The sequence below is a fragment of the Colius striatus genome, chromosome W (assembly GCF_028858725.1).
Source record: "Colius striatus isolate bColStr4 chromosome W, bColStr4.1.hap1, whole genome shotgun sequence".
Lineage (NCBI taxonomy): Eukaryota > Metazoa > Chordata > Aves > Coliiformes > Coliidae > Colius > Colius striatus.
In genome coordinates, this window is record NC_084789.1 from 13,049,321 (window position 1) to 13,193,499 (window position 144,179).

The window sequence follows — 144,179 nt, forward strand, 5'->3', positions numbered from 1 at the left end:
CCGACTCCGCCCACTCGGCATTCCCCTGCAAGTCGTCCCAGGGGTAACTCTGCGGGCTGGTCTCGAATGGGAAGCAGCTCTCCCGCTGGGGCTCTGCTCTGAAGCCCCTTCGCCTCTCTGACTTTGTAAAAACTCTTGTGTAGAGAAGAACTTTTTTTTTTTTTCCTTCACTCCGCGTAGCCGCACCACCCCCCCTCTCCTCACCAGACTCTGTCTTCTAGCTCTCATTTCTCCCACTCCTCCACGTAGATCACTCATCTTCGGTGGCCAACGAGGCGGCTGACTTTTCCCCTTTGTCCCGCCTCCGTTTCCGTCAGGCGCCAACTTTGGCGGATCGTGGAGTGGCTGACTTTTCTCTTTTCTCGGTATCATCCGCCTCAGCGCCGCTCCCCGCACCTCTCCCGGCGCTTCTCCCGGCGCTACTCTCGGCGCCTCTCTCGGCACTACTGTCGGTGCTTCTCCCGGCGCTGACCGCTCTACACGCGGGCGGGGGAAGCATTACTTCTGAGACGGTAGGAGCCAGCGGGGTGGATTGGAACCAGTCACACTCATAGTTTTTATTCTTATTCTGTGCTGCTGATGCATGCTCAGCAGCCTTCTTTTCTGCGTGATGTTGCAACAACTCATTGTGCACTATCCTCCAAAGCTTCCCTAACTTTTTAGCTGTCTTATCGTCCTCCAGGGTAGCTTCCCACAGCAAATCCCCAAATTTACGCCATTCGCTCAATTCATGCACTGTATGTGGATTCTGAAACACTCCCTTAGCATACCCATAAGTTAGCAACCCTGGCAGGTCCTTTTGCAGATCTATACCCTTTATCTGCCGCTTCTGCAAGAATGCAGTAAATAAATCATATGCCGCTTGCCTTTCCATACCTATTATCGTCAGCGTGCTGTTGCAGCCCTTCAAGGTCCGGCGGCACGTATCGGCCGGGCTCGTCTATATGGTCATCCAGGGCACGGCCTGTTCCTTATTTTCACGCTTATTGCCGTCCTTGCTGCATAGGACCCAAACCCCTTCGTCGCTCCACTGTGGCGCCCAGTCGGTATATCACGTCCTTCGTGTATCGCGTCGGGGTCGCCATTTGCTGAAGACAACGGGAGACAAGCCCACCCTGTAGTGCAACAAGTCTCAACTTTATTTGCAAAGATACAGCTCTTTTATAGATACAATAATCAGGCTCATACATATTGCAAAAGCTAAGCTCATCATTGGTTCCCAGTCAGATGCAAACCCCGCCCTTGTTTCAACATACTCCAGATACTTGTGACTACTCAACCCAAACTAAGTCCCTGCTTTCTCATCCTGTTATCATACAACTCTCTTACTCTCACGTCCTTATCTTATCGCTTAATGCTTAGTGCCTAACCAACTGTATTCTATCATGTCCTCTTTCCTCTAGCCAAGTCTCCACAAAACTCCCCACAATTTATCACAAAGCAGATTTTGTGCCCGGGCATGTATAGTGTCGTGGTTTGGCCCAGCTAGCACAGAAGCACCATGATAGTCTCTTGCTCGGTGCCCCCATTCACCCCCACCCTCATTAGGATGGCAGAGGCCCCAGCGAAATGGGAGGAAAAACATAAGCAAGGTTGTTGTGGATTGAGACAAGGGCAGGGAGGGCTCGCTGCCAATTACAGTTCCGGGCAAAACAGACTCCACTACTCAACTTAGAGAGGAAAGTAGGAAAGTTCATTCTACTACCTACAAGAAACAGAACGAAACAAAAGCAAAAAGGGAGTAGGATGATGAGAAAATTCCAACCAGCACTTTTAGATCTCCCTCCCCCATCCCTCCTTTCTTCCCGGGCCCAGCTCACTGCTCCCAATATCTCTACCTCCTCCCCCTTCAACAGCTCAGGGGGGCAGGGAACGGGGGATGTGGTCAGTCTCTCACGGATGGGCTCTGCCGCTTCTGTCTTCTCAGATGAGGAGGGCTCCTGGCATTCTTCCCCTGCTCCAACACAGGGTCTCTCCCCCAGGACATAGTCCTTAACGAACTTCTCTGGTGTGGGTTGTTCTCAGCAGCTGCGACTTCTACTGATACGGGGTCCCTTACACGGGACATAGTCCTTGGTGAATATCTCTGAATATCTTTTCCACGGTTGCAGTTTCTGCAGTTATAGGGTCCATCTCTCAGCACAAGGCCTCTTCTGGGCATGTTTAATGAGCTGCTTTGTTGTGGATTCCTTCCCACAGTTACAGCTGTGGATATTGGATTCATCCCTTGGGACACGGCCTCTTCTGGCTATAGTTTTAAAGAAGAAAATCCCTGACCCTGCTCGGGGTCTGTAGTGAAGTGATTGGGTCCCTCCCACGGGACAAGGCCTCCTCCAGCCATAGTCACTGTCCCTGTCTCGGGGCCTTTAATGAAGTGAATCGCTGCCCCTGGTCCGGGGCCAGCTTTAGCAAAATGAGTCTCTGCCCCTGATACGGGATCATTATCAAAATGAGTCTCTACCACTGATGCGGGGTCTTTAAAGAAATGAAAATAAATCTCAGCTTCACCAGTCCTCTCCGTAGAATGTAGGGAAGTGTCTGCTCCAGCACACCTCCTGCTCTCTTTCATCACTGACCTTGGAGTTCGCATGGTTGTTTCTCTCACTGTTCCTACTCCTTGCACCACCACCAGACAGAAGAAGAAGAAGGGATAGAAGAAGGAAGAAAGAGGAAGAAGAAGGAGGAAGAAGCCTCCTCTTCTGGCTTCTTCTTAACAAGTGATTGTGGAGGCATCTAATTGACTCAGCCCCAGAAGTGGGTCTGGCTCAGAGCTGGGGAGAGTTTTGAGCAACTTCTTACAGGAGCCATCTTTACAGTCCTTTCCCCCTTACCAGAAAAGGCTGTCATGTCAAACCATGACATATAGTCTCATTAATATTTAATAAGTCTTCCCACAATCTAGCCCCTTTCTAATTAATTTAATTCCAAATTGAGTAAATATCATGAGTGATTCTGGGCCTGCTCGTGAATATTTGCAAACCTGGGTTCTAAAATGATCCCTGCATCCAGGACAGACAATCCCGGGAATACCCTGTCTCCATGGTGTGATAATTTTGTGTGTATCCTCCTCCTCTATGTTTTATGGCTGGTGTCATGTCTTGTTGGATGAAATTGTTTTAGAATTTGATTTGTTTCTAGCAGTCATGATTTGAGTCTTGGCTTCCAACATGATAACTGACTTAGTGAGTTACCTTAAGTAACTTATTATAGGGAAAAGGAGCTACTCATTTGTGGGAGAGCGTGTGGAACGGGGGACCCTTGGGGACATCTTGCCATGAAGTCTCCCTGGCCTTCCCGGAGCTGTCCCAGCTGCCCAACCTCATGGTCATTCAGTTTCCCTATCCTCATCTGGTTCTTGCTTGGTCAAATTCACATGGAGAGGGAGTACAGTCATAGCACAGCAACGCGCTCATCATTTCTGCTTCTCCTTTGGTGACAGGTACTGTAAAAGTGCAAAGGATTATTGTCATTATCGCTTTTTGTGTTCTTCCAAAGCATAGAGTGATAGGTTCTTTTATTTTTTTAATGATTTTTATGTCTGGATGGGGCTGAATATTGCACGTGACGGGCCGTGGCCGTGGCCGTGGCTGGACCGGGCTGGAGCCGTGCCGCTGCGCACTGCAAGCCTCCGCTGGCAGCGGGGGCGGAGTGCACAGGAACCACGGTGCTCCCCGGTGCTTTGCAGCGTCGAGTCTCTCTTTCCCGCCGGCTAAAGGGAAAGGACGGAGGCGCTGGTGCGGAGAGGGGAATAAAAACAACAAACCCCACAAACCAACACAAAAAAGGAGGAGGAGGAGGAAGGGGAAGGAAAGGAGGCAGGCAGGAAGGAAGGAAGAAAAGAGGAGTTAGAAAAAAAAAAAAAGAAAAAAGCAGCGAGGCAGAGGCGCCGGCAGTGCGGAGAGGGCGGCTGGCTGGAGGTCCACATCCAACCGGCGGGGCGCAGGTCGGAGAGCAGACGGTGTGCTCCCCGGCCCCGCGCTGCTGGGGACGAAGCCCCACTCGCTTTTTTTTTTTTTTTCCCCTTTTTTGCTTTTTCTTTCTTTTCATAGCAGCTGGATCAAGACTCTCAGCGTGTGCGTATTAAAACCTTTGCGAAGAAGGAGGGGAAAAAAAAGGGCCAAGCAAACCAACTCCACATCAGGACGACCTGGTCTTTAAAAAGGGATACAACACTCTGGATGCGCTTGTTCCTGTCTTTTGTGACAGATGCTTAAAGCGATTCCAACATCCAAATCTTAGGGTTGGTGTTTTGTTTTGTTTTTTTTTTTTTTTTTACAGACATCATTTAGACTTGCTTTTTTTTTTTTTTTAACTCTTTTGATTCTGCCCTGCGTTGCATCAGTTCCCCTCCCCCCCCACCGCTGGCGGGTTGATGGGAGCCGCGGCTCCCGGGAGGCAGAGGATCTCCCGCGGTTCCAGCCACGCTTCTCACCCGCGCAGGGCGGCGTAGCGCCGGTAAGGCTCAGCCCGCCTCCCCCAGCGCGATGCGCCGCAGAGTCTAGACAGGCTTTTCTTATTTTTCTTTTCTTTTTTTGGGCAAAGCCCGACCGAGCAGCGTCTCCCTCCCTCGTTTGTTTTTTTGTTTGGTTTTTTTTCCAATTTTTCTCTCCTCAGCGGGCAGAGGCGCGGGCTGGCGCAGCCCCCTGCGGGAGGCAGTGAGACCGGCGGCCTCAGCGCGGAGACTGGCGCATGCCACAGCCCACTTCAGCCCCGCCGCCGCCTTTCCTCCGCTGCCCGCCGCCGCGTCTCGGCTCCCGGCCCCTTCATGCGCGGCGGACGACATGCCCGTTTTGTAGCCAGGGGCCCCTCCTCTCGTCCCGCATGTTCAGGACCAAACGCTCGGTGCTCGTTCGGCGGCTTTGGCGGAGCCGTGCGCCTGGCGGCAAGGAGGAGGAGGAGACGGTGGCGGGCGGCGAGCCCGGCGCGGCGGCCGAGGCCCGGGCGCATGTTTGCGGCGGGGGGCGCGGATGCTGCCTGGCCAAGGCGGGCCGTGGCGGCCGGATGGCCGCGGGTGCGGAGGCAGAACTGAAGGCACTGACCCACGCTGTGCTGAAGCGGCTGAAGGAGAGGCAGCTGGAGGGGCTGCTGAACGCCGTGGAGTCCTGCGGCGGGGTGCGAACTCCCTGCCTGCTGCTGCCCGCCAAGGCCGACTCCCGCCTGGGCCAGCATTGGTACCCGCTCCCGGTGTTGCTCTGCAAGGTGTTCCGCTGGCCCGACCTCCGCCACTGCTCCGAAGTGAAGCGGTTATGTTGCTGTGAATCGTACGGCAAGGCTCACCCCGAGCTCATCTGTTGCAACCCGCACCACCTCAGCCGGCTCTGCGAGCTAGGTAAGCGGCAGGGGGTGACAAACAAGCAGGGACTGCGGTGGGCTCCCTGCCTACTCGTATTCTTCGTATTTTTCCCGAGGGACACCCCCCCTCAGCTTCCCATTGCTGTGTTTTAGTGTTTTGGTTTTTTTTCATTTAGAGGAGGAGGTGGTGATACCCCCTACTCCCCCCCATCCTCCGGCGGTGCCCGCCCGACATCCTCGCGCCGTGCCCGGGGGATTAGGGGCCGCCGGGCTGGCCTCGTTGCTGCCGCGGCTCTGCTGAGCCAAGGAGGCCCCGATCAGACGGCCCGAGCGGCAGATAGCAAGGAGACTGGCGCCAGACGGCCCCTTTTGTTTATCTGACAGCAAAATATCAAGGCAATCACCGCCACTGCTTAGCAGCCCTGCCTCCAATCCCCAGAGCTAAGACAAACATTTTTGCTAAAAGATTGCCAGTGTTATCATAAGTTCCTATCTTTTTCATTTTTTTCCTTTCTCATGGCTCTGCCTTTATTTTCTTCCTACTTTTCTAATTCCAGAGTCTCCCCCTCCACCCTACTCCAGATATCCAATGGATTTTCTCAAACCAACTGGTAAGTGGACTTTTTTTTTTTAATGCAGACTACAAATAAAAAAAAAAAAGGGAAAAACAACTCTTTATCAGGAAAAACGATGCATTTTGCTTTTGGACTGCTTGCATGCTGCTAGCCCTGGAAGAATGAACCTATAATTTCTCTAAGCCACCCTCTGCACAAAGTAGGATTTTAAAACTGGCAGGAAAATTTAGGAGGGATCTCAATGCAGCACAGGCCTTTGCCACTTGGAAAGCTAGGAAAAAACATGAGCTCCAGCTGTAAATGGCAGTGCTCCTGTATCCCTGAGTGAATTTTGAGGGATTTAGGTTGGGATGCAGCACAGCTCTGACCAGCATCTCCCTGATGGGTGGGAATCCCAGTGAGCCTTTACAAATGGAGTGGGTAGAAATCTTTCTGTGTTTTAAAGAAGTGTAATCCCACCTCATGAGGTTGAAAAAATTAGAAAAGGGGTTTAAAAAGTTGGGAGATTTTTCTTTTTTTTTTTCTAAGCACCACTCTGCATGCCTGTTGCTTGTAATTGAATGTCAGGGTGCCAGAGGAGAAGCCCATTTGAGGCTGGCACCAGCTCTTTTGCAGTTGTCTGCATAAACTCTTGGTTGGCAGCAAGCTCACCGAGTGTGAGATAGACTGGAAGAAGGAGGAGAGATGGGGGGAATCGGAAACTGGGAGTGCTTGAGGAGGAGCAGTTCCTGGCTCCCTGAAGATTAGCAGATCTGAAGTGTTGGCTGAAGCACTGTGAGTTCTGTGGTGGTGTCCCTCAGTCACAGTAGGCAGGGAGGCAAAGATAGATGTTTCTGAAGACTAATATTGTGTCATTTTAGTTGTGTGTTTTTGGGATTTTTTTTTTTTTTGGACAAATGAGCAATTTCTGTAAAATTTCTGCACTTCAGTTTCTTAGGACTGAAAGGAACCCCAAACTTGAGGTTGTTTTGGAGATGAGGGGTACGATCCCATCCTGCCCACTGCTCCCTCCAAGACTGGAATGTTGTTTTTCCTTTCTGTGAACTCTTTAAGAAAGACTAATAAGTCTTTTTATGCCTTGTGGAAATAAGCAAAGGTGTTTTAACAAACAATTGTCTTGCTAAGCATGAAATATTTTGCTTCAGCATGAAAAAACAAGAGATAAAGGCTCATGAGTGAAAGAGAGTTTATCAGGAGTAGGTTCAACATCCTGAGCATGTGCTGGGATGCAGGCTTGTTCCGTAACAAGCTCTGAGGATTTGCTGGGTCACAAAGTTTTGTGGGTTTGGGTGCGATTGTCATTGTTTCGACTGAGTCCCTGCTGGGGAGTGCTTCCCACAAGTTTCCGTTTCTGCCTTTATTGCCTTTTCTTTCTAATGATGGGATGCAAAGGGATTCAGAGCTGCAGGAGACAAGAGTTAAAACTTGTCTTTGGTTTCCTGTAAAGGACCTAATTTTCAGTTAGCCCAGTGATGTATTTATTCATTAGCAAGTGTTGATGTAAGGTAGCAAAATGTGTGTAAACAGAAAAGCAGAACATGAATATACCATTTCAAAAGGAAAAGTTATTTCTGTTGGCCAATAGGAAGTAATTAACACTGCCCATCGGAAACGCAGAAACAACTGGGTTACTCACCAAAAATTCCTCCTTTTTTTTTTTTTTTCTTTTTTAAAAGAAAAATCCATTTGCTTTTCAGTGTTTCCTCTAGGGAACCAAGGATTTCCTGTCCCAGCATTGGGGCCATCTCCTGCAACAGTTTGCCAGGTGGATTGCTCACCGTGGGCTGGCTAGATGGAAGAGGGACAGTAGATGATGATGGGAACGTGTGAAACCTTTTACCTTGCTGATGCACATCAGCCATCTGCTCCCCTGTCACCTTGGGTGGGAATGATCCCTCCATTTAGACTTGGGCAACTGCATGTGTCAATGGGAATGTGCATGTGACAGGAAACTTTTCCATCAAGCGTGATAGCGGTCATAAAATATTTAAGAATTTAGTGCTGTGTATTGTAAGTGCTTCATATGGACTGACAGGAATACCTGGACCAGCATGGGCTCTGACAGCGGTCACCAGGAGCATCGAATAAGAGAATCCCAGAACAATTTGGATTGGAAGGGACCTTTAAAAGCCATCTAGTCCACCCCTCCTGCCATGAGCAGGGACACCTTCTACTAGATCAGATTGCTCAGAGCCCTGTTCAACCTGACCTGGAATGTTTCCAGGGATGGGACACTGACCACCTCTCTGGGCAGCCTGTGCCAGGGTTTCACCACCTTCAGTGTAAAGCATTTCTTCATTCTATCTTGTCTGAATGAATGTCCCCCCCCTTTAGTGTAAAACCATTATGATGGCAATTTTTTTTTTTTTTTTGGAAGTGATGGAGATTGGAACAAGGTATGTCACTGGCACGGACTAGGAATGGACTAGGATCTGAGGGTCTGCTGTGGACAGGGTCTGTGTTTGGATAGGATGGATCTGGTGTTCATATGCTTGCTGTAGAGTGGAAAGATCTGCCCTTTACAGCCAAGCTACCTGTGGGAAGGCTGTAGGTCCAGACTGACTTGCTCGTTTGTCAAGGAGAGGACTTTCCCTCTTCCCTACATGGAAGGGTTGCAGGGATAGGTGATGGTGGCTTGCATAGGGCCAGGCTCACCCTGCAGCCCTGGAGGCATGTGGATGTCTCCACAGGAGCTGTCACTTGTGGCTATATTGGAAGTGAGATGGATAGTGGTGGCTTCAAATAATTCAAGCAGATATTTTGACCCATCATTAAGTGGGACAAGGGGCTGCAAGTGACTATGTTCATTGTGCTCCTGGGTTATGGTGGTTCTAGTGTATGAGAGTGCAGGAAACCTGCTGAGATATCACTATGTCACTGCAGAGCTGAATGCCCTCCTGTGGCATGGATTTTCAAGGGAGCTGGAGGTTTGGCAGCTTCTGGGAACCTTGCAAGGTTGAGGTGGTGGCCACTGGGAATAATTGTATGTCTCCACGATGGTTTTATATTGCAGGAAGAGTGCAAGGATGAAATCAGCCATGTGTAGGACAGAGAGCCCAGGAGGGTCCTGCTTTTGGACTTATCCCACACCTGACCATCATGCTTGGTCAGGAGTGAAGGTGCATCAACTCTGTGTCCTTTAAAGTGTTCAGAGGGTAATGAACTGATGAACAGAAGTAACTGTTGGATGGTGGGTCAGGGGAAGGGAGTTGACAGCTGTAAAGAAATCATGAAAGTGCATCATCCCATTGCTAGGGTTAAGCATTTTAGGTTGGAGTAGGATCCTGGTCACGTATGATCCCTAGAGCAAGATGGCATGGAAAGGGCAGATAATGTCCTTTTTCGCTAAGGGACTTGGCAGGGAGCTGAGACTGGGGGCAGATGGAGCCCAGTGCAGGGCAAGGTGGTCCAGCCTGTGTTCAGAAAGCACCTGTAGCTCAAACAGTTCTTCTCAGGGCATGGGGCAGTCTTCTGTCTGGACTGGAAAGGGTTAAAAAAAATATAATTATTTAAAGCATAGAAAGCGGGACAAGGAATTTAGAGAGTGTATCCTATATAGTATTTCACAAGTAAGTCCATTTCCTGTCTCCCCTATTGTTTTTTGTTTGATTAAGGATATCCCATTAAACTGTATATTCCTGTTAGGGCTTCTACTTTACTATGATAAAATGAGGTGATGCAGATAGAAATTTCCTTTTCACTGGGATTTTGGGAGGAAATCTGGAAAAATGACTTTATCAGTAGGGAGAAAATGAACTCATCTTTCCTGGTGGTAGCTCTTGCTTTGGGATACAGCCATGAGCCAAATAATGTCATTAGGGAGCCCAAATCAGATGAAACCCAAAGCCCCTGAGAACCTGCTGAGGACCAGAAAGTTGCGTGAACTTGATGAATCTTCTCAGACTTGCCCTTGAGCTTTTCTCCCCCATGGTAGTGACCAAAAAGCTGGAGTTTGCCTGTAGGGACAGGGGATCAGTGTTCGTTTCTGACTATTGTCACCTGGAGAAGCAGGCTTGGGATGGAAAGGTCCAAACCTTGAGCTTGGACACCTCCATGCATCAGGAGAAACCTTTAATGGAGTGGCCAATCTTACCCTGCCTTTGCCCTTTGGTGGTGCATGAAGGAATAGATTGCCCGTAGAGGAATAATTGTCTGGCTGTCCCAGGAGGTGACAATAGACTATAAGACCTGCCAGCAGCTGGTGGTGACAAAAACTGAGCAGGGGAACGCAAACATAGGCTGTTTGTCGCAAAAGGGCAGCATTTCCCTTTCAGTTCCCATTTTGATGAGTTACAGATGTTGACTACATTGGGTGCGTGAAGCCATGATTTAAGCATTTCTGGGAGCTTGCTTACATCAGAACGACGACAACCTTGATCTCATTCCCTGGTGACTTGGCTGGAGAGGTGGCAGCCAGTCTGTAATTTTTGTCAGTCTGTAATCAGCATTGGCTGATGATGAAGTGCAGCAGACAGCCTTGATGGAGGCAATGAGTTAGGGTGGATGCTTCTTGATGGACTACCATCTCTGCACAGACAATAATTGCTAAATTGCTAAACCCTTTGGAATGTGTTTTCTGCTCTCGAGGATGTTGGGAGCCTGCGAAGAACTGCCCAGATACTGATTTTTTTTTTTTTTTCACATTGCTCCAGCAGATTGTCCAGACCCTGTGCCTTTTTACACTGAAACAGGGGGAACTAATTGTCTAGCCCCTGTGGGGCTTTCAGGTAAGACATCTCTTGCTGCCCTTGATTTTGGCTGTGAGTTTCATTGACTGAGGGTTCTGATGGAGGGCGAAATGATGATGGGGAGTTTTGTGGATGCTTGTTGTTGAGAATGGCATGCTTGAAGGGAGAATGAGGTTTTGTTCCCAGTAGTAGCCATGTACCTCTTGTGCAGATGATGTCTGAAAATCCAAGGTGAGATTCTGCATCCCCAAAACCCAATATTTCCTTTGAATTCCAGCCTCATGCTCCATTAATTTTCAGAGTGAGGCTGAGTTTCTGAAACTGGAATTTGCGTGCATCTGTCCCTACCTCTCCAGGAATTGCGTTTGGTATGAATGTCTTTAAGTGAGCCTTGTTTGTTTTTCTTTGGGCTAATATATACCTTGTGTGTTATTTGAGAGGGGAGCATATTGTTTGTTCAAAGACCCTAATGAGAATTAATCAAAGGGAAAGGGAGAAGGAACAGAGAAACCTGTCGTTGTTGGGGGTTTTTTAATGCAGAAGACTTTAGGGATTTTCTTGATTTGATTTTTTTTTCTTCTCTTGGATCCTCTAACTTTAAGGCAGGAAAAAAAAAGCCTGTAAAAAGAAAAAATATACGAAGCAAAACAACACAATAAGGATGTCGTTAGATTTTTTTTTTTCCCTTTTTCCTCCTGAAATACACCCATAATGGAGGGGAGGAGAGAGTTCAGTTCCACAGGATACCACATGAAATAAGCAGAGGAAGTAGTTGCTTTTAGAAGGGGGCTTTCTGTAAGGTTCAGCCTCTTGATAACATCTCATCTGGCTGCTCTGCTCCCAAAGGGAAGATGGGAGGTGGGAGCTTGGGCTACAGGAAATAACACGACTCTTTCCCAGTACCTCCTGAAGGACTGCAAGAAGGGGAGCCCTAGCTCCTTAGTATAGCCTCATTCCCAAAAGAAAGCACACTCCTTCCTGAAAATGCTTTTTTCCCCCTCTTTATTATATTTTTATTTAATTGGATTGGATTTTTTTTTGTCTTCCTTCTCAAAGGTTCCCCCCTGCCTCAGAGCCTGGAAACAGAACCTTTTACAATCATTAACCACTCTTTTTTTCCTCCCCAAATGTAATTCTAGCCATTTAGTTTAACAAGGAGCTGATAGGAGAGTTGACTCATGGAGGGATATGGTTAGCTACCCAAGCCCTGAAACAAAGCCGAATGCCTCCACATGAAAAAGCATTTGTTTTGAACTTGCTCTGATTTACTGGCATCTCCGTTCCGTGTGCATAAGTGCAGCCTTGAAAATTCTCTAATGGAGAGACCCATTCAAGAAAGGAAAATAAACGCACTTTGTAGCAATCCTCCAAAGCTCTCTTTCTCCTTTTTTCTACCTCTCCCCCTCCCCCTTTCCCGCATATTTTACTTAGCAGAAGAGTGTATTTGAAAAGGACTTTAATGAGTTTTTGGCAGGATATGTAGGGAAAGTTTCGTCTTGGTCTGATCTAAGTTTGGACAGATGGGGATTGGTAATGCCAGGTGGAGAATCCAGCATCCTTCTAGATCAGAACTGTATATACTGGGTTTGTGGTTCCTTGATATGAAAGGACAGCTTTAAGAGAAGCAAAACCACCCCAATTTTGCTAGATTTGGAAACTAGAGCAGGAGACTGAGGAAGGAGACAGGACAGGTGGATGGTGGTGGTGGGTTTCCATAGCACCATAGGCTTTGGCTACCAGTGATGGACACTGGATGCTGGTGTAGTATCAGTGTTCAAAGTAAGTAGACTTACCCTGACCTCTAGAAACTGGAAGGGGAGGATTTAGTGAGGCAGATTGATCTCCATGCTGAGAATTTGGGAACGGAGACAGCCTGGGATTCACAGCTACTCTGTCAGGAAAACCATGGTGGGAGGGAGTTGAGAAGGTGATGGTAAGAGCACTAAAAAGGAGATTGGAGCAAGCACCCTTGCAACTCTCCATGAGGAGGCTGAGGGCAATTTCACTGATAGATACCAGAAGTGCTGGAGGACATGGGAGGACTTGTTTCCCCCTTGTGATATGTCGTGGTTTGGCCCAGCTAGCACAACAGCACCACGACAGTTTCTCGCTCAATGCCCCCATTCACCCCTACCCTCGTTAAGATGGCGGAGGACCCAGCGAAATGGGAGTAAAAAGATAAGCAAGGTTGTTGTGGATTGAGACAAGGGCAGGGAGGGCTCACTGCCAATTATGGTTCTGGGCAAAACAGACTCTAGTACTCGACTTAGAGAGGAAAGTAGGAAAGTTTATTCTACAAGAAACAGAACAGAATAAAAGCAAAAAAGGGAGTAGGATGATGAGAAAATTACAACCAGCACTTTAAGATCTCCCTCCCCCATCCCTCCTTTCTTCCCGGGCCCAGCTCACTGCTCCCGATATCTCTACCTCCTCCCCCCTCCAACGGCTCAGGGGGGCAGGGAGTGGGGGATGTAGTCAGTCTCTGACAGATGGGCTCTGCCGCTTCTGTCTTCTCAGATGAGGACGACTCCTGGCATTCTTCCCCTGCTCCAACACGGGGTTCCTCCCCCGGAACACAGTCCTTAACAAACTTCTCTGGTGTGGGTTGTTCCCAGCAGCTGCGGCTTCTGCCGATACAGGTTGCCTTCCACGGGACACAGTCCTTGGTGAATATCTCTGACGTGGATTCTTCACCGCGGTTGCAGTTTCTGCACTTGCAAGGTCCCTTCCTCGGGACACAGTCCTTGGTGAATATCTCTGACGTGGATTCTTCACCGCGGTTGCAGTTTCTGCACTTGCAAGGTCCCTTCCTCGGGACAGGGCCTGCTCCGGCCATAGTGATAAAGGACCCCTCCTTCGGGACAAGGCCTCCTCCGGCCATAGTGATAAAGAGCCCCTCCTTCGGGACAAGGCCTCCTCCGGCCAAAATCACTGTCCCTGGCTCGGGGTCTTTAAAGAAATGAAAATAAATCTCAGCTTCACCAGTTCTCTCCATAGAATGCAGGGGAGTCTCTGCCACAGTACACCTCCTCCCTTTCATCACTGACCTTGGAGTCCGCATGGTTGTTTCTCTCACCGTTCCTACTCCTTGCACCACCACCAGCCAGAAGAAGAGAAGAAGGGGCAGAAGAAAGAAAAGAAGATGGAGGAAGACACCTCCCCTTCCGGCTTCTTCTTAAAAAGTGATCGTGGAGGCGTCTAATTGGCTCAGCCCCAGAAGTGAGCCTTTTCTGAGCTGGGGAGAGTTGTGAGCAACTTCTTGCAGGAGCCATCTTTGCAGCCCCTTCCCCCATACCAGAAAAGGCTGTCATGTCAAACCATGACATGATACCAGATCTCAGCCGCTCTTTCCCTCCCTTCACTTTCTGTTCTCCTTTCTGGCCCAGGAATGCAGTATTGGGTAGTCCTTCACACCATGCAGGTGTGCTCATCCCACATTTGCTGTCCCTTCCTCAGCCATCTTTGGCTGATGTACCCCTCACCCCCCACTGAGGCACTGGCTCTGACTTCCATATTCTTCTCTTTATTTTCTTAGATCATTATTTTTAATGGTGGTCATTCTGTGGGTAGATCAGGACTCTTTGCTCATGGTTTCTCCTACTGAGATGTTTGTACTTGGATATTTTACCAGTCCAGATCCTTTCCATCCTCAACATGGTTAAAGAAGAGAGCAAAAATATCCCATGGGAGATAAAAATAATTTCCGTAAATAGGAGATGGGGGTGGGTTTTTTTGTATTTTGAACTGACTCATTCTTGGCAGATGTGTTTGATTATCACTTTTTTTTTCAAACAAGCAAAGCCATCCTTGAAGAGCATGGAGGTGGCTGGCCCATGGTCTGGAGGGAGCTGAATTCCCATATGCCCCATGGAGGAGCTCTGCTCTGAGGGTAGAGGGAGCTGATGGTGCTTGGTAGTGTTGGTGCTGGATCCCCATGGGATGCTACACCCATGCCAGACTCATGTGTGGCATGGGACTGATGACATTTGGCTGATGGAAGGTTGTGGTGCCCATGGTGGGCAAGAAGGAGGTTCTCCTGCAGGACTTAAGCTCTCCAAGAAGCCCATCAAGGAGGGAAAGCAATATGAGGGATTATTAATAAAATACCAAACCCAAGAGTTTGCTCAGATTTCAGTCCAATTCTCTTGACTTGCCCTGACTCTGGAACCACCCCAGGGTCTCCTGGAGCCAGTGGATGTTGAGTGATGGTGCTTGGTGGGTGCTGGACCAAGGCTCTGCAAGGTTTGAGACGGGGAGACCCACAAGACTCTTTCAGAGCAAGCACAGCCTCAATTTCTCCTTCCCAACTCCTCTGCAATAAAAAGATGGGAAAAGACCTCCAGAGGTTGGAAAAGTATCAGCATCGCTCCCTGCTCTGTCTCTTCTGTCTGTGGGACCTCGTCTGGTTTAAGGGACTGCTTGACTGAGTGACATGTCATTCTGAAATCGTGAGCAGGCCAGGAATGTTTCACTGTGCCTCTGATCTCTGCTGATATCTGCTCGCCAGGGAAGAAGCACCTTGTCCAAATCCGGAGGTATTTGCCCCCGAAGCGGCTCCATATCGCTCCTCCCATATAAACAGGGTCCCACATGGTTTCTCCATCAGACTTCAGCCTGTGTTTTCCTGTTCTCTCCTTCTTCCACCTCCCTCTTGTACAGAATTTATAACCTCCTGTGAAATGTCTTTATTTACAAATTGACATCCTATTATAATCTGAAATCGAGACACCTCCTTGTGGAACTAGGATTGTATATTTGTCCCAGGGATAAACAATTGCTTCAGATTTTTGTTAAAGTCACTTATTCTTGGTTTATTGTTGAACATACCTCCTTTTAATATATTTTTTATTTGCTTTGAGCACTGAAACGCATTACACCATTTCCTTCCCAACCTTATTGGAGACACAACCCCCCCCACCCCTCTATTTGCCTAAAAACCACCATCCTCTCCTGGAAAGGACACAGTTATCAGGGGTTAATGCCAGGATGACAGCACTGGAGCCTCTGGAGAAAAGCAGGCTGCCTGCCAGATCAGGAGACTCCAGGCTCGTCCAGTGGCAGGCTGGGAGGAGAGTGCTGGCGTTTGACACTAACCCTGGACTCTTCGCTTGGCCACCTACTTTGGCTCCTTTGACACTGTAGGGGTTTTTTTTGTTTTTGTTTTGTTTTTTTCTTAAGGGGGATCTCACCTTGTGGGGCTTCTTCGGGGACGTGGCTGGGATAGCCCTGGGAATGCTGGGGCCATTCCTCTCCTGTCTCATTGCTCATGAAAATCTCCCCAAGCAAATAGGACCTATTTAATAATTCATTTTAAACATTTCCATAGAATCATAGAATGGTAGGGGTTGGAAGGGACCTTTAGAGATCATCTAGTCCAACCCCCCTGCAGAAGCAGGATCACCTAGATCAGGTCGCATAGGAACATGTCCAGGCGGGTCTTGAAGACCTCTGAAGAAGGAGCCTCCACAACCCCTCTGGGCAGCCTGTTCCAGTGCTCTGTCACCCTCATAGTGAAACAGTTTTTCTTATGTTTAAGTGGAACTTTTAGTGTTCCAGCTTCATCCCATTACCCCTTGTCCTGTTACTGTCTACTATAGAAAAAAGGGATGTCCGAACCTCCTGACACCTACCCTTTAGATATTTATAAATGTTAATAAGATCACCCCTCAGTCTCCTCCAGACTAAACAGCCCCAGTTCCTGCAGCCTTTCCTCATATGAAAGATGTTCCAGTCCCCTGATCATCTTGGTGGCCCTGCGCTGGACTCTCTCCAGCACTTCCTTGTCCCTCTTGAGCTGAGGAGCCCAGAACTGGACACAGTACTCCAGATGAGGCCTCACCAGGGCAGAGTAGAGAGGGAGAAGAACCTCCCTTGACCTGCTGGCCACATTCTTCTTGATGCATCCCAGGATGGCATTGGCCTTCTTGGCCACAGGGGCACATTGCTGGCTCATGGTTAGTTTATTATCAATCAGGACTCCCAGGTCTCTTTCTGCAGAGCTGCTCCCAATCTGTACTGGTGCGTGGGGTGTACTGGTGCCTGTACTGGTGCATGGGGTTGTTCCTTCCAAGATGCAGGACTCTGCACTTGTCCTTGTTGAACATCATGAGGTTCCTCTCTGCCCAACTCTCAAGCTGGTCGAGATCCCGCTGAAAGGCAGCACAGCCTTCTGGTGAATCAGCCAGTCCTCCCAGTTTGGTGTCATCAGCAAACTTGCTGAGGGTACACTCTGTCCCCTCATCCAGATAACTGATGAAGATGTTGAACAAGACTGGCCCCAGAACCTATCCCTGTGGAACTCCACTGGCCACAGCCCTCCAACTTGATTGTGTGCCACTGATCACCACCCTCTGGGCTCTGTCATTCAGCCAGCTCTCGATCCACCTCACTTTTGATCTTTTCCTAGATGCTCTTATACGATGGGTTTAAACAAAACCCTGATGGTAGATGTGCTCCCCCCATTAAATGGTGAGTGTTTCAACCCATCCCTGTACAGCTCCACTAAATCCATTTTTCTGTGTGCTGATGGATTTTCCCAACCTTGACAGGCATTGACAACAAAATGTAGAAAATTACCTCACCACCAGCGAATGATAGGAGTGATTATGAGGACCCCTTGGATTTTATCCTGCAACCTGTCACTTTTTTGGGAGGATGTGGTAGCTTGACCCCGGCTGGATGCCAGGTGCCCACCACACCGCTCTATCCAAGACCTTCTCAGCAAGCCAGGGAAGGGGAGAAAATAAGACGGGAGTCTGGTGGGTTGAGATAAAAGCAGTTTAATAAAGAAACAGCAAAGCCGTGCGTGCAGGAAGCAAAGCAAAAGCAGATAAAGCTGTTACTCTCTACTTCCCATCAGCAGCGATGTCTGGCCACCTCCCGAGAAGCAGGGCTTCGGTACGTGTAACAGTTGCTTTTGCAAGGCCAGAAATGAATTTTGCCTCCCCTTCCTGCTCCTCTCCCCCAGTTTATATTACCAAGCTGACGTCATATGGTATGGAATATCTCCTTGGTCAGCCTGGGTCAGCTGTTCTGGCTGTGAGCCCTCCCAAGATTGTGTTCACCCACAGCTATTGGTGAAGGTGGGGGAAGGAATGCTGGAGGGACAGTCCTGAAGCTGTGCGAGCAGTAGTCATAATATTGATACCAACAGTAAGCACAGCACTGCAAGAGCTGCTGTGGAAAATCACTACCATCCCAGACCCACTACAGTCTCCACCCCTTATTCCATACCATTTATGTCACGCTCAGACAAACCATCTTAACAACCCATATACATTCTTATATACTCTCATTAACCAGTACCCCCACTCTTCAACAGATAAACATCATTCTTGTATTTCATCTTGCATCAAACAAACAAATAACATTCTTATATCTTTCATCCTCTGTAGATGTTCACTGGAGCAGGCCATAACTTATGTCTCATCCATAAAGATGGATATCCAGGCCAGGGGAAACAGTGTGTTCGGTGTTGGGCACCAGCACCGGCTTGGTTTGTCCACTTGTCCGGTTTTCTTGCAAAGTTCATACCTCATCGTCTACAACAGATAACTCAGATAACAGGTTATTTTTCCACCAAGGTTAAGTCTCCTTGAGGTACACATCGAGTTTCCCCATCCTTTCTCATCACCCACCAAGTACACCCAGGCCCTTGAGCAAAGACAATCCCACAAAAGGTTTTGCCCTTTCCTATGGGAGGTGCAACCCATACTGCCTTCCCCAGCCATTTCCCTGGGTGCACTACAGGGACCTTATGTCCTCCCACAGTATGTAGTGATTTTGTTTGGGCAGGACCAGGACGGTTAGTTGAAACTCTACTGTTAACCAGCCAAGTGGCTTCTGCTAAATTTTTATCCCACTGCTTCCATGCCCCATTGCCCAGTGCTCTCAACATGGTCTTTAGTAATCCGTTATATCTTTCAATCTTTCCAGAGGCTTGTGGGTGATAGGGGATGTGGTATATCCATTCAATGCCATGTTTCTTTGCCCAGGAGTTTATGAGATTATTTCGAAAATGAGTCCCATTGTCTGATTCAATTCTTTCTGGAGTACCGTGTCGCCACAAAACTTGCCTTTCAAGACCAAGACAGTATTTCGGGCAGTGGCATGGTTTAAAGGGTATGTTTCCAACCAACTGGTAGTTGCTTCCACCATGGTGAGTATAGAACGCTTGCCTTGGTGTGTTCGCAGTAGTGGTCCAACATAGTCAATTTGCCAGGCCTCGCCATACTGAAAAAGCAGCCATTGGCCTCTGCTCCAGGGAGACATAATTTGTGTGGCTCGCTTGACTGCTCAAAGCCCCAATCAAAACAGTTCTTCTTTCTGGTTACTCTAAAAAGAGGGCTCACAAGCTGACTATAACCGGGGATATGCATCCTCCAGAATCCCACAAGGCCCAGGAAAGCTTGTGTTTCTTTCTTATTAGTTGGTTGAGACATAGTCGCTATTTTGTTCACAACATCCAGAGGCACATGCCAATGCCCATCTAGCCATTTTATGCCCAAAAACTGTATCTCTTGTGCAGGTCCCTTTACTTTGCTTCTTTTTACAGCAAAACCAGCTTTTAGGAGAATCTGTATTATTCTTTTCCCTTTCTCAAACACTTCTTCTGCCTCTTTGCCCCATACAATTATGTCATCAATGTACTGTAAATGTTTGGGGGCATCACCCATTTCCAGCACAGTTTGGATTAGACCATGACAAATAGTAGGACTATGTTTCCACCCCTGGGGCAATCGATTCCAGGTATATTGGACACCTCTCCATGTGAAGGCAAATTGTGGCCTGCACTCTGCTGCCAACAGAATTGAGAAAAATGCATTAGCGATGTCAATCATAGCATACCACTTGGCTGCTTTTGACTCCAGTTCATACTGGAGCTCTAACATGTCTGGTACAGCAGCACTCAGTGGTGGTGTCACTTCATTCAGGCCATGATAGTCTACTGTTAACCTCCACCCTCCATCAGATTTTTTCACAGGCCATATGGGACTATTAAATGGGGAATGAGTTTTGCTAATTACACCTTGAGCCTCCAGTTGATGAATCAACTCACGGATGGGAGCCAGGGAATCTCGGTTCGTGCGATATTGTCTCCGGTGCACTGTCCTGGTAGCAATTGGTACCTGTTGCTCTTGAACTCGCAGCAATCCCACAACAAAAGGGTCTTCTGAGAGGCCAGGTAAATTAGAGAGTTGTTTGATTTTCTCTGTATCTACAGTGGCTATACCAAAAGCCCATCGATACCCCTTGGGGTCTTTGAAGTACCCTCTCCTGAGGTAGTCTATGCCAAGAATACAAGGGGCCTCTCGACCAGTCACAATGGGGTGTTTTTTCCATTTGTCCCCTGTTAAGCTCACTTCAGCCTCTAATACAGATAATTCTTCACATCCCCCTGTTACTCCAGAGATCCAGACAGAATCTGTGCCTCTATACCTTGATGGCATCAATGTACACTGTGCCCCTGTGTCTACTAAGGCTTTATACCTTTGTGGGTTTGATGTGCCAGGCCATCGAACCCACACAGTCCAGTAGATTCGGTCATTCCTTTCCTCCTCCTGGCTGGAGGCAGGGACCCTCTATTTCTGTTCTTCATCAGAGTATTCGCTATCTGATCCTTGCAATTTTAGACCTGAAGTCTCCTCATTGGCATCGAAGGAGGTGGTTGCAGTTCTATGTCTTGGAGATTGTTGATTGTCCTCTTTTGTTCTGGCAGCTACTATGCTGACAGCCCTCTTGGGTGGTCCTTTTCTAACAGCTGTCTTCCCCCTTAGTTCACGTACACGCGCTTCCAGCTTAAAAGTGGGTTCACCATCCCATTTCCTCATATCCTCTCCTTGGCCACACAAAAACAGCCAGGGTTGATTTTGTGGTGTACTCCTGCCTCTGGGACTTCCTTTTCCCTGGTCGGGGCAGTGTATGACCTAATTCTTGGGGCGGTTCTGACAGCCAGGCCATCATCCCACACTGGTGAGGAGGTGCAGAGGCTCTCTTCATAGTTTTGTAACCAAGAAGATATTCTCTCCACTGTTGGTATATCCATGTCTGGGTGATACACCATTGCCAAGATATTAGAATACGTAGCTGGGGCACTCTGAATCACTTTTCTCAACATGGCCCGTGTACACTGGACATCGTCTGGATCTGTGGAGGCCTCGGCATTATCTAGATCACCGTAGATGACTTCCAACACAGCTAATTCCCTTAGGTATTGGATGCCTTCATCTGCTCTAGTCCATTTTTTTTGGGCATTTACAAGGTCTTCCTTGAATGGGTATCTTGACCGTACACTTGAGAGGAGCCGTTTCCAGAGACTACAAATTGAGGTCTTCTTTCCAATGTCTCTATCAATTCCCCGGTCCCTAGCAAGAGATCCCAGCTGTTGGGCTTCTCTACCTTCCAATTGCTGACTGTCAGCCCCGTTATCCCAGCATCGGAGCAGCCACGCACCAATCCGCTCACCTGGCTGGCGACTGTAATATTTCCGCATATCTCAAAGTTCTGTTGAGGTGAGGGACCGAGTAGTTTCCATTTCCTTTTCGATTTCTTTCACTCCTTCTCCCGATCTCCTTACTGAAGGACCAGTTTCTTCTTCTAACCTTTCCTCTTCCTCCTCTTCTGCCCTTACTAATCGATGATATGGACTTGACCTCCTTATCCACTGTTTCTTTTTCACTACTGGGGCAACCACTGTGGTGGTTGTTTGATTCCCTGACTCAACCATGGTGGTCTCAGATACAGTTTGAATTTCCACCTCGGCCATAGTTCTCTGAGAGGACTGGAGTGCGACTCGGTAGGCAGAGGCTAGGCCCCAGTATAGTGCCTGAACCTGATGGGCCTCACTGGAATAGACAAGACACCCTTCTATCAGGTGGCGTGCCAGTAAAGCAGGATTTTTTATCTGTTCAGGTGTAAAATCCCAGGTTACAGGAGGTGATAACTGTCCTAGGAATTTGCCCAAATTCATCCACCCACCCTGCCACCCAGGGACTGGCCGCTTCAGAGCGCATTTAAACATGTTTCTTTCCCAAATTTGTCCTCTCTGATACCCAGATGAGTCCAGATTCCACAAAATATGTAATATACCAGCCATATTAATTAGTGATATTAAAACTCTCATATAAGGGTGACTAAGGACCTGGGAAGTATGTATAACAAAATTGTCGACATCAGTCCGAGCTGAGGGGAAAGAGCTGCTTTGCCCCACGACCTCCACAAGATAGCTCCCACAGCACAGTAAATCCATCAGTAACAGAATGAAACTCACAATTATTATTTGGACCATCATGTTCCCAGGCCCTTTCATCCTTTTCACAAAATCATATAGCCATCTTAGGAAAGCTATCAAGGTTAGAGCGCAGCACAGAGTCAGTGTTAGTAGATGGGAGTAAGATGGGAGTCTCGTGGGTTGAGATAAAAGCAGTTTAATGAAGAAACAGCAAAGCCGTGTGTGCAGGAAGCAAAGCAAAAGCAAATAAAGCTGTTACTTTCTACTTCCCATCAGCAGCAATGTCCAGCCACCTCCCGAGAAGCAGGACTTTGGTACGCATAGCGGTTGCTTTTGGAAGGCCAGAAATTAATCTTGCCTCTCCTTCCTGCTCCTCTCCCCCAGTTTATATTACTGAGCTGACGTCATATTGTATGGAATATCTCCTTGGTCAGCCTGGGTCAGCTGTTCTGGCCGTGGTCCCTCCCAAGATTGTGCTCACCCACAGCTATTGTTGAAGGTGGGGGAAGGAATGCTGGAGGGACAGCCCTGATGCTGTGCGAGCAGTTGTCATAATATTGATACCAACAGTAAGCACAGCACTGCAAGAGCTGCTGTGGAAAATCACTACAATCCCAGACCCACTACAGAGGATATAGTGGTTTTGCCTGGGACAGGTTTTTTTATGTAGCAGGGGGACTATAGGGCTGGCTTCTTTAAACAGAGATTTGCCAGAAACTTCCCCTGTAGCATATAGGGTTAGGGTCGGTCAATTCTAAGCTGGACCCTGAACCTGACCCAGGCCTGTCCAAATAGTGTGAGGTATAGCGTCTGTGAATAATGACGTATTTGAGAAGGAGAAGAAGTTGTGCAGTTGCTAAACTGCAGTAGCAATAGGGAGTGAGAATGTGAAAACATCTCTGCAGACACCAAGGTCAGTGGAGAAGGAGGGGGAGGAGGGTGCTTAGGCTCTGTAAGAAAGACTCTCCTGTGATATGTGGTGAGGACCATGGTGAAGCGGATTGTCCCCCTGCAGTAAATGGAGGACCACCAAGAAGCAGAGACCCACTCGCAGCCCATGGAGGACCCCACGTCGGAGCGGGTAGATGCCTGAAGGAGGCTTTGACTCCATGGGAAGCTCATCCTGGAGCAAGTTCCTGGCAGGACCTGGGAGTCCGTGGGGGAGGTGCCCACGCTAGAGCAGGTTTGGTGTCAGGACTTGTAATCCTGTGAGGGACTCACGCATTAGCAGTCAATACCTGAAGGACTGTTCCCCCGGTTGATGACCCACACTGGGGCATTGTGTGAGTAGCTGCCCTAGTGGGAGGCCCCATGCCACAGCAGTTTGTGAGGAGCTGCAGCCCATGGGATGGACCCACACTGGAGAAGTTCATGAGGGACTGTCTCCCGTGGGGAAGGACCCCACAGTGGGAAGTGTGATGAGGCCTCTCCCTGGGAAGAAGCAGTGGCAAAGTCCATGTGTAATGAACTGACCGCAACCCCCATCCCCCATCCCCTGCACCGCTGGGTGGAAAGGAAGAGGAGTCCTGGGAAGAGGGAGGGGTGGAGGGAGGTGTTTTTAAGACGGTTTTATTTCTCATCTCCCTTCTCTTATTGTTTCTTTAATAAATCAAACCTTTTTCTCCCTAAGCTGAGTCTGTTTTGCCCATGACGCTAATTGCTGAGTGATCTCTCCATCCTTATCTTAACTCACAAGCCATTTGTTATATTTCTCTCTCTCTCCTGTCCAGTTTAAGAAGGGGAGTGATTTTATGACTTGGTGGACACTGGACTAAACCACCACACTCTTTTTTTGGTGCCCACCTTGGGCCCTGAGGATTGTGAGGAGTTTGAGATAAGGATTGTAATGGGGAGCGGCAACGGGCAAAACATGGACCGAACAGTGTTAGAACAGATTGAGGAAAATTTTTGTATGTTTTAATTGTGGTGAAGGGACAGGAGATGGATTGTACGTAAATTGTCCGCTTTTGTTCGGTATTGTAATGATGTTATTTTTCATTTTGGGTGTGGTGAATTCTTTTTCTCTTGCTGTGAGTGAAGATTGTGAAAGATGTGAAAAATGTGCTTTACACTGCAGTGGGAGAGAATGGCCCTACCTGGAGCCTCTGGCAAAAAGGACCTGGTGAGACTCGAGACCGACCCCTCGGGTTCTGGATTCGGGGATACAAAGGATCTGGGGCCTGATACACTCCAACTGAGAATGAGATATTGAAAGCATATGAAGGAGTCCAAGCTGCCTCAGAAGTGATTGGACAGAAGTACAACTCTTCTTAGCACCCCGACTGCCAGTGCTGGGATAATGGGGCCAGTAGCCTGGAACTGGAAGGCAAGGAAGACAAATAACTGGGCTTTCTGTCTAGGGAAGAAGTATTTGACAAGGCAATTGGAAAAAGGACACAAGTACACAGCCTTTGGAGGTGACTTCTCTCAGGTGTAAGGGAAAGGTATCCATTCAAGGAAGATATTACATGCCACCCAGGCAAATGGACTACAATGGAGAAAGGTATCCAGTACCTGAGCGAACTGACTGTGCTGGAAGCCATTTATCATGATCCGAACAATGTGCAGTTATCCATCCATCCAGATGAGGTCCAGCGTACACCCCCATGTGTTGAAAGTTCCTCTGGAGCGCACCACCATCGTATGCCAACTCATTGGCTGTCATGTTGTGGAAAAAAGGAGAGGGGAAAACGGTGGATGAAGTGGTCAGCCAGCTCCAGCAGTACAAAGGAAGCCTTTCTTCTTCTTTATGATCCTGTGTCTCTACTGTGGAGAAACTATCCCGTGAGTTCCAACAATTTAAGAAAGATATCTCCTGCTCTCCACCTGTATGGGCCCATGTCTCCATTATTAGGAACAAGCATTCTTCTGATCAAGAGAGGAGATACAGAGGGTACACACACAGGGGCAACTTGTGGTTTTATCTACGCAGTAAGGGAGAGGACATGAGGAGGTGGGATGGAAAACCTACCGTGGCCCTAGGGACAAGAGTCTGGGAACTACAAGCAAAAACAAAAAGTGACTCCTCATGGAAAAATGCTGCCCTGGATTCCAGTGAGCAGCTCCCCAGAGATGTAGTGCTTAATCTTACTTCTGATTCTCTCGAAGGGACCTCTAGTTCCTTCCCACAGGAAGTGTGTGATACACATAACAATATTAGAGGAGCCCTGCCTCCAGCCAGGGGGAGGACAGGGCCAATAGGATCTACTGGTCTGTGTGGATCCGATGGCCTGACACATCAGATTCACAAGAGTACAAGGCTCTCATGGATACTGGAGCACAATGCACTTTGATACCATCAAGTTACAGAGGTGACGAACAAATTTGTATTTCTGGAGTGACAGGAGGATCCCAACAGCTCACTGTGTTGGAAGCAGAAGTGAGTCTGATGGGAAATAATTGGCAGAAGCACCCCATTGTGACAGGCCCAGAAGCTCCATGTATCCTGGGAATAGATTACCTGAAGAGAGGGTATTTCAAGGACCCAAAAGGGTACAGAAGAAACTGAACAACTGTCCAGCCTGCCTGGCCTCTCAGAGGATGCTTCTGCTGTGCGGTTGCTTAGAGTTGAAGACCTGGGTAGCATGTAATATCTTTGAATGGATACCTTTCCCTTACACTTTAGAAAAGTCGCCTCCAAAGGCTGCATACTTGTGTGCTTTTTCCAATTGCCTTGTCAATGCCTCCAAGGTTTGATTTATTAAAGAAACAATAAGAAAAGGGAGATGAGAAATAAAACCATATTAAAAACACCTCCCCCCACCTCTCCCTCTTTCTGGGACTCCCCTTCCTTCCCTCCCAGTGACGCAGGGGATGGGGGATGGGGGTTGTGGTCAGTTCGTTACAGATGGACTTTGCCACTGCTTCTTCTCCTTCTCAAATATGTTATTATTCACAGAGGCGTTCTCTCCATAACTAATTGGCCAGGCCTGGGTCAGGTGCAGGGTCCAGCTTAGAATTGACTGGCCCTAACCCTATGAGCTATAGGGGAAGCTTCTGGCAACTTTTTGTTTAAAGAAGCCACTCCTGCAGCCCCCCCCCCCCGCTACAAGAAAACCTAGTCCAGGCAAAACCACTACAAAGGAGAAAAAGGTGAATTTTGAAGTCAGATGGTGATTCAAACCATGCTCTGCTCGCCAAAGATGTTTCAGTGAGCACCAACAAATTGATTATTGGGGACATTTAAAACCTGATAGGACAGAGGAACTCATAGAGGAACAGCCTTGGACTGGCAGGGATGCAAGTTGCATTTTTTCCATTCCCGCTGTCTGCTAGTGGGATTTGCTTACACCAGAGGAACCAGTAACGTTAACCGTACACATTTCCCCACCATTGGCATGGGAGGGATGCCTATTTCTAACCCTGATGGCCAAGACCATAGACCTCAATGCTGGAGGAGAAAAGGGAACTACACCCCATGTTGAGGTGCATGTCAGAAAATGGTGTGTGTGGAAACCTCAGCCCTGACTGGGTGCTGTACAAGGGCAATGGGCTGGGTTTGGGTGGATGCCAGTCCCACCCCTCTCCTGGGCCGGCTTGGATGACCCACACAGTGGCTTGACTACCTTCCTGCTTTCACAAAGTAGCTTCCTTTCCAGTTTATTTTCAGCCCTGAGATATTATTAACCTCCAAGACACGGTCTCTGATCTAACAACCCTCACTTTTTGCCTAAATTGCTTGATTTGCCCCAATGTCGACATGCTGAGGCTGCCCTTGGCTCCAGTGCCACTGGCATATCACTGCATCACAGCTACTGTTGAGGAACAGGAGGGCATGGGGATAGGGAGCAGCGCGATCCTGTGTGCAACTGAGGGTTGGAGGGGAAGGAACTTGGCGTCTTGCAGGATTTCCGTAAGCTGGCTTTGGATTAGCTCTTTGGTTCTGTTGGTTTTGTTTTTTAAAATCTTTTAAGAAACGCAGGAGCATCTTGGGTGTTGCCGACAACCTCTCTGCATTTTTTTTTCCTCTCCTCCTCTCCTCTCCCCTCCTTTTTATTTTATTTTTTTAGTGCAAGGAAAGAACTTTTCTGGGCAAGCATTTCAGAGCTTTTTCCATCCCCATCCAGGGAAAGGTGGGGGCTCACATCCCCTTGACACAAGAGCCACCCTTGGAGGGGGGAGGGGGGCTTTGTTGTAGGATTCAAGCTGTTGGGTCTAAAAAGTTTTTTCCAAGGAGTTTTGTGATACTGGGGATGTGACATGGTGTTTGCTAACAGACATCCCTTCTCTCCCTTTTCTTTTTTCTTTTTTTATTTTCTTTTTCCCTTACTTTTCCCCCTCCCCTCTTTGGGGTAGCCACGATGATAACTTTCACCCTGTTAATTAACAGGAAACATTGGGACGAGACAAGAAATTACATTAGTCTTTTATGAGGATAAAAGCCAAGAAAAAAATGCAAGAAAACGTAGTTATTAGTGAAAGAAAAAAAAGTGCCAGGGGAGGAGGAGAAAGAAAAGGAGAAAAAACCCCTCAAAAACCTTTATCCTATGAGCCCTCCTTTTCTGAGGGAGGCTGCTCCAGTACTTAATTTTATTTTTATTATGTCAAAAAAACATTTGCCTAGCAGGGTCACCTTTGCTTGAGCGTGATACTTGAGCTTCCCAAGGGATCTTTTTTTTTTTTTTCATGCCTTTTCTCAGCTTCCTTCCCCAAACTGTGAGGCCTAGGAAGCTTTTGGCCAGGAGACTAATTTTGGTTTGGCTGCTCAGTCCTTCAAATTGATCCCCACCCAGTGTCATTATCTTGGTTTTAACTTGCAAGGGGAAAAAAAGAAAATAAAAAACACCTTGTAGAGCTGACTCAGCCTTTCTCTACCTTTTTAATCTCCCTGCATAAAAAACCTCCTGGCTTCAGCTCCCTGGTTGGGTTGTGCTGGCAACACCAAAGCACTGCAGACTGGTTGCTGGAGATCCTGGTAATCCTCTTCCATGTGCAAGGGCGAGTCCTTCCTCATCCTCCCTTGGGGATGAAGAAAGATGCCCAGGGGAGTGGTTGCAGGAAGGAGGTCCTGGTGATGATCCTCCCTGTATAATGGTGAGTCTCCAGCTCCATGGTCCCTTCTCATCCTCCCTTTGAGATGAAGATGCTCAGTGGGGTGCTGGGTTTTGGTGAGCCATCTTTGGGGTGATTTCTCCATTAAATAAGTAATAATTGTTGCAAATGTGTACCTATATGTGTATGTAAAAAGTGAGGCTGTGGACCTTAACAAAATTTATTCAACCTATATATATGTTATAGGTTGAATATATATATATTTAAAATATTATATGTATAATCATATATAATATAGAGGATATATTCAGTATATGAGTATATATAATATATAGGTTGAATGTATTCATTATAGGTTGAAAATATTTGATATATAAAGCCATGTATAATATATATGGGTTGAATAGATTGTTTGTGGCTTTGCATTGGAGTAACTCAGGTGTTGGGAAAGTGGCAAAATTTCAAACATCATTTGCTTTTACAGCTGGCAAAGTTGGCTCTGGATCCGGTGATTTTCAGTGATGGAAACTTATGGGTTGAATTTGTAGATGCTAAAAGTTACCAGGCATCGCTGCCAAGGGGGAACTCCCTCCACAATGGGTGACAAAATAATACTGGAGAGTTTGTGGGTCTGTTGGTATGTTGGTGGGCAAGGTGAAGTATGGATGGAAAAGCAAGGAAAATAGCAAAATAGTTGAGAAATTAAACCATGAGTTGGGGTGCTGTTCGCTCACGGGGGACAGCTACTGGTGACTCCGCGACTGGGCTCCGGTGACACTTTCCCAGGCAGAGCAGATGGAATAAATAACTCCATAAAATCATCCTTTGAACAGGCATCAAATAACAGGAGTTTTATTTGGAAAAGGAGTTGGGAGCCTGAAGTTACATCACTGTTTGAATCGATGAATGGATGGGCAGGGAACAGCCCCACAGCCCACACAGAGAGATGGAAGTCAGAGAAGCGCCCCTGCTTCAATCTAGCAGGATGGTGGGCACTTGCCTGAGGGCTAATGCCAAGGCTCAGGTGGACAACACCCTGGTTAAGCTCGATGCATCCACCCAGACAGAGCCGGTTAGTACAGACACTTCAGTCCAGGTGGAGTGCAGAGAGTGTTTCGGGTGTTTAGGGACCTATGCTTCTGAGGTAACTATGTGTCATAGGTGCCCTCAAGTTCAAGAACTGCAGCGCCTGGTGAAAGAGCTGCAGGAAACTGTTAGTAGACTCTGTAGGGGGCAGAGGTGGAGATAGACAGAGGCTTCCACAATCAGGTACAAGCCTCTAGTGAATCCGATATGTCTTGGACCCTGGTAACAAAAAAAAGGACAGGGGCTCATCTTCAAAGCCCTCCTTCCAGAGTGCCCACTACAAATAAGTATGAGGCACTGGCAACAAGGGACTTTGATGAGCAAGCTCCAAAAGGGGAAATCCCAGCAAACAACTCACCATCAGCTACTCCACCAGCATCAGGTAATGGGCACTAGAAAGAAGCAACGGGTGCTTGTTGTGGGTGACTCGTTACTAAGAGGCACTGAGAGACCCATCTGTGGAGTGGATAAGGAGTTGCGAGAGGTGTGCTACCTGCCAGGAGCCAAAGTCTGCGATGTGGCTGAGGGAGTACCATGGCTTGTTAGGGATGCAGGCTACTATCCACTACTCCTGTTCTATGTAGGGATGAATGATGTAATGAGACACAATATCTCCAGAATCAAAAAGGATTTTAAAACCTTGGGGAAGTGACTGAAAGGTAGAGGGACTCAGGTTATTTTCTCCTCCATCCTGTTCACCAGAGATAAAGGGGAAGTCAAAAATGAAAAAAATCCGCCAAGTGAACTCCTGGCTAAGAGGCTAGTGCTGGTGGGAAGGTTTCGAATTTTACGATAATGGATCTCTCTTTGGCAACTATAACTTGATAGGACAGGATGGAATTCATCTCTCCCATAAGGGCACTGCAATATTTGGGAATAGGCTAGCAAACTTGATAAAGAGGGCTTTAAACTAAAGCACTTGGGGAATGGGGGGAGAAGTAACATAGAACAAGCTATCCTCTCTAGCAGGGAAACAAGGCAGGACAGGGAACGCCATGATAAGTGCCCCTCATCCACACACCATGCTGAGATGCAGAAGGCTGAGCACCCTGAGGGAGAGCCAAACCGGGGAGGAACCTCCTGCATCCATCCAGGGAAATCTGCGTGTTTAAGTAAACCCCTGCATTGCCTCTACATCAATGCACATAGCCTGGGAAATAAGCAGGAGGAACTGGAGATGTGGGTGTGGATGCGGGGCTACGACCTCATTGCTGTCACAGAGATGTGGTGGGACAGCTGCCATGACTGGAGCACAGCCATGGAGGGCTATGTATTGTTTAGGAAGGACAGGCTGACAAAGCGTGCAGGTGGAGTTGCTCTCTATGTGAGGGAGCAATCAATGTGTACTGAACTGTGCCTGGGTGGGGATAAGGGGCATGTTGAGTGCTTTATGGGTGAAAATTAAGGGGCAGGGCAAGGCAGGTGATATTGCTTGTAGGAGTTTGCTACAGGCCACCTGATCAGGAGGAGAAAGTTGATGAGGCCTTCTACAAACAGTTGAGAGCTGCCTTATGATCACAATACCTGTTCCTCATGGGGGAATTCAACCTCCCTGATATATGCTGGCAAGACCACACAGCCAAGCGTACACAGTTCAGGAGGTTCCTAAAGATTGTTGACGATAACTTCCTGTCACAGGTGGATGAGGAACTAACGAGGAAGAGTACTGCTGGACCTTGTGCTGACAAATAAGGAGGATCTGATTGGGGATGTGAACATTGGAGACAACCTTAACTGCAGTGACCATGAGATGGTAGAGTTCAAGATCCTATGTGGAAGAGGCAGGACACAAAGCAGGACCGTGACCCTGGATTTCAGGTGGGCCGACTTTGGCCTCTTCAAAGATCTACTTGGACGGATCTCATGGGATGTGATTCTAGAAGATAGAAGTGCCCAAGAGAGCTGGTCAATCTTCAAGCACCACATCCTCCAAGCCCAGGATCAGTGTGTCCCAATGCGCAAGAAAGGAGGAAAAGGATGTAGGAGGCCTCCATGGATGAGCAAGGATCTGCTGTGACAACTGAGGCAGAAAGCAGCCATCTATGAGAGGTGGAAACACGGGGTGACTTCTTGGGAAGAGTATAGGAACATTGCCAGAGCTCACATAGGTGCAACTAAGAAGGCTAGAGCCCTTCTAGAATTAAATTTAGCCAGGGAAGTTAAAGACAGTAATAAGGCATTTTTCAAGTACATCGACAGCAAGAGGAAGTTGAGGGTGAATGTGGGCCCACTGCTAAACACAGAGGGTGCCCTGGTGACCGAGGATGCAGAGAAGGTCGAACTACTGAATGCCTTCTTTGCTTCAGTCTGGGGAAGCCCAGTCCGGCAAGGATAACAGGATGGCCAGGACAGCAGAGGACTTGCCCTAGGTGGAAGAGGAAGAGGTTAAAGACTTGTTGGCCAAGCTTAAGACTCATAAATCAATGGGTCCTGATGGGATGCATCCTAGAGTGCTGAGGGAGCTAGCTGATGTGATTGCTAAGCCTCTATCCATCATTTTTGAACAATCATGGAGGACAGGTAAGGTGCCTGAGGACTGGAGAAAGGCCAATGTCATGCCAGTATTCTAAAAGAGCAGGAAGGATGACCCAGGAAACTACAGGGTGGTCAACCTCACCTCCATCCCTGGAAAGGTGATGGAATAACTCATCCTGAATGTCATCACTAAACATAAGAAGGAAATGATGGTTATCAGGGGGAGTCATCATGGGTTCACCAAGGGGAAATCCTGTTTGACCAACCTGATAGCCTTCTATGAGTGCATAACTAACTGACTAGATAAGGAGAGAGCAGCAGATGTCATCTACCTTGACTTCAGCAAGGCTTTTGACACTGTCTTCCATAACATCCTCATCAGAAAACTCAGGCAGTGTGGCTTGGATGAGTGGACGGTGAGGTGGATGGAGAGCTGGCTGAATGACAGAGCCCAGAGGGTGGTGATCAATGGCACAGAATCAAGTTGGAGGCCTGTGGCCAGTGGAGTTCCACAGGGATTGGTTCTGGGGCCAGTCTTGTTCAACATCTTCATCAGCTATCTGGATGAGGGGACAGAGTGTACCCTCAGCAAATTCACTGATGACACCAAACTGGGAGGACTTGGCTGATTCCCAAGAAGACTGTGCTGCCATTCAGCGGGATCTGGACTGACTTGAGAGTTGGGCAGAGAGGAACCTCATGAGGTTCAACAAGGACAAGTGCAGAGTCCTGCATCTGGTAAGGAACAACCCCATGCACCAGTACAGGCTGGGACTTGACCTGCTAAAGAGCAGCTCTGCAGAGAGAGACCTGGAAGTCCTACGTGATAATAAACTCAACATGAGCCAGCCATGTGTGGGTCTTGGTGATGCCCAAATTCTCTGGGCTTTTTCCTCACAGGAGGATGCTGCCAGCTCTCGGTGATGTCACCCTTGATGTGGTGCGGTCTCTGTCTGCGACACAGCTTGGTTGCTGTTACCAAAAGTGAGATGTGATGAGCACAAGGAGCTTTTTGGGTTTTGAATGTTTTTTGTTAATCAGAGTGCTTCTGAACTGTCCTGCTTTATAGCCCAGTGTTAACCTCTGCCAGTCTCCATTTGTGCAAGTTGGGTGCCAGCTCCGCCAAAGCACTGGGAGAGTTAATTACTTAATGAATGTAATATTCTCTATAATTGCTAAGTTTTATTAATCCAGAGCAAAGTGAGAGGTAAGGAGAGGGGTGTATGTGTGTGGCCAGGCTTGTGAATTCCATCCAAATGCTGTCTGTTCGTCCAGCTCTTGCTTTCCCCCTACTGGGTAGGGCTGACACTGTTGGTCCATCCGTCCCATGTGCAATGACCCTGTGTCATGGTTTAGCAAGGAGCTGGTTTTGCTCGGTAACAGGGAGAGCGGGTTGCAGTGAAGACCCGATAAAGAGTTTGTGGAGGAATGGTTAAGGGAGAATGGACATGGATCCCAGAGTATAATGTTAGGCCCGATGGGGCAAGGCAATCTGAGTTCTAGTTATATGAATTTAATGCACAATCAAGACCAGAGTCAGAGCCATGGTTAAAGCAGTTGCTGTCACGTAGTCAGCGTAGACAGCAGGCCGCTTTCTGCTCCTTCAAGGTCAGGCTGTTTTCAGCTAACGAGCTAACAGCTCAAGGTGGAAAACAACTTCGGAGAAAAACAAGATGGGAAAATGTGAGGGAGCTTGCTTATCGCAGAAACCGCAAGTAGGATGAACATAAGAATGTAATCTATTAGCTGCTGTTGCTGAGCTAGCTTTGAAGCTGCTGTGTATATAAGTTAGAGCCTGCTCTCAATAAAGAAGAAGATTTCTGCTATCACTCACATTGAGTAGGACTGATTTTTTCCCACCCAGCTGAGAATCAGACCCTGGGTTGATCGCCGCTTGAAGTAGGCTTGGAGCTGGTTGTTGAGGCTTCGAGCCTGGGTTTTTCAGGCTTCGAGCCTGGGTGTTTCAGGCTTTGAGCCTGGGTGTTTCAGACTTAGAGTCTGGTTTCAGACTTAGAGTCTGGTTTCAGACTTAGAGTCTGGTTTCAGGCTTCGAGCCTGGTTTCAGGCTTCGAGCCTGGGTTTTTCAGGCTTCGAGCCTGGATTTTTCAGACTTAGAGTCTGGGTTGCAGACTTCGAGTCTGGTTTTTCAGGCCAAGAGCCGAAAACTTTGCGGCAAGAGTTTTTGGACTCTCCCCCGGCTCCTGGGTTCAGACCCAACTCCATCCTGTCTGGGACAATCTGGCGCCTCTGTGATCACTATTTAGGGACAGGAATTTGAAGTCCTTGGCAGGAGGTGTAAGAGTGATACAAGAGGGAGGCGACCATGTGGACCCCACAGTCAGAGGAGGAAGGAAGGAGGAGCACCAGACCAGAGACCACTCTGCAAGCCATGGTGAGAACGCAGGCTGTACCCCTGCAACCCATGCAGGGCCATGGCAGGACTGAGAGCCACCAGCAGCTCTGTGTGCATGCACCCGGATGGACGAGAGACTGTGAGGAGGTAGCTATGGTGCAAGCCGTGCTGGAGAGCCTGCGAGATGCAGAGCAGACACACATGAAGAGGCAGAAAGGAGCTGCAGCTTTTGGGATAAATGAACGTCGGAGCAGCCCATGCAGGGCTGCCGTGTGTGTGAGGTACCCCACAGATGTGCAGGGAGGACTAGTGTGGAGCCCACCTGCCCTGAGGAGAGACAAATAGCAGAGGTTATCAGGAATAGACTGACTGAAACCCCCATTCCCTGCCCCCCTGGGCCGTTCAAGGGGGGAGGAGGTAAAAACACCAGGATCAGGACTCTGAGCCTGGGAAAAGGGGAGAAGGTGATCTTAAAGGGCTGGTCAGACTCTTCATCATTGTACCACTCTGTGTTTTTTTATTTTGGTTATGTTTTGGGATTTTATGGTTATGCTTTAGTTGGTGTTGCATTAAATTATTTTCTGTTTTCTTCACCAAGCCAAGTAGCCTGGTCTGTTTTGTCCTGGACCTTAAGCGGCAAATAAGCTCTCCTGGCCCTTTAGCAATCCTCAGGTCTTTGGTACTTGATGCTAATCGTGGTCTTTTGTTCCCTGATGGGCCTAAACCAGGACACCCTGCCTGTACCTGAGTGTGCTTTGCTGCCTGCTCTTAGCAATAGGTTTGATTAGATTATGAAGGCAGACAGAAGTAATGATTAACATTTTCAGTCTGCACGCTTCAGTCTCCAGTCTGGTGCTGGGTGTTTTTTTTCCCCCCTACATAGGCCCTGGCCCCAGGTCAACAGGGCATTAGGTTGTAAAGAAAGCCAGGAGGAATGAAGGCAAGGGAGAGAGGGGAAAGGGAAATGAGGAGAGCCTTTTCCATTGTATCTGGGACTAGAATTTATTGGCAGGAATGCAGTAAATGCTCCAAATGCCAGTCCAGCTAAACAGTTTTCATAATTGTGGGGCATGATGAGCGTGAAAAGGACTTTTGTTCCAACCAACCCTGCTTTTTCCATAAGTTTACATCCCTGTGAAGGATGCTGCTCTGGGAAAGGGAGCTGAGGGAAGTGGTCTCTTTTTTTTTTAGAGGGAAAATACATCTTTACATCTGTTTTCAGTCTTTGGGGAGAATTCTAGGTCAGGGTGCTGTGAGGAGAGGCTTTTTCTTTAGTATTGGAATGAGAGTATTGGCAACGATGCTGTGTATGTGCATGGAATGCAGTTGAGGGGGGAAAAAAATCCCAACACACATCTGTGTATTAAGTATCCATTTGGAAATCTTAGACTGCTGTGCTTCAGATTTTATTAAGGTCTTTACAAGGTTTTTAATGTGTAACTGTAGTGGGTCTGGGAGGGTAGTGATTTTCCACAGCAGCTCCTGCAGTGCTGTGCTTACTGTTGATATCAATATTATGACTATCGCTTGCACAACATCAGGGCTGTCCCTCCAGCATTCCTTTCCCCACCTTCACCAATAGCTGTGGGTGGGCATGATCTTGGGAGGGACTATGGCCAGGACAGCTGACCCAGGCTGACCAAGGAGATATTCCATACCATATGACGTCAGCTCAGTAATATAAACTGGGGGAGAGGAGCAGGAAGGGGAGGCGAGATTCATTTCTGGCCTTCCCAAAGCAACCGCTACGCGTACTGAAGCCCTGCTTCTCGGGAGGTGGCCGGACATCGCTGCTGATGGGAAGTAGAGAGTAACAGCTTATCTGCTTTTGCTTTGCTTCCCGCGCGCGCGGCTTTGCTGCTTATTTATTAAACTGCTTTTATCTCAACCCACGAGACTCCCATCTTATTTTCTCCCCTTCCCTGGCTTGCTGAGGAGGTGGGGGATAAAGCGGTGTGGTGGGCACCTGGCATCCAGCCAGGCTCAAACTACCACAGCCCTTTTGGCGCCCAACGTGGGGCGAGATAATAGCAGATTTACATTAACTCCTTTGCAATTACAGTAAGCCAATGAGTGCAAAGTTCCTGTGCTGGTCACGGAGCCTTGCTGTTATGCAGCTTATCTTACACTTTCTAATGTTTGGGAACACGATGCTACTAACATTGACTCTCTGCTGTGCTTTAACCTTAATAGCTTTGCTAAGCTGGCTATATAATTTTGTGAAAAGGATGAAAGGGCCTGGGAACATGATGGCCCAAATAATAATAGCAAGTCTCATTCTGTTACTGATGAAATTAGTGTGCTGTGGGAGCTATCTTGTGGAGGCCATGGGGCAAAGCAACTCTTTCTCCTCAGCTCGGACTGATCTAGACAATTTTGTTACACAGACTTCCCAGGTCCTTAGTCACCCTTATACGAGAGTTTTAATATTACTAATTAACATGGTTGGTATATTATATATCTTGTGGAATCTGGACTCATCTGGGTATCAGAGAGTACAAATTTGTGATGGAAACATGTTAAAATGCCCCCTGAAGCGGCCAGTCCCTGGGTGGCAGGGTGTGTGGATGAATTTAGGCAAATTCCTAGGACAGTTATCACCTCCTGTAACCTGGGATTTTACATCTGAACAGATAAAAAACCCTGCTTTACTGACACGCTACCTGATTGAAGGGTGTCTTACCTACCCTAATGAGGCCCATCAGGTTCAGGCACTATACTGGGGCCTAGCCTCTGCCTACCGAGCTGCATTCCAGTCCTCTCAGAGAACTATGATTGAAATGGAAACTCAAACGGTACCTGAGACTAACATGGTTGAGTCAGTCGCAGTCCAGTCCTCTCAGAGAACTATGGCCGAGGTGGAAATTCAAACTATACCTGAGACCACCATGGTTGAGTCAGGGAATCAAACAACAACCACAGTGGTTGCCCCAGTAGTGAAAAAGAAACAGTGGATAAGGAGGTCAATAGGTCCATATCATCGATTAGTAAGGGCAGAAGAGGAGGAAGAGGAAAGGCTAGAAGAAGAAACTGGTCCTTCAGTAAGGAGATCAGGAGGAGTGAAAGAAATCGAAAAGGAAATGGAAACTACTCGGTCCCTCACCTCAACAGAACTTAGAGATATGCGAAAAGATTACAGTCGCCAGCCAGGTGAGCAGATTGGTGCGTGGCTGCTCCGATGTTGGGATAACGGGGCTGACAGTCAGCAATTGGAAGGCAGAGAAGCCCAACAGCTAGGATCTCTTGCTAGGGACCGGGGAATTGATAGAGGCATTGGAAAGAAGACCTCAATTTGTAGTCTCTGGAAACGGCTCCTCTCAAGTGTACGGTCAAGATACCCATTCAAGGAAGACCTTGTAAATGCCCGAGGAAAGTGGACTAGAGCTGATGAAGGGATCCAATATCTAAGGGAATTAGCTGTGTTGGAAGTCATCTACGGTGATCTAGATAATGCCGAGGCCTCCACAGATCCAGACGATGTCCAGTGTACACGGGCCATGTTGAGAAAAGTGATTCAGAGTGCCCCAGCTACATATTCTAATATCCTGGCAATGGTGTATCATCCAGACATGGACATACCAACAGTGGAGAGGGTATCTTCTTGGTTACAGAACTATGAAGAGAGCCTCTTCACCTCCTCATCAGTGTGGGATGATGGCCTGATTGTCAGATCTGCCTCAAGAATTCAGTCATCCACTGTCCCGACCAGGGGAAAAGGAAGTCCCAGACGCAGGAGTACACCGCGAAATGAACTCTGGCTCTTTTTGCGTGGCCAAGGAGAGGATATGAGGAAGTGGGATGGTAAACCCACTTTTTAGCTGGAAGCGCGTGTACGTGAACTAAGGGGGAAGACAGCTGTTAGAAAAGGACCACCCAAGAGGGCTGTCAGCATAGTGGCTGCCAAAACAAAACAGGACAATCAACAATCTCCAAGACATAGAAGAACTGCATCTACTTCCTTCGATGCCAATGAGGAGACTTCAGGTCTAAAATTGCAAGGATCAGATAGCGAATACTCTGATGAAGAACAGAAATAGAGGGTCCCTGCCTCCAGCCAGGAGGAGGAAAAGGATGACCGAATCTACTGGACTGTGTGGGTTCGATGGCCTGGCACATCAAACCCACAAAGGTATAAAGCCTTAGTAGACACAGGGGCACAGTGTACATTGATGCCATCAAGGTATAGAGGCACAGATTCTGTCTGGATCTCTGGAGTGACAGGGGGATGTGAAGAATTATCTGTATTAGAGGCTGAAGTGAGCTTAACAGGGGACAAATGGAAAAAACACCCCATTGTGACTGGTCCAGAGGCCCCTTGTATTCTTGGCATAGATTACCTCAGGAGAGGGTACTTCAAAGACCCCAAGGGGTATCGATGGGCTTTTGGTATAGCCACTGTAGATACAGAGAAAATCAAACAACTCTCTAGTTTACCTGGCCTCTCAGAAGACCCTTTTGTTGTGGGATTGCTGCAAGTTCAAGAGCAACAGGTACCAATTGCTACCAGGACAGTGCACCGGAGGCAATATCGCACGAACCGAGATTCCCTGACTCCCATCCGTGAGTTGATTCATCAACTGGAGGCTCAAGGAGTAATTAGCAAAACTCATTCCCCATTTAATAGTCCCATATGGCCTGTGAAAAAATCTGATGGAGGGTGGAGGTTAACAGTAGACTATCGTGGCCTGAACGAAGTGACACCACCATTGAGTGCTGCTGTACCAGACATGTTAGAGCTCCAGTATGAACTGGAGTCAAAAGCAGCCAAGTGGTATGCTATGATTGACATCGCTAATGCATTTTTCTCAATTCCATTGGCAGCAGAGTGCAGGCCACAATTTGCCTTCACATGGAGAGGTGTCCAATATACCTGGAATCGATTGCCCCAGGGGTGGAAACATAGTCCTACTATTTGCCATGGTCTAATCCAAACTGTGCTGGAAATGGGTGATGCCCCTGAACATTTACAGTACATCGATGACATAATTGTATGGGGCAACAAGGCAGAAGAAGTGTTTGAGAAAGGGAAAAGAATAATTCAGATTCTCCTAAAAGCTGGTTTTGCTGTAAAAAGAAGCAAAGTAAAGGGACCTGCACAAGAGATACAGTTTTTGGGCATAAAATGACAAGATGGGCGTCGGCATGTGCCTATGGATGTTGTGAATAAAATAGCTACTATGTCTCAACCGACTAATAAGAAAGAAACACAAGCTTTCCTGGGCCTTGTGGGATTCTGGAGGATGCATATCCCAGGTTATAGTCAGCTTGTGAGCCCTCTCTTTAGAGTAACCAGAAAGAAGAACTGTTTTGAGTGGGGCCTTGAGCAACAACAAGCTTTTCAACAAATTAAACAGGAAATAGCTCGTGCAGTCGCCCTTGGGCCCATCCGTACAGGACCAGATTGTGCAGAATATCCTCTACACTGCCGCTGGAGAGCATGGTCTCACCTGGAGCCTCTGGCAGAAAACATCTGGAGAAACCCGAGGTCGACCATTAGGGTTTTGGTGCCGAGGATATCGAGGATCGGAAGCCCACTACACCCCAACTGAAAAAGAAATACTAGCAGCATATGAGGGACTTCGAGCTGCTTCAGAAGTCATTGGCACAGAAGCTCATCTCCTCTTGGCACCACGTCTGCCTGTGTTACACTGGATGTTCAAAGGGAAAACCCCTTCTATACATCATGCAACCAGCGCTACATGGAGTAAGTGGATGGCGTTGATTACACAACGATCTCGGCTGGGGAAATCTAATCGCCCAGGAATCCTGGAAGAAATCATGGACTGGCCAGAAGGCAGAGATTTTGGAGCATTGCCTGAGGAAGTAGCTTGTGCCCAAGAGGCACCACCATATAACGAATTATCAGAAGATGAGAGGCATTATGCTTTGTTTACTGATGGATCCTGCCGCGTGGTAGGAAATCATCGTAAGTGGAAAGCTGCTGTGTGGAGTCCCACACGACGAGTTGTTGAGGCCACTGAAGGAGAAGGTGAGTCAAGTCAGTTTGCTGAAGTGAAGGCTATCCAACTAGCTCTAAAGATTGCAGAACGAGAGAAGTGGCCAGTACTCTATCTTTATACTGACTCCTGGATGGTGGCTAATGCTCTATGGGGATGGCTACAGCAATGGAAGAAGACCAACTGGCAGCGCAAGGGTAAACCCATCTGGGCTGCTGCATTATGGCAAGACATTGCTGCTCGGGTGGAAAATATGACTCTGAAAGTACGCCATGTAGATGCTCACGTGCCAAAAAGCCGTGCCAATGAAGAACAATGGAACAACCAACAGGTAGATAAAGCTGCCAAAATCGAAGTAGCTCAGGTAGACCTAGACTGGGAGCGTAAAGGTGAGCTATTTATAGCTCGATGGGCCCATGAAACATCAGGACATCTGGGAAGAGATGCAACATATAGATGGGCTCGTGATCGAGGGGTGGACTTGACCATGGAAGCCATTACACAGGTCACCCATGAATGTGAAATGTGTGCCGCAATTTAGGCAATTCAGGTGGCCGGACATCGCTGCTGATGAGAAGTAGAGAGTAACAGCTTTATCTGCTTTTGCTTTGCTTCCCGCGCACGCGGCTTTGCTGCTTATTTATTAAACTGCTTTTATCTCAACCCACGAGACTCCCATCTTGCTGAGGAGGTGGGGGATAAAGTGGTGTGGTGGGCACCTGGCATCCAGCCAGGCTCAAACTACCACAGTAACCCACACAGCTACATGTTTTCAGTGAAGAGATGTGGCTTTCCTGGGGGCACTCTATCCCTGCCCTCCCCAGGGCATTGCTGGGTGCCAGACGACCTCCCCTCCCTTGCAAGAGCACAGATTTATTTTTAATTGCAAAAGCATTTTAAGGTCTTCATTCTCTAAAACTGAGCTCAGTGGCTGTGTTGAGGGAGGCTGTGACCCTCGGGCCGGTGGCCTCTGGCGACTTCCGTGTCTGCATCAGTGATTTATTTCTGCATTGGAAAGGTGATGGGCAGGATGCTGTCAGAGGAGCCTCCAGCACAACCCAAGCCAGGAGAGGCTTGTGGCAAGCTCAACCTCAGGTCTGATTTGCATGGCTGTAAGGAGGGCAGGAGCCCTTTGTGTGCTGTTTTCTCCTTCTCAGAAGGTTTCTGGTTGAGATCTGGATTGGGTATGGGTGGAGGTGTGTCTTGGTTACTACTGAGGCCAAGGCATGGAGGTGTTTGCTCATCTCAAGGAGCTGGGGCTGATACTGACCCCGAGTTGCGTGGTGGTCGCATGGCAGTATCCCATGAATGCTGGCTTGGGTTTCCTGTGTTTTCCAGAGGAGCCTCTTGGCTGATTGTTATTAAAATGCCATTATTCCAGGTTGCTGTCAAGGCAGGGAAGGAGGTGGAAGGGTGCATGTGGCTGCAGAGTGTCCTACAATACCTCCCAGGTGTCCTCCCAGCAAGTCCCCTCTAGCATAGGAGAACAACAATGGGGACACATGCAGCAAAAATAGGATTTCTGTGTGTTTTCCACATGGACCTGCATGCCCTCATGCCTATCTGGGTGGTCCAGGGGTCTTAAAAACCCCGTGGATGTTGACAGCACCCCTCTGGAAGTGTCTTCTCTCTCTTGAAATGTCCCTTCATCCCACCTGACCGTCTGGTTGGAGCTTGGGGAAGGGATTCCTGTCCTACTGCTATTTTTGAAATAAGGGAAAAGTTTTCCCACATCTTTGAGGAGTGCAGAAGGAAAAATAGATAAAGAAAGTTCTTTAAATTAAAACTTAAAAAAAAATAATTAAACTGACTATATACTAAACATCAGCAAAGAGGCCCATGTACTGTAAATATTATGAATGGATTTGGCTGGCTTCTCCATCCCCACTTTTCCTCTAAGGTTTTTCTCTGAGCTGAGTTGAAATTCGGCCTTCAGACGGCATGATACTCTATAATTTGCATGGCTGATGAGGCCTGAAGCCTGGTAAGGAGGAAACTGGAGTCAGTTGACTCCTCTCTAACCTCCGGAGACAGGCATTTTTGGCGTGTGCCTGCATAGTTGGTTTGTTCTTTTTTTCCCCTTTGTAGCTGCAGGCTCACTTGGCTTTTAAAGAAAATAGGCACAAAAAAGAGGTTCTTCTTGAGTCACTTTTAGCCATGGTAATTGATAATTAGGCAGTAGCAGTAAATAATAGGATGCTTATGAATCAAATTTCTGGTTTGGTAGACTCCACAAACTCAGCAGTTTCACTTTGGTTCTTTCTTTGCCATCCTTGGACATCCAGGGGACATTGGGGAGCTGGGCTTCCTTCACACGTGTCTATCGATCACCCTGTATTTACCAAGCTTGGGCCTTCCTCCTGGGCTAGCCTTGGTGTTTTCCATACTGGTGTCTGCTCTTGAGGCTTTGTAGCTCTGCAACAACATGCTCTGCAGGGACCTTTTCTCATTTTTTCCTCTTACTTTTGTGCCCGATCCCTGAATTAAACCTCAAAGGTCAGGGCTGGGTTCCAGATTGGGAGGAGGCTGACTCAAAATGCCACCAAGTTAGGGTGGGAACCTTTGGGGATGTCCTCAGGGATCAGTCATCTCTACTTACCAGCTAACTTGACCTTGTTTTTGTCCCAATTTCTCAAGAGAGTTTCCCAGCCACTATGAAGGTGATGGAACCCCTTGATTGGATCACCAGGGGACCAAGCAGAGCTTGTAGGTCACTGTTAACATGAGTCTGAACCAAAGCCCAAGTTACAAATATCGGGAAATCTCAGACTCCTTCCCCTAATGGCTTCTGCCAAACTTTATCCTCTGTGTCCCATCAGACTCTCAAGGTTTCAAATCTATTGACAACATAGAATCATATAATCATTTTTGTTGGGAAAGACCTTTAAGATCAAGTCCAACCACTAACCTAACACTGCCATGGCCACCACTAAACCATGTCCCTCAGCACCTCATCTACATGACTTTTCAATATCTCTAGGGATGGGGACTCCACCACCTCACTGGGCAACCTGTGCCAGTGTCTAACAACCCTCTCAGTAAATAAGTTTTTCCTAATCTCCAATATAAACCTTCTCTGGCACAACTTTAGGCTGTTTCCTTTTGTCTTTGGCTTCTGGATACCAGCCCTTAGAAAACTTCATCAAACTGAAGACTTAGGGGGAACCTTGGGTGGACATTGATTTTCATACAAGGTTGACTTGCTTTGCTATGAGTAAGGAGCCATTTAAGTGATTGACTGGACAACTTGTTGATGAAGAAATAATCTTAAGGCTCTTTAGCCTGCATACTTAACTACTGTATCTGTTGAATAATAAGAGCTGCCTAATTAGACATAGACACAAATTTATGGTCTAGGCCATCAATCTGCAGATTAAGGACTCCATAAGTACCTACTGACATGATAGGCTGTAATGGCTCCTAAAGAGATGTTAGGGTCTATTGTGTCAATAATCCACAGATTAAGGGCTCCCTAAGTATGTGTCGATGTGACCAACTTCCTCAGCTCTTTGGGACTCTTGTTGGCGGGATGGAGGGACCCCATGGACCACCTTGGGCGATGGCATCCTGGCTGTAGGTAAGGGTTTATCTTCTCTGTAAAAAACAGAAGCTTAACACATGACCAACCTCTAAATTAGCCTTTCAGAAATCATCCCAGCCATTCAAAAGGAGGTGAGGCTGAGGAAGCTGAAGCTGTCTAGTCCTTGTGTACAGGGAGATATAAAAGGTTTGGGGCAAACATTGCCATGGGTGGTATCTCTGGGCTGCCCATAAACTCCATTAAAGGCACAAAGACTCTTTTCTGCAGCAGGATATATCTTTTAATTTGGAAGAATTTTTTTCTTTACTTTTACAAATCATACCTGTAAATCTGTCTTTGAAGGATTTTTTGTTGGTTTTTTTTTTTTTCATTTATTCTCCTGTCTAAGTAGCCTGTAAATTACCCAAGAGACTAGAAAGGAAGTAAAATTTCCCTTTTTGGTGCTCGTTTTTCATTGCTTTGATGCACTGTGATTGCACATCACACTTGGTGTTCTCCTCACCTTAATGTAATTAATACCCGTTCACTTCTCAAGTAAAAGTTCGGGGAGTGTTTTTCCTGAGATCCTGCAAAACCCACACTTGCCTGTAATACAAGGGGCAAAACTGCAACTGAGTGCCACGAGCTGCCCTGAGGACCCTCAACAAAGCTCTGGGGGTTTGTGTCTCCATCTCTTCCATCTTGATGAGCAGGAGAAAATGGGGGGCATGACTCTGCCCTGATCTTGCAAATGCCACTTAAGGTCAGCCAAGAGAGATTAGTGGGCACAAGACATGTTGAGCTCGGTTTCAGCCTTGGCCCCAGACAGATGATATGTTGTGCTGACACCAGTCCAGCCATTTTTTTTTTTTTTTAAGCACAGATGCCCTCCATGTTTTTTGAGGGATAAAGGATACAGGACCATAGGTTCATCTGCTCATTGATGTTGCCTAAAGCACTCATTTTCCAGCAGCAAGCTGCCTCTTGGGAAGCCAGACAGGGATCTCACCACCCCTCCAGGTCTCCTTGCTTCCCCAGGAGCTCACGTCTGGGTCCTGGTTCTTCTAAGAAAGATCCATAAGACCAATCTCCTTTCAGTGCTATGATTTCTTGGTGTACGTCTACATTATTTTTTCTGTTGCTGTTATCCATTGTTGTTAGATTATCGGTTGTGCATGCAAGCGGCCCAGGTGAAAATACCACAAAACCTGAGCAATCTGCTCTAGTTAAAGATGTCCCTGCAGGAGGATTAGACTATATGACCTTTGAAGGTCTCTTCCAACCCAAACCATTCTGGGATTCTCTGAAGATGAGATTTTTTTTTAGCAGTTTGAGGAAGGTGATACCATGGTGAGTATTGCATCAGGGATAATGCCAGGAGGAGTGTTGCATCAGGCTTGGTGTTTGGTGGGAAATCCAGCCCCAGGGATCAGGAGAATGAGGGAGAGGAAGGGAGTGTGATGGTGAGAAGTTTAGGAAGAGCATGAGAAGATGTTTTGGGTCAAGGCTGCTCTTAAAAAAATAATCTATAAATCTTTGTATAAATATATAGTTTGAAACACTATGAGTTGGATAATTTAATTTGTATCAAATACTAATATGGATGAGGAAAGATCAAATTACAGGCATTTTAAAACATAATCAGGAATGCAGTTGTATTCCCATTTTCAAGGAGTTATTACCATGGCAGACATCAGTGACAATTTAGATAGCTCTTGACTTGATCAGATGGGAGTAGCCCCAGCGGGTGAGATAGCTCAGTGTGTGCTAAACTGGCTGTTTTCTTTAGAGGTTGGTTTATTACAAAAAAAATCTTTAGCTATGTCAAAAAAAAACAAAGCAAAACAAAAGATCCCCTCTATGTTCATGAACTTGGCACCATGACAAGACTGAGATCCCAAAGCTGGCCAGGAGCTGCAATGAGGTTATTTTTCTTGGTTTTGATTGTTTTAAAATTAATTTTTTCTGAATTCTTCCTGAATGAAAAAAGAACTTTTTTCTTCCCAAACTCCTAACAAAACTGACGGAACTCGGAAAGAAAAAATACAAATGCCATAGTTTCATCATCTTAAAAGTGTTCATTGTGTCAAGGAGAAAAGCCATGCTAGAAATGTTCTGCCACTCCTAAGTGATGCAAGATGTGTGTCATCCTGCCACAGCTTGGAACAATCAAGTGTGGGGCCATTACTGATAAATTTGGATGTTTCTATGGTGTGAATCTCCCAACATCACCTTCATCTGGACCTCACTGGTTTCAGCAGCTTTTAATTTTTGGAGGTTATTGCTCTGGTGTCCCATACTCCAGAATTCCTGTATGGATGTAGCAATTTTCTGCAGCATTCCTCTGTGGAGCAGGATGATGCCCTGAGCACATGAGCAACTAAAGAAATCCTGTCTGTGGCCTTTTAGTGAACAATTTTGAGCAAAAGTCTATGTTTGTGAGGGTCAAGACAGGTAGTGGGAAACCTTGTGGTCTCTCAGGCTGGTTGATATGTTGGGAGGGAGCTGGGATGATGCTTTTGTGGAGGACACTCCTTCCTTGCCAAGGGATGTACTGGTAAAAGCCAGGGCAGCCCCTCAGGAAAAAAAGATGGGAAAAACCAGTTTTCCAGTGGAAATGTGATCTTGAATAACTTGGTTGTGCTGGGGCATCACCAGTGATGAACCATTTGCACCAAATTTTAGAAAAATGTTACCCCAAAGACTTTAGGGTATCAAAATATTGCCTTAATTTCTCCCCTTCATGCAGAAATGTGCTCAGCTTTGAATGGCTATTCTCCATAGTTCCTGCTATAAGTGGTCAATATGACTAATTCTCTAAATACCTGAGGGGATCCTCACTTTATTTTCAGTTTTGGTTGGGTTTTTTTTTTTTTTTTTCACAATGAGCTTGCACAGTGTACTGGGGGAAGCCTGATGGGAGATCCTGGGCAGGCTGTAGTGCAAATCATGGAAAAATAATAAAGCAGTGATAGCAGCAAATACAAGGATACTTAACAACGAAATAGTAGTGGATATGTTTATAGCATTAAACATTAGCATTGCTTGCTGGAATATAGAAATGTTCCCAGTTTGCTGGGAGTTTTCCAGGTGTTTAGAAAGGGATGTGTTTACTCCAAGGAGCTTGTAAAAATGAGACTTTTAACTCAAAACAATAATCCCAAAACATTTCTCAGCCCTTTTTGGTCTGTCACACGAGGATGTGTTGTGGGTGATAGTGGCTGCAAATTTCCTGGGATCTGGGTTTTTGTGTATGTCAATGGGAGTTGGATGGTGAATCCAGATGAACCCAGTGGGGCATTTTGGGGCAAAATTCACCTACTTGCTTTATTTGCCTAGAGCCATGGTCATTGCCACCAAACAAGTCTTTTTGGGGAAAAAAAGCGCCATCTCCATCACTGTAGAAAGCATTTCTGTGTCATTTTTTCCTCCTCTCGTGCAACCTTCTCTCCTGCCTCCACCATCTGAGTGATACTGCCGGCTTTTCCCACCTCTTTTCCTAGTGGATGCCAGAGTCAGGGGGTGGGTGGAAGCAGGGAGGCTCCACTGGGATCCCCAACAACCATGAAAAGTGGCTTTGGTGACAGCTGGCAGGGAGGCCTGATAATGTTTATCCAAGCTCAACCCTTAGATTCTTATGGCTTTTTGACTAGACATCCTGTCATCAGCTGAAGCTTGCAAATGAAACCGACTCTGGCATATTTATACTGTGTGCTGGCATTGGATTCTTAAAATAAATCCTGAATTACCCAAGACTTGTCCTTTAGGTCTAGTCACCCCATGTCATTGAAAAAGTTAGTGGGATTCATTCATAAACTTCCAGCCCTCCATAAAGGTCTGTTTATGCATAACCAAGGCAGTTTTTATTGGGTTTGCTTTTTTGGGGGAGGTGTTAAGTTTGTTTTGTTTTTTTTTTAATGCACTGACAATTAAATAACTCTTTGTAAGAGCTGCTTATTAAGTAATCTTCACTAATGCAAGCACAAATATCAGGTGAAAAAGTCTTGTTTTTTCCCTGCCTCTTTCTGAAAGGACTGTTTTTATTTTGTTCAAATAAATACAAACCTATAGGAATTGCATTTGATGGCTGTTACACCAAAATTCCCTATAAAATAAAAAAAACCCAGAAGCTCTGAGCATTGCTGGTGGGGAGGGTGTGGCAGAGGGGAGGTGATGGGTGTTTGAGATGGAGATGGATCCAAGAGCGTTCTTCCCCCCACCTCCTTCCCCCAGATCCAAGAGCATCCCTTCCCCCTGCATCCAGGAACATTCCCCCCAGATTTCTCTGTGTTTGAGCATCTCTCCCCAAATTCCTCTATCTCCCGGGTGGGTGGGGGAAGCACCATCCACCCCATCCACCCTTGGTCCCTCGCACAGTGACAGGTTTCAATAGGATATAAAGTTGTCCCCAACAAAGTCTGGGAGGCACTGAAAAGGGGAGATGTAAGGACTGGGGCACACCTCAGTGGATGCTGGCCACTGCCCCTGCCATCGGAACCCCCATCCAGGGGGTTCACCCAGGAGCAAGGGTCCCTATTTTGGGGCATATACAGTCAGGCCCATTTTTAGTAGCTGCCTCCAGCAACTGGAGAAATATTTTCCTCACTGGCATAGGAATGAGGAAATTAAAGTGTGTGACTGGGCTGTTTTGTTTTGTTTTGTTTTTTTAATTAAAACAGTGCAGGGTTTGAAGCATGACTTGGAGACGGGAGAAAAACTCCTTCAGTGGGGCTGATTAATAGCAAAAACTACAGAAAAGGGGGCAGCTAGCATGCCTCTGCCATTGCTCCTGCTGTGAGTGGGGTGTTTTGGTGGGCTGCCAAGGTGATGCAAGGAGAGCTTTGGGGTGGCAACTCACCTGCCATCCCCAGTCTCATAGCTGCTCTTATGGTTCAAGGGATTATTTCAGTAGCACTCACTAACTCACCTTCCCAGCTTGATTTTTTATTTAAATACAGTTATAGAGATGGAGAGTTATAGAGTTATAGTTCCCAGGTCTTCACATACCTATGGAGGCTGAGCAGCGCCAGGCTGCCAGGGATCCTCTTTCAGGAAAAGGAGACTTTTCACATTTCTCAGCCCCCTCCCCTTATTTTTTCCTCCTCTGTCATATCCTCGCTGCTCGCACAGAGTAGCTACAGACAAGGGAGTAAAAAGAAGGGCTGCAGAAAGGACTTTTTGACGGGTTCTTTTTAGTTTTTGAAGGTATTTTTGTTAACAAGTGCAAGATTTGTGATCCCCATCCTGCTGCTGTCTGACAGCACTTCCCATGTGGATTAGGACTTTGTCAGACGCCTTCATCCTCTCCACCACCCAGACTCTGCCTGCAGGCAGGGAAAAGGCCTATCACCCATGGGTGACCTTAAATGTGCTTTTCTTAGCAGCACCTCCTTTTATTTTTTTTTTTTTCATCTGTTCACAACAGATAGTTATGGAAATGGATCCATTGGTTAGTTCAAATAAGAGGGTTTGGATGGTTTAGAATGGTAGGGGTTGGAAGGGACCTTTAGAGATCATCTAGTCCAACCCCCCTGCAGAAGCAGGTTCACCTAGATCAGGTCACATAGGAACATGTCCAGGCAGGTCTTGAAGATCTCCAAGGAAGGAGACTCCACAACCCCCCTGGGCAGCCTGTTCCACTGCTCCGTCACTTCTGAAGGTGGACTTGGTAATTTAAGACCCATAACTCCAACCAGAGCTAGCATGGGAACCCTCCAAACCTGAGTCAACTTAAATGGTCTTCATAGTGACCTTAACCACATGGCTTAGGGTGAAGGGTCTGGAGAACAAATCTTATGAGGAAAGGCTGAGATAACTGGGGTTGTTTAGTCTGGAGAAGAGACTGAGGGAAGACATGATCATTATCTACAACTACCTGAAAGGAGGTTGCAGTGAGGTAGGGATCAATCTCTTCTCCTAAGTAACAAGTGATAGGCAAGAGGAACTGGCCTCAAGTTGCACCAGGGGAGATTTGACTTGGAGATTAGGAAGAACTTTTTCAGTGAGAGGATGTTAAACACTGGAACAGGCTGCCCAGGGAGGTGGTGGAGTCCCCATCCCTGGAGATATTGAAAAGCTGTGTAGATGAGGATAGGAAGAGCCGTCATCGAAGGATTGAAAAGCAATGTTGCTATGAACGCTTAGCCAGGTCATAGTGCAGAGCAGGATGACCATGACCCAGCAATGTGCCCTTGTGGCCAAAAAGGCCAATAGCATCCTGGGTTGTATTAGAAGGGGTATGCTTAGTAGGTCAAGAGAGGTTCTCCTCCCCCTTTACTCTGTCCTCGTGAGACAGCATCTGGAATATTGTGTCCAGTTCTGGGTCCCTCAGTTCAAGGATAGGGAGCTGCTGGAGAGAGTTCAGTGCAGGGCCATCAAGATGATTAAGGGAGTAGAGCATCTCCCTTATGATGAAAAACTGAAGGAGCTGGAGCTCTTTAGGTTGGAGGAGACTGAGGGGTGACAAGTACGTAAAGGGCTGGTGTCAGGAGGATGGAGCTGGGTTCTTCTCAATGATGTCCAATGATAGGACAAGGGGCAATGTGTACAAGTTGGAACATAAGAGGTTCCAAAGAAACATAAGGAAAAACTTCTTCACTGTGAGGGTGACAGAGCACGGGAATGGGCTGCCCAGATGGGTTGTTGAGTTTCCTTCCCCGGAGACATTCAAAACCCACCTGGACGAGTTCCTGTGTGATCTACTCTAGGTGGTCCTGCTCTGGCAGTGGGAGTGGACTTTCGAGGTCCCTTCCAACCCTTAAGATTCTGTGATTCTCTGATTCTGTAATATGAGGTGCTGAGGGTCATGGTTTAGTGGTGGGCTTGGCTTAGGTTAGTGGTTGGACTTGATGATCTTAAAGGTCCTTTCCAACCAAACAATTCTATGATTATATGATTCTACTATTCTGTGCTATATGCATTGGTGTCTGCATGGAGAGCATCATGAAGATGTGGGCAGGCAAGGACCTGCCAACATTACATGGCTTTTGGGTCTTATTACCCTCTACAGTGCTCAATTTCTCCTTTTTTTTCCTTTTTTCCCTTGTTCTGTAGATTCCCCAGTTCTTCAGGAGCCAGGAGATCGGTCACACTGGTGCGTGGTGGCATACTGGGAAGAGAAGATGCGTGTGGGTCGGCTGTACTCTGTCCAAGAGCCCTCCCTGAATATCTTCTATGATCTACCTCAGGGGAATGGTTTCTGTCTCGGACAGCTCAACTCTGACAACAAAAGCCAACTGGTGCAGAAGGTCCGCAGCAAGATTGGCTATGGCATCCAACTCACCAAGGAAGTAGATGGCGTATGGGTATACAACCGCAGCAGTTACCCCATCTTCATCAAGTCAGCCACCCTGGATAATCCTGACTCCAGGACACTGCTGGTTCACAAAGTGTTTCCAGGTTTTTCCATCAAGGCTTTTAACTATGAGAAGGCGTACAGCTTGCAGAGACCCAATGACCATGAGTTCATGCAGCAACCATGGACTGGATTTACTGTTCAGATCAGCTTTGTGAAAGGTTGGGGCCAGTTCTACACCAGACAGTTTATCAGCAGTTGCCCATGCTGGTTGGAGGTTATTTTTAATAACTGATGACTCTAGACAGAGTGGACTTTTACACTACTTTGCTGCTATTATTTCCTTCTCAGTGCTTGCTTCTCATGCAAACTTTTTTGTTTGGTTTTGTTTTTTTTGTTTTCCTCTCTGTTTTGAGAAATAGCTTATGGAAAGATTTTTTTTTTGCCTTGGGCATTTTGACAAAAATCTCTATTTTTAAAAAGTATGAATGACCAGTAACTCTGAGGGGTGAGAGAAGAGTGCACGGGGATGGATCACGTATGATAATTCTTTCATGCCTCTGAAAGGATTAACTTATGTGATCAGTGGATTCAGAAGCCACTTCTTATGTGTTACAACTCCTTCTCTCTGATAAAACAAGAAGATACTACCTTGCCACCAGCCATCCCTGGTGACAGTGATGCCGAGACTACTTCCCCAGCAGCTCTAACCAAAATATGGTGCAAAACCTTCCCAATCAGGTCTTTATCCAACCTTTTAATTTTTATTTTATTTTTCTAGTTGCTGGGGTCACGTCTTGTCACTGTGTTCAGCTTTTTTTTTTGTTTCGTTGTTTTTTTTTTTTAAATTTTTTTGCTTTATAGTCAAGGATTGATGCAAGGGGAGAAAATGACAACAGAGAAACCTCATGCATGGGCTATGCTTTATAGTTTGAACTGAGATGCAAAGTGACAAAAGCCTAAGCCTAAAACCAAAACAAAAAAAAAGAAAAACAAATGGGAAAACAAATGAAAAGTGTTCACGATAGTTGGTCTCTCATAACTTGCATAGATCACGTTATCCCAGTACCATCCTATCTGGAAATGCAATTATGCTTTTATTTCTTATTGAATTCATACACAAGTATGATACTTTTACACTGTTCTTAGCTCAATGAGCATGTTTAGACCTTAACATAAGCTATTTTTCTAAATATAAAGGTTTAAATGAACAAGAGAGAATTTTCATTGGAACTTAAGCATTGTAAGTCTTTGGAAATAAAACACATACAAAAAAAAGGACTCCTTAAAAAAACCCTCTGAGATTTATTAAAGAAAAAAATGTATTTTATGTTATATATAAATATATTATTACTTGTAAATATAAAGACGTTTTATTAGCATCATTATTTATATATTGTGCAATGTGTATAAACGAGAAAAAAAAGAAATATGCACTTTAATATAAATGCAAATAACAAATGCCAAATTAAAAAAAGAAACAAACAAAAAAAGGCCACAACACTGGTGTTTTTTTCTATGGATGTTATCATCCAGATGAATGTTTTTTCTAAAGGAGTTTATGTTCCATTTAAAAATAAAAATGTACACTTGATCCCAGGCTGTGCCAAGTGGCTTTTTTAGTGATGAGGATGGGGCAGGCAGGAGAGATACTGCTCTAAGCGAATACTGCGTGGGATGAGAGGGTTACATAGGGATGCCCAACTCACTGCCCCATATCTGCTGGGGTTATTTTTGTTATTATTCCTGTTTTTCATCATTTCAGCTTGAAAGAACCCCCATACTAGGGGGATCCAGCTCCCATTGGACGCTCTCCCAGACCCTGAGATACCAGGAGAGGACAAGTTTCTGCTCTGTGCTGGGATATGGGTGGCTCATGCCTCCAGGCCAGGAGGAAGATTTGAGAAGAGGGGAGAGCCTGTCCTCAGTGGGTTTTCCTCAACTATTTCTTGCCCTGTTCATCTGCTGTGCTTCTGGAAATACCAATTATTTTTCCTTTTGCCCTGCTCACCCTGCCATCTGGCATTGACTACTCCACTGTGTCACATCCTACTTACACACATCCTCTGCCAGGGAGAAGGTCCCTACAGCTGGTTCCTGCATTTTGTGGAGAGGGGCCTTGAATGGAAACCACCAAGAGTCTTGGAGACTGAAGGATATGGAGAAGTAGAAGGTCCAGATGGGCTTGTAAGCTCCCTCCTTGTCATGGTGCCCAGACCTCAGGAATGTGACTTCTGTCCTTCATATGGTTAATGGTCATAGCCAAAATCAGCCTTCACGAGCATCCGGACCAGGTTCGATCATCACTGTGCCTTTCTGGTCAACGGAGATCTGCCTAAGTCAGAGGGATTTATTGAAATACAGTATTTGCTTTGCTCTGAGTGGACTTCACCTTCAGTTGGATTTCTCTTACTGAGCCCATGGACCAGCTTCAAAATGGCTTTTGGTCATGTATGAGGGAGTCATCGAAGGTTGAAGGCATGATGGATGCACCTACTCTGTCTTGCTTGACAGGCACTAAGAGATACCTGGAAGAGCAGATGTTGGGATAACGTCATCTACACAACAATTTGGCTCATTTCCTTTCCATACTGTGTCAGCAGACTTGTAATATCCAATAAACACATCATGCCTTTGTGGTCCAGCAGCCAAGCTGACATTGATGCCTTGCATCAGAAACTCAAGAAAGAGCTTTCCTGCCCGTGTCCTCAACACTCACCTGGGCAATACACCATCAAAGGCTCTATAGATGAAGGATGAAGCAGATGACTTTATTGTAAAACTGACCATCGACCCCTCTGAGCTTTTGTAGTGTTTATCTGCAGGAGGAGGGCTGTGGAGGCAACAGGGACCTGGGATTAGAAAGATCCCTCCAAGTCTAGGAGCCGCCAGGTCAATGACCACGCTAAGGTTATGGTCAGCTGGCTGAGAAGTTGGCTTTTCTTCTGGAATAACCTAAACATAGGAAATATTGGGCTCACTCATACTTCTCCCACCTCCAAGTCATTGTCCTGCCAACTAGGCATAAGTCTTTACTCAGAAAATGTGTGGCATAATTAACTAAGTGGCCTGGAAATTAAAACTTATATTAAAAATTGGTATTGTTCACCAATTAAGGAAAGGTATAAAATCAAGACTTACAGGGTGGATACAGCTGCTGCTGCTATATGAGGAATTCACAACAAAACAATTTCCTGGAGCATGGAGCAGAGTGTGACAATACACAGGAATGAGATGATCCTCTAGAACTGATAAGGTCCACCACTTTTGGTAACCTGAGCCAATGGTCTGTCAAATCTTGACAGATCTTGACAAATCTTAGTGCAGACTTTGCTCGTTTTAATGTCATTTTAATACTAAAACACACCTCCATCCCAAAGGCTACTCACCTCTGAGGTGTGACCACTCCTCCTTGCATCTGTGTCTGTGGTAGGTGTCCGGAAGATCTCGGGTTGTAACGTGAGAGGTGGAAGGTACAGAAGAGGTGGGCACGGGGTGGAGTGAGAGGAGGTGCTGGTGGTAGCAGATACAAGCACATGGTGTAAACCAGGGATTGGAATAAAGTATCATCAATGCTGAGTGTGTGGTGATCCTTGTCCCCTCAGCGAGGGGTCTGAGTAATCCGTGCAGGCGGCCTGGTGGTGTTGCCAGTGGCGGCAACATACGTCCTGAATTTTTTGTAAGCTTTACCTTTAAATGCGAGGTGAGAGAATTTTAGACCAATCGTAATAAAGGTATTTATGATTAAAGTCACTCAAACTCCACCTTGAAGATGAAAAAAGGTATAAAATGTTTAAAGAAAAGCAGGGTGTTGGGGGAAAGACACCATCACGAACAAGACAGGGAACCTTCCTCGCAGACTGCCTCTGGCCCAGGGGATAAACCAACGGACTGAGCCTATCTTCCTCCCCATCCTTGGTACGCCTTGGGTGAGACTTAAACTGAGTAATTGCTTTTTAACTTTTTATAGCCAGGCTGTACTTTGTAACTTCACATGCTATATTATTTATATATCTATTTTTTTCATGTGCTTTCTTCTGCAGACAGTCACTATCACCGGCACTCCGTAAGAATCATAGAATCATAGAATGGTAGGGGTTGGAAGGGACCTTTAGAGCTCATCTAGTCCAACCCCCCCCTGCAGAAGCAGGTTCACCAAGATCAGATCACATAGAAAAATGTGACCTCTAAAGAAGGAGCCTCCACAACTCCTCTAGGCAGCCTGATCCACTGGTCCGTCACCCTCACAGTGAAATAGTTTTTTCTTATATTAAAGTGGAACTTTTTGTGTTCCAGCTTCATCCCATTACCCCTTGTCCTGTTGCTAGCTACAACAGAAAAAAGAGATGTCTCAACCTCCTGACACTCACCTTTTAGATATTTAAAAATGTTAATAAGATCTCCCCTCAAACTCCTCTTCTCCAGACTAAACAGTCCCAGTTCACGCAGCCTTTCCTCATATGAAAGATGTTTGCTTTCTCCCAGTCATCTTGGTGGCCCTGCGCTGGACTCTCTCCAGCACTTCCCTGTCCCTGTTGAGCTGAGGACACCAGAACTGGACACAGGACTCCAGATGAAGCCTCACCAGGGCAGAGTAGAGAGGGAGAAGAACCTCCCTTGACCTGCTGGCCACACTCTTCTTGATGCATCCCAGAATGCCATTGGCCTTCTTGGCCATGAGGGCACATTGCTGGCTCATATTTAGCTTATTATCAATCAGGACTCCCAGGTCTCTCTCTGCAGAGCTGCTCTTTAGCAGTTCGACCCCCAGCCTGTACTGGTGCGTGGGGTTGTTCCTTCCCAGATGCAGGACTCTGCACTTGTCCTTGTTGAACCTCATGAGGTTTCTCTCTGCCCAACTCTCAAGCCGGTCGAGATCCTGCTGAATGGCAGCACAGCCTTCTGGGGAATCAGCCAGTCCTCCCAGTTTGGTGTCATCAGCAAACTTGCTGAGGGTACACTCTGTCCCCTCATCCAGATAGCTGATGAAGATGTTGAACAAGACTGAACCAATCCCTGTGGAACTCCACTGGCCACAGGCCTCCATCTCGATTCTGTGCCATTGATCACCACCCTCTGGGCTCTGTCATTCAGCCAGCTCTCGTTCCAACCTCACCGTCCACTCATCCAAGTCGCACTGCTTGAGCTTTCTGATGAGGATGTAATGGGAGACAGTGTCAAAAGCCTTGCTGAAGTCAAGGTAGATGACATCCGCTGCTCTCCCCTCATCTAGCCAGCCGGTTATGCACTCATAGAAGACTGTCAGGTTGGTCAAACAGGATTTCCCCTTGGTGAAGCCATGTTGACTCCCCTTCATAACCATCTTATCCTTCATATGTTCAGTGATAACATTCAGGTTCCATCACCTTTCCAGGGATGGAGGTGAGGCTGACGGGCCTGTAGTTTCCTGGGTCGTCCTTCCTGCCCTTTTTGAAGACTGGCATGACATTGGCCTTTCTCCAGTCCTTAGGCACTTTGCCTGTCCTCCATGATTGTTCAAAAATGGAGAGCGGCTTAACAATCGCATCAGTCAGCTCCCTCAGCACTCTAAAATGCATCCCATGAGGACCCATTGACTTATGAGCCTTAAGCTTGGCCAACAAGTCTTCCTCTTCCAACCAGGGCAAGTCCTCTGCTGTCCTGGCCATCCTATTATCCTTGCCGGACTGGGCTTCCCAAGGGTCAGCCTTGACCCTAAAGACTGAAGCAAAGAAGGCATTCAGTACTTTGGCCTTCTCTACATCCTCAGATACCAGGGCACCCTCTGTGTTTAGCAGTGGACCCACATTCCCCCTTGCCATCCTTCTGCTGCTGATGTACTTGAAAATTGCCTTATTACTGTCCTTAACATCCCTGGCTAAATTTAATTCTAGGAGGGCTCTAGCCTTCCTAGTTGCACCCCTGCATGCCCTGGCAATGTTCCTATAGTCTTCCCAAGAAGCCAGCCCCTGTTTCCACCTCTCATAGATGGCTGCTTTCTGCCTGCGTTGTCCCAACAGATACTTGCTCAAAAGAACCTGTATATCTTTTGCATGAATAAAACTGCACTGTTTAAGTAGCCAGTTGTCACAGTTTCTCACTAAATGTGACCATATCCTGGAGTGTGGCCATGCTATTTCATGAGCACGACTGGACTGAAGGTGCAGCCCACTATCAGTGAATCCAGAGTCATGATAGTTCACAGGAGGTGAGTGTGCCTGGACTGATTGTGGCAAATTGGGCATCACTCAGAATTTAAGCCTAGCCACACCTAACCTCCAACCTTGGTGAGGAGAGTTAGAACGCATGAGGGTTTGTTTTCTGCCAAACCACTCTGTCCTCTTTTAATGCAACAGGATGAGATTATAGTTCTTCCCTGATGTATGACACCAAAGTAGCAACAAACCACATGGGCACACCAGAGGACTTGGCATTTGAGAGATGTTTTGCAGATGCTTTCACCTTGTTCTGTGAAATATGTACCATATATAGGTGGTGAAAGCCCTGAATCCAAATTGTAGCATAGATGATGTGGTCCCTTGAACTGAGATCTGAGTTCCTGTCCCCACTCATTGGTCCATGAGATGTGACCAAATTATTTAACCTTGCTGTTTCTCAGCATTTTCACTTGAGAGATTCAGAGGCTTACAAACCATTGCTCTGCCTGAGAGCTGTAAGCAGAGAATGGAAATACTGTACCCCTAAAGGAACACTCTTCACAGCAGCTTTCTGAAATATATAAAGGCCACAAAAATGATCCAAGGGCTGGAGCCCCTCTGCTGTGAGGACAGGCTGAGAGAGTTGGAGGTGTTCAGCGAGGAGAAGAGAAGGCTCTTGGGAGACCTTAGAGCAGCCTTCCACTACTTAAAAGGGACTTAGAAGAAAGATGGGGACAGAGTTTTTAGTAGGGCCTGTAGCAATAGGACAAGGGGTGATGGTTTTAAGCACAAAGAGAGGAGATTCAGACTCGATAGATGGAAGAAATTATTTACAATGAGGGTGGTAAAACACTGGAATGTGTTGCTCAGAGCTGGTGGGCTATTGTATCACTTGCGAGGTGCAGCAAGAGTCTGCTGAACCTGGGATATCCTCCACATCTCCCATTTTACACCTTGTCCTATGTGACTGCCCCGGCCATGACTGGAAATTTGTGGAGCTGGCTGGATCTTTCACTGGACATGGCTTTCCAGGTCAAACATTAAAGTCATCATCTGGAGCATGAGCTGAAACACCTCACGGAGCATTTCTCTGCTTGCATTTATCTGTCAAAAGATCGGGTGACGCTGTTGACAGTAAGAAAGTTGAGAAATAATCAGCAAAACTATGGCTTTTCAAAACTATGGCAGTTTCACCTCTTGCTGAGCTAATTTTAGGTTTCATTCAATCCAAAAAAAAAAAAAAAAAGAACATGACAAGGATGCTGAGCACTGCCTCATATTCACTCACGCTCAGAGCTTATTCAGCTCCAAGACTGGTAGATGCAGGGTAGGATCAGACTGAAGGTTAAAATAGAGATTGGAGTTTAAAGCAAGGAACCCCCTTGGCTCGAGTTTGCTGATGCTGAAAATCCATCTTTAGGGCTCTGAAATGCTGCAGTGGCACAAAGCAAAGTGCTAACCTGGTATAACCCTGATCCAACATGGTCCTGCCTGTGTTGCGCTCTCCGGCCACAGACTTTGTCTGATGATACCAGTCATTTACCTGAGTCCCTCCATAGCTGGCACAAAGTCAGGCTTACATACACATACTCACATAAACCCCGAGAGCTGGAGGGAATTTTTCAGACATGGAGTTATGTGGCTGTAGTGGTTTTGCCTGGGTCAGGTTTTTTTTTTTTGGGGGGGGGGGCACGCTACAGGGGTGGCTTCTTTAAACAAAGAGTTGCCAGAAGCTTTCCCTGTAACTCATAGGGTTAGAGCCAGTCAATTCTAAGCTGGACACTGCACCTGACCCAGGCCTGACCAATTAGTGATGGAGGTAATGCCTCTGTGAATAATGTATTTGAGAAGGAGAAGTTGTTGTGTGGTTGCAAAATTGCAGCAGCAATAGGGAGTGAGAATGTGAAAACATCTCCACAGACACCAAGGTCAGTGGAGAAGGAGGGGGAGGAGGGTGCTTAGACACTGAAAAGGCTCCCGTGTGATATGGGGTGAGGACCATGGTGAAGCAGGTTGTTCCCCTGCAGTCCATGGAAAACCACCAGGAAGCAGCAACCCACATGCAGCCCATGGAGGACTCCATGTCGGAGCAAGTAGATGCCTGAAGGAGGCTTTGACTCCATGGGAAGCTCATCCTGGAGCAAGTTCCTGGCAGGACCTGGGAGTCCGTGGGGGAGGTGCCCACGCCAGAGCAGGTTTGGTGTCAGGACTTGTGATCCCGTGAGGGATCCAGGCTGGAGCATTCTGTTCCTGAAGGACTGTTCTACTGGTTGATGACCCACGTTGGGGCAGGATGTGAGGAGCTGCCCCAGTGGGAGGCCCCATGCCGGAGGAGCTGCAGCCCATGGGAAGGACCCACGCTGGAGAAGTTTGTGAGGGACTGTCTCCCATGGGGAAGTGTGAGGAGGCCTCCCCCTGAGAAGAAGCAGTGGCAAAGTTCATCTGTAATGAACTGACCGCAAGCCCCATTCCCCATCCCCTGCACCACTAGGGGGGAAGGCAGGGGAGCCCTGGAAAGAGGAGGAGTGGGGGGATGTTTTTTTAAGACAATTTTATTTTTCATCTCCCTTCTCTTATTGTTCCTTTAATAAATCAAAACTTTTTCTCCCTAAGTTGAGTCTGTTTTGCCCATGACGCTAATTGCTGAGTGATCTCTCCATCCTTATCTCAACTCACAAGTCGTTTGTTATATTTCTCTTTCTCTCCTGTCCAGTTTAGGAGGGGAAGTGATTTTATGATTTGGTAGACACTGGGGTAAACCACCACAGTGACCACTCTTGATCTGGTCAAATTTGGATGATCCATAATGCCCAGATTAAGGAGCAGAACGACAGTCTCAACCTGCCTTTGGGGAGAGGAGCTGTGGGGAAGGGCAGAGCCAACTCCTTCCCAAAGGAAAACACTTATATCCAGCGCCTAGGTCACTCACAGAATCCCAGAATGGTAGGGGTTGGAAAGGACTTCTAGAGATCATCCAGGACAACCCTCTCCTAAAGCAGGTTCACCTCAATCAGGTCACAAAGGAACACATCCAGGCAGATTTTGAAAACCTTCAGAGGAGGAAACTCCACACTCTCCCTGGGCAGCCTGTGCCAGGGCTCCCTCACCCTCCCAGTGGAGAAGTTTTTCCTTGTGTTCCACTGGAACTTCCTGTGTTCCAGCTTGTGCCCGTTACCCCTTATAGAATCATAGAATCATTGTCCCGTTACTGGGCACCACGGAAAAAAGACTGGCCCCATCCTCTTGACACGCACCCTTTAGGTATTTATAAATGTTGATAAGGTCCCCTTTCAGTCTTCTCTTCTTCAGGCTGAACAGTTCCAGATCTCATAGCCTTTCCTCTTCAGAGAGGTGCTCCAGTCCAATCATCATCATTGTTGCGCTCTGCTGGACTCTCTCTTGATCTGGGGAGCCCAAAACTGGACACAGTACTCCAGATGTGGCCTTACAAAGCAGAGTAGAGGGGGAGAAGAACCTCCCTTGACCTGCTAGCCATACTCTTAATGCCTCCTGGGATGCATTAAGATGCACTCCTGCATTAAGATGCATTATGGATGCACTTCTGGACAGCAACATGATGTCCTCCTTGCTCTCTGCCCACAGCACCTAAATTCAGCACCCTCAGCTCCGTGGGCATCCATGGATATCTTCCAAAATGATTTAGCTCTTCCCACCTTGAAAATCATCTTACAGAAATCTAATTTCTTTAAGAGGCTCAGACATTAGCTGGTTGAGACAGTCTGAAGTCCTGATTTCCAGTGGACAGCAGGATGTGTCTCCCCTTCTAGAAAGATTTCTCTGGAAATTTGGGATGTCTGAAATCAGGTTGTTTTAGATAACTATACTCTTGCTTTGGAGCATGGTTCCAGCATAATCAGTGCTAAATATTCTAATGATACACTGCAACACAATAAATTATAGCACGGTTAGACCTGTTTTCCCAATGTTGCTGGGTAGTAATTGAAGAATGAAATAAAGAAGGGTCAAATTATGTAACTTTTTTGCTGCTAAATCATACATGAAATATACTCCAAGTGTCAACTGCTGATAAAATCTAGTGTCTATAATGGCTAATATACTGCAAAGGAAAGAGGTAAAACTCCACCATCTTGAGATCACGGTTTTCCACATGGGAAAATCACATTCAAATGGATTTCCACTGGTGCAGAGCTCCCACCCCAGTCTCACTTGGATGATGCTCAACCTCTGACTCATTCCCCATCCTCCCCAAGGCATCATCATGGTCAAAAAACCCAAAGTTGTGTTGGTGGCACCAGTCTCTGAGCGACCTGTTAACCCAGTGTATTTTCCCTATTTGTTCAGCATTCCTCCCTGCCATGAGAGAGATGGAGAACACTACTTGTGCTCCCGAGCCATCTAGCATTCTCTCCAGTGCCCTAAAGCCCTTTTTAATAGCTTTTGAACTTCTTCCTGTAACCTCATCAGAACCAATCTTCATTACCAACAGCAGGTAGTAGTCAGATTCTGTGATCTGTACAGGGTTAGGGCTAAAGGGAAGGAGGTTGAGGCCTTGTTGGATGTTAGAGTAGCTCCGAGAGTAAAATCTGGCTGGTTTCATTAGCTTTCTCTGGTGATGAAGTATTCACAGTCTTTTTTTTTGTATCAGATTGGAACAAAGAGGCATCAGACAATGATATAGGTGCTGTCAGTTGCCAGGGTTACAACATACATGGGAAAAAGGAAAAAAAAAATCTCATATATTGCAAAGATCTATTAATTTTGCTCTAACAGCACTACTTAGGATTGACATTACCATGGATATATTTATATCCTCTGTCCTGTAGAAAATATGTAAGTTGTTCCGAGGCAGGTGCCTACCCGGAGCTGGAGCTAGGGAGTTGTTCTGTGGCAGCTGAGAGGTCCCCTGTTATTCCCTACAGCTGCCTATATGAGAATGGCAATCTGAATATTCTTAGAATTAGGGAAAAAAATCCCAGTCTAGCCCCAAAGATATCTGTTTTGCACGAGGCACCCTGGAAAGAAGAGTAGGACAACTCATGGTCCCATCATTCAACTAGTGAAGGGACATAGCTGACCCTCAGTATCACACCTACTGAAGCTTGTTAGCTCAGTTTAGAGCCAACCTCCAGTGGAAAGTGGGTCAGAAAAGAAATTTTACCTCACATCAACAAGGGAAGCCAAAACAGACAGTTTGCTAGAGGAGGAAAACAGAAAATAGAGCTGTTGTAAAAGAGGTCCAGTGGATGAAAGCAGAAACCTGGTGTCAAGGCACTTGCTACAGCCCTATGGAGGTGAAAGAAGGGCAACCAACCCTCTTGATCTTGACAGAAGCCTGGGTAGTTGGGAGGGTGGTGAGATCCCACAGAGCAGTGGGTGGGCAGGATGCCTGACTGAGGCAGCCATGGGAGTCAAAGGGGAACATTGGTGTCAACAAAATCAACCACCTGGAGATGTCCCAGCACTGGAATTAGCATTTACTCCTTCCCTTGGAAGCATAGGCCCTGCAGTTTGATTTTTCCAACTCATCACACCATGGGGAACTGTGATGAATTTCATGGTTGCAGAATTTTCTGATTTTAATAACTGACCAAGAGTGAGCATTGGGAGAGGAAGGCCTTATGCAGGGACTTGCTCACTGACTGTGGCTACATGGCTGAACCACTTCCAGTGTGGAGACCAAGCCAAGCAGGGCTGAAGGCAGGGTTGCTTCTTTGGGATGGTCTACGAAGGGCTTAGTACCTCCACAACCAGGCAGAGGGGATTGCTTTCATCTTCCTGCCTGCAACATCTGGAGCCTGGACTTGTAAAACTTTCATTGTTACTTTAACCCTTCAGGCCTGAGACTGCAGATGGTGAAGCACTAAGCCCATGCATCAGTACTGCTGGCTCGGTCATGGAGAGAGGGACAGTGAGGCCTCGACCCACAACTGGAAAGATGAAATGGCCTCAAGTTGTCCAGAGGAGATTTACATTGGATATTAGGAAGAACTTCTTATCTGACAGGATAGTTAGACACTGGAACAGGCTGACCAGGGAGGTGGTGGAGTCTTCATCCCTGGAGATATTTAAAAGTCATGTATCATAGAATCATAGAATGGTATGGATTGGAAGGGACCTTTAGAGATCATCTATGTCAATGCCCCTACAAAAGCAGGTCCACCTAGATCAGGTCACACAGGAACACGTCCAGACGGGTTTTGAAGACCTCCAAGGAAGGAGACTCGACACTCTCCCTGGGCAGCATGTGTCAGTGCTCCATCACCCTCACAGTGAAATAGTTTATTCTTATGTTTAAATGGAACTTTTTGTGTTCCAGCTTCCTCCCATTACCCCTTGTCCTGTTGCTAGATACCATCGAAAAAATGGGATGTCCCAACCTCCTGACACCCACCATTTAGATATTTGTAAATATTAATAAGATTCCCCCTCAGTCTCCTCTTTTCTAGACTAAACAGCCCTAGTTCCCACAGACTTTCCTCATATGAGCGATGTTCCAGTCCCCTGACCATCTTGTTAGCCCTGTGCTGGACTCTCTCCAGAAGTTCCCTGTCCCTGTTGAGCTGAGGAGTCCAGAACTGGACACAGTACTCCAGATGAGGCCTCACCAGGGCAGAGTAGAGGGTGAGTAGAACCTTCTTTGACCTGCTGGCCACATTCTTCGTGATGCATCCCAGAATGTCATTGGCCTTCTTGGCCACAAGGGCACATTGCTGAATCATGGTTAGTTTATTATCAATCAGGACTCCCAGGTCACTCTCCACAGAGCTGCTCTTCAGCAGTTTGATCCCTTCCAACCCCTACTATTCTATGATCATTCTATGAAACTCTCCCCAGCTCTGAGTCAGATCAACCTCTGGGGCTGAGCCAATTGAGTGCTTCCATGATCACTTTTTAAGAAGAAGAAGCCAGAAGAGGAGAGTTCTTCCTGTTCTTCCTTTCTTTATGGGAGATGTTGGAAGGAGTTGGAGGAGACAGAAGCAACCATGCGGACCTCAAGGTCAGTGAGGGAAGAGAGGAGGAGATGTGCTGAAGCAGAGACTCCCCTGCATCCCGTAGTGAGATGGCAACTTTCTCCCTGCAAGCTCTGGAGAGGAGTGGCGAAGCTGAGATTTGTTGCCAGTTCGTAGACGATCCCATGTCAAGGATGGAAGGGAAGTTGCAGCATTTGTGGGAGGGTGGAGTTGCAGCAGAAGGTGCCCAGAATGCTGCTGGCCACAGAGGAGTCCCATGCTGGAGGAGCTTGTGAGCAGAAGCCGTAGCTGTTGGGAAGTACTCACGCCTGAGAGGTTCATTATGGACTTTTCTTACTTTCCTATGTTAAGTAGCTGAGTCTGTTTTGCCTGGAACCGTAATTGGCAATGAGCCCTCCCTGCACTCTTCTTCCATCTTGCTGGGGTCTCCATCCTAAGGAAGATGGGGGTGTATGGGGAGATTAGTGAGTAAGAGGCTGAGTCGTGCTTTTTTTGCCAGCTGGGCCTGAACTGTGACATTTATCATCAAAGGATGGGTGGATGGAGGCAGAGGGAGATAAGTATGACTGTGGGCAGCGCAGAGGGGCTATGCTGGGGGATGCCCAAGGGGGAAGGAGTTAGGGGTGAGGGGATAAGATTGGACATGGGGATATATGTGCTGATCAGCAGGAAGGGGGAAAATAATAATGAGCATTACCGCACCTTGTGAACCTGTCCTAAGACAAGTGGAGCTCCCAAACCTTATGGGCCACGGTTACACCTGCTCCTGCCCTGGAACATCAGCTTCACGAAGCTCACCAAGGGGTGAGTGCTCTGCATGATAAGGGAGTTTCCATCACTTCACAGAGCACCTGGTATGGCCAGCCTATGCAAATGTCCACATTCTCTCCTGGAAGAGCTCACCACTGCCTCCATGGTGTATCAAGGTTAGCTGATGGCAGCAAAAAACAGCAGCCAGATGAAAACCCATACCAAAGCCATGGAAGAGGAATGGTGTGAATGGGGGGGTCACAGTCCTGCAGAGCAATCACAACTCTCACAGCTAAACCATCTTGGGGCAGGAAAGCTGGAAGACTCAGGCTCAACCATGTCAGCTAACCTATGAGTCATCTCTGACAAATGACACCACAGGGATAGAGCTGTCCTTCTAAGGAACAGAAAGATGTATTTTTAAGAAGCAAATTTATGCATGATGTCTTAGTATAATTAGTAAAGGTGTTTTATGGAGATGCCCTGTAGCAAAAAATCACAGAATCGTAGAATGCTAGGGGTTGGAAGGGACCTTTAGAGATCATCTAGTCCAAGCCCCATGCTCAAGCAGGTCCACCTAGATCAGGTCGCACAGGAACATGTCCAGGTAGGTCTTGAAGACCTCCAGAGAAGGAGACTCCATAACCCCCTCTGGGTAGCCCGTTCCAGTGCTCCATCACCCTCACCTCCATTGAAAAGTAGAGGTACACACAAAAAACATTCAGCAGTGAAAAAACTAAGAGCTGGGGGATGCTAAGGGTGCCCATGCTGTGACATTCACACTGCAGGTCCCACAGGACCATCCCTGTGCCACCACAGCAGGTCAGCTGTAAAGACCAGCCAAAATCTGTGTGGGGCAGTCTGTGCTTGAGTATGTCAATCAAGCCCACTTAGTTGGAAATCTACTTTGGTACAAATTCTTGTGACTCAGATAGAAAGTCTTTAAAAAAAAAGAATTTCCTGCTGGTGGGCACAAGAGCATCCCCTGTATCCTGTGCACCCGTGGCTGAGTGATGCCAGGGATGGGCAAAACAAAATCTATCCCAGGAAAAAAAAGTGGTGCTGCCCTCTCTTCTTCTACCCAAAACTCAGCTCTGGGCTGACGTTGGTGCCTGTGTCTGCTCTGGCCTTGGTATGTCCTCTGCCAGAAGGATGCTTCATCTCCTAGTGAAGTGACTGAGGGAATGGTGGTTTGCAGGATGGGTCCTAGGCAGGGCGATGCACTGCAGAGTCCCAATGAGTCTCTGAAAATTCTGTCCCCAGGCAAGGCGAAGGGAAACAGCTAAGAGCAGGGCTGGGGATACAGCAGAGTGGCTGCAGGTACCAGCAGCAGGGATCTTCCAGCTCCACAGCATTCTGAAATCCCCATCTCAGAGCAGCTGTAGCAGCCTGAGCTGGATTTAAGCCAGAGCAAGCAGCAGCAGATAATCTGGCAGGAGGGTGCCTTAGGTTGGCTGAGGCACTGGGCTGGCAGGAACATGCTCCTGCATCCTTGGGTCTTTTAGGAGAAAAAAGAGAGCCAGAGCTGATGCCAGTCCAGCCTGGTCTGAGGGGATCTCAACACTGAAGTGTCCTCCTACCTCCAGCATAGCGGATGGAGAGGAGTCCTCAAGCATTTCCTCATCTCTCAGTTAATGGATAAATGGATTTTGAGGCCTTTTTTAGGCTGCCTCTTCTACCAAAGCCTAAAGAGCACCCTGTGTGGCCCACAGCATCCTCACCTACCAACTGGGAGCAACTGGGAGCCCACCCCACTGGTAGTCTGTTACCTGGACCTATCCCAGAGATACATGCAGGCTGCACAGGCTGCAGTCTCCACCTAGAGCCTAACAGAGCCTCTGCTCCACACTGCCTCCACATTGCACCTCATGCACAAGATGTGCATGGGTCCAATCACCCAAAGCCCCTTGGTCTGAACTTTTAGTAGACAGCTCAGCCAGGGATGTTCCTTACATTTCTCATCACCAGCTTGTGGGAACAAGAACCTTTGCTGAGTCTCATCACCACTGGAAGATGATCAGACAGGGCATCCACTTTCCAGCGGAGAGGATGGAATACAAAATGCCATCCCTGAGGCCACACCATGTGCTGGAGCAGGAGCTGATCTTGGGACCCTGTGGTAGTTTGATCCTGGCTGGATGCCAGGTGCCCACCACACCGCTCTATCCCAGACCTCCTCAGCAAGCCAGGGAAGGGGAGAAAATAAGATGGGAGTCTCGTGGGTTAAGATAAAAGCAGTTTAATAAAGAAGCAGCAAAGCCGCACACACGGGAAGTGAAGCAAAAGCAGATAAAGCTGTTACTCTACTTCCCATCAGCAGCGATGTCCAGCCACCTCCCGAGAAGCAGGGCTTCGGTACGCTTAGCGGTTGCTTTTGGAAGGCCAGAAATGAATCTTGCCTCCCCTTCCTGCTCTTCTCTCCCAGTTTATATTACTAAGTTGACGTCATATTGTATGGAATATCTCCTTGGTCAGCCTGGATCAGCTGTTCTGGCCATGGTACCTCCCAAGATTGTGCCCACCCACAGCTATTGGTGAAGGTGGGGGAAGGAATGCTGGAGGGACAGCCCTGATGCTGTGCGAGCGGTAGTCATAATATTGATACCAACAGTAAGCACAGCACTGCAAGAGCTGCTGTGGAAAATCACTACCATCCCAGACCCACTACAGACCCAAAGTCTTGGCCTGTCCAGAGTGAAAATGAGCCAGAAGAAACCACACACCACTTATTTACAGAGTAAAGGCGATGGCTATTTTTTCACGATGCACCTGAACACTGAGATATAAAATCGTAGAATCTTAGGATCATAGAATCATACAATGGTAGGAGTTGGAAGGGACCTTCAGAGATCATCTAGTCCAACCTCCCTGCAGAAGCAGGTCCACCTAGATCAGGTCGCATAGGAACGTGTCCAGGTAGGTCTTGAAGACTTCCAAGGAATGAGACTCCACAACCTCCCTGGGCAGCCTGTTTTACTGCTCCATCATCCTCATAGAAAAATAGCTTTTTCTTATTTTTAAATGGAACTTTTTGTGTTCCAGCTTCATCTCATTACCCCTTGTCTTGTTGCTAGATACTATCGAAAAAAGGGATGCCCCAATCTCCTGACATCCATCATTTAGATATTTATAAATTATTAATAAGATCCCCCCTCAGTCTCCTCTTCTCTAGACTAAACAGCCCCAGTTCCCGCAGCCTTTCCTCATATGAAAGATGTTCCTGTCCCCCCTGATCATCTTGGTGGTCCTGCGCTGGACTCTCCTATCAGTACATTGAATTCAAGTAAAATATATAATTCTTTAAGTGTTTTTGTCGGATTTTTTTTTTGTGCATGATGCTCTGCTAAACTAAATACCTTATCTCTGTGCAGAGCCATGAGTGCTCAGCTATTCCCAGCTCAGAAGGCTCATAGTTCTCGTGGGGCACAGATCCTGTTCCCATGCCCTCCTTCCCAGCAGTGGGAAATTGTTGCTTTTTTTCCCTCACTCCATTAAACTCCAAGAGGGTTAACCCTCTTTTTGTGCTCCATTGAACTTCTCCTCATCTCACCATCAGCCTCCAAGGAGGTGATGTCTGGTGCCTGCTTACCCCCACCACATTCCTGCATCATGGAAAGGCTGCAAAAGAGTCAAACAGCTCCAACAGCCACCACTCCGCTTGGGCAAAGCAGCAAGTTGAAAGCACACAGATGGATATTTAATCTGAGGCTCTCCAATATCTCACAGATCAGCATGGAACTTGTCTGCCAGTAGCTCCCGTAATCTCAAAGCCAAAGCCAAAGAGTGTTGTTACTATGGGCAGACACAATGGCTTGGCCAGATTCATGGGTAACGGTGGGGCAGCTCCAATTGATACCTGTCTCTGTCTCTGTCCTTCACCTGCTGGTGTGGGCACGGTGCCACCCTGCTCCCCTGGCTCCCTCTCCAGCTGATGTTTGGTCCCAGGTAACTATGCAAAAGAATAAAAAAATATAATAAACCAATAAAAATATTAAAATAATAAATAATAAAGGAGATAGAACATTTATAAAAATAATAACAATAAAATAAAAAGGACTCTGATACAGAATTACAGAGCATCTTCAGAGACACAAGTGGGGGCAAACAAGGGAAAGCATCTCCTTTTGGGTCTCTCACTACAAAAAAGATGTTAGGTGCTGGAGCGTGTCCAGAGATGGGCAATGGAGCTGGGGAAGGGTCTGGAGAACAAATTTGATGAGGAGTGGCTGAGAGATCTGGGGCTGTTCAGCCTGGAGAAAAGGATGCTGAGGAAAGACATGACCACTCTCTACAACTACCTGAAAGGAAGTTGTACTGAGGTGGGGATCGGTCTCTCCTCCGAAGTAACAAGTGACGGGACGTAGAGAAGTTTCTTGCTGATACAGGACATAGAGTTTTGTTAGAAGCATGTTTGCACAATCCAAGCTTTCACATAGATACCAAGGTCAGCTTGACCTTGGGCCCATGCCAGGAGGAGGCTGCCTGAAAACAGTGAGCAGCTGAGAAGTAAAAGCAGGATATTTTTAACCACAGCTGTGCTGAGATTTTGCTTAAAATAAAAGTATGAGCTTTAGCAATTAACCAATTAGCTTGTGCCGAGTAGCATATGGCTTTGCAGATGGAACCAATAAATGTTATGCTACTATCACCTGAATTCTGTACTATTGTATAAATATCAGTGTGTATTACTAATAAATGAGCACTGACTACCTCCATGAGGATACATCTTTGACTCCGGAAAGCTCCTGTGCATCAATTGGCGTCTGAACAGGGACCTGGATTGCCTGAATGCAGATCGCTGAAAACGTGGAATCGCCTCAAAGTGGATGGATGCGAACAGCCTGTTGATTCCGCGGCTGCACCATGGAGGAAGGCTGAAGGGGAGCCGGACAGAGGAGCTCGGCACCAGGGATCTCAGACCGAGGTAGGATGGGTCGCTACCTTCCCCCGTCTGTGTCGCGGAAAAATGGAAGATGAATATTTAGCGACACAAATGTTGCTACTTCATATACTCTCTAAGAGAGGGGAAGTAGTTGCCGAAAAGGCGGTGGCAAAGCTCGTTAAATGGGCTAGGGAGCAGGGTTTCTTTAAAGATCCCTCACTGTTCTTTATAATAGAAGCCACTATTAGTGGCCATAAGGAAAATAGTAAGATCAGTCAAGATCAGTAAAGATCTAGGTCTCGTTTGGAAAGATGTGATAAATACTTTAAAAGATATGCAAGGAGAACAGCGTGTGGTCATGGCTGCAGCCCAGGCGTTAGCCGCTACACCGAAGCTGAAAGAGACAGATAGAGAGACGGACAAGCTCCTGCAGGAAGTACTAAAGAAATTGGAGCGACTAGAAACCATCGAGACACAGCCCGTCGCCGCTGAAAGCCAGCCCGGTGCCCAGCCCGTCGCCGAGCAGGGCGTGCTGCGAGGAAGGGGGGGGGGGGAATCTCCTCTACACAAGAGATTTTACAAAGTCAAGGAGGCGAAAAGGCCCCGGAGCAGAGCCCCCGCGGGAGAGCTGCTTCCCAGTCGAGCCCCGTCGCCCGAGTTACCCCTGGGCCGAGTTGCAGAGGATGCGGACGGGGAATGCCGAGTGGGCGGAGTCGGGCGGGGGTACGGCGCAGGATGATCAGGGGAGAGTCGGGGGGCGCGACCCCGTGTTAGACTGGGCACCATCGGGCACGCGAGGGGAGACAAAGAAGGAGAAAACGCAGGAGAGAGTAGTGCCGACTGCGGCGCCGGGGACAGCACGGAGTGAGACAGAACCCCCGCGCCCCTTCCATCCGCAGCCGCTTCCCGGGCCTGTTAAGTTTCTCCGGAGTGCCCCTCCACCACACCGTGCGCCGACACCACCGGCCCTCACGGACCGCTGGGCTCATCCTTTCCATCCTCAATCCGTTGCCTCAACGACTGTAAAAACTGTTGGCCGTGATGTCATGCATTTTGCTGTAAATGTGATGATGAATAGTGGTTTTCTTACAGTGGAAACTTTCTAAGGTGTTTTAGGTGTCAGGAATGAAACTTGGAAGAACAGAACATTTTGGCATTGAGAAGTCAGTGACATATAAAAAAAAAAAGAGTGAAGAAGGTTTATAAAAAGTGATTTGTGTTTTGGACTCATTGGTAAAGGATTTTTTTTTTTATCAGGAATAAAAAATGGATTTTGTCATACTGTTGATGCTTCAAATGATTGTGGTAAATGGTTTTAGGCAATTTCAACAACCCAAGCAAAACATGTGGGTTACACTGGCCAAAGCAATCAATCAGTCTACAATATGTTTATCAATGGGCACTCCAGATAATCCTTTTTCTACCTGTTTAGTGGGAGTTCCATTAGATGTGGCACAATGGCCTGTACCAAATGCATTAAAAACAAATCTCTTAGTTAAGGGTAATGGCAAAGTTGACAAATGGGATTTGATCATTTCATGGTTGCCAACAATGACAACAGAGCCACAGGAGTTAGAATTATTGGGATCTATAAAGATGGATTTTTGTGTTAGGTTTAATTTTACTAGCAATACCAAAAAATTTTAGAATGTGGATCCCATCCTGGGCGTGTATAAGAACACAACATCTTGGTGCAATTATACTTCACCAAAAAGATCCAGGTCTAGTCTTGTGCCTATACAGTTACCAAAGGGAATTTTTCTGATTTGTGGGGACCAGGCATGGCCTGGAATACCCTCAAGATTACAAGGGGGACCATGCAGTTTGGGACAACTGATGATCTTGATGTCTAATGACACAATGATTTGGAAACATCGTTGTCCAAAACAATTTGTGTATGCATTTACTAGCTAATGTGATGACCATGTTACCCTTTGGTCTCCTTCAGCAATAATAGCAACTAGTATATTTGCTCCAGGTGTAGGAGTATCTGCTTCATTAACTCAGCTACGCAAATATGGATGCTGGCTTAGCAAACAAAGTAACCAAACCTCAATAACATTAGAAGGCTTGATTAGTGATGTAAGTAGTATTAGACATGCAACCTTGCAAAATAGAGCTGCTATAGATTTTTTGCTTTTAGCTCATGGCTATGGTTGTCAAGACTTTGAAGGCATGTGTTGTATGGATCTAAATGATCATTCAAAAGCAGTTCACAAAAAAATACAGGAACTTATGGACCACACTTCTAATATCAAGCAAGATGTGGGATTTTTCAGTCTAGATGGTTTATTGTCCTGGATGGGCCTTGAAGGATGGATAGGAAGTTTGTTGAAAACTGGATTGCTTATACTGATCCTAATAATTGTAGGGTAATGTGTATTTAGCTGTGTGCTCTCTTGCATAAAGAAACTAATTTTGCGAATAACCAGTGAAGCATGGATTGTGCAAAAATAAAAAGGGGGAATTGTAGAGAAGTTTCTTGCTGATACAGGACATGGAGTTTTGTTAGAAGCATGTTTGCACAATCCAAGCTTTCACACAGATACCAAGGTCAGCTTGACCTTGGGCCCATGCCAGGAGGAGGCTGCCTGAAAACAGTGAGCAGCTGAGAAGAAGTAAAAGCAGGATATTTTTAACCACAGCTGTGCTGAGATTTTGCTTAAACTAAGAGTATGAGCTTTAGCAATTAACCAATTAGCTTATGCCAAGTAGCATATGGCTTTGCAGATGGAACCAATAAATGTTATGTTACTATCACCTGAATTCTGTACTATTGTATAAATATCAGTGTGTATTACTAATAAATGAGCACTGACTACCTCCATGAGGATACATCTTTGACTCTGGAAAGCTCCCATGCATCAATGGGGCAAGAGGAAATGGCCTCAAATTGCACCAGGGGAAGTTTAGATTGGAGATTAGGAAGAACTTTTTCAGTGAGAGGGTTATTAGACACTGGCACAGGTTGCCCAGGGAGATGGTGGAGTCCCCATCCCTGGAGATATTTAAAAGGCACATAGATGAGGTGCTGAGGGACATGATTTAATGGTGGTCATGACAGTGATAGGTTAGTGGTTGGACTCAATGACCTTATAGGTCTTTTACATAAAAAATGATTGTATGATTCTATGATTCCTTCCTGCTTGTGCTTTTCTCCAGGAAGGGAGCTGTGGATGCTCCTCAGAGCCACCCATGGGGTTGCACTCCTTGTCTCCCTCCAAGCCCGTGTATATACTAATATATACATGTGTGTATGCATGAATTTTGAATTGCCTTTGAATTCCCTGGGTATATGGAAAATAAATCCCATCAGTAAAGCTGTATTTAGAAGGCTGCTTTCACTGGTGTGTCTCACCAGGATTTACAAAAACAGGACGGCACAGAAATGTAAAGAAGGTGGTTTCTAAGCTCTGCATGTTTCTGCAAACACCCAAATGACAGTATTTACACAAGGGCAGCATCATTTGCTATTTCTCTGCATGTGATGATCTCTTGCCTGTCTGGCAGAGCCCAAGCACACATCCACTCTGAGTTTCACCACCAAAATATCCCTCATCCCTTGAGAAGAGCAGTGGGGAGCAGATGAAGCTGAGGAGACTTTTCTCATTGAATCACCACCTTATCTTGCTAAGAGCTCATCAGACTCTTCTGGGAGAGAAACCAAAGGCAGCAATGTTGACCTCAGGCACAGATCGAAGAAATGGATGTGATGCTGCTCCATGGAGCTGAGTGTGCAAATCCTCACCACTGTGGTACTCAATATGCACACCTTTATGGCTTGCTCCAGAGATGTTGAGACCCTTTCTTACCCTCTTTCTTTCAGTGAAGTAAACTCTCGGATGTCTCCTGTGTGATATTTTTTCCAAGACAAGTGGTACGGCTGCATTTTCTGTGCATGAACTGGACCCTCTGTAATTAAATTAAAACCCCCAAAATGGTCCTCAGGGAGCGGAAGCGACCAGAAGTGAGGCGACCAGGGCGGGCAAACAGTGTGGTGCGGTGGTTTGTGCATTGGTTTGTGCATCAGTTTGCGCAGACATGGCGAGCAGGGAGGATGGGCAGGGAACAACCCACAAACCTCACAGGGAGCCACAACTTGGGGGAATTCTCTGGTCTCAAGCTGACAAGATGGCAAGCACTCGCCTCAGAGCTAAAGCCAGTGTCCCCAAGGGGAATGCCCTGGAGAAGACTGATGCATCCACCCAGATGGAGCTGGATAGCAAGGATGCTTTAGTGCAGGTGGGCTGCAGGGGTTGTTTAGGCACATCTCCTACTAAGGTAAGTATGTATGTGTGATGGTTTAGCCCGATGTCCACCCAGTCATAAAATCACTCCCCCTCCTAAACTGGACAGGAGAGAGAAATATAACAAAGGGCTTGTGAGTTGAGATAAGGACGGAGAGATCACTTGGCAATTAGCGTCACAGGAAAATAGACTCAACTTAGGGAGAAAAAGGTTTGATTTATTAAAGAAACAATAAGACCAGGGAGATGAGAAATAAAATCATCTTAAAAACATCTCCCCCTGTTGTAGGCGTCCAGAAGATCTCGGGTTGTAATGCAAGAGGTGGAGGGTACAGAAGAGGCGGGCACGGGGTGGAGTGAAAGGAGGTGCTTGTGTTAGCAGATAAAAGCACATGGTGTAAACAATTAGTTGGAATAAAGCATCATCCATACTGAGTATGCAGTGATCTTGTCCCCTCAGCGGGAGTGGGCTGAGTGATCCGTGTAGGCGGCCTGGTGATGTTGCCGGTAGTGACAACCTATGGTGACTCCGATGTGATCGGTGGAACGCAGGACGTCCACGGTCATGGCAGAGTGATTAAGGTACTTAAGACAGTGGCGCCTGAGGTGGGCGAGCGGATTAATCGCACACCCATGGACGCGTGCATCCAGTGCTGGCAGAGGCAGGATGTGATACACCCACAAAATTATTAAACGTCCAGAATTGGATGGCGGTGGAGGAGGAGATGTTACAGGCTGCCTTGGCGGGGACCAAGGGGATGGATCAGTATCTTAAAGCATGGGGGGAGATTAAGAGGACTCTAAGGCAGCAGAGGAGAAACAGTTCTGGTTGTCTGCGCAGGAAGCTATCCGGGGGGGAGGGGCAAAAAGCACAGACAGAGGAAAGAGTTTCTACAAACATCTTAGTGCAATTATATTTCACCAAAAAGATCCAGGTCTAGTCTTGTGCCTATACAGTTACCAAAGGGAATTTTTCTGATTTGTGGGGACCAGGCATGGCCTGGAATACCCTCGAGATCACAAGGGGGACTGTGCAGTTTGGGACGACTGACGATCTTGATGCCTAATGACACAATGATTTGGAAACATCGTCATCCAAAACAATTTGTGTATGCATTTACTAGCTAATGTGATGACCATGTTACCCTTTGGTCTCCCTCAGCAATAATAGCAACTAGTATATTTGCTCCAGGTGTAGGAGTATCTGCTTTATTAACTCAGCTATGCAAATTAGGATGCTAGCTTAGCAAACAAAGTAATCAAACCTCAATAACATTAGAAGGCTTGATTAGTGATGTAAGTAGTATTAGACATGCAACCTTGCAAAATAGAGCTGCTATAGATTTTTTGCTTTTAGCACAAGTGTAATAATTTTGTCAGCTATGGGTTTTTTTCAGTGTATAAAAAGAAGCTTACCAGCCATGAGTTGCTCAAAAAGAACAAGGGGGAATTGTGGAGGAATTTCTGTCCGAAAGAGGCCATGGCCTGGTAACAGTGAACAAGCCATGCTTTGAGAACTAATGTGCAGATTGTCCTTGAACAGCTCTGGACTGTGAGAAAAGAAGAAGAAAGAATGCCTACATGATAACAAGCTTGAGCAAGGCAGAGGCTGAAGCAGTATGTGAAACTGCAAGGCTTATCACAGAAAGTGCAGCTGGCTTTTAGAGAAAGGACTAATTAGAAGTAGTGTAAACATGCTAGCTTTGCTGCTGATTATAAAACTGATGCTTGCTAGTAAAATTTGAGTTATGACCTTAAAAAAATAAAAAAATTTCCTCAGATTCGAGGAAATGCTGCGGGAACTGGGGTTATTTAGTCTGGAGAAGAGAAGACTGAGAGGAGATCTTATTAACATTTATAAATATCTAAATGGTGGGTGTCAGGAGGTTAGGACATTTTTTTTCTATTGTAACTAGCAACAGTACAAAGAGTGGTGGGATGAAGCTGGAACACAGAGGGTTCCACTTAAATATAAAAAAAAACCAAAAAAACCACAAAAAACAAAACAAAAAAACCCAACACAACTATTTTACTGTGAGGGTGACGGAGCAGTGGAGCAGGCTGCCCAGACGGGCCGTGGAGTCTCCTTCCTTGGAGGTCATCAGGACCCGCCTGGGCATGTTCCTATGTGACCTGCTCTGGGTGAACATGCTTCTGCGGGGGGGAGGGGAAGTTGGACTGGGTGATCTCTGGGTGTCCCTTCCAACCCCTAACATTCTATGATTCCAGGATTGTATGATTCTATGATTCAGTGACCGAAGGGGGTAGATATGAATGGGCTCCCCTAGAAACAAAGTTTGTGAAGGAACTGCATGGGACTGTAAAGACACACGTTTACAGATGCCTCATCAAAGACCAACACAGCAGCAGTGGTGAGGAAACAGGGAGACAGATGGGAGAAAAACTTGCATACTGACGCCACAAAATCGGTGCAATATCTAGAGGCCAAGGCTGTTGCCCTTGCCCTGGCGGCATGGCATTCAACGCCACTCAATATTGTCATCGACTCAAGATTCATCGCTGAACTAGTTCAACAATGTGCACGAGCCATTTGTGCCTCCACCGGTATAGCAGACCTCATATTGAATGCCTTACAAATTCGTGCTGCCCCCGCTCTATTGTATACATCAACAGTCACACCAATATTCTGGGGGCTTTCACCGACACCTGTAGACACCCTCAGTGGCTATATACTAGTTACCCCCATGCGTGGAGTCACAGCGCACCACGGGATCAGGCACTGGCTACAATGTATAGCCGTCCTAGGATGTCCTGAACAAATCAAAACTGACAATGGGCCTTGTTACACCTCCCATGTGACACAAGAATTCTGTCAAACCTGGCAGATTAAATTAGTGCACGGCATCCCTTACAATAGCCAGGGACAGGCAATGGTTGAACGTGCTCACGCTACTCTAAAAGTACAGCTCAACCGTCTTAGGGAGGGGGAGAGTATGGGACATAGAACTCCTCCTGATAGGCAACACAATATATTAATGTGCTGTCTGTATGTCCTTAAGCACTTTGTTCGAGGGTCAGGACCCATACCGGTGCAAGCACACTTTAGGGAGCAAGAACCGGTAGCAGTAGATAAATTATCAGCAGTCAAATTATGGTAAATTGATACTGGGGAGTGGGAATCAGGGTGGAAGCTCAGATGCTTGGGCCGAGGGTATGCTTGTGTAGAAAAGGAGGGAACCCAGCAGTGGGTCCCAGCAAAACGAATACGACCAGAGATATGAGTCTAATGGTCTACTGAGTCTCTTTTGCAGGTTGACATGTTCTTCGGAGTGCTCGCCGTGCCACAGATCCAGCTGGGGTCACTCAACTATTGGCAAGATTGGGCAATGAAGTGGAACACGACCAGTACTTGTTTATATCTTCCTGCAATTGGCTCAACTAGCACGTGTGCTGGGCAGACACGTTATGTATCAGCCTGTGCCACAGGATGCTGGAGTCATTGAGCATAGGGAGGGGGAGATGTTGTAAGCATCTGGAAAATCTTGGGTTGTAATGCGAGAGGTGGAGGATACAGAAGAGGCAGGCACGGGGTGGAGTGAAAGGAGGTGCTTGTGTTAGCAGATAAAAGCACATGGTGTAAACAATTAGTTGGAATAAAGCATCATCCATACTGAGTATGCAGTGATCTTGTCCCCTCAGCGGGGGTGGGCTGAGTGATCCGTGCAGGGGGCCTGGTGATGTTGCTGGTGGCGGCAACATCCTCCCACCCCTTCTCTTCCCGGAACTCCCTTTCCTTCCTTCTTTTTGTTTAGAGAAGCCACCCCTGTAGCCCCCCTGCTACCAAAAAACCTGGCCCAGGCAAAACCACTACAGTGTGATAGGTGCCTTCAAGTTCAAAAGCTGCAGCATCACGTAAAAGAACTGCAAGAAACCATTAGTAGACTCTATAGTATTAGAGAAGCAGAGATGGAGATTGATAGATGGTACCACAATCAGGTACCAGCACCCACTGAAAAAGAAATGTCCTGGACTCTCTTGATACGAAAAAGCAGGGCTCCCCTTCATAATCTTCCCTCCAGTGTCCCTATCAAAAATAAATATGAAGCATTAACAATGGTGGACATAGATGAGCAAGGTCCAGAATGGGAAACCTCACCAATCAATCCATCACCAACTGCTCCACCAGCAACAGGCAGTGGGCACCATAAAAAGAACCGACAGGTACTCATTGTGGGTGACTCACTGTTAAAAGGCACCTAGAGACCTATTTGTTTATTGAATAAGGAGTTATGAGAGGTGGGCCTTCGAGAAGCCAAGATCTCAGACATGGCTCAGAGTGCGCCCTGTCTCATCAGGGATGTGGGCTACTATCCCCTATTCCTCTTCCATATGTGTATGAATGAGTCACAATGTGACTAAAATCAGGGAGAATTACATAGCTTTGGGGGAACAAGTGAAGTGTAGTATGGTGTACGGTATCTTTCACAATAGCCATGGACAGGCAAGTTCACTGATGACACCAAACTGGGAGGACTGGCTGATTCACCAAGAAGGCTGTGCTGCCATTCGGCAAAATCTCGACCAGCTTGAGAGTTGGGCAGAGAGGAACCTCATGAGGTTCAACAAGGACAAGTGCAGAGTCTTGCATCTGGGAAGGAACAACCCCATGCACCAATACAGACTGGGGATTGACCTGCTGGAGAGCAGATCTGTGGAGAGGGACCTGGGAGTCCTGATTCATAATAAACTAACCATGAGCCAGCAATGTGCCCTCATGGCCAAGAAGGCCAATGGCATTCTGGGATGCATCAAGAAGAATGTGGTCAGCAGGTCGAGGGAGGTTCTTCTCCCCCTCTACTCTGTCCTGGTGAGGCCTCATCTGGAGTACTGTGTCCAGTTCTGGGCTCCCCAGCTCTAGAGGGACAAAGAACTTCTGGAGAGAGTCTAGCGCAGGGCCACCAAGATCATCAGGGATCTGGAGCATCTTTCTTATGTGGAAAGGCTATGGGATATTGGATTGTTCAGCCTAGAGAAGAGAAGACTGAGGGAGGATCTCATTAACACAAGTATTTGAAAGGTGTTTGTTGAGAGGATGGGGTAGCACTTTTTTCTGTTGTCTTAAGTGACAGGACAAGGGGTAATGGACAAAAGCTGGAATAGAAAAAGTTTCACTTAATCATAAGAAAAAACTACTTTACTGTAAGGATGGGGGAGTACTGGAACAGGCTGCCCAGGGAGGTTGTGGAATCTCCTTCTCTGGAGGTTTTCAAAGTCCACCTGGACATGTTCCTGTGCGACCTGATCTAGGTGAATCTGCTTTAGCAGGGGAGTTGGAATATATGATTTCTAGAGGTCCGTTCCAAACCTTATGTCATGGTTTGACATGACAGCCTTTTTTGGTAAGGGGGAAGGGACTGTACAGATGGCTTCTGTAAGTAGTTGCTCAAAACTCTCCCCAGCGCTGAGCCAGACTCACTTCTGGGGCTGAGCCAATTAGATGCCTCCACAATCACTTGTTAAGAAGAAGCCGGAAGAGGAGGTTCTTCTTCCTGTTTCTTCCTTCTTCGGTCCCTTCTTCTTCTGTCTGGTGGTGGTGCAAGGAGTAGGAACAGTGAGAGAAGCAACCATGTGGACTCCAAGGTCAGTGATGAAAGAAAGGAGGAGGTGTGCTGGAGAATCCCTTGCATTCTACAGAGAGGACTAGTGAAGCTGAGATTTATTTGCATTTCTTTAAAGACCCCGCATCAGTGGTAGAGACTCATTTTGATAATGATTCCATATCAGGAGCAGAGACTCATTTTGCTAAAGCTGGCCCCAGACCAGGGGCAGCGATTCACTTCATTAACGGCCCTGAGCCAGGGACAGTGACTATGGCCGGAGGAGGCCGTGTCCCGTGGGGGGGACCCAATCACTTCACTGCAGACCCCGAGACAGGGGCAGTGATTTTCCTCTTTAAAACTATGGCCGGAAGAGGCCGTATCCTGAAGGAGGGACCCTTTATCACTATGGCCGGAGCAGGCTGTGTCCCGAGGAAGGGATCCAATATCCACAGCTGTAACTGTGTGGAGGAACCCATGACAAAGCAGCTCATTAAACTTATGCCCAGAAGAGGCCTTGTCCCGAGAGAGGGACCCTGTAACTGCAGAAACTGCAACCATGGCAAAGAATTCACACCTGAGATATTCACCAAGGACTGCGTCCCGTGTGAGAGACCCCGTATCAGCAGAAGCCGCAGCTGTTGGGAACAACCCACACCAGAGAAGTTCGTTAAGGACTGTATCCCGGGAGAGGAACCCCGTGTTGGAGCAGGGGAAGAATGCCAGGAGTCGTCCTCATCTGAGAAGACAGAAGCGGCAGAGCCCTGTGAGAGACTGACCACATCCCCCATTCTCTGCCCCCCTGAGCTGTTGAGGAGGGAGGAGGTAGTGATATCGGGAGCAGTGAGATAGGCCCAGGAAGAAAGGAGGGATGGGGGAGGGAGATCTTAAAGTTCTGGTTGTAATTTTCTCATCATCCTACTCCCTTTTTGCTTTTATTCCATTCTGTTTCTTATAGAATAAACTTTCCTACTTTCTTCTCTACATCGAGTACTGGAGTCTGTTTTGCCTGGAACCATAATTGTCAGCGAGCCCTCCCTGCCTTTTTCTTAATCCACAACAACCTTGCTTATCTTTTTACTTCCATTTCGCTGAGGCCTCTGCCATCCTAACAAGGGTGAGGGTGAATGGGAGCATCGAGTAAGAGACTGTCGTAGTACTTTTGTGCTAGCTGGGCCAAACCACGACACCCTACCATTCTGAGATTCTGTTATTCTGTGATTCTGTGAAAACAGTCATGGAGAGAGAGATGATGGGTCTTGCAGTAAATGCTGGATGTGGCATACAGATCAGATGCTCTCAGTCGCACTCAGATGCTCCTGCCTCCACCTCCATCAGTCCACAAACCATTACCCACCAAAGACCCAGACCTTAATCATTTTAAGGGAGTAAAAATTTGCCTTTCAACATTAACTATGTATATTACTTCCATGTCCCAATTCCCGCCGTGTCCACTTGTGTTACCGTTCTCTGTGTACTCGTAAGGATCCCTACGATGTAGAAAGCGATGCTATCGCTGGGAGGTTAAGTCATTTGCTCAAATAAAGAAGTAGCCTGCGGGAAGGAGGTGTTTTATCTCATTCCTCCCAAATCCTGATGCTCAGCATGGTAAACACTTTCCTTTGCTCCCTGATTGCTTTCCTAATAACTTAATGCCACAACATCTACATCTGAAGAAGGCATTCAACAAATTTTCCTCTTTCATCTTCCATCAGGGCTGAAAACACCAGGTTTTTTACTGCCTTCCTGGTTGAGTCCCTCCAGAAGTGGTTACACCAACCATCTCAAACCCAGCCAAGTCCACTGAAACCCAAGTGTGACCTCTGCAAAAACCCACGGGATTTAACTCAAGTATTAGCCTTCAGAAAAGGAGGCTGAAGGAAGACATGACCACTCTCAACAACTACCTGTAAGAAAGTTGTACCGAGGTGGGGGTTGATCTCTTTTCCCAAGTAATGAGTGATTGGACAACAGGAAATGGCCTCAAGTTGCACGAGGGGAGGTTTAGATTGGACATTAGGAAAAACTTTTTCAGTGAGAGGGTTGTTAGACACTGGCATAGGCTGCCCAGGGAGGTGGTGGAGTCCCCATCCCTGGAGATATTTAAAAGCCATGTAGATGAGGTGCTGAGGGGCATGGTTTAATGGTGGCCATGGCAATGTTAGGTTAGTGATTGGACTTGATGATCTTAAAGGTCTTTTCCAACAAAAATGATTCTATGATTCTAAGGTTCTAGAAGTAAAGCACAGCACTGAACTACAGAAGGGCCATTTCTGAGACATCAAGAGATTAAACTAAGATGATGAAAAAACACCCTGTGTGGATATGCAACAGGGTACACAATAGGGTATGCCGTAGGGTGTGCTGTAGGGTATCCAACAGGGAATGCAACAGAGATAGTCCTTCTCCACTGGCACCGAGGCATTTCCAATTGCAGGGTCAGACCAGGAGCAGCCATGCCGGCACACAATCTGCGGTGAGCTCTGCTGTTCTGCGTTGAGATGTGCATTTCATGGTTGGGTTGTTTTTGTTTTTTTCTATTTTTTATTGAAAGTATCTGCTTTCTCTTTGATGTGTTGTTGGTCATGGTTGCTAAGGGGAGCAGTGTACGATTACAGCCCCAGTGATGTCCACTCTAATAATACCCTTGGCTCTGCGTAGCTCAGATGCAGACACAGCTCTGCTATAAAGAGCACATTACTTAACACTCCCTCACACTGAAAAATAAAAGCACTGCAGCCAGTAGAAGCCAGTGAGTGACACTATGACAAGCAGGAGACTTACTTTCAATTTATTAAGATGATATTTCTAGAGGGGTGGAGAAACCATACATGTGTCCACCAAGACGTTATTGCATGCCCCTATCTGCCCAGGTGCTCCAGGTCCAATTTGGCCATGATTGTCCCAAGGGCTTTGCAAAGTCACAGAATCACAGAATCTTAAGGGTTGGAACAGACCTTGAAAGATCATCTAGTCCAACCCCCCTGCCAGAGCAGGACCACGTAAAGTTGATCACACAGGAACTTGTCCAGCTGTCCAGGTCTCGTTGAATGGCAGCACAGCCTTCTGGTATGTCAATCACTTCCCCTAGTTTAGAATCATCAGTAAACTTGCTGACAGTTCCTTCATCAAGATCATTACTGAATATATTGAACAGTACAGGTCCCAGCACTGACCCCTGAGGGACTCCACTAGATACAGGCCTCCAATTATACCCTGCCCCATTGATCACAACTCTCTGCCTTCTTCTCTTCAACCAGTTAACAATCCACCTCGCTACCTGAGCATCCAGTCCACACTTTCTCAGTTTTGCCACGAGGATGCTGTGGGAGACGGTGTCAAATGCTTTACTGAAATCAAGATAAACCACATCCACTGCACTACCACCATCCATCCACCTGGCTACGTCTTCATAAAAGGCTATCAGGTTGGTCAAACATGACTTTCCTTTGGTAAAACCATGTTGACTGCTCCTAATGACCCTCTTGTCCTTTACATGCCTGGAGGCAGCACCCAGGATAAGTCATTCCATCACCTTTCCAGGGATGGAGGTGAGACTGACAAGTCTGTAGTTACCCAGCTCTTCCTTCTTGCCCTTTTTGAAGACTGGAGTGACATTTGCTTTCCTCCAGTCCTCAGGCACTTTTATTCTCCATGACTTACTAAAGATGATGGAGAATGGTTTAGCAATGACTTCTGCCAGCTCCCTCAGCACCTGTGGGTGCATCTCATCAGGTCCCATGGATTTATGTACATCCAGAATACTCAACTGATCATTAACTCAGTCCTCATCAAACAAACAAAATTCCTCCTTTAACCTGACTTCCTCTGGAGTCTGGAGCTCCTGAGGACAGTCTCCAGCAGTATAGACAGAGGCAAAGGTGGCATTCAGTAACTCTACCTTCTCTGTATCCTGTCACCAGGGCATGCATCTCATTCAGCAGTGGGCCTACATTGCCTCTAGTGTTAGTTTTGTCCACAATGTATTTGAAGAAGCCCTTTTTGTTGTCCTTGACCTCCCTTTCAAGGCACAACTCCAACAAGACTTTAGCTTTCCTAGTTGCCTCCCTAAATCCTCTGACGACAGTCTTATATGCATCCCAAGTGGCCATCCCTCCTTCCATGATCTTTATACTCTCTTCTTCCACTTGAGTTTGCCCAATAGTTCCATGCAGGTCTCCTGGCTCCCTTTCTTGATTTGCTACCTGCTGGGATGCTCTGATGCTGAGCTTGGAAAAAGTGATCCTTGAAGACACACCAACTATCTTGGAACCCTTTATCCTCTAACATCCTGTCCCATGAGATGTTCCCTAGCAATTGCTTGAAAAGATCAAAGATGGCCATGCTGAAGTCCAGGATTGTGATCCTGCTTGGTATTCTATTCCTACCACACAAGATTCTGAACTCCACCATCTCATGGTTGTGGCAGCCTAGGCTGCCCTCAACCTTCACCGCTTCAACCAGACCCTGCTTGTTCGTGAGTACACAATCCAGTATTGCTGCTCTCCTAGTTGGCACATCCACCTGTCATGGTTTGACGTGAAGCTGTATCTGGTAAGGGGGAAGGGGCTGTAACGATGGCTCCTATAAGAAGTTGCTTCAAGCTCTCCCCAGCTCTTAGCCTGTCGTAGTTTAGTCCAGCTGGCACAGAAGCACCATGACAGTCTCTCGCTCACTGTCTCCCATTCATCCTCACCCTCGTTAGAATGGCAGAGGCCCCAGCAAAATGGGAGGAAAAAGATAAGCAAAGTTGTTGTGGATTGAGACAAGGGCAGGGAGGGCTCGCTGCCAATTACAGTTCCGGGCAAAACAAACTCCAGTAGTCTGTGGATGACTCTGCCGCGAAGTTTTAGGCTCTTGGCCTAAAAACCAGACTCGAAGTCTGAAAACCAGGCTCGAAGCCTGAAAAATGAACCAGACTCGAAGCCTGAAAACCAGGCTCAAAGCCTGAAAAATGAACCAGACTCGAAGCCTGAAAACCAGGCTCAAAGCCTGAAACCAGGCTCGAAGCCTGAAAAATGAACCAGACTCGAAGTCTGAAAAACCAGGCTCAAAGCCTGAAACCAGGCTCGAAGCCTGAAAAACCAGCTGTAAGCCTACTTCATGTGGCAATCAACCCAGGGTCCGATTCTCAGCTGGATGGGAAGAAATCAGTCCTACTCAATGTGATAGCAGAAATCTTCTTCATTGAGAGCAGGCTCTAACTTATATACACAGCAGCTTCAAAGCTAGCTCAGCAACGGCAGCTAATAGATTACATTTTCTTGTTCATCCTACTTGCGGTTTCTGCAATAAGCAAGCTCCCTCACATTTTCCCATCTTGTTTTTCCCCAAAGTTGTTTACCACTTTTAGCTGAAAACAGTCCGACCTTGAGGGAACAGAAAGCGGCCTGCTCTCTACATGACAGCAACTGCTTTAACCATGGCTCTGACTCTGGTCTTGATTGTGCATTAAATTCATATAACTAGAGCTCAGGCTGCCTTGCCCCAACAGGCCTAGCATTATACCCCGGGATCCATGTCCATGCTCCCTCATTTTTTCTCCACAATTTCCCCTGTTTTGTTTTTGCACAATCAAGACTGAGTCAGTCAATTTATGCACTGCCTTTGTAATACAACTATATCTTAAACATTATAAGCAAAAGCAAAATAATCAATATCCATCTTAACCCTTCTTTGATTAACATAGTCAACCAAGGTGACAACCCCCCAAAAGCTGATTGAAGCCAATTATCAAAAGGGTTATAACCCACCGTAATATTCTTAGCATGAGCCTTTAAATTTGTCAAAGCTTTGTGAATAGATTCACTATGATCAGAAAGATTAAAACAACACATGCCTTCAAAGTCTTGGCATCCGTGCCCTTGTGCCAATAGCAAAAAATCAATAGCTGCACGATCTTGTAAGAAGGCATGTCTAAGGCTTTTTTGGTCTGCCAACAATTTTTCAATAACGTCAGTAGTAACATTAGCTTGCTGCTCCGACCAACACACTAATTTTTCTAACTGCCGTAAGGCCTGGGCTGCAGCCAACCCAGGTACAAATGCTGAAGCAAATACATTTGCCGTAATGGACCACAATTGTACTTTACCATCACAATCTCCTTTTAAGTTGTGGGTATCTCTTGTTTTCCGTAAGTTGGTAATTTTTTAACCATTCCTGCTGTCAAGGAGCAAACAAAGTTAGTTTCCCTAAATAACATGGCCCTCCAATTGGGTTAGCTGGGATTCCCTGCCACGCTCGATCCCCACATATTAAGATGTTATTAGGTAGGGCTTTAGCAGACCCATTGCTCCACAGAGTAGGCCCCTGAGGGGTCCCGCGTTCCCAACCAGTGTCACTTCCCCCATATATCAACCCAGATAAATTGGCCATCCAAGTTCCACCAAATTGTCCTATGGCCAATCCACAATATCCTCCTTTTGGATTTACAAATCGACTATATGCACCTTCGGGGGAAACATCAGTCCACTGCTTAACCATATTTTTATATTGTTCCATTCCTCTTAGTCCTTGATATTTAGTCCCAAAGCTAAAACAAGTACGAGTCCAACTCCCATTTGTGATGTTTCCGATTGCTTGACTTCCCAGCAACTCCAACTCTTGTGGGTCCCAGGGAAGAGGGACTTTGAGCCGACTTAACAAGTCCGTGGCACAGTCCGATATCACTTTGCTGGAACAGGAGGCGCTCCTGCTGACATATTTCTGGAAATCACTAGGATCAAAATCTAGTATCCCAACCAGGCAGGTGCGGAATGTATCACTCACCGACTGAAGACTCAGACAAAAGTCAACCTGGCCTGTCTGATTTGCCCAGGTGACCCACATGTTCTGACGTGGATTCACTTGATTCAATGGTGATGTGTGAACTGTCACCATCAGGATTATTAGGAGTAACAGCCACTCTAGTCCATTTTGCAGGAACCCATATTGGACCTGTAGATGTAAGCACAGACATATAACCCCTGCCTAAATACTGCACTTTAGCTGGGCCCTGCCATATACCTGTTCGTGGATCTCTGTAAGTTACCCACATTGCCGGCGGTCTTTTGGATGTTTCCACCATTCCTTGATGTAGTCGAGCTGGAGGTTCTTTCTCCTCCCCAAAGATACATAAATGATTTATAGTAAACAATACCTTAGACAACCGTTCCTGTGGGTCCTGTATGTCAGACATCTTACTTAAATATGATTTTAACACTTGATGAGTACGTTCCACTGTAGCCTGTCCTGTCGGTGAGTGTGGTACCCCTGTAATGTGTTTCACTCCCCAGGTTTGGAAAAACTGTCTCACCCGATGACTAACATACGCAGGGCCATTATCAGTCTTGTAAGAAACTATGAATTAGGGTATTGTTTATTAAAATTTATGTTAAGCTCAATGTAAAGGTTAAGCGACAAAAGAAAAGAAAGTGCTTATGCGATGTCTGGTACTACTTTGCTCTTATTCTACTTGCTACAATTAATAAAATTATAATTGGCTTATGATCCGTTGTGGTCTCAATTTATGACAGTCTTAATGGTGCCTAGCACCCCCATAACAGCAAAACATGCAGTGGCATGTTGGATTACATGCGTTACCCTTTCTCCTACTTGAGCCGTTGCCCATATATACTTACTGAATGTATCCACAGTTACATGAACATATTTAAGCCTTCCAAATTCAGAAATGTGAGTGACGTCCATCTGCCACAATTCTAATGGTCCCAGACCCCTGGGGTTGACTCCCAGACCTAACCCTGGGCCGTAGTGGCTACACTGCGGGCAAGCCCTCACTATCGCTCGAGCATCCTCTATTGAGAGGTCAAAACTTCTCTTTAAGCCTCTGGCATTTTGATGAAAGGTGGCATGGGCTTCTCTTGCCTGATTGAATTTATTTACAGGCACTCCCAAAGCTACCAGCTTGTCCACTCTAGCATTTCCGGCTCCTAAATCAATGTCATAGTTATGACTTCTGATGTATATTACACAATATGGAGATGTGTGCTGTCGAATAGCGGCCTGCATGGCTCTAAGTAGGTCAAAAAGGCATTGATTGCGCACATCTTTAATGCGAGCATCTTCTATTTGCTGAGCAATTCCTGCAACATAAAAAGAGTCAGTTACAATATTCAACGGTTTACACCACCACATTTCAAGGGCCCGAACAATCGCAAAAAGTTCTAAAGTCTGTAAAGAGTCCATTTCCATGGCATGTAATAGCTGGTGTTTCCATTGTCCTGCCTTTTCCCAGACTATTACAGCCCGTTGAGATTTCTTTCCTGCGTCTGTATATGCTGTAATGGCATTTGACAAAGGTTGCTCACTTAGCTTAGGACGAATAATCCACTGTTGTTGTGTCATCCACGCCAATACCTTAGATTTTAGGGACTGTATGTTTATTTTTTGGGCAGATGACAATAAACTAAGCTGTAGAGGCTCTGATGTTGCTATGATCCATTCCAGATCTCTTTTCGCTATAGGCACATATATTGTTCCTGGCTCTTGGTCGCTCACCTGTAAAATTCGAGTGGGTCCCTTTCTAATAAGCATTGCTAAGCCCACAGTTTTTTGCTCAATTGTCCATTTAGGCTGTAACGTGGTAAATAGCCATTCCAGGACGATTAGCCTCTCTTTTTGTTTTTTGCACTGTGTTAATGCACCAAGAAGCTGTTCTTTGCCCTGCAAAATGGTCAAATCAATGGGGCAATCTGGATCACGACGATCGACTTGCCAAGTGGTAATGAGGTCAGAAATTTCAGTGATGGTTTGCAGTTGTTCTGCTGTCGGCTGTACTTTTGCCGACGGGTCTGTTCCCTTCAACAAGTGGCGCAGCGGTTCTTGCATGTCATTAGTGATTCCAACAATAGGGTGCAACCATTGCAAATCTCCCATTAATTTTTGTGCATCATTTACAGTTTTTATCTTGGTATGAACATGGAGCTTTTGCAGCCTAATATGAGCCTCCGTAATACTCCAGCCCAAATACTGCCATGCTGGATGTCTTTGTACCTTTTCAGGAGCAATAGTCAGTCCCTGTGTTTGTAATATGGTTTCTAGATCTCTCTCTTGATCTACAGTAAATGCCTCCTCCTGAGCAATGAGGATATCATGCATACAGTGATACACAAGTGGATGTCTAATACTACTTACATCACTAATCAAGCTTTCTAATGTCATTGAGGGTTGGTTACTTTGTTTGCTAAGCCAGCATACTAATTTGCATAGCTAAGTTAATAAAGCAGATACTCTTATACCTGGAGCAAATATACTAGTTGCTATTATTGCTGAGGGAGACCAAAGGTAACATGGTCATCACATTTGCCAGTAAATACATGCACAAATTGTTTTGGACAATGATGTTTCTAAAACATTGTGTCATTAGGCATCAAGATCTTCAGTTGTGAACTTTGCCATTACCCTTAACTAAGAGATTTGTTTTTAATGCATTTGGTACAGGCCATTGTGCCACATCCGATGGAACTCCCACCAAATAGGTAGAAAAAGGATTATCTAGAGTGGCCATTGATAAACATATTGTAGACTGATTGATTGCTTTGGCCAGTGTAACCCACATGTTTTGCTTGGTTCATTGAAATTGCCTAAAACCATTTACCACAATCATTTGAAGCATCAACAGTATGACAAAATCCATTTTTTTTACTCCTGATCAAAAAAATATCCTTCACCAGTGAGTCTAAAACACAAACCACCTTTTAGCTTCTCAATGTCAAAATGTTCCGTTCTTCCAAGTTCCATTCCTGACACCTAAAACACCTTAGAAAGTTTCCACTGTAAGAAAACCACTATTCATCATCACATTTACAGCAAAATGCATAACATCACCACCAACAGTTTTTACAGTCGTTGAGGCAACGGATTGAGGATGGAAAGGACGAGCCCAGCAGTCCGTGAGGGCTGGGGCCGGTGGTGTTGGCGTGCGGTGTGTGTGGGGGGGCTCTGGAGACACTGACTGGGCACGGGAAGCGGCTGCGCGGCGTTGGCTGTGGATGGAAGGGGCAGGGGGGGTCTGGCTCACTCTGTGCCATCCCCGGCGCCGGCGGTGCAGTCGGTATTACTCTCTCCTGTGTTTTCTTTTTCTTCCCTCGCGTGCTCGATGGTGCCCAGGCTAACATGGGGTTGCACTCCCCCACTCCTCTGATCGTCCTGCGCTGCACTCCCGCCCGACTCTGCCCAGTTGGCATTCCCCTGCAAGTCATCCCAGGGGTAACTCGGCGGGCTGGGCTCGAATGGGAAGCAGCTCTCCCGCTGGGGCTCTGCTCCGAAGCCCCTTCGCCTCTCTGACTTTTTTTTTTTCCTCGCAGCACGCCCCGCTCAGCAACGGGCTGCGCACCGGGCTGGCTTTCAGTGGTGACAGGCTGTGTTTCGATGGTCTCTTGTCGCTCCACTTTCTTTAATACTTCCTGCAGGAGCCTGTCCGTTCCCCTGTCTGTCTCCTTCGGCCTCGGTGCAAAGGTCAACGCCTGGGCTGCAGCCATGGCCACACGCTGTTCTGCTTGCATTTCTTTTAAAGTATTTATCACGTCTCTCCAAATGAGACATAGATCTTTACTGATCTTACTACTGTCCTTATCACCACTAATAGTGCCTTCCCAGAGAAGGTTTCCAATTACTCTCCACTCACCAGAAAAGGGAGGTGAGACATAATTAGTCCTGATACCAAACAGTCCAGCTGTTGGCTCGGCTACAGTCTCAGGCATATCAAGCCGCTGAGTTACAGCAGCGGCCAGATCTTTTTCCAACTTATACTTTTTCAAACAGTTAATTACTTCTCTCCACTGTTTCATCAGTTTCCGAGCAGTCTTATCTTCGTCTATAACCGAGCCCCAAAGACAAGTCCCATATGCTCTCCACTCCTCCTCATCAAAATATTTCTCAGAGTCTTAAAAAAGCCTTTGCAATTACCATATACAAGTAGACCAGACAAATCGGTCAATTTAAAGTCTACCCCCCGCTTTTCTAAAAAGCAATGTAAAAGTGAGAGTGCTACCTCCTTATCCATGTTGCCAGCTCCTCATCTCACTGCAACCTGTAGTCACTCCCCTGGGTACAGCAACCTCTGCTTGGGATCCGGCAGGCTTCCACCTCCGACGACTGACTCTGTCTCCAGATTTTCAAGTCTCAGCTCCCTGCAGGCAGGCTATTTACCCGGTAACACCCAGTGAGGGTCCCTGCTCAGGCGCCATTTGCCGCAAAGTTTTCGGCTCTTGGCCTAAAAACCAGACTCGAAGTCTGAAAACCAGGCTCGAAGCCTGAAAAATGAACCAGACTCGAAGCCTGAAAACCAGGCTCAAAGCCTGAAACCAGGCTCGAAGCCTGAAAAATGAACCAGACTCGAAGTCTGAAAAACCAGGCTCAAAGCCTGAAACCAGGCTCGAAGCCTGAAAAACCAGCTGTAAGCCTACTTCATGTGGCAATCAACCCAGGGTCCGATTCTCAGCTGGGTGGGAAGAAATCAGTCCTACTCAATGTGAGTGATAGCAGAAATCTTCTTCATTGAGAGCAGGCTCTAACTTATATACACAGCAGCTTCAAAGCTAGCTCAGCAACAGCAGCTAATAGATTACATTTTCTTGTTCATCCTACTTGCGGTTTCTGCAATAAGCAAGCTCCCTCACATTTTCCCATCTTGTTTTTCCCCAAAGTTGTTTACCACTTTTAGTCAAAAACAGTCCAACCCTGAGGGAACAGAAAGCGGCCTGCTGTCTACATGACAGCAACTGCTTTAACCATGGCTCTGACTCTGGTCTTGATTGTGCATTAAATTCATATAACTAGAGCTCAGGCTGCCTTGCCCCAACAGGCCTAGCATTATACCCCGGGATCCATGTCCATGTTCCCTCATTTTTTCTCCACATGACTCCTTGCATTCTTTCACTGCTCCGATACAAAATCCCTCTCCTGGGGCAAAATCCTTAATGAACTTCTCTGGTGTGGGTTCTTCCCAGCAGCTCTGGCTTCTGCCGATAAAGGGTCCCTCACACAGGATGCAGTCCTTAGTGAATATCTCTGGCGTGAATTCTTTGCCACGGTTGCAGCTTCTGCAGATACAAGGGCATAATTCTGGGCATAATTTTAATGACCTTCTTTGGCGTGGGTTCCTCCTCACAGTTAGATTTTCTGTGAAAACTGAGTCCTTACCACAGGACCCAGCCTCTTACAGTCATAATGTCTGCCCCTGGCACGGAGTCTTTAGTGAAGAGAATCACTGCCCCTGGCTTGAGGTCATTAACGAAGTGAGTCACTGTCCCTGCCACAGGGTCTTCTATAACAAGATGAGACTCTGCCCTTGATGCGGGGTCTTTAACAAAATGAAAATAAATCTCAGCTTCACCAGTCCTCTCCGTAGAATGCAGGGGAATCTCTGCTCCGGCACACCTCCTCCTCTCTTTCCTCAATGACCTTGGAGTCTGCATGGTTTTTTCTCTCACTCTTCCCAGTCCTTACACCACCACCAGCCAGAAAAGAAGAAGGAGGCAGAAGAAGGAAGAAACAGGAAGCATCCTCCTCTTCTGTCTTCTTCTTAAAAAGTGATCATGGAGATGTCTAATTGGTTCAGCCCCAGAAGTGGGTCTGGCTCAGAGTTGAGGAGAGTTTCGAGCAACTTCTTACAGAAGCCATCTTTACAGTCCTTTCCCCCTTACCAGAAAAGGCTGTCATGTCAAATCATGACAGAGCCAGACCCACCTCTGGGACAGAGCTAATTAGACGCCGCCAAAATTGTTGACGGATCCGCAATCGCAAAACATTTATCTACACAGGAATGCAGGTAAGCAGGCACTTCTTTATTATGCAGCGCTGGGAAAACATGGGGGATAGCTCATCCATACGTGCTTCTACCATTTTCAGGGTTTTTATACAGCTCAAACAAAAGAATCACATTTGTCAACGCAAGCATGCATAAAAGGTCCATATATCAATTTAGCCCTTCACCTTGACTGGTTCCCAACCAACACAAAATTTCCAAAATCACAGTGATTGGTCAAAAAAATATATCAGTCCCTTTGTTTTAGTAACAACTAAGGTAACAGCCAAGGTAACCTAACAAATACATTTACCAGGGTCTTGTAGCTAAGGTAACAGGTCCCTATCAGGTGTGGTATGTAACTCTTGCAGTTTGATCCTCATGTGATTCAAATAAATACTTACTTAATCAATAGGTGTTTGAGTTATTTGCAAGTGCTTAGCTAATTGATTGAACTATTACTAGGTGATTAACAAGTGCTTAACAAGCACTTGACTACTTATTGTGATGATAAGTTGTTAACTAAAATAATTGTGTATCTGCAACATTTCCCCCCTTTGAAAGTATTGATAGTCACATTCCGATACTTTCACTCTTGTATATCTGTTGTCAACCATGACAAAACCATGATTGTCATATGGTGTTGGATCACCTTTGAACTGATCATTGTCTCTTGACAATGCTGTCAATATTTTATTGCTTCATCATGTTCTTTGTATTATTTCTCTTTTGATGCAACGATATGCCAAATAGATTGACAGAAACATTATAATCGATAGCAGAAGTGTTTAAATCAGTGGCTTTATCCAGGATTTTAGTTCTAGGCCCAGTCTCTCAAAAACTTTATCTATCCAGGGTGTGTTCATGTCTTACCTAATTTCCTAGTATTGGAATTACCTGTTCCGAGTCTATTTCTTGTTTGGACTGGAGTCTGGGCCTGAACATTCAATACAAATCGATTTGACCATCCAATTTTGATCCATGTTTCCACCACCATAGACTGAAAAAACAATAAAAAAAAAAACTTAGTTATGTTTCAGAGTTAACTTCAATATCTCAAGATCTCCTACAACTCTCCCACTTCCATGGGCTTGATGGTGCCATCTTCACTCGAGTGTAGTGGATCCAGGCATCTGATTCAGCAGTCTTGATTGCAGTGAAGGTGGTCAGCAACACCTGGTATGGTCCCTTCCACCTTCCTTGCAGAGGTTCTTCATTCCAGGTCTTTATGCAGACGTAATCTCCAGGCAGGATGTTGTGTACTGGATTTTTCCAAAGTCAGAGGTCGATTCCACACTACTGCACTTGGGAGTCTGTTCAGAGTTTTTCCAAGAGGAAGCAAATAGTTATATACATCTTGTTTTCCCATCACATGCATGTTTGGATTTGGTTCAGGAACCTCATAGAGTTTTCCATACATTATCTCATAAGGACTTACTGACATTCCAATTCAAGGTTTGACTCTTATTTTGTAGCAATGCAAGTGGAAGTGCCTGAGGCCATTTCAATTTATCCTCCTGACAAATTTTTCTAATTTGTCTTTTTAGGGTCTGATTCATTCTTTCCACTTTTCCACTTGATTGTGGTCTCCAAGGGGTATGTAAATCCCAAGAAATTCCTAGGACTTTGCTTACCTCTTGTACCACATTGGCCACGAAATGTAGTCCTCTGTCTAAAGATATTCCAAAAAGAACTCCAAACCTTGGAACAATTTCTTGCAGAAGCCATTTAACTTTTTCCTTAGCCTGATTGGTGTGACAGGGAAAGACTTCTGGCCATCCTGAAAAGGTGTCAACCCCAATCAACACATATTTATATCCATTGCATTTAGGTAATTCTCTAAAATCAATTTGCCAATAATCTCCTAGTCCCACTCCAGTTTTTATTTTGCCCATCTGTACCCTTTTTGTCCTTCTGGATTGTTCTTTAAACAAATTTCACATTTCGCCATTACCGATTTGGCCATTTCCAACATTTGTACTGATATTACACTTCTTTCCAGAAGCTGAGTCATAGCTTCTGCACCCCAATAACACTCCCTATGCTTTGTTTGCAAAATCTCTCTCATGATTAAGGGAGGCTATACTACCTGACCTTTTCGTCCACCATCCTTCTGAATTTTTCTGTGCATTTAGTAACTTAGCCAATTTCTCATCCTCCCCTGAATATTTTGGTGACTCCTTAGGAAGCACTACTGTTCTGGTGGGGATGATTGCCATTTGTGAGACTGTGTGTTGTGCTATTTTCCTATCTTTGAGTTCCCTGTCTGATGTGCTTTACAGTGCATGATTGCCACTTGAACTGGTTCCTGCACTGCCACTAGCAGTTGCAAGATTTCCTTTTGATGCTTAATGTTTGTTCCCTGGGAGGACAGTAGTCCTCTTTCTTTCCACAGGGTGCCATGGACCTGGACTACTCTAGAAGCATATTTTGAATCAGTCCAAATACTAACTCATTTTCCTTTACTTAATTCCAAAGCACATGTCAATGCAATCAGTTCTGTCTTCTGTGCAACGCATTTGCTTCTATTACCGTGTTTTCGGTTGTTACCGCATATCCTGCGTGGCGAGTTCCATTCATGACGAAGCTGCTGCCATCTGTGAACAGTTCTCATTCAGGGTTTTCAAGAGGATCATCCTTCAGCTCCTCTCTGCTGGAATATGTATGTTCAATGGTTGCAATGCAGTTGTGTTCCAGTTGTTGCTCTTCCTGTGAAGTACTCAGAAACACTGCAAGATTTAGAAGGTTAGTTGTTTTCAACACTACATCATCTTGCTCAGTGAGAATTACCTGATATTTCATCATTCGACTCGGGGATAACCAATGTCCCCCCTTTTGCTCCAAGACTGTGGTTACCATATGTGGGACATAGACTGTAATAGTCCTTCCCAAGGTCAGCTTTCTTGCTTCTTGGATCAGTGTGACAGTTGCAGCTACTGCTCGTAGGCAAGAAGGCCATCCCTTGCTCACCGTGTCCAGTTGTTTGGAAAAATATCCCACTGGTCTCTTCCAGCTTCCTAGTTGCTGCTTCAGAACTCCTAGAGACAAATGCTGTCGTTCATGAACAAATAACTGAAAGTCTTTGGTTAAATCTGGCAAGCCTAAGGCTGAGGCTGTCATCAGAGCTATTTTAAGCTTCCGGAAAGCTTCCTGCTGTTCTTTGCCCCATGTAAAAGGAGTAGATTTTTTTGGGCTTCATATAATGGTTTGGCTATAAGACCATAATCCACGATCCAGAGCCTGCACCATCTCATCATTCCCAAAAATGCCCGCAACTCATGCCCAGTGTGTGCTTCCCAAATAGCACAATTCGCTTCCTTTCCATTTGTCCCCAGCCTCCATTCTCCTTTTGAAATTTCGAGGCCCAAATATATCACTGTTTGGCATGCTATTTGAGCTTTTTCTTTTGATACCTTGTACCTGTTTAATCCCAAAAGGTTTAACAGTTCAATGGTTACCTGTAGGCAGGCTGATCTTTCCGTTGTGGCAATTAGGATTTCATCCACACCTTGGAGAAGCAAATGCTCTGGTCTCAGTGTCACTGTCTTTTCATTAGTCCAAAGTTCCAGTTCTTTTGCTAGTTGTCTTCCAAAGATAGTCGGGCTGTTCTTGAATCCTTGGGGTAGTTGTGTCCATGTTAACTGCACCTTGCGTCCTGTTTGGGGGCTTTGCCACTCAAAAGCAAATAGCTTACGACTTTCCTTTTCCAAAGGGATACAAAAGAAAGCATCTTTTAAATCAAGCACTGTAAACTACTGATAATTTTCTCTCAGGGCTGTGACTAAGGTATATGGATTTACTACAACTGGATGTATGTCTTTCATAATCTGATTTATGGGTCTTAAGTCCTGAACTAACCTATACTCTCCATTCAGTTTCCGTACTGGTAAAATAGGTGTATTATACTCTGACTCACATTCTTCTAGAATTTGATAGTTCAGAAATTTGTCAGTTAGTACTTTTAATTCTTTTTTTTCCTCAGGTTTTATTGGGTATTGTCCCACCCTGACCGATTTTGCTTTTTCTTTTTTTTCAATTTTTACTGGTTGTGCCAATTTTGATTTTCCTGGAATCTCAGTTTCCCACACTATTGGGATCACTGCATTCTCCACTTCTGGAGGTAATTCTAGCACCTTTGGTTTTTCTTTTATCATCAATATTTGTCCTGTCTTTGATTCAGGTATTTTTAGTAACAAGTCTCAGTTTTCAAAGACACTTTGTGCATTTAATTTAGACATCAAGTCCCTCCCCATCAAGGGTATGGGACATCCTGGAACATACAAAAATTCATATGTTATAACTTTGTTGCCAAATTGTAAATTTAAGGGTTGCAAAAATGGCTGATTTTCCTCTTTCCCTGTGGCTCCCACAATATTTGCAGTTTTAGTTCCTATTGTTCCTCTACATGTATTTAAAACTGAATACATTACTCCCATGTTTATATTGGGTTCTATTCTCTGTTTTTTTTTTTTCTTTTTTTTTTTCCCTCTTTTTTTTTTTCCTCTCCTCTCTTTCTCACTTTATCTGGGTGCTCCTTATAGGAGTCAGTTGAGTTTTTTCTCAGAGAATTAAATCAGAAGGTGAGAAAGGCACTTTCATGTGTACTGGTTCACTCTGCCCAACCCCTTGCCTTAATGGGGCAATTATATGCTGTTTGACTTTAGAATTTAAGGGAATCGTTAAGGTGGTTATTAAATGAGTACAGCATTGAGTTCTCTTGGACACCAATGAGGAAGGTTCTGTGTCTGAGTCCTAATTTTTCCACATCACTACTATCTGGACAGGGCTGGGAGTCCTCCCTTGAACCAGCACTCCAGGATGTATCCTTGTCAGGTTGCTGAGTCCCTGTTCAGGTTCATGTTGGGGAGCGGATAAGTGAGAGAGGGTGTATATATAGGAACAGCTCTCCCCCCTTAAGGGTCAAATGTTTAAGACACATTTTTGCTGCAGTGCATGGGGAGCAATGGTTTTGAACCTTTTGTTTTTTCTACTGTGAGTAACATTACCCGATTTATTCATCCAGATTATTTCTGTCATTCCAATTTTTCTCTGAAGTAAAAGAACAGATCTACATATGGGACTTTATCTCACTTTTCCTTGCTCTTATAAAACAACATTAATTGCAAGATAGTATTATAACTTAGTATTCCATTCAGGGGCCACAATTCCTCATCATCCAGAGCATATATTGGCCACGTATGGTCGCAATATTAAATAAGCTGCTTTTTACACAAATCATTATGTATTTCTTTCCAGTGAGCCAAAAGGCAGCCCAAAGGATAGGTTTTTGGCACAGGGCCCTTATTGTTAGAATTTCCTCCCCTAAACAGGTTTGACCACTTAGATGCCATAGCCAAAAATTATGGTGTCCTTCAAACACAGAGACTTGAAGGCAAAGTTCAATATTTGTACACATGATTACAGTACTCTATAAGTTGATCTTTATGAAAATCACCCTTAAATTCCTTCCAGTGTGCCAACAGACATCCAAGGGGTGAATTCTCAGATACTTTGTTTGCCATTTCAAAATCGTTTCGTTCTTTCGCTTCGCTTCTCTCCAGCTGCACCCCTCGCGGGATCACAGAACCACGGATCAAAGCTCTGCACTCGCTTCGTGTGCAATTGCACGTCTCAATCACACACACACAGACAGCTTGCAACACAATATACAATAATATTCATATATATACACAAAGCAATATACAAAGCAATATACAAACCAATGTACAAATCAATGTACAAACCAAAACCAATAGGTCCCTTACCATATACTTATGTGGGCCCATTTATACCAATTACCAATACCAATACCAATGTCAGCCCTGTGATCACTTCATCTGACTTATGGGCTGCAATACCAATGCCAACCTTACGGGTGGCGCCTAGGCTCCCAATACCAATACGAGGATCCTCTAGCCCAACCAAGCGGAACTTTCGCTCCATCTTACTGGCAGGCTCCTTTGGGCTTTCCCTGGGCCCAACCAAGTGGGGTCTCCGACACCGCGACTTACAGGCTAGTTCACCAGGTTCCACCCCCAACCAATCAGAAGTGCCTTACCACTCCAGGGAACGTTGTGAGGAGCTGTAAAGGTCGCAGGCTATGGTCCTCCCCGAGAATTCCTCGGTGCCGGCTGGAGTTCGATCAGCATCCAATCCCGTCCAGTCTCACTCGCAAGGTCCCATTTGGGTTGCCAAAACTGTTGAGGGATCCGCAATCACAAAAAACTTATCTACACAGGAATGCAGATAAGCAGGCACTTCTTTATTATGCAGTACTGGGAAAACACGGGGGATAGCTCCTCCATACGAGCTTCCTTGTTAGTTACCATTTTCAGGGTTTTTATACAGCTCAAACAAAAGAATCACATTTGCATGCATAAAAGGTCCATCTATCAATTTAGCCCTTCACCTTGATCGGTTCCCAACAAACAGAAAATTTCCAAAATCACAGTGATTGGTCGAAAAAGATATCAGCCCCTTTGTTTTAGTAACAACTAAGGTAACAGCCAAGGTAACCTAACAAATACATTTACCAGGGTCTTGTAGTTAAGGTAACAGCTAAGGTAACCTAACAAATACATTCACCAGGGTCTTGTAGCTAAGGTAACAGGTCCCCATCAGGTGTGGCACGTAACTCTTGCAGTTTGATCCTCATGTGATTCAAATAAATACTTACTTAATCAATAGGTGTTTGAGTTATTTGCAAGTGCTTAGCTAATTGATTGAACTATTGCTAGGTGATTAACAAGTACTTAACAAGTGCTTGGCTGCTTATTGTGGTGATAAGTTGTTAAATAAAATAATTGTGTATCTGCAACAAAATAACTTTTTAAGAAAAAAACTGAAGACGATTGTTCTTCATAGAATCATAGGATGGTAGGGGTTGGAAGGGACCTTTAGAGTCCAACTTCCCTGCAGAAGCAGGTTCACCTAGATCAGTTTGAATAGGAACATGTCCAGGTGGGTCTTGAAGACCTCCAAGGAAGAAGACTTCATGACCTTCCTGGGCAGCCTGTTCTAGTGCTCAGTCACCCTCACAGTAAAATAGTTTTTTCTTATTTTTAAATGGAACTTTTTGTGTTCCAGCTTCATCCCATTACCCCTTGTCCTGTTGCTAGATGCCATCGAAAAAATGGGATGTCCCAATCTCCTGAGACTCACCCTTTAGATATTTGTAAGTGTTAATAAGATCTCCTCTCAGTCTCCTCTAGACTAAACAGCCCCAGTTCCTGCAGCCTTTCCTCATATGAAAGATATTCCAGTCCCCTGATCATCTTGGTGGTCCTGTGCTGGATTCTCTCCAGGAGTTCTCTGTCCCTCTTGAGCTGGGGAGCCCTGAACTGGACACAGTACTCCAAATGAGGCCTCACCAGGGCAGAGTAGAGGGGGGAAGAACCTCCCCTGACCTGCTGGCTACAGTACTCCAGATGAGACCTCACCAGGGCAGAGTACTCTTGATGCATCCAAAGATGCCATTGGCCTTCTTGACCACGAGGGCACATTGCTGGCTCATATTTAGTTTATTATCAATCAGGACTCTCAGGTGTCTCTCTGCAGAGCTGCTCTTCAGCAGGTAAATCCTCAGCCTGTACTGGTGCATGTGGTTGTTCCTTCCCAGATGCAGGACTCTGCACTTGTCCTTGTTGAACCTCAGGAGGTTCCTCTCTGCCCAACTCTCAAGCTGCTCGAGATCTCGCTGAATGGCAGCACAGCCTTCTGGTGTTCCTTCTTTCTTCTGTCCCTCCTCCCTTTCTTCTTTTCAGCTGGTGGTGGTGCAAGGAGTTGGGAGAGAGAGAAGTAACCAAAGTCAGTGAGGGAAGAGAGGAGGAGATGAGCTGGAGCAGAGATCCCCTTGTATTCTGCGGATAGGACTGGTGAATCAGTGATTTGCTTGCATTTCATTAAAGACCCCGTGCCAGGGGCAGTGATTATGGCCAGAAAAGGCTGTGTCCTGTGTGAGGGACCCTGTATTGGCAGAAGCCATAGCTGCTGGGAAGAACTAACACTAGAGAAGTTCATTAAGGACTGTGTCGCATGGGAGGAAGAATGCAAGTAGCTGTCCTCCTCTGAGAAGAGAGAAGCAGCAGAGCCCATCTGTGTGAGACAGACCACATCCCCCATTCCCTACCCCCTAGAGCTGTTGAGGGGGCAGGAGGTAGAGATATCGGGAGCAGTGATCTGAGCCCAGGAAGAAAGGAGGGTTGGGGGAGGTAAATCTTAAAGTGTTGCTTGTAATTTTCTCAGTGATCCTACTCTCTTTTTGCTTTTTCTTCTGTTCTGTTTCTTGTAGGTAGTAGAATAAACTTTCCTTACTTTCCTCTCTAAGTCAAGTAGTCAAGTCTGTTTTGCCCGGATACTTAATTGGCAGCGAGCTCTCCCTGCCCTTGTCTCAATTCACAACATCCTTGGTTACTTTTTTTTTTCCCCGTCCACTTTGCTGGGGCCTCTGCTGTCCTAACGAGGGTGGGGATGGATGGGGGACACCAAGCAAGAGACTCTCGTGGTGCTTCATTGCTGGCTGGGCAAAACCCCAACACCACCATTTGTGTCAAGAATTTATCTTCGATGCACTAAAGGAACCTCCTGGACTTTAAGTGGCTAGCCATTTAGGCCTTCCAGCAAATGTCTGGGTTGTTAAAATCCCCTATGAGAACCAGGGCCTACATTTTTGAGGCTGCTCCCAGCTACCTGTAGAAGGCCTCATCAACTTCCTCATCCTGATCAGGTTGCCTGTATTAGACACTCACAACATTGTCACACATGCTAGCCTGTCCCTTAATTCTCACCCACAAACTCAACTTGCCCCTCATCCTCACCTGGACAGAATTCAGTACATTCCAGTTGCTTTCTCACATAAAGAGCAACTCCACCACCTTGCCTTGTTGGCATAGCGTTCCTAAAAACGACATAGCCATCCATGACCACATTCCAGTCATCTGAGCTGTCCCACTATGTCTCTGCAATTGCCAGATCATAATCCCTTGCTTGTACAGATTTTCAACTTCTCCTGTTTATTCCCCATGCTGTATGCATTGGTATAGAGGCATTTCAAGAAGGAAGCTGATCGCATAGGATTTACCCCTGACATTGGCTTGCCACCCTTAGGCTCAACTCTAGTGGGCTTGATTTTTTCCCCTTCCCCCTTCAAAGCTAGTTTAAAACCCTTGATATGAACCTCACTAACTTGTTTGCAAGGGTCCTTCTCCCCCTTTGAGACAGATGAACTCCATCTGTCACCAGACCTAGTGTCATAAAAATTTCACCATGGTCAAAAAACCTGAAGTTGTGTTGGTGGCACCAGCCTCTGAACCACCTGTTAACCAGGTGCATTTTCTTTATTTGTTCAGCATTCCTCCCTGTCATGAGAGGGATGGAGGAGAACTCTAGTTGTGCTCCCAAGCCATCTAGCATTCTCCCCAGTGACCTGAAGTCCTTTTTAATAGATTTTGAACTTCTCTCTCTGACATCTTGTCACGGTTTTGAGTGGAGCCATTTCTGGTAATGGGGAAGGGGCTGTAAAGATGGCTCCTGCAAGAAGTTGCTAAAAACTCTGCCCAGTTCTGAGTCAGACCCACTTCTTGGGCTGAGTCAATTGGGTGCCTCCACTTTTTTAAGAAGAAGCCAGAAGAGGAGGGTTCTTCCTGTTCGTTCTTGCTTTTCTTCCTTCTTTTCTGGAAATGGTGTTGCAAGGAGTTCGAGGAGAGAGACGCAACCATGCGGACACCAAGGTCAGTGAAGGAAGAGAGAAGGAGGTGTACTGGACCAGAGACTCCCCTGCATCCTGTGGAGAGGAGTGGTGAAGCAGAGATTTGTTTGCACTTTGTAAAAGACCCCGCACCAGAGGCAGTGACTATGCCCAGAGGAGGGACCCCATATTCACAGAAGCTTTAGCTGTTGGGATGAATCCACATCAGAGAAGTTCATTAAGGACTGTGTCCTGTGGGAGGGACCCTGTATCAGAGCAGGGGAAGAATGCAAGTAGTCATCCTCCTCTGAGAAGAGAGAAATGGCAGAGACCATCTGTGAGAGACTGACCACATCTCCCATTCCCTACTCCCCTGAAGCCATTGAGGGGGGACGAGGTAGAGATATCAGGAGCAGTGAGCTGAGTCTGGGAGGAAAGAAGGGATGGGAGAGGAAGATCTTAAAGTGCTGCTTGTAATTTTTCTCATCATCCTGCCCTGTTTTTGCTTTTTGTTCTGCTCTTTTTCTTGTAGGTAGTAGAATAAACTTATCTTACTTTCCTCTCTAAGTTGAGTAGTGGAGTCTGTTTTGCCCGGAACTGTAATTGGCAGTGAGTCCTCCCTGCCCTTGTCTTGATCCACAACATCCTTGGTTATTTTTTTTTTTTTCCTCCCATCTCGCTGAGGCCTCTGCCGTCCTAAGGAGGGTGGGGATGGATGGGGGCACTGAGCAAGAGACTCATGGTGCTTCATTGCTGGCTGGGCAAAACCATGACACCTTTTCAGTACCAATCTGCATTATCAACAGCAGATAGTAGTCAGCTAGTCACACCAGACCAGGGAGGTTCCTGGCAACATCTCTAACTTGGGCCCCAGGGAGGCAGCAGACCTCTCTGTGGGGTGAGTCTGGTCGACATATGGGGTCTTCAGTTCCCTTCAGAAGGGAATCACCTACTACTATAAGCAGCTCCTCAAGTGGCCCTACATCTTCATATTCCGTTGCCTGGCCCTCAACTTCCAAAGCCCCGTTTCTGTTACACAATGGCAACTGGGAAGGCATGGCAGGCCAGGAAGGGATTCGCCTGCCTCCTCAAGAAGGGACCTGTATGCATTCCCCTCCATCTCTTAGGTGTCCTCTGTTAACCTGGCTACAAGATGGTAGGGGATCCTGTACTTCTTATGAAGCCTCACCTTGCTGCTTATACCTCAGGGACTGTAGATTCTCGGTCCACCAATCTATCTCTCTCTTGCACTCCCTGATGCTCCTCAGCCTTTCTATCTCCTCCTTCAGTTCAGCCACCAGGCTATGCAGGTCATTCACCTGGTCACATCAAACACAGGTGTTGTCTTTTATGCCATCTGTTAGGAGTGCCAGGCTCTGGCACTCCCTGCAGCCAGAGACCTGGACACCTGCATGTTTATGTGGGACCTCTGTCTGAGTCACCGCATTTATTTGAAAAACACATTTTGACTGGGTGCTACCATAGCTGCACGCACTACCAACTGCTCACAGTGACTCCTCCCTCCCAGGTGACTCACCAACACATCCCTGTGCTTGAGTTTGCTCAGTGCGCAGGGATTGAAGTCCCAAATTACTCCTTGTACCAAACATGAAACTCAATGCAATGAGCAGAAAACCAAATCCAAATGACTCCCCTAGTGCTGAGCCTGTGCATGGCAGCATCTCCCCCAGCCCAACCAGCCACCCACCCCATAACTCCTCTTTCTGCATCTTCCTTCAGCATCCTGAAAGTTTTGCAGCACTCAAATTCAAGACTCAGCCAAGATTAAGGACCAAAACACAGAGTGAAGGACAAATTCAAATCAGAGTTTTCCCTGATCGATCCCTTTACAGCCTGAAATGATGCAACACCAGCTGGAAAGATGCTCTGTCGAGGAGCTGCTGGCAGGGAGGGGGATAACATGACAGCATTCCTGTGCTAGGATGCTAACATCTGTTTTGGGATCAAAACAAGTCCCCCAAGATAAGCTGTGAACATGAGCAGCCCCCGAGCGTGAGGACCTTGTCAATAGCTGAAAATATAAGAGAAGCCAAGGTAAAAAGTTTATTCAGTTTATGACCTGCTCTGAGGGAAAATCCATTGCTGCTTGCTTTAAGGTCCATCAGGGTATAGGGATGTTGTCTATAGGTACTGGGATGTTGGCTCAATGGGTTAACGCATTAATTTATGAGATCCTCCAGTGGGGCTCAGTCGTTGCTATTGCAGTCCCGAGAGAAAGGGACAAACAAACCCCTAAAAAGCAGGAGCATCTGCTGGGAGCAGATAGGGGGGCAAGCAATCCAGCCCCAGGAACCAGCAGTGCCAAGAGGGGATCACATTGATCCTGATTTATCACATCCCAGCAGAGTAATTGGCCAGTTCACCCCAGCATGGAGAGCTGAGCTTCTTACGTCCAGGGATCAGATTAGTCTGAAAGGTGCTAGAGAGACATAAATTCAGCCCTGGAGCAAATGTTTTATTAAAGTGGTTTTGAGGTTTTTTTTTTTTTTAATTAATGGTAAATCATCTAGAAATGACTGATGGAAAATATCTGATGGTGGATGAGTCAGGACTGGATCTGGGTAATGTTATATCATCAGGCATATATCTATATATCATATTGATATAGATATCAATATATCATAATGATACTGATTTATATCCATATATCATATTGATATTGATAATATATCATATATCAAAACCATTAGCCTCCTTATTTCATTCACATCAAGGCAGCTGTGATGAGTTTATTGTGCTTCATACATAGGTCTGTCTCCAGCCATGACTATCACACCTGAATGCATCACAAAAATTCCCAGTTTAGGGCTTGACCAAAGTATTTCATTAATATTTTGGTTGGAAAAAAGCTGTGCTTGGAGAAAGTAAAAATTCTTTACTATCAGACAGGAAATGTGTAGTGGTTTTGCCCAGGCCAGGTTTTTTGGTAGTGGGGGGCTATAGGGGTGGCTTCTTTAAACAAAGAGTTGCCAGAAGCTTCCTCTGTAGCTCATAGGGTTAGGGTCAGTCAATTCTAAGCTGGACCTTGCACCTGACCCAGGACTGGCCAATTAGTGGTGGAGGTAACGCCTCTGTGAATAACATATTTGAGAAAGAGAAGAAGTTGTGCAGTTGCTAAACTGCAGCAGCACCAGGGAGTGAGAATGTGAAAACATCTCTGCAGACACCAAGGTCAGTGGAGAAGGAGGGGGAGGAGGGTGCTTAGGCCCCAAAAGAAAGACACCCCTGTGATATGTGGCGAGGACCATGGTGAAGCGAGTTGTCCCCCTTCAGTTCATGGAGGACCACCGGGAAGCAGAGAACCACTCACAGCCCATGAAGGTCCCCACGCTGGAGCAAATGGATGCCTGAAGGCTGTGACTGTGTAAAATCAGATTTGGACAGATTTCTAGGGATGTCAGCAACACGGTGATAATGGACTATTTTTTGCCTCTATTTTGAAAGTGCAATGATGTTTGCAAAATGCTCAAGTAATAATCCTACAGAAATATCTGCTTTTTAATATATATTTAATGATCTCAATTGAGATCAAAGATGTCACATAATCCCATCCTAACTTTTCTATCTCTTGGCTATTACACTTTTCATTTTATGTCATTACCATCAAATTTATAGCTTCTTTTCAACATTTATTTATGCATTTATCTCTTTCCTCCAGTGTAAGGCATGCATCTTGCTTGCTCTAGTCTGCTCCCTTCTCCTCCTCTAGTTCAATCTTAAAATGTTCTATACAATACAAACTTGTAGCAATTTTTTGGACAACCCCAACCAGCAATTGGAGTTGTCCAAAACTCCCATCAGGAGGCTGGTTGTGTAGACAACACCCACCCAAGAGTGGGTACTTATGTGATGTGTTTCTTTTAAGGCTATAAATTGGCAGGGAGAGCATTAGCATGATTACTCTGAAAATCTCTGCTATACTTCCATTGCTTTAAAGAATATAAAAATAACTAACAAAATATCTTCCCCCACTCATGCCACACACATAAATAGTAAATGCACATGCATTCAAAGGTATAAATTTCTAACATGCACTCCCATGGAATCATATATGTTCAGGTTATTTGTGCTATGAATTTTGGAAATCTCATTGGAGATATCCCCATGGACACATTTTCCAGTCTGACAAAAGAATATCAAGAGAGAGAATCTGAGGGAGAACTGGAGATATCATCTCTGAATTCCTCAGAATTCCACCCTTTGTATGGAGAATGACCAACAGCCAAACTCTTGGAAAAAATGAAAAATAAATGTTTCCCTAAGAAAGAATACCTTTTCTTCTAGTCTCCTCTACAGCCTGTCTTTGGAAGATTGAAGCAAATTGATCTTGGATCTTTCCCCCATGTGCTTGTGAATACTGTCTTTCCATTTGGTCTCTGACTCCAGAGTACTAGTACTAGTACTAGTGAGACTGCTTTTCCACAGCCTCCGAGCCCTGGGGTGTCTCCATAGCAATATGCATCGTGCAGATGGAGGTGTCCTCAATTTTCAAATTCTCAGCCTCTTTGGTGTTTCTATGCATTTTTTTGTCATTGGGTGAGTGCTTCTGGTTGTGATGCCATCTCTGGTTCTGGCTGTAGCCACGGTGGCCTGTCCTGCCTGAGGAGTGAGGGGCCTGGCCTCCTTGGTAGAGTTTCTGATGGTCCCTGTTGTGCTTGGCGCCACCTTGCTGATGATCTGTGTGTTGCTGAGACTTGTTCCCACCAGGAAGTCTCTGTTGTCACCTGGAAAGTCAAATAAAGTCATTAGTTTACACTGTCCTGCACAGTCCTGTTTGGGCAACACATCTGTCCCACCAAACAGCCAGGCCCTTGGTAGGTGGGTTCTGTGGGTCTCCCTACCACAAAAGAAAAGGCAGTTTCTTGGCTTCTAACACAATCTGGTACCAACTTATGCCTCTGAATTTCTTTCAATAAAAGGTGCATTTCAGCTGAAAGTTTTTATGAACTGTAGTGGGTCTGGGACGGTAGTGATTTTCCACAGCAGCTCCTGCAGTGCTGTGCTTACTGTTGATATCAATATTATGACTACCGCTTGCACAACATCGGGGCTGTCCCTCCAGCATTCCTTCCCCCACCTTCACCAATAGCTGTGAGTGGGCATGATCTTGGGAGGGACTATGGCCAGGACAGCTGACCCAGGCTGACCAAGGAGATATTCCATACCATATGACGTCAGCTCAGTAATATAAACTGGGGGAAAGGAGCAGGAAGGGGAGGCGAGATTCATTTCTGGCCTTCCCAAAGCAACCGCTACGCGTACTGAAGCCCTGCTTCTCGGGAGGTGGCCGGACATCGCTGCTGATGGGAAGTAGAGAGTAACAGCTTATCTGCTTCTGCTTTGCTTCCCGCGCGCGCGGCTTTGCTGCTTATTTATTAAACTGCTTTTATCTCAACCCACGAGATTCCCATCTTATTTTCTCCCCTTCCCTGGCTTGCTGAGGAGGTGGGGGGTAAAGCGGTGTGGTGGGCACCTGGCATCCAGCCAGGCTCAAACTACCACAGCCCTTTTGGCGCCCAACGTGGGGCGAGATAATAGCAGATTTACATTAACTGCATTGCAATTACAGTAAACCAATGAGAGCAAAGTTCCTGTGCTGGTCACGGAGCCTTGCTGTTATGCAGCTTATCTTACACTTTCTAATGTTTGGGAACACGATGCTCCTAACATTGACTCTCGGCTGTGCTTTAACCTTAATAGCTTTGCTAAGTTGGCTATATAATTTTGTGAAGAGGATGAAAGGGCCTGGGAACATGATGGCCCAAATAATAATAGCAAGTCTCATTCTGTTACTGATGAATTTAGTGTGCTGTGGGAGCTATCTTGTGGAGGCCATGGGGCAAAGCACCTCTTTCTCCTCAGCTCGGACTGATCTAGACAATTCTGTTACACAGACTTCCCAGGTCCTTAGTCACCCTTATACGAGAGTTTTAATATTACTAATTAACATGGTTGGTATATTATATATCTTGTGGAATCTGGAGTCATCTGGGTATCAGAGAGTACAAATTTGTGATGGAAACATGTTAAAATGCCCCCTGAAGCGGCCAGTCCCTGGGTGGCAGGGTATGTGGATGAATTTAGGCAAATTCCTAGGACGGTTATCACCCCCTGTAACCTGGGATTTTACATCTGAACAGATAAAAAACCCTGCTTTATTGACACGCTACCTGATAGAAGGGTGTCTTACCTACCCTAATGAGGCCCATCAGGTTCAGGCACTATACTGGGGCCTAGCCTCTGCCTACCGAGCTGCATTCCAGTCCTCTCAGAGAACTGTGATTGAAATGGAAACTCAAACGGTACCTGAGACCAACATAGTTGAGTCAGTCGCAGTCCAGCCCTCTCAGAGAACTATGGCCGAGGTGGAAATTCAAACTATACCTGAGACTACCATGGTTGAGTCAGGGAACCAAACAACAACCACAGTGGTTGCCCCAGTGGTGAAAAAGAAGCAGTGGATAAGGAGGTCAAGTCCATATCATCGATTAGTAAGGGCAGACGAGGAGGAAGAGGAAAGGCTAGAAGAAGAAACTGGTCCTTCGGTAAGGAGATCAGGAGAAGTGAAAGAAATCAAAAAGGAAATGGAAACTACTCGGTCCCTCACCTCAACAGAACTTAGAGATATGCGAAAAGATTACAGTCGCCAGCCAGGTGAGCGGATTGGTGCCTGGCTGCTCCGATGCTGGGATAACGGGGCTGACAGTCAACAATTGGAAGGCAGAGAAGCCCAACAGCTAGGATCTCTTGCTAGGGACCGGGGAATTGATAAAGGCATTGGAAAGAAAACCTCAGTTTGTAGTCTCTGGAAACGACTCCTCTCAAGTGTAAGGGCAAGATACCCATTCAAGGAAGATCTTGTAAATGCCCGAGGAAAGTGGACTAGAGCTGATGAAGGGATCCAATATCTAAGGGAATTAGCTGTGTTGGAAGTCATCTATGGTGATCTGGATAATGTCGAGGCCTCCACAGATCCAGACGATGTCCAGTGTACACGGGCCATGTTGAGAAATGTGATTCAGAGTGCCCCAGCTACATATTCCAATATCCTGGCAATGGTGTATCATCCAGACATGGACATACCAACAGTGGAGAGGGTATCTTCTTGGTTACAGAACTATGAAGAGAGCCTCTGCACCTCCTCATCAGTGTGGGATGATGGCCTGATTGTTAGATCTGCCTCAAGAATTCAGTCATCCACTGTCCCGACCAGGGGAAAGGGAAGTCCCAGACGCAGGAGTACACCGCGAAATGAACTCTGGCTCTTTTTGCGTGGCCAAGGAGAGGATATGAGGAAGTGGGATGGTGAACCCACTTTTAAGCTAGAAGCGCGTGTACGTGAACTAAGGGGGAAGACAGCTGTTAGAAAAGGACCGCCCAAGAGGGCTGTCAGCAGAGTGGCTGCCAAAACAAAAGAGGACAATCAACAATCTCCAAGACATAGAAGAACTGCAACTACTTCCTTCGAAGCCAATGAGGAGACTTCAGGTCTGCAATTGCAAGGATCAGATAGTGAATACTCTGATGAAGAACAGAAATAGAGGGTCCCTGCCTCCAGCCAGGAGGAGGAAAGGGCTGACCGAATCTACTGGACTGTGTGGGTTTGATGGCCTGGCACATCAAACCCACAAAGGTATAAAGCCTTAGTAGACACAGGGGCACAGTGTACATTGATGCCATCAAGGTATAGAGGCACAGATTCTGTCTGGATCTCTGGAGTGACAGGGGGATGTGAAGAATTATCTGTCTTAGAGGCTGAAGTGAGCTTAACAGGGGACAAATGGAAAAAACACCCCATTGTGACTGGTCCAGAGGCCCCTTGTATTCTTGGCATAGATTACCTCAGGAGAGGGTACTTCAAAGACCCCAAGGGGTATCGATGGGCTTTTGGTATAGCCACTGTAGATACAGAGAAAATCAAACAACTCTCTAGTTTACCTGGCCTCTCAGAAGACCCTTTTGTTGTGGGATTGCTGCAAGTTCAAGAGCAACAGGTACCAATTGCTACCAGGACAGTGCACCGGAGGCAATATCGCACGAACCGAGATTCCCTGACTCCCATCCGTGAGTTGATTCATCAACTGGAGGCTCAAGGAGTAATTAGCAAAACTCATTCTCCATTTAATAGTCCCATATGGCCTATGAAAAAATCTGATGGAGGGTGGAGGTTAACAGTAGACCATCGTGGCCTGAACGAAGTGACACCACCACTGAGTGCTGCTGTACCAGACATGTTAGAGCTCCAGTATGAACTGGAGTCAAAAGCAGCCAAGTGGTATGCTACGATTGACATCGCTAATGCATTCTTCTCAATTCCATTGGCAGCAGAGTGCAGGCCACAATTTGCCTTCACATGGAGAGGTGTCCAATATACCTGGAATCGATTGCCCCAGGGGTGGAAACATAGTCCTACTATTTGCCATGGTCTAATCCAAACTGTGCTGGAAACGGGTGATGCCCCTGAACATTTACAGTACATTGATGACATAATTGTATGGGGCAACAAGGCAGAAGAAGTGTTTGAGAAAGGGAAAAGAATAATACAGATTCTCCTGAAAGCTGGTTTTGCTATAAAAAGAAACAAAGTAAAGGGACCTGCACAAGAGATACAGTTTTTGGGCATAAAATGGCAAGATGGGCATCGGCATGTGCCTATGGATGTTGTGAATAAAATAGCTACTATGTCTCAACCGACTAATAGGAAAGAAACACAAGCTTTCCTGGGCCTTGTGGGATTCTGGAGGATGCATATCCCAGGTTATAGTCAGCTTGTGAGCCCTCTCTTTAGAGTAACCAGAAAGAAGAACTGTTTTGAGTGGGGCCTTGAGCAACAACAAGCTTTTCAACAAATTAAACAGGAAATAGCTCGTGCAGTCGCCCTTGGGCCCATCCGTACAGGACCAAATGTGCAGAATATCCTCTACACTGCTGCTGGAGAGCATGGTCTCACCTGGAGCCTCTGGCAGAAAACATCTGGAGAAACCCGAGGTCAACCATTAGGGTTTTGGAGCCGAGGATATCGAGGATCGGAAGCCCACTACACCCCAACTGAAAAAGAAATACTAGCAGCATATGAGGGACTTCGAGCTGCTTCAGAAGTCATTGGCACAGAAGCTCATCTCCTCTTGGCACCACGTCTGCCTGTGTTACACTGGATGTTCAAAGGGAAAACCCCTTCTATACATCATGCAACCAGCGCTACATGGAGTAAGTGGATGGCGTTGATTACACAACGATCTCGGCTGGGGAAATCTAATCGCCCAGGAATCCTGGAAGAAATCATGGACTGGCCAGAAGGCAGAGATTTTGGAGCATTGCCTGAGGAAGTAGCTCGCGCCCAAGAGGCACCACCATATAATGAACTGTCAGAAGATGAGAGGCATTATGCTTTGTTTACTGATGGATCCTGCCGCGTGGTAGGAAATCATCGTAAGTGGAAAGCTGCTGTGTGGAGTCCCACACGACGAGTTGTTGAGGCCACTGAAGGAGAAGGTGAGTCAAGTCAGTTTGCTGAAGTGAAGGCTATCCAACTAGCTCTAAAGATTGCAGAACGAGAGAAGTGGCCAGTACTCTATCTTTATACTGACTCCTGGATGGTGGCTAATGCTCTATGGGGATGGCTACAGCAATGGAAGAAGACCAACTGGCAGCGCAAGGGTAAACCCATCTGGGCTGCTGCATTATGGCAAGACATTGCTGCTCGGGTGGAAAATATGACTCTGAAAGTACGTCATGTAGATGCTCATGTGCCAAAAAGCCGTGCCAATGAAGAACAATGGAATAACCAACAGGTAGATAAAGCTGCTAAAATTGAACTAGCTCAGGTAGATCTAGACTGGGAGCGTAAAGGTGAGCTATTTATAGCTCGATGGGCCCATGAAACATCAGGACATCTGGGAAGAGATGCAACATATAGATGGGCTCGTGATCGAGGGGTGGACTTGACCATGGAAGCCATCACACAGGTCACCCATGAATGTGAAACATGTGCCGCAATCAAGCGAGCCACACGAATCAAGTCTCCCTGGAACAGAGGCCGATGGCTGGGTTTTCAGTATGGTGAGGCCTGGCAAATTGACTATGTTGGACCACTACCACGAACACATCAAGGCAAGCGGTATATACTCACCATGGTGGAAGCAACTACTGGTTGGTTGGAAACATACTCTGTAAACCACGCCACTGCCCGAAATACTGTCTTGGGTCTTGAAAGGCAAGTTTTGTGGCGACACGGCACTCCAGAAACAATTGAATCAGATAATGGAACTCATTTTCGAAATAATCTCATAAACTCCTGGGCAAAGAAACATGGCATTGAGTGGATATACCACATCCCCTATCACCCACAAGCCTCTGGAAAGATTGAGAGATATAATGGGTTACTAAAGACCATGTTGAGAGCACTGGGCAATGGGGCATGGAAGCAGTGGGATAAAAATTTAGCAGAAGCCACTTAGTTGGTCAATAGCAGAGGTTCAACTAACCGTCCTGGTCCTGCCCAAACAAAACCACTACATACTGTGGGAGGAGACAAGGTCCCCGTAGTACACCCAGGGAAATGGCTGGGGAAGGCAGTATGGGTTGCACCTCCCATGGGAAAAGGCAAACCCATTCGTGGGATTGTCTTTGCTCAATGGCCTGGCTGTACTTGGTGGGTGATGAGAAAGGATGGGGAAACTCGATGTGTACCTCAAGGAGACTTAACCTTGGGGGAAAAATAACCTGTTATGTGAGTTATCTGTTGTAGATGAACTTTGCAAGAAAAACCGGACAAGTGGACAAACCAAGCCGGTGCTGGTGCCCAACACTGAACATACTGTTTCCCCTGGCCTGGATATTCATCTTGATGGATGAGACAGAAGTTATGATCTGCTCCAGTGAACATCTACAGAGGATGAAAGATATAAGAATGTTGTTTGTTTGTTTGATGCAAGATGCAAGAGGGAATACAAGAATGATGTTTGTCTGTTGAAGAGTGGGGGTACTGGTTAATGAGAGTATATAAGAATGTATATGGATTGTTAAGATGGTTTGTCTGAGCATGACATAAATGGTATGGAATAAGGGGTGGAGACTGTAGTGGGTCTGGGACGGTAGTGATTTTCCACAGCAGCTCCTGCAGTGCTGTGCTTACTGTTGATATCAATATTATGACTACCGCTTGCACAACATCGGGGCTGTCCCTCCAGCATTCCTTCCCCCACCTTCACCAATAGCTGTGAGTGGGCATGATCTTGGGAGGGACTATGGCCAGGACAGCTGACCCAGGCTGACCAAGGAGATATTCCATACCATATGACGTCAGCTCAGTAATATAAACTGGGGGAAAGGAGCAGGAAGGGGAGGCGAGATTCATTTCTGGCCTTCCCAAAGCAACCGCTACGCGTACTGAAGCCCTGCTTCTCGGGAGGTGGCCGGACATCGCTGCTGATGGGAAGTAGAGAGTAACAGCTTATCTGCTTCTGCTTTGCTTCCCGCGCGCGCGGCTTTGCTGCTTATTTATTAAACTGCTTTTATCTCAACCCACGAGACTCCCATCTTATTTTTCTCCCCTTCCCTGGCTTGCTGAGGAGGTGGGGGGTAAAGCGGTGTGGTGGGCCCCTGGCATCCAGCCAGGCTCAAACTACCACATGAACAGTTAGGTAACATGACTTTGGTTCCCAGGAAAATCTCCCAGGTGTCTGTTTTCTGTGTTGCTCCTACACTAAGCCAGGTGTGGTAGTTTGAGCCTGGCTGAATGCCAGGTGCCCACCACACCGCTCTATCCCCCACCTCCTCAGCAAGCCAGGGAAGGGGAGAAAAATAAGATGGGAGTCTCGTGGGTTGAGATAAAAGCAGTTTAATAAAGGAGCAGCAAAGCCGCGAGCGCGGGAAGCAAAGCAAAAGCAGATAAAGCAGTTACTCTCTACTTCCCATCAGCAGCGATGTCCGGCCACCTCCCGAGAAGCAGGGCTTCAGTACACGTAGCGGTTGCTTTTGGAAGGCCAGAAATGAATCTTGCCTCTCCTTCCTTCTCCTCTCGCCCAGTTTATATTACTGAGCTGACGTCATATGGTATGGAATATCTCCTTGGTCAGCCTGGGTCAGCTGTCCTGGCCATGGTCCCTCCCAAGATCTTGCCCACCCACAGCTATTGGTGAAGGTGGGGGAAGGAATGCTGGAGGGACAGCCCTGATGCTGTGCGAGCGGTAGTCATAATATTGATACCAACAGTAAGCACAGCACTGCAGGAGCTGCTGTGGAAAATCACTACCATCCCAGACCCACTACACCAGGTAAGGCCTGGTTAGTCCCAGCTGAGCAATGGGAAGTTGTGCAGGCAAGAAATATCATGAGATTTTTTTTTTTTCTGAAGACTTAAGCAGCTCCTGATATACCTGGCCTGCAGCATCACTTGATCCTCTTGCCTGCCACCTCTGATGTATCAACATGGCATATTGCTGTGTTGGTTTGCAGTGTACCATTTAAAGTGTATCAGGAATTTCTATGTAGAAGCAGCAAATTACCAAGTAAAAGAGACATTCAGACAAAATGGTTTTGTTAGGCCTTTCTTTATGCATATCCTTCATCATTGCTACACTGAGATGGGACATGTGCATGGATGAAGAAGCTGATGATCACACTTGGCTTTGGCAGCACAGGGAGGCAGGACCATTACCTCCTGACAGAAGGCTACATGAATAGAACTCAAAATGGATAACATGGAAATTCAATAGCCATAAAGAGGAATAAATGTGGGGAGGGACCCCACACTGTAGCAGTGGGAAGTATTAGGAGGCCTCCCCCTGAGAAGAAGCAGTGGCAAAGTCCATCTGTAATGAACTGATCGTAACCCCCATTCCCCACCCCCCTGCACTGCTGAGGGGGGAGGAGGAAGAGTCCCAGGAAGAAGGAGTGGTGAGGGGAGGTGTTTTAAGATTCAAGTTTTATTTCTCATCTCCCTACTCTGTTTTAATTGTTCATTAATAAATCAAACCATTTGTCCCCAAGTTGAGTCTGTTTTGCCCATGATGCTAATTGCTGAGTGATCTCCCTGTCCTTATCTCAACTCATGAACCTCTTGTTATATTTCTTTCTCCCCTGTCCAGTTTAGGAAGGGGAGCAATAGAACGATTTAGTGGGCATCTGACACCCAGTCAGGGTTAAACCACCACAGCTTTGCTCGACTACAGTGGCTCAAATGAGGTGAACATGCCCCCATATGTTGGCCATAACTGGTAGCTGAGACAGCAGGTCCCTAAAATGGACAGGAGAGAGAGAGAAATATAACGAGTGGTTTTGTGAGTCAAGATAAGGACAGAGAGATCGCTCAGCAATTAGCTCATGGGCAAAACAGACTCAGGGAGAAAAAAAGGTTTTATTTACTAAAGAAAAAAAAAAAGAACAGGGAGATGAGAAACAAAACTGAATCTTAAAATGCCTCTTCCCATCCCTCACTCTTCCCGGGACTCTCCTTCCTTTTCCCCCAGAAGCACAGGGGATGGGGGATGGAGGTTGCAGTCAGCTCATTACAGATGGACTTTGCCGCTGCTTCTTCTCAGGGGGAGGCCTCCTCACACTTCCCACTGCTACACTGTGGGGGTCCCTCCCCACGGGAGACAGTCCCTCACAAACTGCTCCAGCATGGGTCCTTCCTGTGGGCTACAGTTCCTCATGAACTGTTCTGGCATGGGGCCTCCCATGGGGCAGCTCTTCACACACTGCCACAACACGGGTCATCCACCAGGAGAACAGTCCTTCAGGTACAGACTGCTCCAGTGTGAATCACTCACAGGATCACAAATCCTGGCAGCAAACCTGCTCTGGCGTGGGCTCCTCTCTCCCCACAGACTCCCACGTCTTGCCAGGAACTTGCTCCAGGGTGAGCTTCCCACGGAGTCACAGCCTCCTTCAGGCATCCACCCACTTAGGCATGGGGTCCTCCATGGGCTTCAGGTGGATCTCTGCTTCCCAGTGGTCCTCCATGGACTGCATGGGGACAGCCTGCCTCACCATGGTCTTCACCACAGGTGACAGGGGAGTCTTTCTTTTGGGGCCTAAGCACCCTCCTCCCCCTCCTTCTCCACTGACCTTGGTGTCTGCAGAAATGTTTTCACATTCTCACTCCCTGTTGCTGCCATTTAGTAACTGTGCAACAACTTCTTCCCCTTCTCAAACATGTTATTCATAGGGCAAAACCACTACACTCAGTCAGCAATGGAGCACCATGCCAGTCTCTTGCTCACTACCCCTCATCCATCCCCACCCTCCTTAGGACGGCGCAGGTCCCAGTGAGATGGGAGGAAAAAAGATAACCAAGGATGTTGTGGATTGAGAAAAAGGCAGGGAGGGCTCACTGACAATTACTGTTCTGGGCAAAACAAATTCCAGGACTCAACTTAGAGAGGAAAGTAAGAAAAGTTTATTCTACTACCTATAAGAAATAGAACAGAAATAAAAGCAAAAAGAGAGCAGGATTATGAGAAAAATACAACCAGCACTTTAAGATCTCCCTCCCTCATCCCTCCTTACTTCCCGGGCTCAGTTCACTGCTCCCAATATCTCTACCTCCTCCCCTCCAACAGGGTAGGGAATGGGGTCAGTCTCTCACAGATGGTCTCTGTTGCTTCTTTCTTCTCAGATGAGGAGGACTCCTCGCATTATTCCCCCGCTCCAATATGGGGTCCCTCACACAGGACACAGTCGTTAATGAACTACTCTGGTATAGGTTCTTCCCATCAGTTACAGCTTCTGCAAATACAGGGTCCCTCCTACGGGACACGGTCTCTTCTGGGCATAGTCTCAATGAACTTCTTTGGCGTGGGTCCTTCCAAACAGCTACAGCTTCTGTGAATATGGGGTCCCTCCCACAGGACACGGCCTCCTCTGGGCATAGTCACTGCCCCTGTGTCGTGGTTTGGCCAAGCTAGCAGAGCAGGACCATGACAGTCTCTCGCTCAGTGCCCCCATTAACCTCCACCCTCGTTAGGATGGCAGAGGCCCCAGTGAAATGGAAGTAAAAAAATAAGCAAGGTTGTTGTGGATTGAGACAAGGGCAGGGAGGGCTGTCAATTACGGTTCCGGGCAAAACAGAGTCCAGTACTTGACTTAGAGAGGAAAGTAGGAAAGTTTATTCTACAAGAAACAGAACGGAATAAAAGCAAAAAGGGAGTAGGATGATGAGAAATTTACAACCAACACTTTAAGATTTACCTCCTCCAACCCTTTCTTCCCAGGCTCAGCTCACTGTTCCCGATATCTCTACCTCCTGCCCCCTCAACGGCTCGGGGGCTAGGGAATGGGGGATGTGGTCAGTCTCTCACAGATGGGCTCTGCTGCTTCTCTCTGCTCAGATGAGGATGACTCCCTGCATTCTTCCCCTGCTCCAATACAGAGTTCCTCCCCCAGGACATGGCCTCCTCTGGCCACAGTCACTATCCCTGGCTCGGTGCTTTTAATTAAGTGAATCACTGCCCCTGGTCCAGGATCAGCTTTAGCAAAATGAGTCTCTGCTCCTGATATGAGGTCATTATCATGAAGGTGTCTAATTAGCTCAGTCCCAGAATTGGGTCTGTGTAGGCACAAATGTAGCTTGGACCAGCCAGCTTGAATAAAGATGGTAGGGACAAGTTAATGCAGTTGGCAAACTACTTGAGAAACAGGTGCTACAAGTTAATCAATTGGGCCCTGGGTGATCTCATGGGCAGAAGCAGCATATAAGGAGGTAGCTAGCAAAGGAAGGGTGGCTTTGAGTCAACTCTGTTGGTTGTACTATGTTGCCTCTGTACGTCTCTGCATGTGCATTACCTAGACTCTCTACGTCTTTGAGTGAATATTACTTGCACCACTACAACAGGTCTGGCTTGGAGCTGGGGAGAGTTGCAAGCAACTTCTTACAGGAGCCATCTTTACAGCCTGTTCCCCCTTACCAGGAAAGGCTGTCATGTCAAACCATGACACCCTGGCACAGTGTCTTTAACGAAGTGGAAAATAAATCCCTGCTTCACCAGTCCTCTCCACAGGATGCAGGGGAGTCTCTGCTCCAGCACATCTCCTCCTCTCTTTCATCACTGACCTTGGAGTCCGCATGGTTGTTTCTCTCACTGTTCCTACTCCTTGCACCACCACCAGTCAGAAGAAGAAGAAGGGACAGAAGAAGGAAGAAACAGGAAGAAGAAGGAGCTTCTTCTTAAAAAGCGATTGTGGAGGTGTCTAATTGGCTCAGCCCCAGAAGTAGGTCTGACTCAGAGCTGAGGAGAGTTTTGAGCAACTTCTTACAGGAGCCATCTTTACAGTCCCTTCCCCCTTACCAGAAAAGGCTGTCATGTCAAACCATGACAATATCTTAACATCCAGATATCCAGAATATTCTGCTTAATCCATTAGGGATGTCACTGTATCTCTCTGTAGAGATAGATGTACAGACCTGGAAATTAGTTCTAGATTCATGTTTTATGTCTGTCATTCCTTACCATCAGAAGAACCCAAATTTCCAAAGCAGCCTGCAAGTAAGATTTGCTACCTCTCTCAAACTTAAAATCATAGAAAGATTTGAGTTGGAAAGGCTCTTAAAGTTTAGCTAGTTCCAACCCCCTGCCATGGTCAGGGACATCTTCCACTATACCAGGTTGCTCCTAGCCCCATCCAACCTGGCCTTGAACACTTCCAGGGATGGGGTAGCCTCTCTGGACAACCTGTGTCAGTGCCTCATCACCCTCACAGAGAAAAAGTTGGTGTTAATCCTGCTATAGCTGCTGAAGCATATCCAGCATCAAAACATTTGCATCTGAGTTATGCTGGAAGATTCTTGGACCAGCCCAGTTGTGCTGGAGGATGCTTGGACTGACCCCTCCATACATGCACGGTTGCCATAAGCAACCCACAAGCTCTTAAACACAGACAGAACAAGAGTTTATGTATCCTCAAGCTGAAAAGCCTCCTCTTCAGGATATGACACAAACATAACTGCAGTGTGGGGACATCCCATGAAAGACAAAAGATTTTTCTTCCATAGACTCACACAAATATTTTCCCTTATGCCCACATGCGCTGTGCTCTGCAGAGCCATTTAAAACAAGGGATAAAGGCCAGCAAAATCACTGTTGACATTGCACAACTGCATTCAAATCCAGTTACTAATATGTCAGTATTAAATCAGCTGTCTTCAAGTATTTGTCATCGCTGAACAATATAAATCCTTACCCAGAACTACCTGGATCCTAGTTCCCACATGTATGACTATACATGTTTAGTTAAGCACATCTCCAAAATAACATGGCATTGCATAAGTCTTCCTAGAAGCACAAAAAAACCCACCAAATCCAGCATTTCTACTAGGTCTTCCAGCTTACAGGCGCCACACTAAAAATTAAGCAAGATATTAGGGTATATATTGGAATTAATTCATTGGAACCAAAGAACTCAATCTGGTGTCAGGATAGGATGAGATGACAGACCAGGAGGTCTTTTTTAATAGCTATTGATTAGAAAAGAAGTTAAACCCTAGAGAAGAAAGTCAGCTCTTTGCATCAAAGATGGTTTGATTCCTCATTACCAATTATTCCTTAGGGTAAATAACCTTATTTTTCAGAATTACTGGGGTCTGTATCAGATAAACCTCCCCATGACCTAAAGTCAAGACACACCAAGAATGGAAGACACTGAGAAGAAAGCAATCACAGGCAGGGTTCCTCCCTACCAAATTCAGCAGCACTTCTCCACTTCTTCAACTGGTTCACATATTTAGTGCCAACTAGCGCACACAAAAGAAATAGTAAGGCAGATCATCACACGGTTTGCAGAATGAGCAAGGCTTTTCTTCATATGATGCTGTCATGGTTTGACATGACAGCCTTTACTGGTAAGGGGGAAGGGGCTGTAAATATGGATCCTGTAAGAAGTTGTTCACAACTCTCCCCAGCTCTGAGCCAGACCCACTTCTGGGGCTGAGCCAATTAGATGCCTCCACAATCACTTTTTAAGAAGAAGCCAGAAGAGGAGGTTTCTTCCTCCATCTTCTTCTTCTGACTGGTGGTGGTGCAAGGAGTAGGAACAGTGAGAGAAACAACCATGCGGACTCCAAGGTCAGTGATGAAAGAGAGGAGGAGATGTGCTGGAGCAGAGACTCCCCTGCATTCTATGGAGAGAACTGGTGAAGCTGAGATTTATTTTCATTTCTTTAAAGACCCTGCATCAGCGGTAGAGACTCATTTTGATAATGACTCCATATCAGGGTCAGAGATTCACTTTGCTAAAGCTGGCCCCAGTCCAGGGGCAGCGATTCACTTCATTAACAACCCTGAGCCAGGGACAGTGACTATGGCCGGAGGAGGCCATGTCCCGTGGGGGGGACCCAATCACTTCACTGCAGACCCCGAGACAGGGGCAGTGATTTTCCTCTTTAAAACTATGGCCGGAAGAGGCCGTGTTCTGAAGGAGGGACCCTTTATCACTATGGCCAGAGCAGGCCGTGTCCCGAGGAAGGGATCCAATATCCACAGCTGTAAATGTGTGGAGGAACCCATGACAAAGCAGCTCATTAAACTTATGCCCAGAAGAGGCCTTGTCCCGAGAGAGGGACCCTGTAACTGCAGAAACTGCAACCATGGCAAAGAATCCACGCCTGAGATATCCCACGCCCGGGAAGAAAGGAGGGATGGGGGAGGGAGATCTTAAAGTTCTGGTTGCAATTTTCTCATCATCTTACTCCCTTTTTGCTTTTATTCCATTCTGTTTCTTGTAGAATAAACTTACCTACTTTCCTCTCTAAGTCTTCTCTATGTCGAGTACTTGAGTCTGTTTTGCCTAGAACCGTAATTGGCAGCGAGCCCTCCCTGACCTTGTCTTAATCCACAACAGTCTTGCTTATCTTATTACTCTCATTTCGCTGGGGCCTCTGTCATCCTAACAAGGGTGGGGGTGAATGGGGGCACCAAGCATGAGACTGTTGTGGTGCTGCTGTGCTAGCTGGGCCAAACCACGACAGATGCATGAGCAAGAAGCCCAGTGAGCTCTTTGCTCAGCACTGCAAAGGGTAATGCTATCTCATGGTTTGACATGACAGCCATTTCTGGTAAGGGGGAAGGGGCTGTAAAGATGGCTCCTGTAAGAAGTTGCTTGAAACTCTCCCCAGCTCTGAGCCAGATCCACTTTTTCTCATCATCCTGCTCTCTTTTTGCTTTTTGTTCTGTTCTATTTCTTGTAGGTAGTAGAGTAAACTTTCCTTACCTTCTTCTCTAAGTTGAGTACTGGAGTCTGTTTTGCCCAGAACTGTAACTGGCAGTGAGCCCTCCCTGCCCTTGTCTCAATCCACATCATGCTTGGCTATCTTTTTTCCTCCCATTTTGCTGGGGCCTGCGCCATCCTAAGGAGGGTGGGGGTGGATGGGGGGTAGTGAGCAAGAGACTGTCATGATGCTTCATTGATGACTGGGCAAAACCACAACATGTTACCACAGCACATGAGATATCTCTGTCCTTCCCTCTGGAGACAAAGAAGAGACTTCAGCAAAACCACACCAAACATCCTGAAAAATGTGCCCATCCAAGGACACTCAGCTCCTTTGAGGACTAGGGCTCTGGAAAATTAAAGACTGCATGATGCTGATAAATTAACCTGTTGAACTGAAGGTCTCATCCTGCCATTCCCCAACATCCGAGCATCAAAGCTCATTTAATCAGAACTACCAAAATTGTCCTGTAAAGAGAGATCTGGAGAAATAAGAGGGAAAAAAAATCCAAGTGGATTACCACTGCGTATAAACATACACATGCCTATTAGGGGAAACATCTGGATCAACATACCATCACTGCTGCCTTTCTGGAAGGTGTCAGGAGGACTGATGCTTTTCAGAATCTCCTTTTCTAAAATGAGCCCTTGTGGTACTTTGATCCTGGCTGGATGCCAGGTGCCCACCACACCACTCTATCCTCCACCTCCTCAGCAAGCCAGGGAAGGGGAGAAAATAAGATGGGAGTCTCGTGGGTTGAGATAAAAGTGGTTTAATAAAGAAATAGCAAAGCCACGCACGCAGGAAGCAAAGCAAAAGCAAATAAAGCTGTTACTCTCTACTTCCCATCAGCAGCGATGTCCGGCCACCTCCCGAGAAGCAGGGCTTCGGTACGTGTAGCGGTTCCTTTTGGAAGGCCAGAAATGAATTTTGCCTCCCCTTCCTGCTCCTCTCCCCCAGTTTATATTACTGAGCTGACGTCATATGGTATGGAATATCTCCTTGGTCAGCCTGGGTCAGCTGTTCTGGCCGTGACCCCTCCCAAGATTGTGCCCACCCACAGCTATTGGTGAAGGTGGGGGAAGGAATGCTGGAGGGACAGCCCTGATGCTGTGCGAGCAGTAGTCATAATATTGATACCAACAGTAAGCACAGCACTGCAAGAGCTGCTGTGGAAAATCACTACCATCCCAGACCCACTACAGTCTCCACCCCTTATTCCATACCATGGAACATGCTCGAACAAACCATCTTAACAACCCATATACATTCTTATATACTCTCATTAATTAGTATCCCCACTTTTCAACAGACAAACACCATTCTTCTATTCCCTCTTGCATCTTGCATCGAACAAACAAACAACATTCTTATATCTTTCATCCTCTGTAGATGTTCACTGGAGCAGGCCATAACTTCTGTCTCATCCATCAAGATGGATATCCAGGCCAGGGGAAAACAGTGTGTTCGGTGTTGGGCACCAGCACCGGCTTGGTTTGTCCACTTGTCCGGTTTCTTGTGAAGTTCATATCTCATCTCCTACAACAGACAACTCACATAACAGGTTATTTTTCCCCCAAGGTTTCCCCATCCTTTCTCATCACCCTCCCAGTACACCCAGGCCCTTGGGCAAAGACAATCCCACGAATGGGTTTGCCCTTTCCCATGGGAGGTGCAACCCATACTGCCTTCCCCAGCCATTTCCCTGGGTGCACTACAGGGACCTTATCTCCTCCCACAGTATGTAGTGGTTTTGTTTGGGCAAGACCAGGACAGTTAGTTGAAACTCTGCTGTTAACCAGCCAAGTGGCTTCTGCTCAATTTTTATCCCACTGCTTCCATGCCCCATTGTCCAGTGCTCTCAACATGGTCTTTAGTAATCCATTGTATCTTTCAATCTTTCCAGAGGCTTGTGGGTGATAGGGGATGTGGTATATCCAGTCAATGCCATGTTTCTTTGCACAGGAGTTTATGAGATTATTTTGAAAATGAGTCTCATTGTCTGATTCAATTCTTTCTGGAGTACCGTGTCGCCACAAAACTTGCCTTTCAAGACCCAAGACAGTATTTCGGGCAGTGGCATGGTTTACAGGGTATGTTTCCAACCAACCGGTAGTTGCTTCCACCATGGTGAGTATAGAACGCTTGCCTTGGTGTGTTCGCAGTAGTGGTCCAACATATTCAATTTGCCAGGCCTCACCATATTGAAAACCAAGCCATCGGCCTCTGTTCCAGGGAAACTTGAGTCATGTGGCTCGCTTCATTGCAGCACATTTCACATTCGTGGGTGACCTGTGTAATGGCTTCCATGGTCAAGTCCACCCCTCGATCACAAGCCCATCTATATGTTGCATCTCTTCCCAGAAGTCTCGATGTTTCATGGGCCCATTGAGCTATAAATAGCTCACCTTTACGCTCCCAGTCTAGGTCTACTGTAGGCACAAATGTGACTGGGACCAGACAGCTTGAATAAAGATAGTAGGGACAAGTTAATGCAGCTGGCAAGCTACTTCCAATTATCAGAAACAGGTGCTGCAAGGTAATCAATTGGGCCCTGGATGATCACATGGCCAGAAGCAGCATATAAGGAAGTAGCTAGCAAAGGAAGGGTGGCTTTGAGTCAACTCTGTTGGTTGTACTATGTTGTTTGTGTATGTCTCTGCATGTGCATTACCTAGATTCTCTACATTTTTGAATGACTATTTCTTTCACCACTACAACAGTCTAGCTGAGCTACTTCAATTTTGGCAGCTTTGTCTACCTGTTTGTTGTTCCATTGTTCTTCAGTGGCACAGCTTTTGGGCACGTGAGCATCTACATGACGTACTTTTAGAGTCATATTTTCCACCCGAGCAGCAATGTCTTGCCATAATGCAGCAGGCCAGATGATTTTACCCCTGCACTGCCAGTTGGTCTTCCATTGCTGTAGCCATCCCCATAGGGCATTAGCCACCGTCCAGGAGTCAGTATAGCCACTTCTCTCGTTCTGCAGTCTTTAGGGCTAGTTGGATGGCTTTCACTTCAGCAAACTGACTCAACTCACCTTCTCCTTCAGTGGCCTCAACAACTCGTCGTGTAGAACTCCACACAGCAGCTTTCCATTTACGATGATTTCCTACCATGCAGCAGGATCCATCAGTAAACAAAGCATAATGCCTCTCTGCCGCAAAGTTTTTGGCTCTTGGCCTAAAACCCAGACTCGAAGTCTGAAAACCAGGCTCGAAGCCTGAAAATTGAACCAGACTCGAAGTCTGAAAACCAGGCTCGAAGCCTGAAAAATGAACCAGACTCGAAGTCTGAAAAACACAGGCTCAAAGCCTGAAAAACCAGCTGTAAGCCTACTTCATGCGGCGATCAACCCAGGGTCCGTTTCTCAGCTGGGTGGGAAGAAATCAGTCCTACTCAGTGTGAGTGATAGCAGAAATCTTCTTCATTGAGAGCAGTCTCTAACTTATATACACAGCAGCTTCAAAGCTAGCTCAGCAACAGCAGCTAATAGATTACATTCTCATGTTCATCCTACTTGTGGTTTCTGTGATAAACAAGCTCCCTCACATTTTCCCATCTTGTTTTTCTCCGAAGTTCTTTTCCACCTTGAGCTGTTAGCTCATTAACTGAAAACAGCCTGACCTTGAGGGAGCAGAAAGCGGCCTGCTGTCTGCGCTGACTATGTGACAGCAACTACTTTAACCATGGCTCTGACTCTGGTCTTGATTGTGCATTAAATTCATATAACTAGAACTCAGACTGCTTTGCCCCATCAGGCCTAACATTATACCCCGGGATCCATGTCCATGCTCCCTTAACCATTCCTCCACACCTCTCATCTTATAACAGTTCATTATATGGTGGTGCCTCTTGGGCACGAGCTACTTCCTCAGGCAATGCTCCAAAATCTCTGCCTTCTGGTCAGTCCATTATCTCTTCCAGGATTCCTGGGCGATTAGATTTCCCCAGCCGAGATCGTTGTGTAATCAGCACTATCCACTTACTCCGTGTAGCGCTGGTTGCATGATGTATAGAAGGGGTTTTCCCTTTGAACATCCAGTGTAGCACAGGCAGACATGATGCCAAGAGGAGGTAAGCTTCTGTGACAATTGTCATGGTTTGACATGACAGCCTTTTCTGGTAAGGGGGAAGGGGCTGCAAAGATGGCTCCTGTAAGAAGTTGCTCACAACTCTCCCCAGCTCTGAGCCAGACCCACTTCTGGGGCTGAGCCAATTAGACGCCTCCACGATCACTTTTTAAGAAGAAGCCGGAAGGGGAGGTGTCTTCCTCCATCTTCTTTCTTTCTTCTGCCCCTTCTTCTCTTCTTCTGGCTGGTGGTGGTGCAAGGAGTAGGAATGGTGAGAGAAACAACCATGCGGACTCCAAGGTCAGTGATGAAAGGGAGGAGGTGTACTGTAGCAGAGACTCCCCTGCATTCTATGGAGAGAACTGGTGAAGCTGAGATTTATTTTCATTTCTTTAAGGACCCTGCATCAGCGGTAGAGACTCATTTTGATAATGAGCCCGCATCAGGGGCAGAGACTCATTTTGCTAAAGCTGACCCCGGACCAGGGGCAGCGATTCACTTCATTAAAGGCCCTGAGCCAGGGACAGTGATTTTGGCCGGAGGAGGCCTTGTCCCGAAGGAGGGGCCCTTTATCACCATGGCCGGAGGAGGCCTTGTCCCGAGGAAGGGACCCAATATCCACAGCTGCAACTGCGGGGAGGAACCCACGACAAAGCAGCTCATTAAACTTAGGCCCAGAAGAGGCCTTGTCCCGAGAGAGGGACCTTGCAACCGCGGTGAAGAATCCACGTCAGAGATATTCACCAAGGACTGTGTCCCGTGTGAGGGAACCTGTATCGGCAGAAGCCGCAGCTGCTGGGAACAACCCACACCAGAGAAGTTTGTTAAGGACTGTGTTCCGGGGGAGGAACCCCGTGTTGGAGCAGGGGAAGAATGCCAGGAGTCATCCTCATCTGAGAAGACAGAAGCGGCAAAGCCCATCTGTGAGAGACTGACCACATCCCCCACTCCCTACCCCCCTGAGCTGTTGCGGGGGGAGGAGGTAGAGATATCGGGAGCAGTGAGCTGGGCCCGGGAAGAAAGGAGGGATGGGGGAGGGAGATCTTAAAGTGCTGGTTGTAATTTTCTCATCATCCTACTCCCTTTTTGCTTTTATTCTGTTCTGTTTCTTGTAGAATAAACTTTCCTACTTTCCTCTCTAAGTCGAGTACTGGAGTCTGTTTTGCCCAGAACCATAATTGGCAGCCAGCCCTCCCTGCCCTTGTCTCAATCCACAACAATCTTGCTTATCTTTTTACTCCCATTTCACTGGGTCCTCCGCCATCTTAACGAGGGTGGGGGTGAATGGGGGCATCGAGCGAGAAACTGTCGTGGTGCTGTTGTGCTAGCTGGGCCAAACCACGACATTATTGGCGCCCAACGTGGGGCCCCGAGTCTGTGGGACTTGGAGCATTACAGATTAAATTTGAGACAAGGATACTAATTGGGAGTGGTAACGGGCAAAACATGAACTGTACTGCTGACTATTGAGGTTTTAAGTGGTTCTACCTTTGGTGAAGGGACGAGGGGTGGATTTTTAACACCTCCTTAAAAAGCAATTCGTGAAGGCGAGGGGTGGAATGTCATGGTTTGACATGACAGCCTTTTCTGGTAAGGGGGAAGGGGCTGCAAAGATGGCTCCTGTAAGAAGTTGCTCACAACTCTCCCCAGCTCTGAGCCAGACCCACTTCTGGGGCTGAGCCAATTAGACGCCTCCACGATCACTTTTTAAGAAGAAGCCGGAAGGGGAGGTGTCTTCCTCCATCTTCTTTCTTTCTTCTGCCCCTTCTTCTCTTCTTCTGGCTGGTGGTGGTGCAAGGAGTAGGAATGGTGAGAGAAACAACCATGCGGACTCCAAGGTCAGTGATGAAAGGGAGGAGGTGTACTGTAGCAGAGACTCCCCTGCATTCTATGGAGAGAACTGGTGAAGCTGAGATTTATTTTCATTTCTTTAAGGACCCTGCATCAGCGGTAGAGACTCATTTTGATAATGAGCCCGCATCAGGGGCAGAGACTCATTTTGCTAAAGCTGACCCCGGACCAGGGGCAGCGATTCACTTCATTAAAGGCCCTGAGCCAGGGACAGTGATTTTGGCCGGAGGAGGCCTTGTCCCGAAGGAGGGGCCCTTTATCACCATGGCCGGAGGAGGCCTTGTCCCGAGGAAGGGACCCAATATCCACAGCTGCAACTGCGGGGAGGAACCCACGACAAAGCAGCTCATTAAACTTAGGCCCAGAAGAGGCCTTGTCCCGAGAGAGGGACCTTGCAACCGCGGTGAAGAATCCACGTCAGAGATATTCACCAAGGACTGTGTCCCGTGTGAGGGAACCTGTATCGGCAGAAGCCGCAGCTGCTGGGAACAACCCACACCAGAGAAGTTTGTTAAGGACTGTGTTCCGGGGGAGGAACCCCGTGTTGGAGCAGGGGAAGAATGCCAGGAGTCATCCTCATCTGAGAAGACAGAAGCGGCAAAGCCCATCTGTGAGAGACTGACCACATCCCCCACTCCCTACCCCCCTGAGCTGTTGCGGGGGGAGGAGGTAGAGATATCGGGAGCAGTGAGCTGGGCCCGGGAAGAAAGGAGGGATGGGGGAGGGAGATCTTAAAGTGCTGGTTGTAATTTTCTCATCATCCTACTCCCTTTTTGCTTTTATTCTGTTCTGTTTCTTGTAGAATAAACTTTCCTACTTTCCTCTCTAAGTCGAGTACTGGAGTCTGTTTTGCCCAGAACCATAATTGGCAGCCAGCCCTCCCTGCCCTTGTCTCAATCCACAACAATCTTGCTTATCTTTTTACTCCCATTTCACTGGGTCCTCCGCCATCTTAACGAGGGTGGGGGTGAATGGGGGCATCGAGCGAGAAACTGTCGTGGTGCTGTTGTGCTAGCTGGGCCAAACCACGACAACAATGAATTCTAAAGCAGCTCGAAGTCCCTCATATGCTGCTAGTATTTCTTTTTCAGTTGGGGTGTAGTGGGCTTCTGATCCTCGATATCCTCGGCTCCAAAACCCTAATGGTCGACCTCGGGTTTCTCCAGATGTTTTCTGCCAGAGGCTCCAGGTGAGACCATGCTCTCCAGCGGCAGTGTAGAGGATATTTTGCACATCTGGTCTTGTACGGATGGGCCTAAGGGCATCTGCACGAGCTATTTCCTGTTTAATTTGTTGAAAAGCTTGTTGTTGCTTAAGGCCTCACTCAAAACAGTTCTTCTTTCTGGTTACTCTAAAAAGAGGGCTCACAAGCTGACTATAACCTGGGATATGCATCCTCCAGAATCCCACAAGGCCCAGGAAAGCTTGTGTTTCTTTCTTATTAGTTGGTTGAGACATAGTTGCTATTTTGTTCACAACATCCATAGGCACATGCTGATGCCCGTCTTGCCATTTTATGCCCAAGAACTGGAACTCTTGTGCAGGTCCCTTTACTTTGTTTCTATTTACAGCAAATCTAGCTTTTAGAAGAATCTGAATTATTCTTTTCCCTTTCTCAAACACTTCTTCTGCCTTGTTGCCCCATACAATTAGTTCATTGATGTACTGTAAATGTTCAGGGGCATCACCTGTTTGGATTAGACCATGACAAATGGTAGAACAATGTTTCCAACCCTGGAACAATCTATTCCAGGTATATTGGACACCTCTCCATGTGAAGGCGAATTGTGGCCTGCACTCTGCTGCCAAAGGAATTGAGAAAAATGCATTGGCGATGTCAATAGTAGCATGCCACTTGGCTGCTTTTGACTCCAGTTCATACTGGAGCTCTAACATGTCTGGTACGGCAGCACTCCGTGGTGGTGTCACTTCATTCAGGCCATGATAGTCTACTGATAACCTCCACCCTCCATCAGATTTTTTCACAGGCCATATGGGACTATTAAATGGGGAATGAGTTCTGCTAATTACTCCTTGAGCCTCCAGTTGATGAATCAACTCACGGATCGGAACCAGGGAGTCTCAGTTCATGCAATATTGTCTCCGGTGCACCGTCCTAGTAGCAATTGTTACCTGTTGCTCTTGAACTTGCAGCAATCCCACAACAAAAGGGTCTTCTGAGAGGCCAGGTAAACTAGAGAGTTGTTTGATTTTTTCTATGTATCTACAGTGACTATACCTATACCAAAAGCCCATCGATACCCCTTGGGGTCTTTGAAGTACCCTCTCCTGAGGTAATCTATGCCAAGAATAAAAGAGGCCTCTGGACCAGTCAAAATTGAGTGTTTTTCCCATTTGTCCCCTGTTAAACTCACTTCAGCCTCTAAGACAGATAATGCTTCACATCCCCTTGTCACTCCAGAGATCCAGACAGAATCTGTGCCTCTATACCTTGATGGCATCAATGTACACTGTGCCCCTGTGTCTACTAAGGCTTTATACCTTTGTGGGTCTGATGTGCCAGACCATCAAATTCACACAGTTAGATAGATTTGGTCATCCCTTTCCTCCTTCTGGCTGGAGGCAGGGACCCTCTATTTCTGTTCTTCATCAGAGTATTTGCTATCTGATCCTTGCAATTTTAGACCTGAAGTCTCCTCATTGGCATTGAAGGAAGTGGTTGCATTTCTTCTATGTCTTGGAGACTGCTGATTGTCTTCTTTTGTTCTGGCAGCTACTACGCTGACAGCCCTCTTGGGTGGTCCTTTTCTAACAGCTGTCTTCCCCCTTAGTTCACATACACGCGCTTCCAGCTTAAAAGTGGGTTCACCATCCCATTTCCTCATATCCTCTCCTTGGCCACGCAAAAAGAGCCAGAGTTCATTTCGTGGTGTACTCCTGCGTCTGGGACTTCCTTTTCCCTGGTTGGGGCAGTGGATGACTGAATTCTTGGGGCAGTTCTGACAGTCAGGCCATCATCCCACACTGATGAGGAGGTGCAGAGGCTCTCTTCATAGTTTTGTAACCAAGAAGATATTCTCTCCACTGTTGGTATATCCACGTCTGGGTGATACACCATTGCCAAGATATTAGAATACCTAGCTGGGGCACTCTGAATCACTTTTCTCAACATGGCCCGTGTACACTGGACATCGTCTGGATCTGTGGAGGCCTCAGCATTATCTAGATCACCATAGATGACTTCCAACACAGCTAATTCCCTTAGGTATTGGATGCCTTCATCTGCTCTAGTCCACTTTCCTCGGGCATTTACAAGATCTTCCTTGAATGGGTATCTTGCCCTTACACTTGAGAAGAGCTGTTTACAGAGACTGCAAATTGAGGTCTTCTTTCCAATGTCTCTATCAATTCCCCGGTCCCTAGCAAGAGATCCCAGCTGTTGGGCTTCTCTACCTTCCAATTGCTGACTGTCAGCCCTGTTATCCCAACATTGGAGCAACCAGGCTCCAATCCTCTCACCTGGCTGGTGACTGTAATCTTTTCGCATATCTCTAAGTTCTGTTGAGGTCAGGGACCGAATAGTTTCCATTTCCTTTTCGATTTCTTTTACTCCTTCTCCTGATCTCCTTACTGAAAGACCAACTTCTTCTAACCTTTCCTCTTCCTCCTCTTCTGCCCTTACTAATCGATGATATGGACTTGTTGACCTCCTTATCCACTGTTTCTTTTTCACTACTGGGGCAACCCCTGTGGTGGTTGTATGATTCCCTGACTCAACCATGGTGGTCTCAGATGCAGTTTGATTTTCTACTTTAACCATAGTTCTCTGAGAGGACCGGATTGCGGCTCGGTAGGCAGAGGTGTCGTAGTTTTGCCCAGCCAGAGAAAAGGGGAAGAAAACCGCGACTCCTCCCCCTCCCCCTCTCAACAGAATGCAGAGGGGATAGGAGAGGGAGAGAAAAAAAAGTAAAAGAGCCCACGTAAGTTGAAATAAGAACAGTTTACTGGGGAAATTGAAGAGTAACAATTATAACAAAGACAAGGGGATATTACTAAGAAAACTGGTGAGTGATACAGTTGCTCACCACCCGGGACCCGACGTGAGCGACCGCTCCGGAACGGCGACCGAGAGTCCGCGCCCCCCCCAGGAAGAGCTTATTCCGGGGCAAGAGCTTATTCCGGGGCAAGAGCTTATTCCGGCCAGCCCCCACCTGTACCCTGGGCATGACGGTTAGGATGGTATCGAATACCTGCTGGCCAGCCTGGGTCAGCTGTTCAGGCTGTGCCCTTTCCTGGTTCCTCACGGGAATTAACTCTATCCTGGCTCAAACCAGGACATTCCACCCCTTATTCTATACCATCTACACGTCATGTCTAGGTTTACACATCATAATCACCTACACATACATAACGTAGGAATCGTGACATTAAACAGCTATCATTATACAATTTAATTCACAGGTTATTCTCACCCAGAATTAAATTCCCTTGAGGCACACATTGGGTCTTCCCATCCTTACACATCACCCACCAAGTACACCCAGGTCCCCGAGCAAAAATAATCCCACGGATGGGTTTGCCTTTACCTGAGGCAGGACACACCCAGACTGCCTTCCCTAACATATCTTTTATATGTACCACAGGGACTTTGTCCCCTTCTACAATATGTAAGGGTTCTGATTGGGCAGGGCCAGCTCGATTGACAGATCCTCTAGAGTTGACTAACCAGGTGGCCTTTTCCAAGTGTGTATCCCAATGCTTGAAAGTTCCACCTCCCATTGCTTTCAGTGTGGTTTTCAATAACCTATTGTATCTCTCAACTTTTCCTGAGGCTGGTGCATGATAGGGAATATGATAAACCCATTCAATGCCATGCTCTTTGGCCCAGGCATCTATGAGGTTGTTCCTGAAGTGTGTCCCATTGTCTGACTCAATTCTTTCTGGGGTGCCATGTCGCCAGAGGACTTTCCTTTCAAGGCCCTGGATGGTGCTCCGGGCGGTGGCATGAGACACAGGATACGTTTCCAACCAGCCGGTGGTCGCCTCCACCATTGTGAGCACATGGCGTTTGCCTTGGCGAGTCTGTGGCAGTGTGATGTAATCAATCTGCCAGGCCTCTCCGTATTTATATTTCTGCCATCGTCCTCCATACCATATGGGCTTCAATCATTTTGCTTGTTTAATTGTAGCACATGTCTCTCACTCATGGATAACCTGTGCAATAGTGTCCAAGATTAAGTCCACCCCTCGATCACGAGCCCGTTTATAGGTAGCATCTCTGACTTGATGACCTGAGGTATCGTGGGCCCATCGAGCTAAAAATAACTCCCCCTTATGTTGCCAATCCAGATCTATCTGAGAAATCTTAGCAGCCTTGTCAACTTGCTGGTTATGCAGATATTCTTCTGTGGCCCGCTTTTTGGGTACGTGAGCATCTACATGGCGCACCTTCACAACTAGTTTCTCCATTCGAGCAGCAATGTCCTGCCATAGTGGAGCAGCCCAGACGGGTTTGCCCCGTCTTTGCCAGTTGTTCTGTCTCCATTGCTGTAGCCATCCCCATAGAGCGTTTGCCACCATCCACGAATCAGTGTAGAGGTAGATCCTTGGCCATTTTTCCCGTTCAGCAATGTCTAAAGCCAACTGGATGGCTTTTACCTCTGCAAACTGGCTGGATTCACCCTCTCCTTCTGCAGCTTCTGAAATTTTGCGTAGGGGACTCCATACAGCTGCCTTCCATCTTCGATGCCTTCCCACAAGGCAACAAGACCCATCGGTAAACAGGGCATACCGCTTCTCATCTTCTGACAGTTCATCATACGATGGGGCCTCGTCAACACGTGTCACCTTCTCTGGTGATATTTCACCATCTTCGCACTCTGGCCAGTTTGTGATCACCTCCAGGATCCCAGGGCGACTAGGCTTCCCTATGCGAGCTCGTTGTGTGATCAGTGCGATCCACTTACTCCATGTAGCATCAGTTGCATGATGCGTAGGGAATGCCTTCCCCTTGAACATCCAGCCCAGCACTGGCAGTCAAGGTGCTAGGAAGAGTTGTGTTTCTGTGCCAATCACTTCTGATGCAGCTTGAACTCCTTCATATTCTGCCAGTATCTCCTTCTCGATTGGAGTGTATTGGGCCTTGGATCCTCTGTATCCCCGACTCCAGAACCCGAGGGGTCGGCCTCGACCCTCCCCAGGTTCTCTCTGCCAAAGACTCCAAGTAGGGCCATTCTCCCCAGCTGCAGTGTAGAGCACATTTTTAACATCTGGTCCTGTCCGGACTGGCCCAAGCGCCATCACATGAATAATCTCCTGTTTAATTTGTTCAAAACTTTGTTGCTGCTCAGGACCCCATTCAAAATCATTCTTCTTCCGTGTCACACGGTAGAGGGGGCTAACAATCATACTGTAATTTGGAATATGCATTCTCCAAAAACCCACAACACCTAAGAAAGCTTGTGTTTCCTTTTTGTTAGTTGGTGGAGACATGGCTGCAGTCTTGTTTATCACCTCTATTGGAATATGACGACGTACATCCTGCCATTTTACTCCTAAAAACTGGATCTCCTGTGCAGGTCCTTTGACTTTACTGCGTTTAATGGCAAAGCCAGCCTTTAGAAGAATTTGAATTATTTTCTTTCCTTTATCAAGGACTTCCACGGCTGAGTCACCCCACACCACAATATCATCAATGTATTGCAGATGTTCTGGGGCCTCACCCTCCTCCAGCATGGCCTGGATCAGTCCATGGCAAATGGTGGGGCTGTGTTTCCACTCCTGGGGCAGTCGATTCCAAGTATACTGCACCCCTCTCCAAGTGAAAGCAAACTGAGGCCTGCACTCTTTTGCTAAAGGGATTGAGAAGAATGCATTGGCAATATCGATGGTGGCATACCATTTGGCTGCCTTGGACTCCAATTCGTATTGGAGTTCCAACATGTCTGGCACAGCTGCGCTCAGCAGTGGCGTGACTTCATTCAGGCCACGATAGTCTACTGTCAGTCTCCACTCTCCAGTAGACTTTTGTAACAGCCATATAGGGCTGTTAAAGTGTGAGTGAGTTTTGCTGATCACCCCTTGGCTCTCCAATTGGCGAATAAACTTATGAATGGGAATCACAGAGTCTCTGTTGGTGCGGTATTGCCGACGGTGCACTGCTGTGGTTGCAATTGGTACCTGTTGCTCCTCAACCTTCAGCAAACCCACAACAGAAGGGTCCTCTGAAAGGCCAGGCATGCTGGATAATTGTTCAATCTCTTCTGCCTCCACTGCAGCCACACCAAAGGCCCACCTGTATCCTTTTGGGTCCTTAAAATACCCTCTCTTAAGATAATCTATACCTAAGATGCATGGAGCTTTGGGGCCTGTCGCAATTGGATGCTTGTGCCAATTTGTGCCAGTCAGACTCACTTCACCTTCTAATACAGATAGCTGTTGAGATCCCCCTGTCACTCCAGAAATACAAATGGATTCTGTCCCTTTACAGTTTGATGGCATCAGAGTACATTGTGCACTGGTGTCCACTAAAGCCTTGTATTCTTGTGGATTTGATGTGCCAGGCCAATGAATCCACACAGTCCAATAAATCCGATTATCCCTTTCCTCCACCTGGCTGGAGGCAGGGCCCCCCTAATACTGGTCATCGTAGTCATCATTTACTGTTTCCCAGGAAACACCAGAGGTCCCCTCGAGGGAATCAGAATTGAAATCAACCCTCCTATCTTGTCTAGAGGGTTGCTCAATGGAAACTGGAGCGACATTCCTCCAAGGAGAGTTACTTCTTTTAACCCTTCCTTTACGCAACTCCTGTGCCTGTGCTCTTGGAGTAGATGGGGTAGGTGGCCTATCCCACTTGCCCATATTCTCTCCTTGGTCCTGTGGATGGGACCGTGAAACATCCTGGGGTGTATACTCCTTATGTTCCTGCTCTTGAGCACGGGGATGCTTATTCTTAAAAGCTGGAGTACTGGCAGGTGGAGAGCGAGACATGAATTGGTCAAACTTCCGTGACATTTTCTCTACAGCTGAAACAACAGCCTGTAGGGGAGAAGACACATTTTCTTCATATTGCCGAAGTTGAGCGGCTAGTTGTTCCACCGTTTGCCTCTCATCTTCTTTCCAGGAGACAACTGCCAATGAACTGGCATAGTTTGGTGGTACACTTCGTAGGAACTTTCGCCACATAACTCGTGTGCATTGAATTTCATCTGGGTCTGTGGGTGCATAGTCATTATAAATAATCTCCAGCACAGCTAACTCCCTCAAATATTGAATGCCTTTCTCCATGGTGGTCCACTTACTTGGGGGGCTTGTAATATCTTCCTTGAAGGGGTATCTTTCGTTCACGCCCAACAAAAGTCGCCTCTGGAGGCTGAGGGTCTGTGATGGTCTTCCCATAGCCTTATCAATGCCCCCGTCCCGGGACAAGGAGCCCAATTGCCTGGCTTCTTTGCCTTCTAAGTCCAAACTGTGGGCTCCATTTTCCCAGCATCGGAGCATCCAGGTGATAATGTGCTCACCTGGGTGACGGCTGTAATCTTTCCGCACATCTCGCAGTTCACTCAGGGACAAGGACCGGCTGATTATCTCTGGCTCCAACTCTTCTTCCTTCTGTGATATCCCTTATTCATCTTCATCCTTAGTGCTGCGAACTGGTTTTTTTGTGTATTTCTTTTTCTGTACAGGGGCAACTGATACTGGGACAGATTGATACTCTGATTCAACAGCAATGGTATCAGTTATCTCAATTTGAGTGGCCGCAGTTGTAGCAGTAACAGCCTGGGTTTGAGCATCCACAGTTGTAGCAGCAGTCTGAGTGGACATAACAACGATATTCACAGTCTGGGTATGAGTGTCCACAGTGGTAACAGCAACGGTGTCAGCAATCTGGGTATGAGTGTTCACAGCTGCAACTGCAACATCCACTGCTGAAATTGGAACAGCAATTGATTCTGGCACAGCTGAGTTAGGAATGGGTTCCTGTGTTCTCCAAATCTTTACAGGTAAAAAGCTCCCTGGACACCTGTCCGTATTCTGTATGCCTTTCCTCATAGCTCTCAAAAACAATGTTACAATCCAAGCCGAGGTAAAAACATGGGAAAATAATACAAACATGGTAATTAGAACATTCCAAGTATTATTGTTAGAATCCATTAGAAGCACCTTGAAGGAATGAGGGTAAGTGACATAGTGGGAGCAATTACACGTCAGCTTTTCCCATAAATTGAGTGCCATTATTAAGTTCTAGGAGAAAATGTGGAAGAGACAGAAAAGCCATGTACATATTCCAACCCAACTTAACAACCCATGACAAAATCATATCATAAGCCAAACCTATCCAGTGCAGTAGCATGAGAATTTTTATACATTTTCCACCAACGAGAAACGCTATCACAAGACATACATGATGCACATAAGACGACATGTAATACCACCATACAAGCATATCAACCAACATTGTGATCAGAAATCAGTTAGTGTCAGGAGTGTACACAAGGATTTTGTTTAAACCCACTCTGTTCTATTTCGACCTCGCGGGCCACACATTGGGCGCCAATAAATATCGTGGTTTTGCCCAGCCGGGGCAAAGGGGAAGAAAACCGCGACTCCTCCCCCTCCCCCTCTCAACGGAATGCGGAGGGGATAGGAGAGGGAGAGAAAAAAAAGTAAAAGAGCCCACGTAAGTTGAAATAAAAACAGTTTACTGGGGAAATTGAAGAGTAACAACTATAACAAAGACAAGGGGATATTACTAAGAAAACTGGTGAGTGATACAGTTGCTCACCACCCGGGACCCGACGTGAGCGACCGCTCCTGACCGGCGACCGAGAGTCCGCGCCCCCCGGAAGAGCTTATTCCGGGGAAGAGCTTATTCCGGCCAGCCCCCACCTGTACCCTGGGCATGACAGTTAGGATGGTATCGAATACCTGCTGGCCAGCCTGGGTCAGCTATTCAGGCTGTGCCCTTTCCTGGTTCCTCATGGGAATTAACTCTATCCTGGCTCAAACCAGGACAAGAGGCTAGTCCCCAGTATAGTGCCTGAACCTGATGGGCCTCATTGGAGTAGGCAAGACACCCTTCTATCAGGTGGCGTGCCAGTAAATCAGGGTTTTTTATCTGTTCAGGTGTAAAATCCCAGGTTACAGGAGGTGATAACTGTCCTAGGAATTTGCCCAAATTCATTCACACACCCTGCCACCCAGGGACTGGCCGCTTCAGGGGGCATTTTAACATTTTTCCCAAATTTGTCCTCTCTGATACCCAGATGAGTCCAGATTCCACAAAATATCTAATATACCAGCCATATTAATTAGTAATATTAAAACTCTCATATAAGGGTGACTAAGGACCTGGGAAGTCTGTATAACAAAATTGTCTACATCAGTCAGAGCTGAGGGGAAAGAGGTGCTTTGCCCCACGACCTCCACGAGATAGCTCCCACAGCACAGTAAATCTATCAGTAACAGAATGAGACTCACTATTATTATTTGGGCCATCATGTTCCCAGGCCCTTTCATCCTTTTCACAAAATCATATAGCCAACTTAGCAAAGCTATCAAGGTTAGAGCGCAGCACAGAGTCAGTGTTATTAGCATCATGTTCCCAAACATTACAAAGTGAAAGATAAGCTGCATTACAGCAAGGCTCTGTGATCAGCACAGGAACTTTGCACTCATTGGCTTACTATAATTACAATGCATTTAATGTAAAACTGCTATTATCTTGTCCTCATTCGGGTGCCGAAAAGGCTGTGGTATTTTGACCCTGGCTGGATATTAGGTGCCCACCACACCGCTCTATCCCCCAACTCCTCAGCAAGCCAGGGAAGGGGAGAAAATAAGATGGGAGTCTCGTGGGTTGAGATAAAAGCAGTTTAATAAAGAAGCAGCAAAGCCGCGAGCGTGGGAAGCAAAGCAAAAGCAGATAAAGCAGTTACTCTCTACTTCCCATCAGCAGCGATGTCCGGCCACCTCCCGAGAAGCAGGGCTTCAGTACGCGTAGGGGTTGCTTTTGGAAGGCCAGAAATGAATCTTGCCTCTCCTTCCTGCTCCTCTCCCCCAGTTTATATTACTGAGCTGATGACATATGGTCAGCCTGGGTCAGCTGTTCTGGCCATGGTCCCTCCCAAGATTGTGCCCACCCACAGGTATCGGTGAAGGTGGGGGAAGGAATGCTGGAGGGACAGCCCTGATGCTGTGCGAGCGGTAGTCATAATATTGATACCAACAGTAAGCACAGCACTGCAAGAGCTGCTGTGGAAAATCACTACCATCCTAGATCCACTACAGCTCTACATAAACATAACACATATATATGTATGTATATACTATCACATAATCACAAAATGGTAAGGGTTGCAAGGAACCTTTAGAGATTATCTAGTCCAACCCTCTGCTAAAAGCAGTTTCACCTAGATCAGGTCACACAGGAAAATATCAAGGCAGCTCTTGAAGACCTCCAGAGAAGGAGACTCCACAACCTCCCTGGGCAGCCTGTTCCATCACCCTCACAGTTAAAGTTTTTCCTGATATTTAAATGTAACTTTTTATATTCCAGCTTTTTTCCATTACCCCTTGTCCTGTCACCAGATACAATAGAAAAAAGTGATGCCCCAACTTCCTGACAGCCACCATTTATATACATATAAATATTAATGAGATCCCCCCTCAGTCTCTTTTTCTCTAGACTAAATAGCCCCAGTTCCCACAGCCTTTCCTCATAAGGAAGATGCTCTAGTCCCCTGATCATCTTGGTGGCCCTGTGCTGGACTCTCTCCAGAAATTCTCTGTCCCTCTTGAGCTGGGGAGCCCAGAACTGGACACAGGACTCTAGATGAGGCTTCACCAGGGCAGAGTAGAGGGGGGGGAGAACCTCCCTCGACCTGCTGGTCACACTCTTTTTGATGCATCCCAGGATGCCATTGGTCTTCTTGGCCATGAGGGCACATTGCTGGCTCATGTGGCAGGTGTCACTGGTAGGATCATCTGGCAAGTGCCATCAACCATTATATCTTATTTTACAGAGGGAATACATTATATTTTATTTTACAAAAGGACCTTCATCTCATTTTTCAAAACCATCTGTAGAAATGAGAGTAAAAATGACTAAGGTACCTAGTGACTCAGAAATTCAGTGTTACTTTGTTCCAAATATTCTGAAAATTGTTGTTAATATACAGTAAATACAGTACAGGAAAAAAAAAGTTTTACACAGTTGTGTGTGTCTGCTTTTCACTATATGGTACAGAATCACAGAAATGTTTAGCTTGGAAAACCCCTTTAAGCTCATTGAGCCCAACCCCAGCATTGCCATGGCCACCACTAAACTATGTCCCTCAGATTTGGAATCCCTCCAGGGATGGAGTCTCCATCACTGCTCTGGGCAGTCTGTGCCAGGGCTTGACAATGCTTTTGGGGAAGAAATTGTTCCCAGTCTCCAATCTAAACCTCTCCTGGCAAACCTGAGGCCCTTTCCTCTTGTCCTGTCACTTGTATGGGAGCCTCCTGCAGATGCTGAAGCTGGGCTGGGGTTGGATTGCTTGCCTGGTGTTTCTAAACAAGATGTGCAGCTTATGTCTGTGACATTTGTCTATACTTGGAAAGAAATTTGTTGGCATAAAATGAGGTTATAGAGTACTTTATTTTTTTTCCTTTAGCAGAGATTTGCAGTGAGACAGATCAGGGATGAGTTGAAGCCTTGTCTTAACTTGGGATAACAGGACAGGTAATATCACCTGCAGCCCTGAATAGTACAGTCAGTGCATTAAGCACCAGAACTGAATTATAAGAAGAGGAAAAAACATCCTAGGATTGTTTCTCAAGCTGTGGAGAAATGATGATGTCATAGAATCATAGAATGGTAGGGGTTGGAAGGGACCTTTAGAGATCATCTAGTCCAACCCCCTTGCAGAAGCAGGTTCACCTAGATCGGGTCACATAGGAACATGTCCAGGTGGGTCTTGAAGACCTCCAAGGAAGGAGACTCCATAACCCCTCTGGGAAGCCTGTTCTAGTGCTCCGTCACCCTCACAGTGAAATAGTTTTTTCTTATATTAAAGTGGAACTTTTTGTGTTCCAGCTTCATCCCATTACCCCTTGTCCCGTTGCTAGCTACAACAGAAAAAAAGAGATGTCCCAACCTCCTGACACCCACTCTTTAGATATTTGCAAATGTTAATAAGATCACTCCTCAGTCTCCTCTTTTCTAGACTAAACAGCCCCAGTTCCCGCAGCCTTTCCTCATATGAAAGATGTGCCAGTCCCCTGACCATCTTGGTGGCCCTGCGCTGGACTCTCTCCAGTTCTCTGTCCCTCTTGAGCTGGGGAGCCCAGAACTGGACACAGGACTCCAGATGAGGCCTCACCAGGGCAGAGTAGAGGGTGCGAAGAACCTCCCTTGATCTGCTGGCCACACTCTTCTTGATGTCCATCTAAGCAACATCCACTTGTTTGTCTTGACCAATCAATAACGAAAGAGGAATCTAGCAATACCATAGAAGCCCCTGGAGAGGGTCACTACCAAAAGGAGCTGTTTAATACTTTCATAGTTTTGTGGCTAGCAGATGGGGGATAAACACTTGGATATACATAGATCACATGGATGCTCTCTCCTTCCCTGAAATCTTGCTGTGGAGAGCAGCAGAAGCCCTGTCACTCATGGGAACTGTAATTGTGATCAACAGCAAACCAAGATCTTTCTTCCAGAGATTTTTAAATCTAGGAGACTTAGACCTAGAGTACCTGGATCAGGCATAGTTTAAACACTGAACTCTACCAAGCTACAGCAAGCAGCCCTTCTCCATGGCATCCTCAAACCCTGTACGTGGTCTAGCACCGTTTCCCCGCATCCTCCACATGAGCCATATCACTAACTTAGTGACAGCAAGGGAGAAGTAAGAGACCTTGCTGGAGAGCGTGGTATCGTATGCACAGCACTCACTCTTCTCTATGTGAGGCAACGGGTGTTTAGAGGTGTTTCACAGTTTCCTGTGAAAGTGGGTGAAATCTAATTTTTCAGGCTGCAAGTCCCATGTCACATCACTAGGTGTGACACACCACAAGGAAAGACAAAGAAGGAAAGTCCACTACTAATTAAACACTAACAAACTGAAGAGAATGAGGGCACATCAGAGCCTGCATAGAGGGAAAGATGGTACTTCTGGAAGGACCACTCCCTGACACAGAGCACATGGATGTGGTCCTTGAACCTTCACAGTGCTGCATCACGTTTCTTTTATTTTTTTCTGGTGTTTTGGGATGCTGAGCTTCTGTTACTTGCTCTAAACCCATAATTTTGATGTAGCACACACCTTATACTTGCTCTCTGTATCAAGGGGGTATTGCAACAGGTAGTGGACCGGTCCATGCAATGGAGATGTTCTCTCTGGTCCTGCACAATCTGCCTGCTCCAATGGCCTGGAGCAAGTCCCAGGAAGGAACTGAATCCCTTTTAGTGCTCCAGGCACAGAGAGATGCATAAAACTGGACAGAAAGCATGTTTCACAACTTTCCCCACATTGAAAAAGTAGATGAAGAGCCCTCCCCAGCAGTTGTGAAGTCAACGCATGATGGCACCACTAATTAATGGAAGAAAAAAGTCCTGGAGCATTAGCTCAGCATTACCTCTAGTCTTGCCCGCGCAGCTCTTCGATGATTACAAGTAATCATATCAGTACTGATTTCAGATGTTTGGACAGCAAACTCATCCAGCAGCCTCTCCTAAGCATGTAGGATACTTTAAGTAGATTGGTTGTGCTTAATGCTGCAGGCTAAATGTGGATGAGGAGGAGGAAGAACAGCAATGTGTGTACCAGCAGAGTACTCACTGGTGCCTGGGTACCAGCAGGATGGACACACAGGCAAAGGTTAAGAAAGGGCACAGTCCATCTCAAAGCATTTTAAAACTGACTTACCTGAAGGAGTCAAAGGTGTTGGCAGCTTGAGTGACTCCAGTGTGGTGGTCACTCATGTATCAACTTCTAATAGACTTACCAAAAAAGAATTACAGTCATCTCCTAATTTCCAAAAATTAAAGTACTCCGAGACTTGAAATAAAAAAAGAAAAAATCCTTTGCACTAAACCAGTTGACTAGGGACTTTTTTCCCAATATAAAGGTCCTCAGCATACCTCAACAGACTTCTTGAGGCTGAAGGACATCTACAGCCCTCGGCAGCCAGGTCACATATTATGTGTGAAAAAGTAGATCTCTGAGGAGTCCTTCATAATTGACATGCACTCCCACCTTACATTTAGACACACACACAAAACACATAATTAGGAGGATGTCTCCAATAAACAGCAAGCAAAGGACATGACTTCAACACATTGCTACCAGGTATACCTTGGTCAATTGCCTGAACTGACTGCTTCTCACATGGCTGCCAGACCTGGATCCAGACCCACGCCTGGAGCCTGACCCTGATTGGGATCCTGTGTTCCCACTGCTGCTGTGATCCCACTCTTCCTGGAAACAACAAACAGCTCACTTTAGTCAAGAGCAATGCCATCCCACACCCACAAAAACTACCGACTTGGGCATCAAGGAGAGCTCCACCTCCCAGACCACATGTGCAAACACCTACAAAATCATGCCCATGCCCAATGCCTTGATTTTGGGCTTTCTTGGCATCTTTTGATATGTTCTCTTTACACATTGCAAACAGATGACATTGTGGGAGGCTTCAGTAAGATTTGGTTCTAGTGCTCTAGTCTATGCATGGGGGAATATAATACCTCCTCTATCTTCATGAGGATTAATTATGCATATTCAGCAACCTCACATCCTCTAAAACTGCTAAGGGCATTTGAGCAATCATAGAATCAATGTCCTTAACAACATGCTCTAACTTTTGATCATCCCTGAATTAGTGAGACAGTTGGACAAGATGATCACTGTAGATCCCTTCCAAATGAAATAGCCTATTCTATTCTATATCCTTAATTCTTCTCCCAAGCCCAAACAACTTTTCAGTCAGTTTTTCCCTCTGTTTACTCAATGCAGTGGTTTTGTCTGGGCCAGATTTTTGGTAGCAGAGAATGATTACAGGGGTGGCAAAGAGCTACTGGAAGCTTCCCCTTTAGCTGATAGGGCTAATGCCAGTCAATTCTAAGATGGACCCCATAGCTGACCAATTAGTGATTGAGGTAACACCTCTGTGAATAATGTATTTGAGAAGGGGAAGAAGTTGCTGCACAGTTGCTAAACTGCAGCAGCAACAGGGAGTGAGAATGTGAAAACATCTCTGCAGACACCAAGGTCAATGGAGAAGGAAGGGGAGGAGGTGCTTAGGCCCTGAAAGAAAGACTGTCCTGTGATCTGTGGTACAGACTGTGAGGCAGGCTGTAACCCTGCAATCCATGGAGGCCACCAGGGAGCAGAGATCCACCCGCAGCCTGTGGAGGACCCCACACTGGAGTGAGTGGATGCTTGAAGGAGGCTGTGACTCCGTGGGAAAGCCCATGTTGGAGCAAGTTCCTGGCAGGACCTGGGAGTCTATGGGGAGAGAGGAGGCAATGCCAGAGAGCAGGTTTGCTGTCAGGACTTGTGATCCTGTAAGGGACTCAAGTTGGAGCAGTCTGTACCATTGGAGTCCAGCTATTCACATACCTGTAAACACTTGGAGTTCACCAGGAGACACACAAGTAGCTATTTTTGCCTGTTAAGGAGCTGTCCCCAGCATTTTCCTTTATTCTCCTAACATTTGTTCTGTCGTCAAGCAACCTGCAGGTTTCTTGTTCAGGGGACAGCCCTCAGGGCAGGATGAGTCATCTGAAAACCAGAATAACGCACCCCACCAGCCCTATCTACACAAACATATCACAGGGTAATTGCTCCAAAAGCTTTGCTTAGAGGCTTGGGAAAGACCTTTGAAGTGATATAAGATTATTAAAAAAAATATTAAATCACAGAGTGCAAACTATTCAACTCTCAAGTACTCTGAAAATCTGGGAAATACAAAGGTGAGCATGTGTTTCAGGACTGGTGTGAGAGCAGACACTTAAAGGGGGCTTCTCATTTCTCAGACGTTCTCATGATGCTATGTGAGTCCCTGCAGTCACTAAGACAAATGCAGAGCCACCTTGGGCTTCAAGAGCCAAAAGAACTCACAAGCAAATCAAGGCATGAACTCCTCTTTGCACACAACAGCCAAGTCCAGGTCACTCATTTGGAGGCACAGATCAAGTCCCAGCTCCACCTGGGTTGGATGAGGCAGGGAGGCAGGTGCAAATCAGACCCTAAGCAACTTAAGGTGATGCTACCCAGTAGTCCGGCACAGAACTTAGTACATGTGAAATGTGTAAGCATTTACCCAATACGAGGGACTGGAAGCGAAGCACATCAGTACTTCTTTCTGTGTTGCTCCAGCTGCATGTTCTCCATCCTCAAGATGTGCGAGTCCAAAGCAAGCTCAAATATATTGTGGTTGCTATAAGCAACAGACCCTGTGCCTCATGTCACCGCCCAGAACACTATCCTGGGCCTTGAAAGGCAAGTCCTATGGTGACACAACACCCCAGAAAGGACTGAGTCAGACAATGGGACACATTTCCAAAACAATCTTATGGACACCTGGGCCAAAAAGCACGGCATTGAGTGGGTCTATCACATTCCCTGTCATCCGGGAAAATTGAGTGATATAAT

At 46.6% G+C, this 144,179-nt stretch overlaps 1 protein-coding gene across 2 annotated transcripts; it reads left to right on the forward strand.

Annotated features, from left to right (window-relative positions):
* Positions 1-3,831: 3,831 nt before the first annotated feature.
* LOC104563486 (mothers against decapentaplegic homolog 7) lies at positions 3,832-51,759 on the forward strand. 2 transcript variants are annotated; one of them, XM_062016844.1, is made up of 4 exons: positions 3,832-5,329; positions 5,850-5,903; positions 10,520-10,594; positions 50,221-51,759. In XM_062016844.1, the coding sequence occupies exons 1-4, from the start codon at positions 4,690-4,692 to the stop codon at positions 50,754-50,756; spliced, it is 1,305 nt and encodes a 434-aa protein (XP_061872828.1). In that variant the 5' UTR covers positions 3,832-4,689; the 3' UTR covers positions 50,757-51,759. The 2 variants fall into 2 exon arrangements, with proteins under 2 accessions (XP_061872828.1, XP_061872829.1); XM_062016845.1 differs by having other exon boundaries at positions 10,523-10,594.
* Positions 51,760-144,179: the final 92,420 nt, after the last annotated feature.

Coding starts and splice junctions, on each gene's coding strand:
- LOC104563486 (XM_062016844.1), top strand. CDS start 4,690: ATGCCACAGCCCACTTCAGCCCCGCCGCCGCCTTTCCTCCGCTGCCCG. Junction 5,330..5,849: donor CAGCCGGCTCTGCGAGCTAG/GTAAGCGGCAGG, acceptor TTCTAATTCCAG/AGTCTCCCCCTCCACCCTAC. Junction 5,904..10,519: donor GGATTTTCTCAAACCAACTG/GTAAGTGGACTT, acceptor ACATTGCTCCAG/CAGATTGTCCAGACCCTGTG.